Source organism: Bicyclus anynana, chromosome 5 (genome assembly GCF_947172395.1).
Source record: "Bicyclus anynana chromosome 5, ilBicAnyn1.1, whole genome shotgun sequence".
In the NCBI taxonomy this organism is placed as follows: Eukaryota; Metazoa; Arthropoda; class Insecta; order Lepidoptera; family Nymphalidae; genus Bicyclus; species Bicyclus anynana.
This window is the reverse complement of record NC_069087.1, coordinates 127-144305: the sequence shown is the minus strand read 5'-3', so window position 1 is coordinate 144305 and position 144179 is coordinate 127. Positions and strand designations below refer to the sequence as shown.

The window sequence follows — 144179 nt, the reverse complement described above, 5'->3', positions numbered from 1 at the left end:
TTAAGTGAAAAGTACACACACACACACACATACACACTGCTCAAGAAATTAACGTATGAAGACAGACCACTCTAGGGTTGTTAGGATGTAGGACACTGGCATAATGTAATATTGAGAAATCTTAATTATAGAACTACATTACATCCGTTGCTGACATGGGACTAAAATGAATTAACTAAAATATTGTTTTTTTTTGTGCCTGTAACTTCAAACTATACATTTGTTATATGTGAGTTTTTATGACTGAATAACATAAAAATTAAAAATATATGAAGTTTTATGTAATGGTTCAAGTATTATTTTAGGCCTTGATGTAGGTACCTGATAACAAGTTTTGAGACAGCTATTACAATATTTTCAGATAGGATTTGCTTAGATATATCATTATGTAGATTACTGTATGTACTTAATATAAATTTTTTTAAATCTTTTAAGAAATTGGATTGATAGATTTCTTGAAAAATAAATTTGTAGTTATGTTTGAAAACCTATTTAACTATTCAAGCGTTGACAACATGCCTTCAGCCTATTTAGTATAGAACAGTTATTAACAATCTGCAGCAACACAGTAAATGATTCTTATCCATGAATATTATTATATTCGGCTTATCTACAAGAGTACTAAGAGATATTATGATATTCATCTTAATGAAATCTTATAATTAATTAAATTGGAGATTTTTTTTTAGGGTGATATTAAAAAGTTACTTGTGTGACAATTGAGTAATAAATAATTAATTATAATAATATCATTGATCACAAATTGTCTTAGAGCCCAGTCTGTATGGACTTCAAGTAAAGAGACACAGATTGCCATAAATAGGTTGTAAAACATTTGTCTAAGACATATTTTGACAGTTTTGTGGGTGGGTGACGTTGGGCTCTCTTTTCATTAATGGTCATGTGCAGATGTATAGATTCTACATACAAGTAAATTAACCATACTATTGCTGTTGTTTTAGATTCAATCAATCAGTTTATTATTTGCAGATACACTAGTGTATTTAATCCATGTCTCATTTGTTTATTTCTAGCATTTTATTAGATTGCAACATTTTGTATAATTATGAAAATTAGTAATTATTATGGGGTTGTGGTTAGAATTATATATTCGGATGGTTACAATGATATGTGCATAAGGTTTTAACTAGGGTATACTAGTACACTAAAGGTAAAAAAAAAAAAATTAGAAAATTCCTTGGCCAACATATTAAGTGGTATAGGTTTTGAATATAGATTTGTATTGGGTCCTTAGGTAGTCAGTACATTTGTGCATCTACAAAGTGCACGCCACCGAGTTGTTGGTACCTGCATGCAACTGATGGGTGGTCTGCATCAAGTATGAATCAATATAGAGACTTAAATCATTACATCAGTAAAATAATTAATGGATATAGCCAAAAAAAAAAAAAAAAAGAAATTTAACAGAATTAAAAAAAAAAGAATATACTAAAATTAATGAATAGGTAAAACCTCTGATAGCAAACTAGAGGTATATAACAAAGGGGGTGGTCTGGTCTAAGACAGGTTTATGCTACTATTATTACAAAAAAGGGGGTAGTCTGAAGATAATTATACAATACATAGTCAAATATCATCTTTTCTTATCTAGTGATAACTACTAGGATTGGATTACATACTAAAATTATTACAATCATAAATCGCAATATTTTCAAGAAGTCTTTATTATCATTAAAAAAAAAAAGCATTTCTTTAAGAGAAAGAGTCTTTTGTCTGAATTAAAGTAAATTGATAGATTAACACATGTTTAACATTTTATTTCATTTTATGTACCAGGTCTAAGGTTCATTCAATTATAGACTGATTTTCTCTTGGATGCTAGGTATGCTAGTTATGTTAAATTAAATTATTTGTCAAACAAGTATGATATTTATCTGAACGATTAAGTGACTGAGCTATGTGATACTGTGTGAAAATATTTGATTACAGATCCGAGATGCATGGATATTGATTGATGAATATGGGATATATGAGATTCTCATGATAATCATTGGGTTGAACACAGCCCTATTCGACAGTTGACCCAAATCACAAAGATGAGAGAAGTTACACTATGTATTGATAACACACGATTTAAATTTAGTATTTTTATTTATGATATGATGATATTATAATTATGTATTATATTGAGAGTTATTAGTTTTGATATCATATATACATATATTTTAAATATTTGCTCACATCCATGATGTTATTCATTAATTATGACTTACTGATGACGATTTGTGTTTTGGTAAAATTTTAATATAAGGATAGATGTATTACACAGGCCGACACGATTTTCGTTGTCCAAGATATAATTATTTTTTTTCTACTGATTTTGTAGTGCTGATTACGAAATCAGACCTAATTTTATCATATCACATCAGATTTTTAGTAAAATTAATATATTCGCTAGTTTTGATTTTTCAGTGAAATTTTCGAGTTTTGGCACTCTTTCTTTGAATTAAGCGACCTCTCATGAGAAATTACTTCAGTTATAACAACGACACACCTATTTGTAACGCGTTTCGTGGAAATAAGCTGTTATAGTGCCTTTGTTAAAAAAAATATATATATATTTTAGTTAATGGTTTTTTTTTGTTGTTGGAAAACGTCTGATAAACATAACGTCTTCTATAAAGTGTCACAATAGTCCAGATATATTTTGTTACATTTGTTGAAACTTTATGATTCTAAGCAAAAACTGAAAAATTTGTGGAAAATATGTATAATAAATATGTAGCTTATTTTGACTTCAAAATACAAATAAAATCGTGGACTCTGCAGTTTGTACTAATCGTGTTGAACAATTAAGGCAGTGGACACTGGACATACAGCAAAAGACAATCTCTACCTTTTGGTACTACCTATGATATAGTGAAAGCAAGACAATCATACAGATATTGTTATTTTTGCTGTATGTTAGAAGCTTTTAAAGTAAAATTTGTTTTCCTTTTTGTAAAAAAAATTGATGTGATAGAGTAATTGTGCAGGTATTTTTGTGTTCAAAATACTATAAATTACTGATAATTTTTACTGAAATCAAAACAACGTTCAAAAAGTATTCATTTGTCGGCCGGTGTTATCGATAATATTTTAGATAGTATTATAGTATAGTAGTGTTATGACGACTAATATACCGTTATTTGTTTTGTGAATGATTATGAATATATTTGTTGTATAATAATTTCTCTATTGATTATTACACAGCAAAATAAAATAAATAAATAAATATAAAAAGATTCCAACGAATTGATAAACTCCTTTTTTTTTGAAGTCGTTTAAAAATGTATGTATATGTATTTATATCTGATTTTATATTTTGATTATCTTCTATCACATGTCATCTGGAAGTCTAACACGATCATGAAGTCCTGTAACTATATTAGTTCTGAACTTGATGGTGAGGGGTTCGGTGCAGATGCAACACATCATCTGGAAGTCTAACACGATCACAAAGTCCTGTAACTTTACTAGTTCTTGACTTGGTGGTGAGGGGTTCGGTGCAGATGTCACACATCATCTGGAAGTCTAACACGATCACAAAGTCCTGTAACTTTACTAGTTCTTGACTTGGTGGTGAGGGGTTCGGTGCAGATGTCACACATCATCTGGAAGTCTAACACGATCACAAAGTCCTGTAATTTTACTAGTTCTGGACTTGGTGGTGAGGGGTTCGGTGCAGATGTCACACATCATCTGGAAGTCTAACACGATCACAAAGTCCTGTAACTTTACTAGTTCTGGACTGGGTGGTGAGGGGTTCGGTGCAGATGCCATTAATCGATGATGACGAATTTGACAAATATAAATAATGTTTTGAAATGATGAAAATAGATAAGTTGATTGACAAAAGCTTCACATGAACATTATGTTTATTTATAATATGTATCACTCTTATTCTTATTTAACATTTTTATGATAAAAGTATATAGAAGAAATCAAGAATTTCATTATAGTTTCATTGGATTCTTTTAAATAACTTATGGGATGCTGTGTGATAATTAATTATAAAATTTTATTGTTAACATTGTTCTATTTATAGTTGATATTATAGTAATGTCATAATTTCATGATATTCTTGTGTTGTTTGGGGACAAACTTTTAGTAAGGATGGCCGAATATTAGAAGATAAAGACATTACATTTGTAAATATTACATATCGTCTATGTACTTAATGCTTTAAATTAATCTACTACTCTGTCTAAGTTAATTACAATATTTAATAAGTCTCTGTCTAGAGTAAAGCTCCCTCTTGTCATCTGGAAGCTCAGACAAATATTAGAAGATAAAGACATTACATTTGTAAATATTACATATCGTCTATGTACTTAATGCTTTAAATTAATCTACTACTCTGTCTAAGTTAATTACAATATTTAATAAGTCTCTGTCTAGAGTAAAGCTCCCTCTTGTCATCTGGAAGCTCAGACAAATATTAGAAGATAAAGACATTACATTTGTAAATATTACATATCGTCTATGTACTTAATGCTTTAAATTAATCTACTACTCTGTCTAAGTTAATTACAATATTTAATAAGTCTCTGTCTAGAGTAAAGCTCCCTCTTGTCATCTGGAAGCTCAGACAAATATTAGAAGATAAAGACATTACATTTGTAAATATTACATATCGTCTATGTACTTAATGCTTTAAATTAATCTACTACTCTGTCTAAGTTAATTACAATATTTAATAAGTCTCTGTCTAGAGTAAAGCTCCCTCTTGTCATCTGGAAGCTCAGACATACATAAGACCTACCTCGCTAGATGTTGTTTTTCGTCAAAGTACATGATTTACTTGTATGATCTAATGCGATTATAAGAACTGTCTCTGTAGAATCGAGGTTTCATAGTTATAACTTTATATTAACATAACTTTTAGTTTAGTTTAGGAATGACAAAATGACAGACAATTTTGTCATGAATTTGGGTAATTGGACTGAATCTGGAAGTGATTAAAGATTGAATTTATTTCAAATTTGTAAAAACAAGAATTAACATACCAGTTTAACTGAATTTAAGTGTTTGGATTTTTATCAATAGAATCACTATCAAAATCTGTATAGGTCTGTATTCACAATTTGTAAATATTGAATGAGAAATCTGTTAAACTATAATTATATAATTCTTAAAGAATAATTAAATGTATTGTAGGGTGTTTCAACATATTGTTAAATCAAGGTTTAAAATTAGAAAATATCTGTAATGACAAAATTGAATTTTACTACTTGTAAATCAGTGAATTTAGCAAGTAGTAATAATAATAGATTAATTGGGACTCACTTTTGTTATAATTAGAAATTATTGGAGAATTAATGAGTTGTGGTAATAAACATAAATTAAAATTTTAAATACTATGAGACATAGTTCAGTGAATCTTTATAATAATGTAATGTTAGAATTTATTTGTGTTTACAAAGTTTGAGGACAAACTTGTAGTCAGTATGGCCGAATGTTAGATTTTTAATTATTTAAATAATTATAAATACATAAGACAACATATAAAAACTCCTTCTTCCAGATAAATGTTTTAATCTGTACTGTTTATTAATGATAATGGTTTTATTCTGAGGTTGGTAGGGTATTGTGATATATACTCTATGTAAAAGAGGCGAACATGCGATTATGTGGCGTGAAGTTTATTTAATTAATGTATTATCCATCTACCAAAGTAACGATTTGTTTAAGAATGAGTAATAAGTTATTTGAAATACAGTTTATACATTCCAGCTTGTGTTATTTTATTCCATTGCTTTTATTTGTAATGAACGTCCCTAAACTCGTCAATAATAATGTTACAGGCAATCTCAAAAACACCACAAGTACTTGTAACGCAAATAGAAAAGCTGTAAGTACACGGCACGTCGTTTGCTAAACGAACATCGTCGTATTCGGCGCACGTAAACCTTTCGATGGTAATTTGATTGGCAACTCGGCGTTGTTGGCAGCCACGAGCGATGATTTAGAGCTAAACGCGCCGCATTATAGTATTTTAGACGCTTTATTGACAGCCGGTGGGATGGAAGTACATTTTCCGTGTTATTGTTTGTATGCAAGTCTTCGCAATTGCCAACGCTGCAGCTGTAACTGTTCCTTCCCTCTATTACGTTATATTCTAAGCCATTTACCATCTTCCTATTTGAAGAGTCCACTGCAACTCTGAACGCTTTCCTATAACTTTCCTTATGGATAATGTTTGACTAACAGATTTATAATGATTATCACGACAATTTAAGTTTTAATTCACTGACGAGATGCGGGTGCGGGGTGCAGGGGTGTAGGGTGGCATCGGCATAACTCCGGGCTGCTACTAATTTCTTAAAAGAAAGTATAGCTGAGTATTTCGTAGCCCGATCCAGGAATCCATTAAAAGCACTAGAAAACAGGACCTCATGAATCGGGTCCACACCGGCTTATTACTGAACCAGCGGTTACCGTAAAATATGAACATATTGTTTTCATTCAGGTCGCGCAGTCTTGAGCTAGGTAGTAAAGTCGGTCACGCTTACAAAGCAATATTCTAAATCCGTTACAAAACAATTATAACAATAATAAATGCTGTAAATGTATATTTAGTTGCGAAACTTGTTGCGTTGTAATTCGAGTCGGCAGTTTCGCAACACATTTCAGTAAGTAGCCTTATGTTCGATATGAAATACTTGACGAGTGATGAATCATGTGGTATCCGGCCAGTAGGTATCGGTTATCCGATGGCCTCAATGACCTCAGTCCTTGTAGGAAGCTCGCAGTCTTACGTAACCCAATTAACCGGCCTCAGATGATAACATCGATTTGCGTTTATTACAAAAAGACGATTATTAGGGTACCGTTACCGAAGTTCGTTACGGTTCCGTCGGTCGACTGTCACACTCTTTTTGCGCGACAGAGCGAAAATTTAGCACAACTGTGGTGCTGATAAAAAGTCGTTTATTTCGAGCAGGGCTGCTCTACTTTGGCAACATTAAGTCAATTAATCATCACCAAATAAGAATCATCAATTTAAGACTGTATATCTGCATATAACATTTCCATCTGTAGGAATATCGCTCTGTTTTGTAGCAAAATATTTATAGAATAAAAAACGTTACAGAATACCTACCTTACAACAATCATAGGGCAATGAACTATCGAATACGAAGATAATTTACCGCTGAAAAATTGTTTTCTTTTCTAGTATTATGATTACAGAACACTGCTCGTGTTGTGGTACGCTCTTACCTGTTATTTTTTATTGAATGCTGCAAGAGAGCTCGACGCGGGGAACAGTTCGATTCCACATTATCCTCTCATCTTGATTGTTATTCACCGAATACATACATGTTTTGGATACACTCATTAACTTCCACCGGTCACAGGAAAATATACTTTATGTGGATCCAGTTACAGTTCATTGTTGCAGGGGCGGAGGTCGACACGAATGCAGGCAGCGTGCGGCGAAGGTCGCTTGTGTGGAGGTTCCGCTTTCCCGTAATAATTCATGTTGTTTGGGGCGGCCTTGCGGAGTGGAGAGAGATAAATTGTCTTTAAATGTACACACATTACTAATGAGTAACGGTAATCTATAACTACAGTACAACAGAAAACTAGATATCGAGAGTGTTTATTTTTTTTAGATAGGTATAGGCCAATATAACTATCGAAATTTGAAGGGCAACAATAATGGCCTTTCGATAAAAAAAAATATTTTTAAACTATAGCTGTTTGTCTGTCTGTTCGTGTTCACGTAAATCTTCAAAACTATTAAACTGTTTAAATTATTATTACGTACTGATTATATTATTATTACGTACACACCACCTACAGTTGTCCTAATAAGTTCCTAAGCCTAAGGTTGCCTGGAAGAGATCGCCACTGAGCGATAAGGCCGCCTTTTGTATTCTACTTTTTCTTATGTTTCTGTTTTGCTTGCTTTCTTTTTTTTGTGGTGTACAAATAAAGAGTATTAAATAAATAAAAATAAAAATAAATTACATTAAATAGGTTAGTTTATTTCATTAACAGCGGGCGTGTCGAAAATCATACCTATTATTATGTAAGTACATATCATATGTATTCTGTGATTATGCTATTGGATAAAGCAAGAAATTATAAAGATGATATTAGTTCACGAGCACGTATTCGTAACTAATAATAGCTGAACTTTAAAGCAGTCGTCAGTAGCTTTTTATAAAAAGAAGATGGAAATTACATTGATATGTTTACTCGTATGTTATATTTTAAACTATCTTCAAACATAAAAGAGCCATTTTAAAAGGTTACGTCAATTATTGTAACGATGTACCAAGTTCAAAGAGACGCTGCGGTACACAGTTATGAAGGCTATATCGTGTAAACAAGATCGTTTGTACTTTCGATTGAGATTTGAGCGCAAACCGACGAACAGTTCCGCGAACACAGTCGGAGCCGCGGCCGCTTCTGAATCAAATTTATGATTGCTCTAAACGAGATGAACATTATTTACTCGGCTGTGATTTAATGAGACATCATTTCAGTTAAACATTTTTACAGTTGAGCGTTATGTTTCTTAGATTCGTCAGATAGGATAAATTCGTCAGATAGGATAATCAAATGCCAGCAAAACATACCGGCTACAACAATATAGTAGGTTTGAACCCACAAAGAATTGAACTTATACGAATATGACCGCCTTTTCTTCTACTGAAGGTATCACTGTCAAGACTGACAAATCTCTACATTAAACTTATCTATACCTTTTATTTAATACATCTAGGGAAGCTGGTATTTTCTTTCTAAGACCTCCACTAAGTACGTATTATATTAAAGATCGTTTATCGAAAAGCTTTATAACCCACCCATTGGAACTCTAACTTTTTAATTAGTTGCAATTACTATACAGAGACAACCGATAGCCTGTCTAGTGTCTGCTACAGTTAAATCTCCGTGTAAAATGTAAAAATAATCAGATTCAGTTCGAAATAGGCGCAATAAATTGAAATGTCGGACTCGTGGCGGAAAATAGTCCGCGTGACATGTGGCCGCTGGAGCACGGCCGACAGTCGCGTGACACGTGGCCGCTGGAGCACGGCCGACAGTCGCGTGACACGTGGCCGCTGGAGCACGGCCGACAGTCGCGTGACACGTGGCCGCTGGAGCACGGCCGACAGTCGCGTGACACGTGGCCGCTGGAGCACGGCCGACAGTCGCGTGACACGTGGCCGCTGGAGCACGGCCGACAGCCGCGTGACATTAGCGGACGGGGTAGGTACTAGGTACTGTGTCTGTACACCAACACGTAAAAACTATCAAACCCTAGAGCTCCCGGTTGGCCGACTATGGGACGACCAATCGCGACAAATTGCATACTTTTATAACTTTTACAACTTGAAAAGTTGTCCTAAACTATAAAAGTCATCCGATCAGTTCAATTAAGTTTGGGTGATGTGTGCTAGCTCGGCGCCCGCACTTTTTCTCCGACTAGTGTCACTATACTCTGTCATATAATTGTACGGCTGCGGGAGCTCTAAACTGCCGTAACGTCTTGTCAAAACTGTGATGAGTGCAGGTAAAAGGTTAGGAATATTTCTACTCTTTAAAGTTAAACCCATAATTATTAACAAATATCTCAGAACGAATACTCCAACCGGGAAATCGCATTAACTATGCGTTATGCGTATGCGTATGCAAATCTCGAACTGACTGATGACTGTAACAAGACACAAGAAATAAAAATTAGAAAACAAATGTCAATGTACCTATAATGTACTTTAAATTAATTTTCTTTTTGTTTTAAGTTGGTAGGTAGAGATGTATAGCTTTTTAAAGATAAAATTAAGATTGTCTAGATTTAAACGTATGTTGAGTTAGCCTGTAAGTGCGAGGTGTACAATGTAGTATGATAATCTTAATGCATGTTATGTTTAATTAGTTATAAGTTGTTTTGTATGTACAACGTTAGCTTCCTAATAAATAAATAAATAGTCTAAACGAGAGCTTTACATAATGGAAAAGAGACAAACGACCACCGGTTTTCCATCGGTTTTAATAATGACAAACACTTTTAAGTTTGTGTGATTTCGACAAGTATTTACATCTAGGAAGGCAAATAAGATTGAATTACGCGCTGCTCAAAAAAAGGCACCGTTAAATTTGTCATCGACGAAATCACGAGTATTTCTCGCGCCAAGCCCGAACATCTCGGCGATAAATAAACTCTACGGTATTTAAATAATCTCTTACAAATATAAAATGAAAGCTTCGGCCATCAATTCTGCCGCCGTCGGGAAGGTGTCTTCGGCCGATAATTGACAATAACGATCTCGTCGACTGCAGGCGCGGACGACCACACGCGAGCCGCGACTGGGACGAAAAATTGCAATAAAGAAATATGTAATATTAAAAGTAATAACATACTTTTAATATTGAATATTTCTTTATTAGAATTCTTCATAATCATTTCTTGATAGTCTGCAATAAGAACCAGTCTACGTGTATCTCTTGATGCAATCGTATATTGGAAAAAGTGTTTTGGTCCATTATAGATTTGCACTCAGTTTAGTTTATCGATGCTCGTAAATCCACTGGCCCGTTTACATTACGACACATCTTTATGTTATCAATGGTGCATTCATTTCCTTTATAAATAACTGTGTCGGACGATAACAGCGTAAAGACTTGAACATGTATCGTTACTTCTTTTGTTTTTTCTTATTCAATATCTTTCTTTATCGAGAGAATTCAACGAACAGAAGTAGTCGCGTCACTCGTCAGTGTTTTTTGCCTTCCCTGTCACATTGTTTGGATTCTCGCTGAACATTTTACGATCTTTTTTTTATTTTCTTATAGGGTGGTCTTTTAAAGTTGAGGAATTTTGTTAATTAATAATGAACATCTTGTAATGGCGCGCAGCCAATCGTTTGCAAAAACACCGACAGTAAAGAAATTCATTTACAGTGTTTGTAATAGTATTTTGAAACCCATGATGGTATTTCTGAGTAATTGTTCTGTACGATGCGAGCATGTCCACCAGCGGTGTGCACTTCATACATGCATTAAAGCACTGCATACCCTAACAAATGTTTTGTTAATGCTTATCCAATGCACATTTACCCAGTTTGGTTAAATTGTCTTACTAGTGCATACCCTGATCAACAGCGTTATGCACGTCACTGATGTCACACACAGGTACAGGTGTCGCTCCGTCACTCGCCGCCGGAACAATGTCAAGGGAGCGGATCACGTTCCAGTACCGCAGCGTCTCCTTGGCGTTGTTTATATCCGTTGGGCAACATCCGTGACAGCTGGAAGTGTCCGCCTAGTCGTTACCGATGATTTCATGGGAGACTTGCGCCGAGATATGGGGTTACAACACCGTGATAAATGTTGGCTACCACAGACTATGAGGAAAATAGAGTGTAATTCAATATAAGTAAAAAACAAATTCACATAATTGTCATAATATGTATATATTGTCTGAAAAATGTTATATAGAGAAAGAAATTTGGTCAACAGGTTGTAAACAAGTGCAAGCATTTTTAAGAAAGCGTAAATAAAGTATACATATGTTCTAACACCTTACTTAAAAATAAACAAGCACTTTAACATTAAAAGATCGTTATATAGAAAAGGTAAAGCCAATGCAACTGGGTTAATAAAACATACAAGAACACGACTATGCTACGTCTATCTCTTCTATAATCTGTGTTATTTATGGCTAGTTAATTTCTCTTCTTTTTCTTAATGTCTTGGCTGTCAAATTGTATATTTTTGATGACAGCGTCTAGACAGTAAATACTTTATTATGTTTAACAATTATTAATATATCTTTTGTTTTATATCACTGACTTATTTATATTTGAAATAATATAAATTGGTAAAAACAATTTTACAACTATTTGAAAATACACAGTAAGTTGCAAATGATCGTTGTTATGTATATTTTCGTTTTACAAGTTTAAATGTTAAAATTATTAATCCAAGATTGAAAGCTTGGTTTAAGATAACATGTCCAGTCAGAACTGACTATTGTTTGAGTATAGTATGCGACAAGTAAGCGAAGTTAGAACCTTTGGAATATTAGTCCTACGTTACTAATTAAGTAAACATTGTTTTTTTTTAATTCTTTAATTGAAGATTCAAAACACAAAATACTCACGTCTCATAAATATATGCATACTCGCTGTGTTGCGTCCCTAAGGCCGTCGCCTCCGCCGCCTCCGCCGCCTCCGCCGCGGCACTCGCCAGTGAAAGCTCTAGCAAACAGCTTCGTCCGCACTCTGTGCCCGTGCCGCCCTCTCCCAAAGAGCTACTGCAAAGTTAGATGTATCTACCACTTCACTAATATAACTGATGCGTATTTTGTTGATTGGATTCGAAGAAAAGTTCGAATACTTTGTTACATGTAAAGAGGACAAATTAAAGGAGATTAACAAAATAATTCATGAAAGGTGGAAGGGGACAACCGATGCGGCCATTCCTAGACCAAATTCGACACATTAACATCAGCATCATCATGTTAGCCGACGGACGTCCACTGCAGGACATAGGCCTTTTGTAGGGACTTCCAAACATCACGATACTGAGCCGCCTGCATCCAGCGAATCCCTGCGACTGGCCCTGTCCTTTTCTGGTGCGGGGTCACCATTCCAGCACTGACGCTTTAAAGAAAATTCGACACGCTCTAAACAAAAGCCAGGTCAAATTTTAAACCGATGAACTAGACACGTGAAAAGACTGAAGAATGTGGAAGAAAGAAAAGTAAGTACGCAAGACATTAGCAAGTCAAAAAAGTTGAACACGTGGATTTTTGTCTAAATAATATTTGTTATATCTTTTAAATTATAATCAATATTCCCGGCCCCTCCAATTAAGCCGGAGAGGACTGTGTTAGGAGCAGGAGTGTGTACCACAATGGTCCAGCGGACGGACATCCAAGCACAAGCTGTCCGGACCCGTTGTCGTTGAGCTATTGAGGCCTGCACTGAGTTTGGTGCAGCGATTGACAGTGTCTGGTCATGTAGCCAGGAAGTCTGGTGGTCTGATTGTGTTCCTAGCGTCACTTTATCAGATGTGTACCTATTCATAAAAACAATTTAATTTAAAGAGTATACTTTAAATTAGTTTATCTAGTAAAGTAACATAATTAGTTAAGTCGCGTGCTTGTAATAAATATGCTTAATCATTGTAAGATTACAAAAGTAAGACTATTGTTAGATTTTTAATTATTTAAATAATTATAAATACATAAGACAACATATAAAAACTCCTTCTTCCAGATAAATGTTTTAATCTGTACTGTTTATTAATGATAATGGTTTTATTCTGAGGTTGGTAGGGTATTGTGATATATACTCTATGTAAAAGAGGCGAACATGCGATTATGTGGCGTGAAGTTTATTTAATTAATGTATTATCCATCTACCAAAGTAACGATTTGTTTAAGAATGAGTAATAAGTTATTTGAAATACAGTTTATACATTCCAGCTTGTGTTATTTTATTCCATTGCTTTTATCAGAAGTGAGAGTACCTACGAACACGATGTCATTACCTACATTAAAGTCGATCTACAGAAAGAAATGTAACGGCATTTAAATGAAGTGTGAATTTGGGAAACAGTGGTTTACATTACGAGAAATGCGATAAAAATCATACGTGTGTACAACCATTAAGTATGTATACCACTGACGGCTATGGGACGCACGCCGCACTGGTCCCGGTAAAAGTATTTATGCGATGTCGGTTGTCGATGCTTACAATATCTAACAAGAATGAAGAAACGTAAACGTAACACACTTATACCATGTTGACGATATTTATGAGCAAAACAGTCAAACAGTCCAACAGCACTCATAAGAGGATATTATTTGAAAAACTGCGAGAGAACAGAGAAGAACGTGTAAATTAATAACAAAATACAAAGATGCATGTGTGGTGTTAGCTGCAGAGTTATATGAGATGGAATCCTGTTGGTTTGACGGATGAGAAATACCAATGATGTCTAAATATATTAAACTAGGTGTCTGGTGAGTTTTATTAGTTTGATTAAACAGCCTCATAAATTATTCAGTTGTGACTAATATGAAATAAAATTACAAAGAATAAATAATCACTAGGTGAAACTAAGTATGGTTGATAGGTTGTCAGTTTGTCTGGCTTATTGTCAAAACATTTTTGTTAGATGACTATATCTAGGAAACCAAAATCATTTAAGTGAAAAGTACACACACACACACACACATACACACTGCTCAAGAAATTAACGTATGAAGACAGACCACTCTAGGGTTGTTAGGATGTAGGACACTGGCATAATGTAATATTGAGAAATCTTAATTATAGAACTACATTACATCCGTTGCTGACATGGGACTAAAATGAATTAACTAAAATATTGTTTTTTTTTGTGCCTGTAACTTCAAACTATACATTTGTTATATGTGAGTTTTTATGACTGAATAACATAAAAATTAAAAATATATGAAGTTTTATGTAATGGTTCAAGTATTATTTTAGGCCTTGATGTAGGTACCTGATAACAAGTTTTGAGACAGCTATTACAATATTTTCAGATAGGATTTGCTTAGATATATCATTATGTAGATTACTGTATGTACTTAATATAAATTTTTTTAAATCTTTTAAGAAATTGGATTGATAGATTTCTTGAAAAATAAATTTGTAGTTATGTTTGAAAACCTATTTAACTATTCAAGCGTTGACAACATGCCTTCAGCCTATTTAGTATAGAACAGTTATTAACAATCTGCAGCAACACAGTAAATGATTCTTATCCATGAATATTATTATATTTGGCTTATCTACAAGAGTACTAAGAGATATTATGATATTCATCTTAATGAAATCTTATAATTAATTAAATTGGAGATTTTTTTTTAGGGTGATATTAAAAAGTTACTTGTGTGACAATTGAGTAATAAATAATTAATTATAATAATATCATTGATCACAAATTGTCTTAGAGCCCAGTCTGTATGGACTTCAAGTAAAGAGACACAGATTGCCATAAATAGGTTGTAAAATATTTGTCTAAGACATATTTTGACAGTTTTGTGGGTGGGTGACGTTGGGCTCTCTTTTCATTAATGGTCATGTGCAGATGTATAGATTCTACATACAAGTAAATTAACCATACTATTGCTGTTGTTTTAGATTCAATCAATCAGTTTATTATTTGCAGATACACTAGTGTATTTAATCCATGTCTCATTTGTTTATTTCTAGCATTTTATTAGATTGCAACATTTTGTATAATTATGAAAATTAGTAATTATTATGGGGTTGTGGTTAGAATTATATATTCGGATGGTTACAATGATATGTGCATAAGGTTTTAACTAGGGTATACTAGTACACTAAAGGTAAAAAAAAAAATTAGAAAATTCCTTGGCCAACATATTAAGTGGTATAGGTTTTGAATATAGATTTGTATTGGGTCCTTAGGTAGTCAGTACATTTGTGCATCTACAAAGTGCACGCCACCGAGTTGTTGGTACCTGCATGCAACTGATGGGTGGTCTGCATCAAGTATGAATCAATATAGAGACTTAAATCATTACATCAGTAAAATAATTAATGGATATAGCCAAAAAAAAAAAAAAAAAAAAAGAAATTTAACAGAATTAAAAAAAAAAAGAATATACTAAAATTAAGGAATAGGTAAAACCTCTGATAGCAAACTAGAGGTATATAACAAAGGGGGTGGTCTGGTCTAAGACAGGTTTATGCTACTATTATTACAAAAAAGGGGGTAGTCTGAAGATAATTATACAATACATAGTCAAATATCATCTTTTCTTATCTAGTGATAACTACTAGGATTGGATTACATACTAAAATTATTACAATCATAAATCGCAATATTTTCAAGAAGTCTTTATTATCATTAAAAAAAAAAGCATTTCTTTAAGAGAAAGAGTCTTTTGTCTGAATTAAAGTAAATTGATAGATTAACACATGTTTAACATTTTATTTCATTTTATGTACCGGGTCTAAGGTTCATTCAATTATAGACTGATTTTCTCTTGGATGCTAGGTATGCTAGTTATGTTAAATTAAATTATTTGTCAAACAAGTATGATATTTATCTGAACGATTAAGTGACTGAGCTATGTGATACTGTGTGAAAATATTTGATTACAGATCCGAGATGCATGGATATTGATTGATGAATATGGGATATATGAGATTCTCATGATAATCATTGGGTTGAACACAGCCCTATTCGACAGTTGACCCAAATCACAAAGATGAGAGAAGTTACACTATGTATTGATAACACACGATTTAAATTTAGTATTTTTATTTATGATATGATGATATTATAATTATGTATTATATTGAGAGTTATTAGTTTTGATATCATATATACATATATTTTAAATATTTGCTCACATCCATGATGTTATTCATTAATTATGACTTACTGATGACGATTTGTGTTTTGGTAAAATTTTAATATAAGGATAGATGTATTACACAGGCCGACACGATTTTCGTTGTCCAAGATATAATTATTTTTTTTCTACTGATTTTGTAGTGCTGATTACGAAATCAGACCTAATTTTATCATATCACATCAGATTTTTAGTAAAATTAATATATTCGCTAGTTTTGATTTTTCAGTGAAATTTTCGAGTTTTGGCACTCTTTCTTTGAATTAAGCGACCTCTCATGAGAAATTACTTCAGTTATAACAACGACACACCTATTTGTAACGCGTTTCGTGGAAATAAGCTGTTATAGTGCCTTTGTTAAAAAAAAATATATATATATTTTAGTTAATGGTTTTTTTTGTTGTTGGAAAACGTCTGATAAACATAACGTCTTCTATAAAGTGTCACAATAGTCCAGATATATTTTGTTACATTTGTTGAAACTTTATGATTCTAAGCAAAAACTGAAAAATTTGTGGAAAATATGTATAATAAATATGTAGCTTATTTTGACTTCAAAATACAAATAAAATCGTGGACTCTGCAGTTTGTACTAATCGTGTTGAACAATTAAGGCAGTGGACACTGGACATACAGCAAAAGACAATCTCTACCTTTTGGTACTACCTATGATATAGTGAAAGCAAGACAATCATACAGATATTGTTATTTTTGCTGTATGTTAGAAGCTTTTAAAGTAAAATTTGTTTTCCTTTTTGTAAAAAAAATTGATGTGATAAAAAAGTATTCATTTGTCGGCCGGGGTTATCGATAATATTTTAGATAGTATTATAGTATAGTAGTGTTATGACGACTAATATACCGTTATTTGTTTTGTGAATGATTATGGATATATTTGTTGTATAATAATTTCTCTATTGATTATTACACAGCAAAATAAAATAAATAAATAAATATAAAAAGATTCCAACGAATTGATAAACTCTTTTTTTTTTGAAGTCGTTTAAAAATGTATGTATATGTATTTATATCTGATTTTATATTTTGATTATCTTCTATCACATGTCATCTGGAAGTCTAACACGATCATGAAGTCCTGTAACTATATTAGTTCTGAACTTGATGGTGAGGGGTTCGGTGCAGATGCAACACATCATCTGGAAGTCTAACACGATCACAAAGTCCTGTAACTTTACTAGTTCTTGACTTGGTGGTGAGGGGTTCGGTGCAGATGTCACACATCATCTGGAAGTCTAACACGATCACAAAGTCCTGTAACTTTACTAGTTCTTGACTTGGTGGTGAGGGGTTCGGTGCAGATGTCACACATCATCTGGAAGTCTAACACGATCACAAAGTCCTGTAATTTTACTAGTTCTGGACTTGGTGGTGAGGGGTTCGGTGCAGATGTCACACATCATCTGGAAGTCTAACACGATCACAAAGTCCTGTAACTTTACTAGTTCTGGACTGGGTGGTGAGGGGTTCGGTGCAGATGCCATTAATCGATGATGACGAATTTGACAAATATAAATAATGTTTTGAAATGATGAAAATAGATAAGTTGATTGACAAAAGCTTCACATGAACATTATGTTTATTTATAATATGTATCACTCTTATTCTTATTTAACATTTTTATGATAAAAGTATATAGAAGAAATCAAGAATTTCATTATAGTTTCATTGGATTCTTTTAAATAACTTATGGGATGCTGTGTGATAATTAATTATAAAATTTTATTGTTAACATTGTTCTATTTATAGTTGATATTATAGTAATGTCATAATTTCATGATATTCTTGTGTTGTTTGGGGACAAACTTTTAGTAAGGATGGCCGAATATTAGAAGATAAAGACATTACATTTGTAAATATTACATATCGTCTATGTACTTAATGCTTTAAATTAATCTACTACTCTGTCTAAGTTAATTACAATATTTAATAAGTCTCTGTCTAGAGTAAAGCTCCCTCTTGTCATCTGGAAGCTCAGACAAATATTAGAAGATAAAGACATTACATTTGTAAATATTACATATCGTCTATGTACTTAATGCTTTAAATTAATCTACTACTCTGTCTAAGTTAATTACAATATTTAATAAGTCTCTGTCTAGAGTAAAGCTCCCTCTTGTCATCTGGAAGCTCAGACAAATATTAGAAGATAAAGACATTACATTTGTAAATATTACATATCGTCTATGTACTTAATGCTTTAAATTAATCTACTACTCTGTCTAAGTTAATTACAATATTTAATAAGTCTCTGTCTAGAGTAAAGCTCCCTCTTGTCATCTGGAAGCTCAGACAAATATTAGAAGATAAAGACATTACATTTGTAAATATTACATATCGTCTATGTACTTAATGCTTTAAATTAATCTACTACTCTGTCTAAGTTAATTACAATATTTAATAAGTCTCTGTCTAGAGTAAAGCTCCCTCTTGTCATCTGGAAGCTCAGACATACATAAGACCTACCTCGCTAGATGTTGTTTTTCGTCAAAGTACATGATTTACTTGTATGATCTAATGCGATTATAAGAACTGTCTCTGTAGAATCGAGGTTTCATAGTTATAACTTTATATTAACATAACTTTTAGTTTAGTTTAGGAATGACAAAATGACAGACAATTTTGTCATGAATTTGGGTAATTGGACTGAATCTGGAAGTGATTAAAGATTGAATTTATTTCAAATTTGTAAAAACAAGAATTAACATACCAGTTTAACTGAATTTAAGTGTTTGGATTTTTATCAATAGAATCACTATCAAAATCTGTATAGGTCTGTATTCACAATTTGTAAATATTGATGAGAAATCTGTTAAGCTATAATTATATAATTCTTAAAGAATAATTAAATGTATTGTAGGGTGTTTCAACATATTGTTAAATCAAGGTTTAAAATTAGAAAATATCTGTAATGACAAAATTGAATTTTACTACTTGTAAATCAGTGAATTTAGCAAGTAGTAATAATAATAGATTAATTGGGACTCACTTTTGTTATAATTAGAAATTATTGGAGAATTAATGAGTTGTGGTAATAAACATAAATTAAAATTTTAAATACTATGAGACATAGTTCAGTGAATCTTTATAATAATGTAATGTTAGAATTTATTTGTGTTTACAAAGTTTGAGGACAAACTTGTAGTCAGTATGGCCGAATGTTAGATTTTTAATTATTTAAATAATTATAAATACATAAGACAACATATAAAAACTCCTTCTTCCAGATAAATGTTTTAATCTGTACTGTTTATTAATGATAATGGTTTTATTCTGAGGTTGGTAGGGTATTGTGATATATACTCTATGTAAAAGAGGCGAACATGCGATTATGTGGCGTGAAGTTTATTTAATTAATGTATTATCCATCTACCAAAGTAACGATTTGTTTAAGAATGAGTAATAAGTTATTTGAAATACAGTTTATACATTCCAGCTTGTGTTATTTTATTCCATTGCTTTTACTATAAATAATAGATATTGTACTAACTTAAAGTGCTTTGTATATTTTATGAAAATATAAAGGCTAACGGAATAAAATGTTTGTGTACAATAAAAGCAAAGTTAAGGGAACGCTGCACGCAATGTGAAGATATAGATAAGATCTGTCGATGTAACACCTTGTGTCGAGAGAGCGCGCCGACAGCCGTGTGCAGCTGAGTTGTGTTGAGTGCGGACTTCACGAGTGACGATGGACCTGCCTTCATGGATACATCTGTAATTAATCTCAATTTGAGATCACGAAAAATGGAATAAAGATACCTTATTAGAGAGATTACAGAGATTTTATATTTAAAATATTTTAAAATCAAAACAATCTCGAAACGAGGAGCTCGTCTTGTGTGAAAACGCCAAGTACCTTCTACGAAGTGTCGGAGTCGTGGTGGTGGTCACTCGTGTCTCGTGTGTCTCTAGCTACCGCAACGCACACCAGTGAGTTACGCAATGTTGTGACGCACGACACAACTCGGAACGCAAAGACGATCGTAGCCGAGTGCCCGATGCACCAGTGCAAGGCTCAACGGGCCCAGTCCCCGCGGCGCAGCAGCCGCGCGGTGCGGTCGTTGACCCGCCAGCTATCGACGGGCCTGTGCCCGCGTCCGCACGCTATCGGCAGCGACCCGCCGACCTGCCGACCGCCGCGCCGCTAGGTTGCCGCCCGCCCGACCGTGCGGCTCTTCCGGGTTTCTGACTAGATAAAGCATAGAAACTTTAACAAACTCAAAACTATTAAGTACTATAATTTACTAAATTTGTTTGAGCTTCTATACCTTTAACTATTCCAGTGGTCTAGTGATTAGCCTATGTAGTTTAGTTAGGTCCTGGGTTCGAATCCTGGGTTGGGTTATATGAGATACTGAGTTTCCTTTTGTTAACCCGGAGTTGGGAAAATGGTGGTGGTCCACCCCCGTGCTACGAAGAGCACGTTAAGCCGTCGATCCTGGTCACTATTAGGTACTATTATTATTTATTAGGTATGATAGTACTCGTCAATGAGTATAACACTACCACCCCAAGCCCGCCAACTGTGGCGGGTCTAAGCCCTATTTCCCGTCTGTCATACGGAGGTCTAGCGTAGTGGGGCCTAAATAGGCCGATAATAATGATAGGCCATTATTTTCGGTGCTAAGGAACTAAAACAAGTTCTTCTTGATAAGGTTTATTGCATATCAACGTGTCGACAATGATAGTCCATTCTCACCACATCGTAATCGATTATGTCTTAGACGGTGATCCGTTATTGCTGCAATTACCACAAAGTTCTGAAGTGCCCTTTTACTCGTAACTTCAGTTATTCTCTCCTTTTACACTGTAACTTACCTTTAGATCAAAATTATAAGGGTCACTAATGAAAACCGCGCTGAACCTCTTCTATTTTAGGTCACTTTAGATTTCCTACGCAAATAAGTAAGGCCGGGTGTCGGGTGCCGGGTAGCAGGCGTTGTCCGCTGACGAGCGCTTTGTTCTCGCCAGCGCACGCATTGTACAGTTATCTCCACTGATTAATCTTTTGTTCTGCACCGCCTGTGGGCCAGCGCCGGCGCTGTGACGGCACCGTTGATGGCGCCGTTGATGGCGACAGGAGGAACTAGTTGTTGTTTCCCAAATGAAAATATCATAATCTAATAATACATCATCAATAAAAATAAATAAATTTAAAGTGTCTGTAATTCCAAAATAAAGCTACGTTTGGCCAAGTGATTACAGTTATTTACACGACACCAACACGCGATCAAATTTTTTGTCTGTCTGTCTGCTTGTTTGTGCAGGCTAATCTCTGGAACGGCTGAACCGATTTAAACGGAACTTTCACTAGAAGACTGAGGAAGGAGGTTATTTAGCTACATACGAGTATAGGCTACTTTTTAAGGAAAATTCAAGGTTTCCGCGGGATTTATGAAAAAACTGAATTTGACACCAACGACATTGCAGGTGTCATAATATAATCATTGGGATTTCAAAATCACACCAAATGATCATACCGACGTTTGTACCCAGAGCTCGTAATGAAGGTTCGGAACAACGGCAGGTGGACACGACATCGGTCGGCGTGATACGGTCATTACTGGTGTAACGCGCCGGTCCCGGGGGGCGGGGGCGGGGGCGGCGGCGCTGAGAGCTTTCACAAACTTTACGAAACTCTATATTTCTAAATTCTAATGTTGCTAACATAAAGTAACGAACTTGTATTTACAGGGTTATGGCCAAAGCGGGAATACAGTCGGCCGGCAATCGCTCTGTTTGTGAATTCTCTTGAAGCCACTCGATATGACAGTTACAATGCTAATAAGATGGAAATAGTTCAGTTAATTCAATCTAATTTTATCACATTGTTTGTCACGTAATTAGTTTCGTGAGTTAGTTTGACTAAATTATTTTATAGCATGTTTTAGAATTGAAATTTCAGACGACACTGAAATAAAATTTATAAATATTAGGTACTATGTGTACCTAATATTTATACACACGTGAAGGGATTTTCTTCATTTCAAAGGTGCGCCTTCAACACAAAATGTTTTCGGAACACTGGTTTAGATTCCACAAGCGGACGCCCTTGAGTCTCCATAATCCGGTACAGTCGCAAAATCCGTTCTTAGCGGACGTCTATCCACTAACTATAAGCTACCTCCCTGCCAAATTTCATCTTTTTACGTCTAGCGGTTTTACAGATTTCGTAATGAGAGTACAGAGACCTTTCGCTTTTATATATTTAGATATTCTAGATTCCCCTGCAGTCCCTGCATAGTTCAATCTAAATTCTAGATTAAACAATGCAATGCAGCTCGGGCATGTGTGGCAAGTGGCACTGTCTCGCGGGAGTACGTGCTCGCAGTAAACATTACGTTGAGTTATAGGTGCCGCAGTGCGCCGCATACTGATGGCGGCGCGCAGCTTCCGGGGCTGCTTCCCACGACTCCGCAGGCAAGCCAACTTTTGTTATAACATTCATAATTTTAATATTGTTATTAATTAAGAAAATATAGAGAAACATGTCATGAAAAGCAGTCTCTGTATACTAAAGTTAATGCTATTAATATTGTTTACAGTAACTACACAATATTTTATCTCAGTTGCTCGTTAAGGAGACTCACAAAATAATTTCCAAAGACGTCATCTAATGATAACGGTGAAAAACAATACCTGCCTTGTTGGTCTTTTCTGGCCGCGAATTACGTAAACTACAGACATTTAGCACGTCTATAGTACCTACCTTGTTGTTCTTTGAAAGAAGTGAGCTTAGTTACACCACCGTGCTCCGGAGCGCACGTCACGCACCGTCAGTTCGCTCACTACACTATAAGAATCTGTAATTAAATACAGGAAGGATAACGGGGTACGGGTCTGAGCTCCTGATTCTCATCTCTTAAATGGATAAAGAGAGGAGACTTAAGGCCTGAACTGGATATTTGAAACTAGCTAAACAACAATATTAATCAATCGAGTAGATCGTTTTATGTACATACTGGTGTACTCGTACAAAGAAACATGGAATCGCGAGTCACAAAAGGCCTTAGCACCTTACGAGGTTGGCGACTTGTCTCTGGGAATGTATCTAAGGTATAATGATCACTTCCTGTGTATGTCGCACGTCGGCGCCGCCTGCACGTCGCGCGCATCTCAACACGCGCGTGGCCGGTAGCCGCGCGCGTGTTGAGATGCGAGCACTAGGAAGCACTACGAAGAACTTTTTAAACTCAGCTCGTTAATATTCATTAGCCGATTAGCATGATGGCGCTGCTTGCACGGGCTTGTTTTGTACCGTTCTTGTAATGTATGCTGCATGTAAATTAAACAGAGTTTACGCTTATTTATTATTCCTAGAAAATCTCGTAATTATTTCCTGGTCTTAAATATTTTTTTTTATTTCAGCCTTCACTTCTACTGCCGCATTTCTTATGAACTTTTTTATTGTATTCTTGTGTAATGTTTGGTATCTTACATTATAAAAAAGTATAATTATTAAGCTCATGATGTTGTATGATGCACTACAATAAATTTATAGTTCCTAACAGCAACGCTGTCAATTGCGGACATTTTCTAAGATAGAAAACAAAATTATTTCATTCGTTCCAATCCGGAAACCCATCCAATTCAGCTAGTCTAGTCACTGAGTCAATAAAGCATGACATTCGTAAAATTGTCGTTCTATATCAATCGGCCCGTCTCAAATCTGTCACGTATGTCATTCGGTTCGTATGCTGAACACCGTTCCGTTTATATCCAGTGCTGGCGACGGAAGGTCGGCACTCACAGCGGTGGGGAGTTTATCTCGCTGTTAAGTTTTATTGCTGGCAGTTGAGCGGTTAGTTGTAACATTTCCAATAAAACATAAACACTCGCATCACATTTCATCTGGTTTATTATCGGACTGCCACTGGGCGGTTATGTTTTTCTGATGTATTAACGAGTTTGAGTTGTCTGTTTTTAGCATGTTCTACAATCTTTTGAAGGATTACAATATACTCATACGAATGTGAAGTTTTTCCTCAGTTCTGGTACTTGTAATATAGCTTTTAGGTATAAATATATCCCAGAATGCCCACAGGAACGTAAACATAGGTAGTTCTGTGATAAAAAATTACATTGTTGTTACCTTTATTTTATTTCCTCTCGTCTTAGCAGCAGATAAAAAGCAAAAAAAAAGTTTGAAGTCAAAAGAAGGAAACAATAAGTATGTAAAGAATAAATTGGATAACAAAATGCAATTGGATATATAAAACATTTTAATTAGTTTACTTTTCCTGCATACCTACCATCAACTATAATAGCGACTCAACTGCAGACCTAAACTGAACTGCTTCGATTTTTCGTACCACGAAGTCCTATATCCGACCAATTGACGCTGAAGCGAAAAGTAACCTAAACTGAGTCGCTAACGGAATCCATTCATACGCCTTCTCGTACTATGAAGTCATCTTGTAACCTAAACTGAATCGTTAAGCTGTCAAACTGAGCCGACCAAATAAAGTTACTTATATTGTGGCTGGAACTGAATCGTTTTCACGTATTTTACTTATAATTGATTAAAAATTAATAAATTAGTATTAGTGTTGGTAAATAAATAATTTCTGGAAGCTTGTAGTGATGTTTGACAAATAATACTTTTCGATTTTATGAAAAACTATAGTAAAATAAATAGTAAGTACGCGTAAACAAAGACGACGCTTCATTTGGGAACAAAAGGATCCTTTGTTTGATTTATAGTGGATGTCTATAGAAATGGTGCTAATTTTATAAGCTGTATGTGCGTAAACAAAAAAGTGCGTAATGTGGTGCAGTGTATTTAGTAAAGTAATTAAAATGCAATGCGTGTAGCAGGTAAGTGCAGTGAATTAATAAAAAATAGGTACATTGTGCTTTCTGTGCCAGACAAAAGTTATATAAAATAATATATTAAAACAACTTTTTGACAAAATATTAGGGTCATTTGCAGCCAAATGTTCTGGCTTGAGAAGTGTGACATAGATGTGGCGAACTACCTCTAAGTCTCGTGTTTCTCTGTAAAAAATACCACTTAAAATTCTTGTATTGAAGTGGTAGGTAGGTACTTATGTCAGTCCACCTACACTGCGTAATAAATCGTAACTGATATTATACTAACAGCATACATTGTTTGTTAAATAATTTACCTATAATATTTAAGATAAACTAACAATTTAAAGTTAAAACCAAAATAAATTCAAAGTTCGCGCTTTTCTTTTGACTTTTTGTAGCGTTGTCTCTCTCAAACATATTGCTATTCAACCGCAGATCAGAGACAAATGTCGATCACTCATTCACAATAGACGATTCAAATGCTATTCAGTTTAGGAGATGTCATGGTACGAATTAAAAGCGATTCAATATATGCACCGAAGTTGAATAGCGTCGGATTTGGATCGCTAGGTTAAAGTTGATAGTAGCCCTCCTCCACTTTATGTCTGTTGTCGGGGTCACCACTTTATGTCTGTTGTCGGGGTCACCACTTTATGACCACTTTTTGTCTGTTTTTGTTGTCGGGGTCACCACTTTATGACTGTTGTCGGGGTCACCACTTTATGGGAGCGCGCGTGTGGTGTATGAATTAAACTCCCATAAAGTGGTGACCCCGACAACAGTCATAAAGTGGTGACCCCGACAACAGACATAAAGTGGTGACCCCAAAAACAGACAAAAAGTGGTCATAAAGTGGTGACCCCGACAACCTGTTTTTAATTTTTAGTTAATTTAATTAAATTCAGTCCGTAAACACGAGATCACTTCGCACGTCTAGACGCGCCCGCCGGTAATGGCTCGAGACAGTGAGAGCTGCTCCGAGGTGTTTGATTATTGCTAAAGGTTTACCTTTGCCGAGTGAGGCTAACTTACACCGTTCTTTCTACAAAGTTTTAGCTTATTCACATACTATCATGCTTTCTTGTATAAGTTTGTAGTTCACTGAGTAAACACTCGTACCTACATCAATTTATCGACAAAAATCCTTTATACATTCATCGTTGGAGTGATCTGAAATTTTACTGAACCGAATATTATATTTCATTGTAATTTTTAAAATTCCTATTTCCGATTTATCAAAGAACATTCCATGTCGGAAATGTAATATTCGTTGCTCAAGAAAGTTCTTTGTGCTTATTTATGTTTCGCCTTTTGCGTTCTAAAGGGTACTAATAAAATGAACAACAAATAAGTATAAACAATCTGCGTCTACAATCTAAGTCGATTGAATACGAGTATACATAAAGAATCCAAGAGGATCCCGAACAACGCTTTTGTTGAGACTAAGTGTATTTTTCTATGGTAATATATAAAAACATAATTTAGTCTGCAAAAGGCTTTTTCACAGGACATTTATTGCTTGATGATGATTGTGATAAAGATAAGACTATGCCTCGGAGTCTATGTAAAACCATCTCGTCTCCAGTCATGTGGAAACGGAGAATGCACCTGTGTCTGCGTACACACCTGTGTGTGTTGTGTATAATATGGAGGGGGAGGAGATGGGATTTAGCGTTTAATTTCATACTAATAGTAGACCTTTCAGACCAGTCTCGGTGATCTCAGTCGCGAAAATTCCAGTACAATTATATGGATTTGTTACAGTATGTGCAGCATATTCTCGTTCATTGAATCTGCTGGCCACTCTTCACGTCTGGCCGCGTGGCGTGTCCCGTGAGCACTGGCCAGTGGTCAGTGGCCAGTGGCCACACTGCACGCACCTCGCGTCCGACGATGCTAATGAGCTCGGACCGATATTGTGATGTAAATGCTTCATTACCGCATGCGTTTCTTTGCGCGAGGGTGCAAAAAGTTCTTTAATAAGCCATGTTCGTTCAGTAACTGGTACTAAAGGCCGTAAGAAGTGATTTCAAGTTTTTCAACTTCCTGCGAGTAATGATCTCGAACTAACTGTGAAGCCGCTGCAAGTGCAAGGGTGTTACACCATCGACTGTATTTCATATGCTAGCTTCTTTACATCTTGTTTCCGTCTTGGGTTTTTACTGGTTATACTTCGAATGACTATACTACCAGCATTCAATCCATTGTACGAATATTTGCTTCAATGTCAGTTTGCGGGAGATTACTCTGTACACTAATTTCAGACCGGAAAATTCACTCGCTGCGAACTGTAAATATACTGCAGAAAGCAGCAAGATATAATGAAACACTTTGTTCACCGTTAGCAGAGCGTTTTGTAGATATTGTCGCGATGTCGCGTGGGCGCGGAGCGTGGCGCGCAGCCGCCGTGCACTAACGGGACAGCGTGGCGGGTGACGGCGCCGACCGACGGGTACTTCTTCAGTCTTTCAACGTACCATTCTGGATCCGGTGAAATAATTACAGCAATGTGTTACAAACATTAACGAGATTTCCATTACAATTAATGAATTTCTTAATGACAAAAACGTTGGAGGTAATCAAATTAACTTTCACCTTTACAATCACTAATTTTCTCACTAGAAACTGCCTTCACAGCTTTTAGTAGAAACGAACAAAAGTTCTTGTAAATTAAGCCTATTTTGAAATAAATTAATTTTAAACGAACGTTGTATGTACACTATATTATGCTACAACGTTCGTTTTAAATTACAAACACATCACATGTACCTACTAAGTATAAAGTGCCTTACAATACTGAAATAGTAAAACGTTTGAAATTCGTGTTATTGGGTCGTAAAGGGTCTGGTCATGTATATAACATGTAGTTTTATATATTGTTCAACATTTAGTTGTCAACGCCAAGATCAGGGTTAACTTCATAATGGATGGTACACCGTCCGCCGCGCTCGTGTTGGGGATCTCAATCAGAGAACGAAACTAAAACAAATACCCGAGTTTTGCAAACTTTTCCGTACGCAGATGGGAAAAGACATATTTTTAGTTGTCATAACATTGGTCCAAGTATTTTTATTGTGCGTAGGGTTGCTTATGCGTCATCTAATAAATAAACTTAGTTCATCGATTGTCATTGTGTCTGACGTCAGCACAGTAATCGTGGAGCTATAAATTTAATTACAGCAAACGATGCATTCATTGGAAAGCTTGAAAACATAAATTGATATAATTCCAATTGAAATTAAAATAAGTGCTTTATACTTTTATTACTTCTTAGTAAGTACCTAAAGTAGAGTGAAATATACTCAAAGATAATATACCTTTAGGTAGATACTAATCTATCTCCGTAGGTAGGTATCTAAGTTTCGTCCCGTAGTTTTTACGTAACTTTCATACATTGGCATTGATAATGTTAGCATAATTAAGTGATCAAGCCGAGAATCAAACCGCTGCCTAAAGCAATCTATTCGTAATGCCCTTTCCCATCGAGGGTGAATAATGATATCCGCGAATTTCCGCGCCGACTCGACTCCGGCCGTAATGTAGTCACTCGTCGAGTTGAGTCGAGTCGACCGAACGGGGCAATATGGAGAAAAGGAAATCTATTCTACTTTTACAGAAAGGAGCGGAGATAGGTATATTAACTAAAGTGTGCAAAATATCCTACTACTTATTTCAGAATTATTCATAATGCAAATCAACTTCTTGCTTTGCTTTACATTTGGCCAGTTTTTTAAATCTCTAGAGGGGGCGGCCGACTCCCCTGCCTCCCATGACGTTATAGCCTTAATACTGCCTAATATAAAACTCAAGTTCCCGTCCCATCCGTTCGACACCTCACCAGTGGAGGGTCCGAAGGTCGTGGGGTCCTTCACACAAAGCTGTCCATATCAAATAAATGACATGTTTTCGTCTATATCGATAGACCCTTGGCTCATTTGAATCCCATTGATGAAGCAACTCAATATCCGGAACTCTCTTATAGTGAGCACGGTCCTCTGCGACATTCATTCATTCAAATTTACATTCATATTGGGATGTTTGTTAATCACGAAAAATATTTGTAGCTTACAGTTTAGAATTGTATCTCTACATTTTATACGCCTCACAGATTCGGGTTCTATGCATGTAAAACTGCAAGCTGCTTGGATGGTGCCAAATAAGCAATAGCCTACAAACAAACAAACAAACAGTCGGTCTCGATTATTAACATTAAGATCTAAAATCGATCGTTACAAATAGATAGATACTGCAACAGCGTGGTATATTTTATTATATTGGCCGTTAAAATAGGCTGCTAAATGCTAAAGAATGTTGATTATGAACCAATTTGATCTTTTAATAAATGTTCAGAGTATCGCGGGTAGCTAGCGGGTCTCGTCAATGCGCCGTACAACAGTGCGTCAAGTGTCAGCTCGGCCTCGGCGGCGAGATGTAATTACAGCCGCCGGAAGACGGCCATTAGTGCTGAGCTGACGCCGCACCGCGCCGGTACCGACCCGCCGCGTCGGCTGGAGCTGTCAGCAGCTCGGCACCGTGACCGACTGCAGCCTGACAGTGTCGGCCGTGGGGACGGCTTTCGTCTGCACCTGTAGGATTTTGTGATTTGATTTGATTCTAGCCTATATATAATACGTAGTTAGTTCATTATGAAAGGATATCTTCCTTGCATGTCCTACGAAATGTTATTTTCTTAGGCGACGGTTTTCTATTTGCCACTTGATCCGCTTAGTCCGTCAATTTTACTTACTTTATATAAAAATAAGCAATTAAATTAAAAAATATGATCTTGAATGGGTCTAAGACAAGCAGTCGTTGAATATTGTCGCAGCACAGCCGTAGATCGGCCGAGAGTAGGTAAATGACTTGTTAACTTGCATCTTCCTCGTGCCAGCGAGATGCAATTACCTGCCGGAAGTGATCCATTAATTGAATACTGTAGCTAATGGAGCCTCGCGCCGGACCGGAAGTATCGAATTTGCGCCGCCCACGCAACGAGCTTTCGGAATGCAAGTTTTGCCTGTAAGCACTTTAGGCAGTTTCAGCGTCAAGTTTTTGAACTTGTTTCAAGTTTTGTTTGAAAATCTTTAAAAAAATTTTAATAAAAAAAATTCAACCGACTTCCAACTCAAAAATTAACCTAAACTAAAAAGCAAAAAATAACATCTTACCTATGTGCTACCTTCTGATCAGTTTGAAGGCGGTGCCAAGCCAGTGATGTTCTAATTCAAGCCGTTTAAATTACACAATTTCTGTGGTTCTTTCAGAAACAGCTTTAATTAAAACATGACACTGGATTGGCACCGCCTTCAAACTGATCAGAAGGTAGCACATAGGTAAGATGTTATTTTTTGCTTTTTAGTTTAGGTTAATTTTTGAGTTGGAAGTCGGTTGAATTTTTTTTATTAAAATTTTTATTTTTTAATTTATAGTGTTAGCACACCTACTGAGTGTGAACTGACTGTCCTCCGTCTTCATCACCAGACCTCCTATGCAGTCACAATCCATATGGGTGGAAAGTTCTCATCAATATAAAATTTATCAAGTCCAAACACAAGGTAGCTACTGTGAACCGTCGAGGAGTTCCCTTAACTATCCTTCGTTTTCCTCACCAGACCCCTAATACAGTCACAACCCATCTAGGTGGAAAGTTCTCATCAATACAAATTTATCAAGTCCAAACAAAAAGTAGCTACTGTGAACCGTCGAGGAGTTCTCTTCACTGTCCTTCGTCTTCATCATCAGACCCTTAATACAGTCACAACCCATCTAGGTGGAAAGTTCTCATCAATACAAATTTATCAAGTCCAAACACAAGGTAGCTACTGTGAACCGTCGAGGAGTTCTCTTCACTGTCCTTCGTCTTCATCATCAGACCCTTAATACAGTCCACCTATCTAGGTGGAACTTTCCACCTATCTAGGTGGAAAGTTCTCATCAATACAAATAAATTAAGCCCAAACAAAAGGTACCTGCTGTAAATCGTTGACGAGTTCCATCGTCTGTGTATCGGCTCCATCATCAGACCAACTCCAGACCTTCATAAAATTGTAGTGGTTTAAAATACCTTATGGAAACACTAACAAACGCACTAGCCGTCTCTACGATTTTCAAAAGTTCCCCTCGATTTCTCCAGGATGCCATCATCAGATCCTGACATGAAAAAAATGGGACCACCCTGGAATCAAACCCTTCACAACAAAAAAAGAATTTTCAAAATCGGTCCACAAATGACGGAATTATCGCTGGACATACATAAAAAAAAAAAAAAAAAAAAAAAAACATACATACAGCCGAACGTAGAACCTCCTCCTTTTTGGAAGTCGGTTAAAAAATTAAATATAAAAGAGAACGCCGGACAAAGTATAGAACTTTAACTCATCAATAAATAGTAAATTGGGAGTATGTATTATGTATTATTTACTACGATTTTTTTTACTATTAAAACCTTTAGAACTATATAGAGTTTGATAAAATCCAAGTTGAATGTCCATTTTTAGGCTATGTGTAGTTTTTAAATATTTAACAACGTCACAGTGGCATCATTTTAACATATCTAACGGCCTTATCATACTAGCGGATTGCCAGCGGTAGCAAAGTGGTTTACATTTTCTGCAATTTGCCATTGAAAAAATTAGCTGGGTCAGGATCTGACGTAAGATAGTCTAGGAGCCGGTGGTGGCAAGACCTTCATAACATCGGGAGCGGAACGTTCGGTGTAATGTGAACAATCATTTGTGTGTAAATCAATCGCCCTCGTAACAGTTACATTCGTGGTAATCTTTCTCCACACACCATCGAAGTTTATTTCTTTGACGATCATTTTAATGAAATCTTCATAATTCTCTGGTAACAGATGCGGTAACTAGTAAACGTTTTAAGTAACAAAATAGCCATCATTCTTTCTTGAGGAACTGTCGTTGAACCAAACCAAAATATTAGCCCGTTGATGGCTCAGGCGTCAGGCCGCAGTTATCACGCATTCCGCGGTCGGTCCACGGAATACATATGTACTAAGCTTAGTACCACAGTCCGCTGTGGGCTGCTCGTAAGTCGCTCGGAATGCCGTAAAGCCACGTAAAGCGATAAAAGGTGACCGTAAGCGCTTAAACACACCTCCCACACTGAGGAGATTTATTCCGGACAGGAACACGACTTAAGGTGCGGTTTGTGTAATGCGTGTCGGAAACTAAAACTACCCAAGATCTGCTGAAAGAGAAATTTTATTGTTAGAATTGAACAGCTTTGTTCTTTAAATTTTAGCAGATGCCACTATTGCAAACTGACAAACTCACTAAGAAGCAGTTTTTAAAGTTTTATTTTAACTGAAGTTTGTATAACTGTTAACACTGACATAACAATTGAACTGAATATTAATACGAACCCCCAGACCCCATCCGATTTAGTCACACGTAGGTACAACTATAATAATAATTAATCACAATGCATTGTAAGTTGAGTCATTCTATGTCACAGACGGCGGATTAGTTATTTATTATTCACCCCCTTACGGATATCAAATAAAAGGGCTCTCATTCATGTAGTTTGGAAATAATTAATATGCAAAAGTACGCTGCGTGTTGGAGAAAATTTCCATTTTGTAAAGTTTGGACGTTCGTTGCCTACCCTATTTAAACACCTTGTGCACGCCGCTGCAGGTGGTCACCTCCCAGTAAACGTGACTTTAACGTCCCACGCGAGCGGCGGCCGGCGGCAGCGAGCGAAGGCGCCGCTAACTCGACGCCCATGGGATCACCGGCAGCTCTCCGCCTAGCGCGGCGGATCCCGGCCTTAGAGAGATTGGAGAGATTTTTATTACTTGTCATTATTTGTTATACCTACCCACTCATAGGAATAAATGCTGATTTTGTTTTTATTTGTTTTAACTTTATTACACAAGAATGAACGTACAAGATTGATGAAACATTTTTATACATATTAATTTCTTAATTTTATCATACACCAATTACTGACATCAGCTCGGTGACGTATAATATAGACAATATAAACCCTACATAACCGTAACAAACCAGACGACTGCTAGTCGGACTCGTCCACCGGGGTTCTGTACGCAGAATCATTAGAAATAGTTCAGGAATCGAATTTCGTAGTTTTTGCCGAGCTTTTTCCGAAATCCAGCTTGAAACACTTACACCTTTTTTTAAGATTTATTTATAAATGAAAACAATAAGCCGTAAAACGCTCTTATTGACCACCGCATCGCATCTTACGAGAAAAGATAAATGTTTTACACTTGTTGTTGCTCGGTCCGTTTTATATTCGCTTTTGTTACAACTGTTATTGTATTTGCAACACTAACGTAAAGTTTTAATGTCGTTTTTTGGAGGGGGATGAGGTAAACTCACACATTGAACACCAATAAATATACCTATCCTGTGTCCTTACACTACACACAACTATAAATTTAAATCGTAATACACACACGTGTAATCTTATTACAGTGAAACATCGATTCTATAGACGTAGTCTGTATAAGCACGTTAGATCGTGATCATATAGTTTCGACAGACGGGTAACATGTAGCGAGGCCGGTCCTGTGGTGATTGGTCTGAGGCGTCAGCCGATGTTACGGGGAACATTCTAATGCCTACTAATTGAATTTTAAAGTAGCTTCTAATTATGTTGTGCGATATTCATGTATATTTTAACACCATATTTAAATACTTATAAATAGTAATTTGTAAGACAAGTTCCTTTGTTTTGTATCAACTGTTATTCATTATGTTCGTGTCGCAAGCAGCGCCGGTAGAAAGCTTAGCGATTTAATCATAGACAATGGTGATAGTTGAAGATGTGTGAGCTCATGTATTAAGTACTAGCAGATCCACGCGGTTTCACTCGTGTATTTCCGCGTTCCACTATATTTCTTCCAAGTTCGACACCATTAGACTGCATCTTTAATTGACATCAAGTGAAATCGCTGTCAGTCATTAACTTATCGACAAAAATAAAACCGCGTTAAAGCAGGAAGTGTGTGTCCCTGCCTTTAGAGCAGGAAGTGTGTGTCTGCGCATATGTGAGCTGTTGATGAGATGCTGCGCGGGCAGCTGCGGGCGGGGCGGGGCGGGCGGGGGCGGGCGGGGTGCCTTTTGTATTCATTTCTCTCGCCGAGATAAACGCGCCGCTTAACGCTTTGTGCATGCACAATGACCACTGCACGTGCAGTGTGCCATGTGTTTTTAATCCATTTTAATATTGGTGCGGGGTATTCTATTCAGTGAATGCTTGCTAAACGATTTCCCAAAAGGAGCAAGTTCTCATGTAATCCTTCAAAATATGTCAACAGTTTAATTGCCTGTGATTAAAAAGTATTGAAATTAATTCTCTAAAAGCCGAAATTACTTATTTTCGTGCGCATTCAAGTCACCTATACATTTTATAAATTGCTTATGAAAATACACAGATTAGACAGACAGAGCGCAAAGTACACGACGGTGTCGTTGCCGTTTCAAATACATTCTCGAGTCAGTACGACACGAAACGTCGCATCAGTAATTTTCAATATTATTCAAGAAAAATGGCGTCTTGTGTTTTTATATATTTTAAAACTTTTTATAAAAACAAGTGTTGTTCACAGAAATAAGATGCAGTATTTTTTATTAGTAATTATTATATTAATTTACGTAATCGTTGTAAGTGATAAATTTTGAAATACAAATTATGAAAAAAGTTTGTATATACGGATGTCAACGAGACGCGTCACGTTTATTTTTTTAACGGTTTCACCGGCTTCAGCACGTTGCTTGTAAAGACTCATACTGGATCATTCTTTATTCTGTGTAAAACCAATTATATTCCGTCAATATTTGAAACGTTTTTTTATGTTTGTACAGAGGTTGACAGATGCAGTTTCTTTTGCATACATTACTGAACATCTAAACTCGAACCTGTAGTCGGCTGCAGGAGGCTCCACTTGGCACTGCGCCGCCGCTCGCACAACAATGAATGAAGCGCACTGCGCACTGCATGCTAACAGTGCGCGCGTGCAGTGTTACACTAATCGCAGATTTAATCACATTAACATGTAACTTAACACCTGATTACCATCTCGCATTAACGAGATGAAATCATTGTTTTTCTGTTCTATCTTTGGTTTTGTAACACTATTGTAAACATCGTCGCAATTGATTTTTATTTGTAGCTTTAGTTCCTTTGATTGATCAAAGTTTGATTTTTAATCTTACTATCACCCTATAGGCAAAGACGTGCCCCCGAAAGACGCTACGCGTATACATCGACTGGGGGCCAACAGTATGGATTGAACAAAGTGTATGCCTTTCAAATTAACGCATTTGTTATGTGATTTCGAATAAATAAATGTAAATAAAAAGAAGTTTATTACACACAAGATATTCGTTGATACAGAACCACACATAATAACAGAAAATACTAGTAAAACATGCAAATAAAGATAATAGCGGTAAGGACTGATAACTATTTGTTGAAATATTTATTACAGTACAATTTTGTGACCTTTAGTTTTATTTCATGAAATCTCTTACGGTAAGATTATAAATATCAATCCCGAGCCTCCTGGATGAGAGCTAAGTATCCGGGTACCTGGCTCTCACCCAGGAGGCTCGGGGTCATTAAAAAAAATTGTTAAGTAATTAGATTTGTAACGCAAACGCTTTACCACATTAAACACACACATTACACTCGTGCAAGCAATCAGCGCCACTCCGCTGAGCAGCACTCGCGCCCACACACACACACACATCGACAGTCGCCCACAGGTCTCGGTATGTCTTTTGAACAGCTGCGCCCAAAACACTCGCATAACTTTGAAAACCTTCCACTTACCAAACATCACCTACATAACTTGAGTGACTCCCGAAAAGTCTCCAATCTGGAAACGGTGATTTGATGCTTTTGCGCTTACCGCAGCTGCTCCAATGCGGGTTCATAAAGTTCTACAGTTTTCGATTTTTCGATCACTCATAATAGACATTATATAAGACGGACCGATAGTTTCACACACTCACCGGCACGAGTGTGTATGTAACATCACCTTGTTTCAAACCTTCATACTGAAGTTTTCTAATACTGTTCCGACAACAAATTGAATCCAGAATCCAATGATCCACGTTGGAAGTTACTCGAACAAAGATGCTATGTTTTTACAATATTAAAAAGCTACATGACCTTTTATGAAAGCACGTACGTAAAGGACAAATTACAAAAGGAGAGTTTCTCAAATGCGTGCGACGGATTCATTATTCGTATCACTTCATAGTGACACTATGGTTGTAAGACGTTATGGATATGAAATTGTTGCCTAAAAGAAACTAACTAGTGCTCTCTTTCGAGAATATTCTTAGTGTTGACTCTTAAAAGCAGTTTGACTGCACAACACAATAGGCAGTACTAGGAATTCATAAGCTCGAAAACAATAAGTATTCCGGCTCCGGGTGCAGAGTGCAGCATTGTGCAGTCAGTGAAGACGCGCGACTGTCTTGTTGCAGAACAAGTGAAGGAGCGAACTACTCGCTACTCGCTTCTTGTTTTTTCTTTGTCCGGCGAAAGCCGACGGCATCTTCTTAATCATTTAACGACGCTCACAAATGTATAGCATTTTTTTGACTGAGATATAATATTTAGGAAGAATTCTCTTTGTTATTATTATTTATTATATCATTCTTGTTACAGATACAATCAGGTTTGTTGTCGTTCAAGGCTGCGTCCTGCGTTCTATTTTTAATTCTGTGTTATGGTTAGGACGCAATCTAGATCGTTCAGTTGAGAACACTATAATTTAACTCACTCGGTTGAAACTGCTGTTACATATATTAGAATATGTAACATTAGTTTCATTTCAAATCCACAAAGTAATAAATATGGCACATGTACTAGTATGCAAAAAAATTCTATTTGATATTTCGAATGTTTTCTCAATTGTTTTGTGTTTGCGTTAGCTTTTAGCGTTGTCTGTTCTGTGGTATTTATTATATTATTATATAGAATTATAAGTAGCTGAGTTATGATTAATTAATTGATTATTAAAGTTTCCTTCTACTCTCATGGTGTGGTATCAGTTGACAGTGTCATGTGTGTTACTTGGAAGCAAGCGAGTATTTACTGTGAGTGTATGTGAATGTCTGTCTGTCACACCGCGCGTCACGTGTGCTACTCATTGAGGTCAACTTTTGCCATCTCCTGAGAGCAGTGCCCTCCGAGCGAGCTGTGTCGCTTGTGTATAATGAAACATGCGCTGCTGTTCTATACCCACTTGATGTTGTTAATAGCTGTAACATTAGCTATGACGAATGGTGATTAATGTAAACTATAATTACATTAATTGACAAACACTCTAACGCTGTTAGTAATTGCTTGTACATATTATGTATTTTGCGGTAATAGCTTGGTTTCTTAGCATCGACTCCCAGTATTAAATTTAAAAATTTTGGTAATTTGTTAATTGACCCAGTTTTGATTTGTTGATACTTTACTGCTGTTCGCGATGGAGCACTCCAGTGCGATGGGCAACAAGTTAGACAACGTGAACACAACATACCAGATGATAATATTGAAGACAGTATTAAGTTGGGTATTTTATATCAATAACAAGATGTAGTTAGAGGCCGTGAACATAATTTTCATATGCGAGTAACTGGCACAGTCCACAAGTACACTGACGCTAGCGTGGCTCCTTGCGTGTCAGCTACCATTGAGAGGTATCCGATACCGACGTCGCGTGACGACCCCTTCAATAGACTCAACTAAGAGACTAACACGTCGCTTCCTACGTTGGAGAACATTCAGAGTGTGCCGTTGCATAAAATGAAATATAATATTGTCTTACACTGGAAAATATTTCCGTACTCGGCACTCTAGATCCACGTATCCGTTAGAGACACAGGCCACTATAATTTGGAATGAAACACGCCATTCCTATTTTCTGGTTATTGAGATTTCTATGCTCCAATCTCATAAAGTATAAGAAGCAGGTTCACACCGACTACAATTAAGTCGTTGGACGTCACGCTCCCATTGAGGCGTCGTGCGGCGTGCCTGCAGTCCACACAACTGGAAAACACGAAAGGTCAAACAACGTTGTTCTTTTTTAATGAATTACAGAGTGGAAGATATTCTCAATACCACACAATACTGTTTACATAATTCATTGATAGAACAAGCAGCTGATGTGAAGTTGCAGTCGCACACTGATCAGAACTACAGTTCGCGAGACATGCAAGGAACCCTGCTGCTCGGTTCCGTCATGTTCAAGTGATGACACCCTTCAGGAATCAGAATAAGCATGGCGGAAGTACTTCTGGCAAACTCAGTGACAAAGAGCAACTATTTAATCTTTGTTGTAAGCGACAAGCATAGCACACACTGATTACCTAAGTATTATATTTCAAATTCGCGCACCATTTCGTTGAGGACAGCAGATTCGCGTGTTTTGTTTATTTTGTAAATTCACGCTTCACAGCTGACTGATATAGTCAGCTGTAACTGGTTTTTACAGTGCTCTCCGATGTCCTTAACGACTCTACACAGTTCTATTGTTGTACGATAGAGAGATCAAACAACATTAAATGTGCTCATAAAGTTTAGTCGCGATAAGGTTACTTCAATAAATCATGTTGTCAGCAATTGTTGTCCATCACGTACATACAGTAGATATGAGCAGCGCGGGTGACGTCACGGCCTTTAGGGCGGAGTGCAGGCGACGCATAGTAATGTGCGCTTATCGCCGACACTCACCATCAACCGCATTGTCTATTAGTGTCCGACGGTGGCGGTGACCACACGCGCGCGGATCACGGGACAGGCTGACTTTCAACCGACATAAGTCATCATCATCATCATTATCAACCCATATACGGCTTACTGCTGAGCTTGAGTCTCCTCTCAGAATGAGAGGGGTAAGTCCAATAGTCCACCACTCTGGCCCAATGCGGATTGGCAGGCAGACAGACACACATGCAGAGAATTAAGAAAATTATCTGGTATGCAAGTTTCCTCACGATGTTTTCCATTTGAGGCACGTGTTAATTTCTTAACCATACAGGTGTTTGCTCTGTGTGTATTACCTATACTATTACACGAATAAATGGGTCAGCGTGGTGGACTATTCGCCTAACCCCTCTTATTGTAAGAGGAGACTCGTGCTCAGCAGTGAGCTGAATGTGGTTTTAAAATGATGATGATGATGACGAATCACGTTAATTGATTTAAAACTAAATTCTGAATTTAAGTTAAACATCTAAATTATATTAAAAAAATCGTGGAATCGAAAGGCATATAATATTTCGATCTGTTTAAAAAACCTTGCTTCTTGCGCATGTGGTTTATTCGTCGGTACGGTAATAATTAATGAAGAACATACGACTGTCCATTCCGTCCACACGCACATTTGGCGCACGTCCTGATACACGCGCGTCGTGTGCGCGCCCGCGTGACGTCAGCACTAGACGCCGCGTGACGTCACTGAGCGCTGGAGTGCCAACTGCACGCTTCATTATACACATTAATACTTAACTACATTCTCTAGTAATTGAGCGATGGCTATCAGTCCGCGATAACGACTATCGGTGGCAGTTGCAGCAGACGACTGATAACGACGCCGATTATCTCATCTACATTATCTCTGTCTATCTATTTACGCGTCTTATCGCACTGCGCGTTTAGAGTTAACTGAACTAGCGTAGATGGTCTTTAGATAAGTGAACCCTTTGGTGGTGTAACTAACGTAATAAGTGAGATGGTGCAGTTCACGTAGTATCATCTAGAAGGTCTAATACGATTAATAAGAAGAAGACATAAAAATTTTAATAAAAAAAATACAACCGACTTCAAAACCTAAAAACGTACCCACTAAACTAAAAAGTGAAAAATAACATCATAACATATTCTACCTGCTGATCAGTATGAAGGCGGTGCTAAGCCGGTGATGTATTAATTCAAGCCATGTGAGAATATCTTATAGATTTAGATTTTGCAGTGTTGTTTCATGTGGTCCTGTCAGAAATGGCTTAAATTAAGACAACATCGGCTAAGCACCGCCTTCATACTGATCAGCAGGTAGAACATGTTATGATGTTATTTTTCACTTTTTAGTTTAGTGGGTACGTTTTTAGGTTTTGAAGTCGGTTGTATTTTTTTTATTAAAATTTTTATTATTTTTCCATTTTTTGTGTAAAATTTCATCTCAAACGAATACATCAGACCCCTAATGACAGTCACAACCCATCTTGGTACAAAATTCTCAGCAATACAAATTAATCAAGCCCAAGCACAAGGTAGCTACCGTAAACCGTTAAGGAGTTCCCTTAATTGACCTTGGTCTTCATCATCAGACCCCTAATAACAGACACAACTCATCTAGGTAGAAAGTTCTCAGCAATACGAATTAATCAAGGCCAAATACAAGGTAGTTACAGTAAACTGTTAAGGAGTTCCCTTAATTGTCCTTGGTCTTCATCACCAAACCCCTAAATGACAGTCACAACCTATCTATGTGGAAAGTTCTCATTAATACAAATTAATCAAGCCCAAACACAAGGTAACTGCTGTAAATCGCCGATCAGTTCCCTCGTCTGTTTTATGGCTCCATCATCAGATCGAGTTTAAACCTTCATGAAATTGTAGTGCTTAAAAGTACTAAATGGAAAAGTATACGAACACACTAGACACCCATATAATTTTCGAAAGTTCCCCACAATTTCTCCAGGATTCCATCATCAGATCTTGACATGATGGCAATGGGACCAAATGGGGACTATACCGTTTCAAACAAAAAAAGAATTTTTGAAATCGGTCCAGGCGTCTTTGAGTAATCGGTGTACATACATGAAAAAAAAAAAAAAAAAAAAAAAAAAAACCGACCGAATTGAGAACCTCCTCCTTTTTGAAGTCGGTTAAAAATAGCGAATTTTGAAGTTGTTCCGACCTACATCTATCTGGATTCTACTATTTCTAATACTGGGGGTTGTGAAATTGAAATCCGAAGGCGTTGTGCCTCTAGATCGGTAGTGGACAAACTTAACAAGATTTGGGAAGATAGGAGGATCACTAAAACCACCAAGGTTCGACTTATGAGGTGTCTTGTATTTCCAATCTTTCTCGACGGTGCGGAAACGTGGTCCTTGCATCTACGAAGATCGACCTTGTAATGGATTTAGTCAAGGCTGCTACACGATCATCCATGGTGGAGTGTTCCCATAATGCAGCCAATCGCCAAAAGTAGCATTGCACAGAAAGCGTCGCTCATCGCTGCAACCACGACCACTCCGCCAAGAGTGAACGATTGAGAAGAAGATAGTAACACCGACAGCCGATTACTGAGCCCAACCTGCGTGAGAGAGAAGATAAGAAAGAGGAGAATATAGAGCTTAGGCTCAATGCTGCTCCAATGGACTTAAAGTGATTCACATATCACTCAAACATTATTACTAATGTTTTGAGTTCGTAATAATCACTTTAAGATGATAGTGAAAATAAAGACACCGCCGGATTAACGTGCCCTCTGAGGAACGGGGATATTAACTAAGAACTTCGCCATGTTTCCACGTAGACTAGCCATAGAACCGCCAAGGCAGAATGTATTTTATTGTATCAGAATGTAATACTTATAAATAAATAACAGATAGGTATCATAACAGGCAATTAAAACTAATCATTGAAATAGCTCGTTCGCAGATATATCCACGGCAGCGCCACAAAAGGCAGGCCGGCTCTCGGAGCGAGGCCACAACGAGCCCACAATTGCCTGCATTGAAACGTTCTTGGCATCAATCCGTACTCCTTATGCTAACAACCATTAGCTCGCCACACAATGAAAGCGCCGCGATCATACGAGTACCACTGTACCATCATAACGCTGTTACTCGTACACATGTCTGGTACGTGTGCTTAATTCATGGTCACGTTTACTGCATTTTCTTAATCAAAAATTCGGCCGGTTTTCTTGTTGGAGTCCCGTAGCATCTCAGGAAAAACATAACTCTTACAGATTCACTTTGCTGATGTTTTGTCTATTCTGTCAAAATCTATGGAACAAGTAAATCTTATGGAGGTATTGAATCGAAAACCATAATTTACTTACTCTAGGTCTACGACTGTAAGCCTGAGTACATGGTTTAAACTAGTAGAAAGGCTGTTTATGCCGCAGAAAATGTATATCTCAAAATACTCAAGGTTGTCAATAAGATACTTTGACCTTGAACTCTAAAGGAAATGCCTGAATTTGGACTCACTTTTCATAACGATACAGAAACCAAAAAATTTACTAAAAATTTTGTACATTTTACTAAAAAACTCCAATGGAATCTTAGCTAAAATACTATTCGCCAACAGGGAAAATAAGCTGATTTCATTATTTTTACACCGATCCAGTTTTGCAAATGCTTAAAGTGATACTTGTAAATATATCATCTTTGATACGTATTTCACTGAATGTAAGTTGGCGTTGCAAAAGCGGGCTGTCACTGTCAAAGTCAATCAATGAATGTTAAGTCATTGTCAAATATCAATATTATCATGATTTGATTAAATGTGTCAAGTTAGTGTCAAATCCTTATTAAAACTGTCGTCTGTCAGTTAGACACAGATAAAGGGGTACGAATTATTGCCCACCTGTAATAAGTAATTTAACTGATTCTAGATATATTTGTAAATTGGCCTTATCTCCATAATTGTTCTAATTTATGGGCAATATCAGCTCTGTATCATTCGTATAGTTAGGGCCCGAGTTTGTATGGAGACTGGGTGTTTTCTTTGACATGTAACTGCAAATCTTCACTACAAGTAGATATAGAGAAAAATCTGAAAACTTCGTTATTATTAGTAGTAAAAATTTAGTACTTAATTGAAAGTGACTTATCCAATCAATGCGTTTAAGTAAATTTGTACCTACGAATATGTACGGAGCCCTCGGTTTGCGAGCCCGACTCGCAAGGCGCGGGCGGCTCCGCAGGGCTTCACTGTAACTTTGTGATCAGCGCGCAGAAGACCCGCTCGAGCCCAGGCCACGCTGCGGGTAAGTTCTTGGAAGAATCATATTGCGTTGAAATCCATTACAAAGTTGTATTTTCATCAAGCTGTAGGTATCTGTATTACATGTACAAGGTTCTAGGCAAATTAACAGCAGGCATGAAAAATATCAGTTTCTAGTAATTATTGGTGAATACACAAGTAGAATACAATTAAATTATTTAAAACATCAACTTCGTAATCATCAACTACGTAGGTAGCTAACGAGTAAATTAATTAAAAAATGTACTCGAAATAAGGAAACAACTAGTAAAGAAGAAACTAGATTTGGTATGTATTATTTCATATGTATTATTGGTACATATTTTTTCTGTGGTATTTGGTATTCGGCTGAATAGTTCCGTTATGTTGTAGTTGTAGTAGTTACGTTTATTTATTTATTTATTTATTTGGTCCACCAGTGACTGTCGCAGCATTTACACAAATACAATCTAAAAAAAACACAAACACAAGGCTCTGCACAATCAAATGAAGGTAGACACGGCATGCACATTTCCGTAATCTATACTTATAATAAATCTGTAGAGAGGTCAATTCTGTACATGAAATATATTTCCAAAATAACTATCGGGGGGTGATTAGTGATCGATACTGATGCCAAAAATGCAATTAGTAAAATTTTTGTCTGTCTGTCTGTCTGTCTGTCTGTCTGTCTGTCTGTCTGTCTGTCTGTCTGTATGTTCTTTATAGAAACAAAAACTACTGGACAGATTTTAACGAAACTTGGTACAATTATTCAACATACTCCTGGGCAGGTTATAGTATACTTTTGATTATGCTACGATCAATAGGAGCAGAGCAGTGAAGAGAAATGTTGAGAAAACGTGAGAAGTTACTCAATTTTTTTAGCTTCCGTCGCGTGTACAGCCTTAATGGTTAAAGCTACATAGAAATCATGTATAACGGAAATGTTCTCCTAAAAATTATCTATAAAACACAACAACATATATATGTCTATCTTTTATGGTTGACTCACAATAACACGTGTATCTCCCGATAGCTTAGCAGTTCGGAGCTTTCTAATTATATTTGTCGACTCTTATGTTTATAACACTCATCACTCATCCCTAATTAAAAAAAATAACATTATTACCTATTTAATAAAAAAGAATCATAGAAATCGGTAAAGAAACACCAAAGTTATACATGAAATACGCTAAGCCATTGCGCGTGAATACTAATTCATGCTTTAAGGACTTTAAGGATTATTTTTGTATAACGGTTGCCGCGCTCGACGCGACTCGCGGTGGGAGGAATAAATATAGTTAAAGTGCAGCCTTAATGAGTAGGGTAGGGGTAGGGTAGGGGTAGTGTAGGGTAGGGGTAGGGCAGGGGTAGGGTAGGGTAGGTGTAGGGTAGTGGTAGGGTAGGGGCAGGGTTGGAATAGGGTAGGGTAGGGGTAGGGTAGAGGTAGGTTAGGGTAGGATAGGGGTAGTTGAAAGTTTACAACGACTTTCACGCGGACGAAGTCGCGGGCGTCCGCTAGTATTAAAATAAGTTGAGTTGAAAGGAAACATTTTACAACTACTATTTGAATATACTATATATGTATATAATACAAAAAATAAAATGGAATTGGTAAAAACAGAAAGAAAAATTAGTTTAGCAAATCTAGCAAAACTAACTTGCGATATGTTCTTGGTGAGTCTTTGTGGATATCTATAGACCGACTAAGTGCGTTATACAATTTACATAGCCTGGGCATAGTAGAATAGGCGCCAAAAACAGTTCTAGTGTGTTGCGGTACAATGTTAGACCGAATATAGAATATTAAAAACAAAATGGCCAAATATGCCAATTATTATCAACACTTATTAACCGAACATTCTTGGCAGCTACATAATTGCTTCCTAATTACAATTACTATTAAGCAGTTGAAAGTAAATTGGAACTGGAGAAGTGTTGACAAACGACTGAATTTTAATAACAATATAATAACAATATATATAAAGTGTGTAATACTTAACCCGCGATGAACGACGCCTTAGTTAACTTTATACTCGTAAATGAAAAGGCCATCAAGTGATTCATTTTATGGTGCGTTTATTGTAAAGAAAGCGATTCCGCGAGATCTATTTTGTTTCGCATGCCGAGCCGAGTGCTTGCGCGCGTCACCGTGTAACGCCTGCAAAGCGTAAGAAAGATTCGAAAGCTTGGCGGCTTATGAGGTGTTCCAGGTGTATACAGATCTACAGTCGATCTGCCGTGACTTGCGTACATGAGTACTGTGTTTGGTGGCAGTAATGCTAGGGTATGCGCTGTTTCTATGTTCAGTGGTAATCGTAATGCGGTTTCATAGTCATTACCTACCTAGTAGAGTAGATACTTACGAGTAGTACGTAAGGTAACTGAAGCTAATTACTTATTAACAAGTTAATGCGTTTTGCTAGAAATTGCCACCATAAAGAAATATCTACCTGCAAGTATTTGGATATTTTTAAGATTTACAATATCTAACTAAAATATATAAAATACAAGTAGCTTAACGTGTTACTCTGAAAGCAACACAGATAGTTTAACCGATGGACATTGGATCCCATAGAATTGAAATGGTGACCCTTCACCGGACCAGAAATTGCAGAGTCGGTCGACCGCACTAGATGGACTGACGACGTTGACGACGACGACGACGACGAAATGAGTCGCAGACGACCGCTGCAGACGGCAGCGTCAGACTCTTGTGACTCTTAGATAGAAGCGACAAGAGGCTCACACCCTCCACACGATGAAATAAAAGCTAAAGACAGTTTGAGTACACCGCAGTAGACAATGCCGTTGTGTTTCTGCACCGCCGCCGCCGCCCGACCACAGGCACTGCTTGCGCCGCTGGTGCTGCTCGGCGTGACTGATGACATCCATCAGGAGATAAGTTCTCCGCTCTGACATTGCCTTTCACATCCGCTAGTTGATAAATTCAGAACAATCGAGTGATTCTACCGTCTATCCATGCTTCTCGCACATCCTGAACTATTAAACGGATTTTCTTGTGGTTACAGATAGGTTACACTAAAGTCTGAAGTAATATTATCGATGTTGATAATATTACTAGGTATATAATATAATAGGATATCCTAAGGAGGAAAAAAGTTTCCCTATTAATTTTTCCCTCAAACAAAGTAATTGGCAAGCAACCTACATCATGCGATCGTAACAGAAAGCTAATAATTATTTATAGCAACCTCAGTGCTCGCGTCATAACCCCGACTTAAATGGCCGCCGTGTGTGTATATCCCGCAGCCGCGGATATTGGGTCACAACACAACACAACACAACACGAGCGGTTGCAGCGTCCGCTGCGCACGCGCCGTCCTTGCGCAACCGCGCACGTCAACACATTCCTGTGAGTGGCTTAACACTCGTGCCCGCTACTTTGTACGAGAGCTTTACGAGCGATTCCAATGAAAACATAAACCCGATGGAAACCATTGCACAAGTCCGAGTGCTGCTACTTTAGATACAGCTGTACTATGTATTCTGTGGCTGCGACCAGATAACGTGTTACAATGTCACGAAGTCAAGCTCTGAGCCAAAGAATCTTACCTACTAATACAAGAAACTGAACAAATACAACTAGAGCTTAGTGGAGCTTTTTCTGAAAGAACATCCAAGTTCACACTCTAGCTATGCTCTTTTCTGTCGCCGCAGAATTAAACTTAATTTATTACTCAACTTAATTTAATTTACAAAACTTAATTTATTACTCAATAATTCCCAATGGTTTATCAGTTTCTAACACAAGGCATTCCTTATTTCTGTTCTTTTCGCCCGTCGTCCCTGAATTAGCTCCGCCGTCAAGGAGATCCGTCTCTGAGAAACCCTTAATTAGTATTACTATCCGCACACCTCATAATTGTAATATTATCCTGTAAGCGAGGCGTAATCTCGCACATTTATGCTCGAGCGAGCGTTTGCGGCTTCGTTTAACACCGCTTAATATCGCTCAACATCGCTTAATTCTCGGCGACGTGTCGCGCATACGATGTGGGAGTCTTGAAGGATTACGTGACGATGACGGCTTCGACGGCGGGCGGCGGGGGAGGGGGCATGCGTGACGTCACGTTACTTCAAGGTCAATGTTCAGGGCTCAGATCTCTTTATTTGTTTACCTCGCCGCATCGCTGCCGAAGTGGCACGCGCTAATTTGCCTAACTATAAATCTTCCAAAAGGAGTCTGGAAATTCCTATCAGTGTCGTGACGAGTAAGGCTTCAGTACATAACTTTCAGAGAAAACTACTTTTTTAAGCTTTGTGGTGGTGCTCTTGCGTTAAAGATAGTGGTATGCGACCTGTTACAAGATTAAAGAGTACCTCAAGCTTTTTAAAACTATTAGGTAATCGCTGCAAGCAAAAGCAGTCAAGAGAAAGCAGGGTCCGTTAAATATCTGAGAAAGTTAAGACGTTAAGGCCGTAACATGGCAAACTTAGATAAGGCGTTAACATTAGGTGTACCTCAGCTCTATGTTCCTTGTAATATTATACGGGAACGCTAATTGCTTGGCGCTACTTCTTTGACATAAATATATTAAAAGGTATGTACATTGTACATGTACAGCATACAGGACACACTAGAGGCCATCTAATAGTAGAGCGACAAATGACGGAACTGATACCATTAGGCCATGCGCGCATTATCGGCAGCTAAATATATCTAATGCGCAATATCGGGCGGAAGCTGCGCCCGCGCCCCCGCCGGCGCCGGCGCCGTCCGCCGCAGCGGCTGCGGTGCTGCTGCTGCAACATCTGCTGCCACTGGCGGACACGTCAGCAACCTCCGCGCACACGCCTGACTTCATTCTGCACACTGCTAAAGAACAATGTGTCACAACACTGCTTACGATATTCATCTATTACGATTGTACTTCAACCTAAACCTCATCATTTCGTTTTTGTTCCTTACAAGTTAGCCCTTGACTGCAATCTCACCTGATGATAAGTAATGATGCAATCTAAGATGGAAGCGGGCTGACTTGTTAGATGTATAGGATGCAAGTCCACACCCATTTCGGTTTCTACACGACATCGTACCTGGACGCTAAATCGCTTGGCGATACGTTTTTGCCGGTAGGGTGGTAACAGGCCACGGCCGATGTCTCCCACCAGCTAGACCTGGACCAATTGAGAAAGCTCAATCGGTAGTCCCAGCCGGAGATCGAACCCAGGATCTCCGTCTTGTAAATCCACCGTGCATACCACTGCGCCACGGAGGCCGTATGATTGTAGTCCAGCTAGCATAGTACGAGTATAAAAGTACCAGCATCCCGCGTGAGATTACGAGAGTAAATTAATATCGCCTATTAACATTCGAAATCACGTGAATTCTATAGTAAAAGAATATTCAAAATAGATTCAATAAATCCAGTAATTAACGTCTACAACCACTAAATCACAAATTTTACTTTTATATGTATAATATTACTAATAGATAAATAATTTTTATTATTTACTAAAACCCATTGTATGTGTCAAAATATTAAACTGTTATTCCAACAATATAATGTTTTTTATTATAACAGCTCAAATCAAATCAAGCTCAGCTAGAATCTAGATTATACTCGTAGGCTATCCTTCGGAAGAGACTGAAAAAGCACGAGGACGATCCAATGCCTCTAACTAATCGAGGCCGTCGTTTGCTTCCACTTGAGATAAACAACTTATAGGAAAATATCGACACTTATTGGCAATTTAGTTCGAAGGAAAATAAGGAAGAAAGCTCGTTTTAAAAAAAATGCCGTGTTTATTTGAAATAATGTAAATACCAACGACATATTATAAAATGTTTGGGAAATACGAGTATCTATACCTATACTTTCGTTACAAAGACACAATCGTGAAGGAGCCATCAAATAAATTACATAATTAATTAATAAATAATTGAATCCCCTTCCCGGTAGCTGGTATACCTACTTACCTACCATGGTTACTCTTTGTCTCGAGTGACGCGTTGCTATCGTCATCGTCAGTCAGCTAGTCATGGGTCACCTTCAGAAGACACCATTAATATTATTTACAAAACGTATCATCCCAGATGTATGAAGTATTGGGTACAGATTGACAACAACAGTCAATTAATCCAATCCCCTCACAATCAATCTGAAGGCCACGTGCAGGCCCGCGGCCTTCAAAACGAATTAATTAATCTTCGCGCTGACCTTCCGCGTCCAGCGCCCCCCTCCGGCCATGCAGCCTTCGTGACGTCACGCAATACGCACCTTATGAAAATCCTTTGGCTCGATGTTAAATTGGCTGTTTACTTAATAAAAGTCAACGTAAGATTATTTTTATTTTTGCTATTGACTTTGTTTACGCGAGGCAGCCGGTCTGACAAGGTACCTACTCAAATGCGCTTTATAACTTACACAACAAATGTGCCTCGAAATAGAAACTTGCGACGTACTCATTATTGATATCATACAAATTAATAACTCGCAGCAGCATTTCTCGGTGCCACTGCTTACTCTACAAACACTTTCTCTGTACACTGCTGAGCTTTACGGATATATCTACTATTAGACAGATGCTTTGGTAGCTTCACCACAGAATACATATTATGTACAAGTAGCTCTACCCTCACGCGCTGATTAACTATATCGTTCACATTCGGGGAAAAGGCATAATGACACGCTTTATCTATTATGTAAATAAACCCCTTCCTCCAGGGTTTGATATGAAAATACCAGTGAACTTGATACACATTCGTAGTATTCTCGGGGTTAATGTTAAGTAAAACATAGATACCTTTTAAAATATTTGTTTAGTCTTGTGCAATGACGCAGAGGCTTAAATAGCGATTAAAGCTTTAAGACAGCAGTACACTCACGTCGCATGGGCGCGTTTGGTTTTACCCGACAATAACTCGTAGGACATCAATTATATGATCTGCAGTTGTGCTACAATCATTTCGCCATTCGCTTCGCAGCCCGGCCTCGGACCAGCAGCCATTTGCACGATTGGCAGTTTCAATTTGTTGGCAGAGCGGCTAATGGAGCCTCTAATGTATCGGCCGAGGCGTCGCCACTCGCCGGCTAATGCGCTAGGATTTATAGCCGCTCGTTGTTGGCTGACGTATGCGCACATCCATGAACATCGGCCGCCTCATGTGTGCGACTGACGACTGTGCGTCCGCCGCCTGTGCCCGCGGGATCGGCCTGGAGGAGATTTCTTTTGTTTATGTGTGCGAGGAGCGCGGACGGCTCTCTGTTCATAGTGATAAATATCAATGAGGCTTCATTTCAACGCGCAGAACACTTGCATCTACAATTTAGTGGTCAACCAAGTAATAGGCCTACCTACGCATATGGTATCGTATCGTGACATCGTCCTGGTACTCTTGCCGATAAGGTAAATAGCCATGGCGGAAGCCTACCACAGGACCAGCCCTGAATCTGACTTAAACTGAATATTGCAACCTAATATGAACATTTATGTGTTGCAAATTGTACCAAAATAAACATTTTAATGAATTTTATTTTAAATTTCACAGTAATATACGATTAATGTTGTGTAATGTGCGTGAGAACTGGCCACTTGAACACGCAGCGCCGCTGACACACTTCCGAACATAGGTGATGCGTCTATTCATGTTTGTGATGTAATCTCATCTTGTTGTAAATTACCGATCGCAGTCATGCGTTTTTTATAATATAAGTCAGAACATGAAGTGTTAGACGTTAACAGTATGCGGTAGACAGTAAAGATACTCCATCAAAAATGATGAAATATCATCCACATTCGTACCACGAGCACTGTCCCCCCTCCCCGGGGACGGTCGCGACTACTTTTTGTGCGCATTAATCGAGCTCGTTTCATTATAACTTTTTTATTGCGTCACATTTCGTTAACCCTTTCGCCGGCCGCTCGAAAAGAATAAATTAACATATTTTCATACTTCGGATTCTTTTTAAAATTCATAGGTACGTGGATAATAACACGCGCTGGCAGCTCTGTTTATCGTCCGGCGGCTCCGCGCTCGCAGCACGCCGCCCGTCGACAGATGAGCCGTTCGGAGCGATCACCTGTAGTATAAAACGTTTAACGAATCGAGAGCCATGTGTTGGGGCCGATCATTTTTACAAGGCGTGATCTCACGAACTCAATATCGCGTGAATCACTGGCGAAGTGCTCCGCCATTAGTCCATTACTCGATAGCCCGCCGCGAGCGACTACATCGTAGATTAGTCTCTGGAGGGATTAATCATCGCAGCCTCTCGAGTGGCGCAATGTGCTGTATCTGTGCCGCGGCGCGCAATGTGCTAGCGATACATTCGGTTGCAAATGGCGAAACATTTGCGGATACAGGCACGTGAAGACGCCGATTGAGCCGATTGCGTATCGACTGGCGACTGCGAATAGTTTTAATGGCTCTTTGTGCGCCAAAGTTCTAATTTAAATGATTAATTCAATTAATTGACCAAGTTTGAGATGTCGACTAGGTACAGTCGTATTCCGTTACTTGATTTCCTGAGGAGGGTAACGTTTTTCTTCTGCCGCCAGAATCATTAGACCAATTAACAAGATTGACCTTCGTACGAAGGACCTTCAGTATATATCCCTCTATTAGGAGCTGGATTGTTCCAACTAACCGAACTCACACCAGAATCATATCACTATCTATCAGACCCTCGCCGATATATGTATAAGATATATAATATAAGATCGTCGCCGAACTTAAGATAGGTTGCGTGTTACTTTGATATGCTATATTTGATATGTTTATGTTTTCCTCCATGCAGGCTCTGCACTGAGGACTAAAGGGTTATGTCATTCGCGGCTGTTCCTTTGGCTCATGCAAATCTCTGCTTTAGCAAATTCGATTAACGTGAGTTGATTGTCAGACAATATAAAAAAAATATGATGTAGACATTGAATTCGTCCCAGTTGTGGCGATAAAATAAATAGTGTTTCTCGAATTTTCCATAAATATTTATCAATTGATTTAATTTTATAAACAAAGAATACTAGCAAGTAGCCGAATAAGGCTTAATGAGTAATCGGCACGTGGCCAGCGACGCAGCTGCGCTGCCGACGCACAACAAGCGGCTTTGTCTCGCGCTGCGACGTGAGGCGGATCGCTGTGTACTCGTACTTGTTACAGACAGTTGTAAACCGTTTACTGCACTGTAGCAACAACGGGCTGATTAAGGGGACGCTGGCCAAAAAAAATTAATTCGGTAAAATAAATACAAGCTGTATTCATTATTTCATAAACAGTCTTAGAATCTTTTTTAGAATATCTTAAATACTTATGCATCAATATTTTTGACACTTTACTTCGTTCTAATTTAAGATGGTTTATTCATCTAAGCAAAGTTTTAGAATTATTTGATATGCATAATTCGTACAGCGCAGCCTTAATTTCAAGTCGCGTCATTGTATCGCGCACAGTGAGGACGCTGTGAGCCGTGCCGTCACCGTCACCGTCACCATCGCCGTCGCCGTCGCCGCCGCCGCGATAAAACTGTTGCAGGCACTCTTGTATCTGTTTTATTGCACCCTGCATGTAGTGCTCCGTACGCACTGGCGTTTCCTCAGAGTAGGCCTTCATTGATCGTATAAGATGTACTACGAATTGCGATTGTAATACAGATTATTAAAATAGTCAAGTTATTTTATCCACTTTTATCCACTGCAAAGCTGCAAAGCTTAGGCTAATCTCTTACGATGCCCGTAAGTTAGCGGTATTCACTCGCACTACGCTGACGATCTTTATTGTTGTCTAATATAATATTCGTAGATGTTCTATACGAATATTCTATTGAAACACACAAATGTTACCCGTATGCGAACATTTTGACAAATCAATCACAGTAATATTTGTGTGATCTGTGAATTGAAACCATAGTCATAAGTGATTGCGAGCGATCCCTCCCGAGCCGCCAATGGCGTCGGCGCCGGGCGGGAGATTACCGCCGCGTAGGGCGGGCGGCGGCTTATCGCGCATCAGCTCGCCGCCCGCAGCACCGACCCGGCCAGGGGGCTTTGTTGTGTTAAATTAAATCTATCAACTATCGTCAGTATTTAACCAGACTGCGTCTGTGTGTTCAATTCATTGTTAACTATTCAAATCTTTCACTTTGTTTCTCAGAACGATTTGCACTTGTAAATAATAGTAATTATTTATTTGTTAATTGACAATTAATGACAGGTATCTATCAATATATCACGTCACTAAAACTCCCTGATGCCAAAATCAATCTTTTCACGTATGTAAGTATTTCGTGTTGTGTAGACACCCCTATTTCTTAACATAGGTAACAGCCACGACACAACACGGTTATATTATTTGATGGAAATAAATATACTCGTAGCTCCCTGTAGTTAACGCGCACTGTCGTAGACTTAAACTAGTGAAGTTTAACTATCCGCGTGGAAAGAGCTTTTCTATTTCGCGTGCAAATGAAGAGATAAGCTCTAGTGACATCGTAGTGAGAGTAGGTACCTGTCGGGTCACTCATTAGCCCGACCCTGCCCCCGCCCCCGGCCCCGCGCCGCCAGGTCCGACACAGCTCTATTTTAATCAGTTCTAATAAAGCGGATTACAGAAAAACAAGAGTGAGGGCATTCACCCCGCACAAACAGGTTGCAGTGATAGATGGAGACAAGTGATGCGTCTCGACTCTCGACTTGCTCATTTTTGTGCAGATTGTAAACAAACAATTCCCACAATGGTAACCGATGTGCCGATGCTGAGATGCCGAAATTCTTCTTCATCCTCGATATAATCGTCGTTGGTGCTTAATTAGTGATGTAAAGTTATCTACGTGTAAAGACGCGTGCACACTATACAGTCAAGACGTGCTCATTAATAACATTTATATCCAGAGCGATTTATCCTACCTACTTTTTATAATAAATACATACAGATTATATGTAAATTCCTAATTGAATTAATCGGATATTGCTCGTCTATGATATGGCATTTTAATTATTAACAGTGATATTTTTATTATTAAATTATCATTTATTTATTAGATATATTTAAAACTTATCACCCACATGATAGAATTCTAAAATTATTTTGTTTATAATCACCCCAGTCGTGAGTCACCCCTCTTACGTGTATCTGATAACATTACATCACTATAAATGAAAGTGTGTTGAATGTTGACATTACATCGCGAACGTTACAAACAACGAGCGCGGGACACGCCGGAACACAGCGGGACACGACGGGATAGGACGCCGGGACACGCCGGGACGTGCCGAGATTCCCAGGACACGCCAGAATAGAACGGGACACGCAGTGGTAGCCGCGCCGGGAAGCGCCGGGATGAGCCGGGTGCTGCGGAACACGTGCCCTGCGCGATTAAACTAATCCCTGCATCGACGCTACGCTCCTATTAGCTCCTCCGCATATGATTAATGGCACTGTTCTTTAATTTTATTCATTGTGTATCCAACCTAAGCACACGCATTAATTACTTTACATGGTATAAAAAAATCGACTGTTTTATATATTTTAATCTAGCAGACCCAACACATAAAATCCTGTTCGAACGATGGCTTACCAATAGGGATGATGACAGTTTTTTTAATTGTATATAAATTAAGAGTATGCTAATAGTAAAGCAATTTCGTAAAAGTAACAGGGTATCTGCGATCATTACTTTCGGAGCTACAGGGATTTAAAGGGTCAGATTTGCGGCGCTGCCGCGGATCCCTGAATAACGCCTCATACAAAATGGCACGAACTAATGACGTCGTAGGCAATATAATGATCGTTAGATTTGTATGGGCGTTCAAACAAAATTACTAATATCTTTGTTATTTGTGCGTTTATGTTTATATAGCTCATATATTAAAAAATGTCACATTTAATGTAAATAATAAATAAAACTGTATGAAATTTCATCTAATTACGATAAAAAAAATTCAATAGATTTTGAAATTTTATAATCTAATTTTTTTTGCAAATATCTAGACAATCTTTGCTTTTTATGTATAAATTAGTTAACATTGACCTTATTTACCCGAACGTATCATAAAAATCAATATTCAAACCTAGTCATCATCCCCATTGTAAGCGTTTATTGAACTTCTTGAAGTATCAAAAGCTTCATTTTTTGAACGATAACATCGTATTTATTGTATATACTCATTATTTCCTTTAATATTTATTATTGTTGCAATAACAAACGCACAAATCAAGGCCCACAGGGCACAGGGCACAGGGCACAGAGCGGCCGCAAATAGCCACATATCAGTGCCGACTGCAACAGTCATGAGGTGACTCCGCGGCGCCTCACATGCGGTTTGGCCTCTGGCCTTGCTCGGAGTCTCTTCATTGATTGCACCTTATATTCATTTATAAAATTGTACATAATAAGTAATTTAGGCTGCCTGAAAGATTTGAAAATAATAGATACACCGTAACTTGTGCACGTCACTAGATAAGCTCCACTCATCAGACAGACCACACTAGTCTTCGAGTAAGTAAGAGAAGCTGCAGTGCACCAAGCGGAGAGTAGCAGGTCATCGCTCTATGCCAACTATTGCATTTGCATATAAAGCGAAGTCAAATGATTTAGTATGTAATTAGACCCTCGCGGACCCTCGCGAGGGCTCAGCGGAGGGTCCGTTTTAGTGCGCTACGTGATCTTATTACCATTGGTAATTATTTCGCGAGCTCTCGTTGATCCGTTACATTTGAGTACGGGCAGGCACTGTATGTCACATTTGTACGTTAAACTATTATATGTATATTATTAATTCAACTAACATCGACTGCTATGTGAACACATCCGGTCCCCTCCACGAGTAAACTTCAATATTAATTACCATTAGACTAGATTTAAATGGCACTACAATTAGAACACGAATCTACTGAGAGCGTGTCAAGAATTAACTTTTTTAGCTCCAAGTCGATGACGTTTTTCGGCTTAATTGTCTTCGTACGAGTTTTGTTAGAGAACTAGTTATTCATTTTACTACAGAACCCTTACAATGCAAACATTAAACATATACAAAACAAAACTTGATACTTGGATACAGGAAGTACGTGTTGCATATTTACTAGAACGAGTGTAAGTCGATAGAGTAGGTGCAGTGACACAAGCAGCCGACGCAGTTGACTTACTTAGATAGCGTTGCGTACATAAACGAATATCGATGAGCATCCGAAGGTATGACTTGAGAAGAAGCACAGAGTAGAGAACATCAATCTGTGAGACAAGGGAAGCGAAGGGATGGAAGCACTGTCCAGAAGAGGGATAGGCCTTTTTTTTAAAAAAATAACTATGTAATAAACTTTATCGTAATAAAAACAATTTTGTTTGTTTTAATGTAATAAAAACAATTTTTTTTTTGTTTGTTTGTTTGTTACGGTTTGACCCGACTGGTTTTAAAGATTCTTTTACCATTAGAGAGCTCCGACTTCAGCGAGTAGCAGAGGCTATTTTTATTCCCGAATATGCGCGAGAATTGAAACTACGATGAAACCGCGATGTATCTGCATTAGCTGTAGCAAAAGCTTCAGATTATTGTTAACACTCTTTTCTTTTTCTTTTATTTTACAAGTTAGCGCTTAACTATAATCTCACCTGATGGTAAGTGACGATGCGATCTAAGATGGAAGCGAGCTAACTTGTTAGGAGGAAGATGAAATCTACACCTCTTTCGGTTTCTACACGACATCGTACCGGAACGCTACATCGCTTGGCGGTACGTCTTTAAAACGCACACAACTGAAAAGTTGGAAGTGTATACCCCGGACCGGATTCAAACCCACATCCTCCGGAATCGGAGGTAGAGGTCATATCCACTGGGCTATCACTGCTCAGTATAATGATATCCTGACGATTGTCCGCAGTGCACAACATCTGCCATCTGCGCCGCAGACGACACTTGATGGATGTCGACGACGCGACGCGACGCGACCCGACGCGACGCGGCGCCGCCAGCTGCGCCGATAGCGTTGCCGGGCGTCACTGAGTGCTAATTACTTCATTTTATATTCTGAGTATTTTGACTGATATTTATATGTACATATGTATTTATTTTAGATTATGTAATTGTGCGTTAAAACCTGTTTTATCTCGGATTGTTATCCCACTCGTGATCTAAGGCTTACGGCTTTTATATCTATCTCTATTCTATGTTTTTACCAACTTTGGCTGCCAACTTGGTTATCAAGCTGCGGCGTGAAACATTGATTGATTGACTTGATTGATTTGAGTTGCAGATGCAGAGCGGGTGACATGAGGGTGAAATACATACCTATTTCACCCTCATGTATTTCAACATTTTCTGTAATTACATTCTCTATGCAATAGGTATGTACCTAGCGCCCGGTAGTAGAACTGTATTCGTTGTGCGTACTACTATTTCATACTTCAAAATTTAATTGTTTATTGTAACTTGATTATCGCACGTAAAACATAGACGTAATTCCTATAACGTCATACAACCCTTCTATATAGAAGCGTACTGCCTAAAGCCTAAAGTAAGTATCCCATATCTATGATGTAAACCAATTCTGGAAATATTCAACAAGATGGAAGAGACCTCCATCTTGTTGTCATAACAACATTAGCAGCCGCTCAGCGCCGAGTGCTTTCACTGGAGCTGCGCCCACAGTGAATGGTAAATATGTACTTATTTCACTAGATTGCTTTCTGGTTTAAGAGGTAACAAGTATGTTGTTCTTTGAGTTGTTGAGTTTCTTGCCGGTATCTTCTCAGCAGAACCTGCCTTCCGAACCGGTGGTAGAATCTTTACAAATAGTCAACTGACGTGTCAAAAGTGCTTGTAAACTGAGCCTACTTGAAATAAATGATTTTTGATTTTGATTTTTTTGATTCTTTATTGCGCGCTCGAACGTTGGGACTGAACTTTCTTCTCGGTGTAATGTACGAGTTAACGTCGTTACGTAGCGTTATTTCGTATTGCGAAAGTTTGCCATCGTAACGGCAACCCGCAACTTCCGCTTTAGCGCAAAATAACGAGAAATCATAAATATAAAACATTCCCTTGGTCGGTTTCGCAGTTCGTCACACAGAATTAGCTACTTGTATCTACTCGTTTAAGTAACAAAGCATTTGAACAATTCTGTAATTATTTACCACTTGTCATTACAAATTGCAGTAGGCAACTGTACTCGTATGCATTGTTGAAAATTATATCACGTTCGGTCGAATATACATTCAAATATATGATTTTTACATCCGCGACCGGCGGAACATCCCGTAGATACTGTACCAGAATCAAACAGAATCTGCATTACTGATCGCGTTAAGCTTTCATTATTTTAAAATGCGTAATAAGCAACCGTTGCAATTACCTATACTATAGGTATGTCCGTGTCTACTTGGTGACCTCATTATCATTTCATTAGAGGTGCTTAATTATTACACCATTTGCATCAACGGACGCTTTGTTATGCAATGAAAATACCTAAAACAGGTATTGGCAAGTGTAGTATTCGTAGTATGTCTGTACAGAGTAGAGTAGGTGAGGTAGTTTAGTTTAGTTCTAAACACAATCAGGAACTTTCATTGTAATCGAAGGCAGTACAAACTGCATCGGAGAGCTCGTCTAAAACCTTTGCTCTAATGTAGGCATGTATATGTATACTAGCTAAGTAGGTGGACGAACAAACGCAGAAGCCAGCGCGTTATCTAGCTGCTTTGTCTGCAGAGAAGACAATAGCGCGCCGCATCGTTCGCGACTGAGTCACGCGGCACGTGACAGTCACGTGACTATCGCCAAACATACGATATAACGAATGTATCTACTGCAATACAAACACGTCCGACTTCAACAAATATTCCGTGTATATGCTGAGAATTGAGATGACCAATCTAAATATTATCTTATTAGGCGAAGCTTGCAGGCACATAGCGGCGTAACCAAAGCAAATGATAAACAAATATCGGTAAAAATAATCTCGCTCTAACTTAGATAAAAGTTACATTTTAGCCTAGAATATAATATTTTAATGGGTGGAAAATTGGAGAAAATGCAAATTAGATACTAAGTTGTCATCTAATGATCTTTGCAGCTGCTAATGATTGTGGATGCTGTATCGTTTAGATACGTTGCAAGGCTTATAGTTTTATTCAGCTTGCCCCCACGACCGCCCACGCAGTACGCGCCGACGCAAGAGCTAGTACTAACTTCAAAACAAACAGTTCATTTAGAAAGTTTACCGTGACAATACTTCAACGAAGGCCCCCCGCCCCTCCCGCACCTCCGCTTGTGCATTCGCTGCACTAACTACAGACTCTATGCTTTGTACTGATGTGATTGAGCCGTAGGGGTCCGTGCCCTCACCGTACCCTCGACACAAGCGAATGAGTTCTCCCAAAAAGGGCCACGTGTTTCTATTAAAGTGAACGTTTTCTGAGAAACAGTATTGTCTATGATTAAAATTGCACACGACTTTTTGCAGTTTCGTTGTGAATCAACCTATGAAATGGTGTGTTACTCTAAGACATGTGGCCAAATCCACCACGGCGAGTGAATCTGCACCAATACCAGGACTTAGAACGTCGTGTGAGAAACACTATGCAGCGAGATATTCATTATATTTTGGGAGAGTCTACCTACGAGTTGCGTGGCGACGAGATCACACGTAATTTCTTCATTTTCTTACTAATGAGATTTTTACTAGCAGATGCTAAAAACGAATAGAATAATAATTGTATGAATAACAATATCGTACTCACAGAGAAGTTATGTGGTTTGTTTTATAGTAATAAGTTATACAGTTTAATTCAGGTTCCACTCTTACATTATTATTTATGTTTATATTCGCAAGGGCACAAAACGCGAAGTGCTTTCGAGAGCCCTCAACACGTGCAGCTTTACACTTCATCGCGATACGCAGTAAGTGAATGTGCCCAGCTCAGCGTGGCTCAGCTCAACACTCCGATGCACGCTCGCGCGGCGCAGCTGCACGCCGCCGAGCTCTCTGTGAGCGGCTTTGTTCAGGTACACTAACGACCGAACCTACGCTATATTTTTATAATAATTTGTATTTTGAATAAGACCATTTAAAATTGAAAGTACCAACGCAACGAGTGACGCTTTAAAATGAAAACAATGTTTATAGAAGTGGGGTTTTACGACCCGACGGCACAGCCGGTTCACGGTTGCGTGATGTTTGAACAGAACTTCAGGCTTCATGAAGATTTTATTATTATTAAAGCATTTCTGCTTTCGTCACGAGTCCTGACAACACTGTAGCGAGACATACTCGGAAGCAGTTACAGTTTAAATCAGCATCTTTTTCATTTTTGACCTTTTGCATTTTAACGTTTCCATTAGCTCCAGTAGATGCCAGCATCCAATAGATGCCAGCCACTTTCTGAAGAAGTATTGTGAACATATTTTTCTGATTTATATTTTAAATACCGTCATAAACCAACATATTTAACTTCGCAATCCACGGAGCTTAGAAAATAAGTACTTTTATTGCGGAGCTTTTTATTGCGGGGTACAATAAAAAGCTTTGTTGGCGCAAGCTGGCGGCGGCTGCGTGCTGCTGCGTGTGCTGTGTACAATGTACTCGTGCTGTGTACAATGTACTCGGGCTGTGTACAATGTACTCGTGCTGTGTACAATGTACTCGTACTGTGTACAATGTACTCGGGCTGTGTACAATGTACTCGTGCTGTGTACAATGTACTCGTGCTGTGTACAATGTACTCGTGCTGTGTACAATGTACTCGTGCTGTGTACAATGTACTCGTGCTGTGTACAATGTACTCGTGCTGTGTACAATGTACTCGGGCTGTGTACAATGTACTCGTGCTGTGTACAATGTACTCGTGCTGTGTACAATGTACTCGTGCTGTGTACAATGTACTCGTGCTGTGTACAATGTACTCGTGCTGTGTACAATGTACTCGTGCTGTGTACAATGTACTCGTGCTGTGTACAAGGTACTCGTCCGTACTCGTAGTGCGTTGCGCAACAGTCCGCCGGCGCCGGAGCCGAGCTTACGCTACTCCACTTTCTCTACAAACATCTCGCTGTGTACTCGATAGCACATAGTACGCGCACCTCCGTTATTTATGCAAGGTCATATAATAATATATCAATCCACATTCGGCTCACTGCTTGCATTGGCAGACTTCACACACGCAGAGAATTAAGAATAATTCTCTGGTATGCAGGTTACGATATTTTAGTTCACCGTTTGAGACACGCGATATTTAATTTCTTAAAATGCACAGAACTGAGGTGAAGTTGAGGATAAAAGTTGGAAGTGCATGGCCCGGACCGGATTCAAACCTACACCATCCTCATAGTCATGTCCACTGCTCTATCATGAGTCTCGTATCTTGAGGTCATATAGGCAGGTATGTATAAATAATATATTAGGCTGAAAACTATCAATAATAATTTTGCAAAATGCAGCTGTTTTCTCGTCTGGTATTTTTGAGAGGTCTGATTACTCAGTGACAGTGACTTTATGTTTTGTGTGCCCATGTAGCTAGGCTTACACAAACGGCGCCGAAAGCTGCAGGGTGCGCCCCCGCCCGCGCCCTCACCCCCGCGGGGACAGGACGCTACTTTCACTGGCATCCGTCGGGCGAGCAAACCCGGCACAGTGCGGTAGCTGTGTGCACGACAACACGGCGTTTGACTAACGGCTTTTATATCAGGTTAACTTTTGAGATTGTGTACTTTGAAATTTCACATTCTAATTCGTTACAGAATAACGAGACGCCGCGCTGTGAATATTCGAAATCATATTATGTTTTTGACAATCCCAGTCGACTCGCACGATCTTCTCAGTTCGATTAGAACAGCTAAAATGTGAAACGCCGATGTCACTGTTTCTTGATGCGATACGATCTTTATAACAAGAGTGAATCCTCATCACCTATTTCTACGAGGAATGTAGTAGTCAAGGCACTAGAGCGCGCAGATGGCTAGAACAACAAGTAACTTAACTTACTTTCCCTTTGGCCGCCTTGACAAAATTTAACAACTATACTGAATTGTTGTTAAAAATAAATAAAAATACTGTAATTGTACTACAAAAGTTTAGAACTATATTACGAGTTTCATAGTATTAGTTAGTATAGTTAAGCTGATAGAGACACATGGACTTGATGCATTAACTTTTTTAAACGTATTAAAAACGTGACGTGTGCGTCGTGTCACCGGCGCAAATCCTATTCCTATACCACGTGTATACCAGACCGTATACTGTGGCTGTCCCAACAAATTCATTATTAACTTTATATAAAGGCCCGGCGCGGCCGACAGCGACAATGGCGCTTCGTGCGCACAGTACGTGTGGTGCCGACAATCGACATCACTTTCTCTTCGATGCACTCAGTCTGCTAGCGGGTGACGTATTCGAGAGCGCTCCACACACAAAACAAAACATATTTTTAGGTACACAATTTCATCTTCGTACCAAAATGCTTTTGATACTTACTTACTTTTTCATACAAACTTTGACTAAGTATTTCATTCCCTTTAAGTTACACGGTAAAAGTCCATTCAATCTGTAGCAAACTTATAAATCAAGCGCTGTAACGGTTCGGGCGCGAAATGCTAACAAACTTTCGCGTTTATAATATTAGTAAGGAAATTCGCATTTTAAGAAGAGAAAAAAGAAACACTGAGCCATGCAAAGTTCTTATTTTCGGTATCGGCACCATCGACTTATTTCGAGGTATATCGAGTATAATCTGAATTGAAGTATAATCTGTGGACCCCATCCAAAGTTGTTTGAGAAAATTATCTTAAGTACATCACAATTATACGTAAGTATATGATGTATGACACGTAATAGTGGTACTTACTACAATATCTCATGTTGTAGATCAGCACGCCACGCAGCGGCTAATGGTCGTTTCCGTTGTTCGCCCGGCCGCGGCTCGTGTACTGCGAGACGTCTCCAGCCTCCACAGCGGTATTGTAGTCACTCATCACAAAGAGTGCTCCAACGAACGCATCACATCAATCAAACTGGCTGCACACACACACACTAGGGACACTGTACGAGACGCGTGTGCGTGTGTGTGTGTGCTCACTGCTCACCTCGTTCATAACAAAGTGTTTGAGGCAGTGCTCAAGACGCAACAGTCAAAATATATGGACTATTATTAATACATTGCTGGACTCGGATTTGATGAATGAATTGGTTACAATGTCCGAATTACCTATAGTTTAACTGGTTTAATTTCAATTTAATTGAAAGTTGCATAACGAAGATATACTAAATAATGTAATAGAAAATAGTATAAGATTACCAAAACGTAACATCTTAGTGATAATTAATTGTAGATAACTTAATGTTTCAATTAATGTTTCAAAAAACTTACGAGTAGCACGTCCTCCTATTCGGTGGGGCGGTGTCTATGAACGCACGCAAGTATCGCTTGCGTTGGTGCACCGACGCAAGGCGCGGCGTGCTGGCGCGCTGCCAGACACTGCCGCGGACAACACTGCAGTTAACACTCGTTGATAGTAATTAAAACAAGAGAAATGATCGGTGGAGCGATTTGATACAAGATCATGAACGATATAAATGAATTTATCGTTACTGTAGGTACTACTGGGAGCGAGTGCAGGCGGTGCGCGCCAGTCGCCAGTAGTCAGCGCTAAAAGCATTATAAAACACTTAGAGCCGAACGCTTTAAGCGCCCCTACTTTGTCGCAGTAACGAGGTTAGCGTCGCTCAACTTGGAGCGGCCGGCGGCGCGTCACCTAGCGTCATGCGTGGCAGGACTCGGGACACCGCACCGGCTGACGGACAAGCACGACATGACACCCTCTGACACCTCAAGTCGTTTCATCCGGGCATAGCACACTACACTTCAGAGAAAGAGAAATGTTCGTTTGAGTCAATCGCAGGTCATCATTATCAGGCTATTAACATATTTGGCATTCTATTTCATTTATTTCATATTATATTTTCATTAACGATCAGCTCCAGCCTTATAGGAGACGTGATACAGAGCTTAGAACCGCCACGCTTCAATTATAGGTTGGCTAGTCAATTACAGGTCACATGTTTAAAATTAAACTCATTCTTTGCAACAATTAACTTGTTATCGTCAGACCGCCGTCGGCGCGAGACGCAGGAGTCGACGGCGACTGCTCGCCTCTGTCTCGTCGGTGACCTGATACGTTAGTTAATGAACTTAGAGACCTGGGTCCATTTGGGTCATTTCGCTATGAAATATTGATCTTTTCCTTCTTTCGAAAAGTTCTCAGCATCAGTGGTCCGGAGATGGCAATCGGGTAGTCATCCACGTACTTCGGAAAGCACGATATGCAAACCGTCCCTCGCCGGTCGTGGCCCGGCGGCGCTGTCCGGCCGGCGGCGGCGGCGGTGGCGGCGGCCGAAGCATTAGCGACTATTCGGCAACTTTCCCGCTCTCCCTCTCAAGGAGTCGACAGGGTGCTGACGTTAGTTCGCTCCACTCTTCACTTTGAAGTAGTTGGTAATTCGATTTCCCTCAGAGTACAGGATATTATCAATTAGCCGCGAGGGTTGTAAACAAGTTGTGGGTCACGTCAACAGCGCTCCATATCGTCTGTCAGACTAAACTCTGAGTGCCACTTGTCGGTGGACGCTCGGGTCAATGAGTTATGTTTAAAGTTGGTTTACGACGAACTTAACAAATTAATTTATCAACATCAAGCGAACATTTTTGTATTAAAAATCGGCATAGAATCTAATAAGTAAAGGCGTAACGAACAAACTAATTTACATAAATTACCATCATAACACTAAGTTAGAACTTACATTTTATGGTGCACAGGTTCAGGTTGCGATCAGGGTATTGAAAAAAATTGCATTTAATACGTATTCAGAACAACATATTTTTTTTATTTTTTTTATTCTTTACAAGTTGTTAGCCCTTGACTACAATCTCACCTGATGGTAAGTGATGATGCAATCTAAGATGGAAACGGGCTAACTTATTAGGAGGGGGATGAAAATCCACACTCCTTTCGGTTTCTACACGACTCGTACCGGAATGCTAAATCGCTTGGCGGTACGTCTTTGCCGGTAGGGTGGTAACTAGCCACGGCCTAAGCCTCCCACCAGCCAGACCTGGACCAATTAAGAAAACCTCAATCGGCCCAGCCGGTATTGAACCCAGGACCTCCGTCTTGTAAATCCACCGCGCATACCACTGCGCCACGGAGGTCGTCAAAGGACATATATTTTAGGGTATGCATAACTTGAATACATATATGAAGTGAATATGCATTCTGTGATTAGGGTGATATAAGAATAAAATATGTCGATGAACTGTGAACAAGCGTCAACTATTCGAGTTAAAGTCGCATTATGGTTAATTTGAAATCTAATAAAAATTGCATTAAAGAAATGATTAGGATTAATTACATCATGTTAGGGTTTCGTAAAACACGGATAGAAGTAGTTCAATAGTTTAGAAAAATATTATTTCTTCAGAACGTAAGTATTAATAAAAGTATTTATTAAAATATGATTACAAGGGAACGGTCTAAACATGACCTACTTAATTACTTATACATATAGTTTCTCTTAGTCGACAATGTTGTATGAAGTTATATGTTGTACTATATCAAAATGAGTGTAAGTAAAGTAAGTTAAGCTGTCAACATTCGATTCATCGAGACGTTCAGCGCCCGCAGTCCGCAGCGGTTACGACTGTTTACATCTGGCGGTTGGCGGCGCTCGCTCCCAGTTCGGCTCGGATTGGACGCATGGTTCGCTCCACGACTGCTGGAAGGAATATGAAGGTAACATTGAGTTGAAAAAGAAAATTTTGCCGAGTGAAAAAGAGTCATCAAAGTCATCAGTTTAGAGCTGCTTCAATTATTATTATTTAGAACTGCGGTTACTCTTAATGACTATGGAAACTCCTTTCAGCTTAATGAGAGTAAAAATAAAATCCTTGACTCCGAACGTTCTCACGGGCGAGGCGTGCGGGGCGCGCGGGGCGGAGGACGACGTGTCGCCACGCTAATGAGATCTCAAATGAGTGGACGCTTTCACACTTGAGTGTGAGTGTGACGATGTGAGCCGCAATCAGCGCGCTGGCCGAGCTAGCTCAGCAGAGCAGAGTGCAGCCCTTAGCGAGCGCGGGTAACCTGAACACATCTATGCGGACCTATGAAATACGATGTTGATGACTTTGAGAGGCAGGCTTTTTACTGGTAAGTATAACCTACCTACTCCTAACTTATACTCGTAACTATTTGGCTAAATGGAAGGAAGGAATATTTGCCATATTAAAATATACAGAAAGGCTGTTCATTTCAGCCTTTCTGTTTATTTAGCTTATCTTTACCAGCCAATTATACCTAATCTGTTGACGGTACCTTGAATTTAAAAGTATGTTAAAGTTAACTTTACGAGTATACTTCATCCCGACGTTGCACAAAGAGCCGTCTGGCGCAGTACTGCAGCTGACAATGAAATTGCTCGCGCAACTGCTTTGAAGTCCATGCAAATTGTATCGAAAATGGACAGAATAGAATGATAGGGTTTTGGATCGGAGGAAGGAAATAAAAGCTGCACAATTTTGCTTACAAAGACTGCTTCACGCGGCTGTCATGACCCTGACGCTAAGAAATATGATTCAATAACTTAATGTAACAGTTGTGACTTATGAGTACCTACGTATTTACTTCTCGTGAGAAGCGAGCGCAGAGCGGCACGCAACAGCAGCACGGTACAGGGGACAGACTCGTCGCCGAGAGGTCGTCGGTTCGATCCCTGCCCGCTGCTCGCCTGTCATATTGTAAGGGAATTAGTCATAAAAAATATATGGCGGCGGCGAGCGTCCTCGAATTGCGTCCATCTGCGGACGCGTCTGCTTGAGTCGAGCTGCTGACAGCGTACGTAGTGGTACGTGCGTACCTGCGTACTGCTGCGCGACGCAGTGCAGCGCGTACGGTGGGCTGCGAGACAGACCATTGCACGTGTCAATAATTACACACAGGCCCTTCGCGTCGTACGGCTGTATCTACTACGTCGTTCATTATTTATAATAATTTCTAGTAGTTGACAAAAGATTATCATTATCCCAGTTAAAAGGCCCAGTACATGGCCAAGCCTGTATATCCTGAGGTATAGGGGACGGGATTCGAGATTGAATCATCCACGCTGCTAATGCGGCCCGGCGCGTTGAGGGTAACATGTTAAGGCCTACGTAACGTAACGCATAACAATCCAATAATACTAGTTGTACAAGAAAATTACCGCAAATGATATAGAAGTAATCTTGGCAGTTTCGAGTTAGATGCTGAGTTATCTAAATAGTCAAAACTCGGCATTCACAGAGTCAGTGCTAGTGTGCTAGTGTGCAAGTGTGCAAGTGTGCAACCGGACGCCTTCTGTCGTGGGAACAACATTCTGCACACTCGTGGTTTGATCGTAATAGGAATGTAAAAGCACTTGAACCGATTCTCGCTGATTACCGTGTAAGTCACAAAATGTTAATGGTTTAAAAAGTGCAGGTACTTCTTCCTAAACTACCACGCAATATGTGTTGAATTAGCGACCGATAGCAGTATACAGACATCGACATAAAAACTATCGAGGTGTCCGCCGATTTAGTAATCATCTCTTTATTAAATTGTCGCCTGTTTTTAAAGTTAACCATAAAATTTATAAAAAATAAATAACCATTAGGTTATTTATGTAACCTCCTTTCAAGCCATTGATTAAATGTTGCATATTTTTGTCAGAAAAGTGAAAGTGAACCTCCGCTCACATGTGTAGTGTGTAGTGTGTAGTACGTTCACTCGGCGCGGAAGAAACTCGTCAATATGTAAATGCTCGTAAGCGGCTCGCACTCAATGGCCCCTGATAACGGCTTCAATACCTTCTCACTTATGTTATCATCACTGGAGCCAGCGGGGCATACCTACGGCGCCGGCACTTTCGACAATGTTTACCTCACGAGGCCGACATAAGAAGGTAGGTAGGTACCTACTCTACAATCTCATCATGTAATGAATGTTTACACTAAGTATGTAGAGCTAAGTTGTAATGCGTCCCCAAACATTACTCCTCGAGCCTGCTTCGAGCTATAGCTTCCACAAAAAATATTTCTCAACTTCTTTTTTAAATTTCACTTAACCCTCGACTTCCAAAACTCCATATGGAAGTCACTTAGTAGTTTAATGAGCACACAGACAAATAAAACTATTGATAACTAATGAGCGAGTACAAATGAACTAATCATTGTTGTAATTACGAGTATACAAACGTTTATTTTTATTATTGAGATAGATTACAGTATATTATGTGCGTGCATACCAATATACATGCAATTGTAACATTCAATACTTACTTAGGATTATAACATAACACTGTGCAAGTCAAGTCTGTAAGGTTTATATTACAAGGACGTTAGCAAGAAGGACGCCGGTAGTCGGCGCCGTACCGACGCGGAATTATCTCGTGAAGAGAAATAGACAAAATGTCAACCAAAGGGAGCAGAGTAGCCCCAGTCCCATCCCTCTCGCCCCAACGAAAAAGATAGCGATAGTTGCGGTTGCGCTGCTATTGGTTGACATTAGTCAATTTATCTTTACGAGATAGGTACGTCGCTAGGTCGCATGTTATGAAGTTAGGCCAGTAGGCCTACACGCAGCCGCACCCCGGGCCGGGCCAGCTCGTGCAGGGCCTAGTTCTAGGCAGTGTTCGTGTAATGCCCGCTGGCGTGGTGGCGTGGTGGAGTGGCGTGGTGGGCGCGCGCACAGAGCGTCATTGTGCGCGGGCCGTTGACTCGTCGCTAGTATGCTAATCCAGTTGCCACTAATTGTATCCACACTGTCGTTAAGCTTAGTGCACACTAACACCGTGTCGCGCAGATATGCCAACACTGTATACGTCTCGAAGGTAACTTACCAGAAATGGTCTTGAAGACACCGTTCTTTGTCTTATTTAGCATCCACACTACGATATGAATTTCTCAATCTTATCTTCGCAGTTTACTGCTTGCATGTGTTGAATGATTTCCTGCGGCCATTTTGGTTGAACACCATGTCCACCGTTCCGCGGTCACCCGTTCCAATCGGTAGACTTACGACTTGGTTTCGCAGCAGGTTGTTAAACTATTGCAGGTAGGTATTGGTCTATAGACGTGTCTACATAAAAAACCTGAGAGACGGACGTCTCAGAGACTCGCGCAACGGATCAATTTAACGTACGTATGCAATTGGTGAAATAATATTCCACGCCATGGCGTCACATTTCTCTTCGATACCAAATGATGGCTGCTTTTCCGCGGCAACGTAAAGAAACGCCAGCGATGGTCGCTGCCGTTTCTTTACGTTGAAGAGAGAGATAAATGAAGTATTTGAAGAAGAAGAACTGACGGTGCGATGCTGTGTCTATTTCCACTGAAGCGAAGTGTAGTAGTTAAGTACAAAGAACACACAGACCGAGTATCGCTAGCAGCCCTTGTGCAGCGCTGCCTGTATCGCTACAACTGGCTATGACAATGTGACAACAAGTGAGTCAGTCATGTCATTTGTGTCAATATTTTATTTTATTTGAAAATTATTGGATCCTAGCCATTTTTCAGAACAGTACCTAAACCAAACAAAAGTAAATTATTTACTTTTGGCAGATTTTGAACAAAACTTAAAACATTTCACCGACGAGTCCCGATGCCTATTCAAACTTATGGCACGCAGATGTGGGATGTGGGGTTGTATAAAAGAAGCAATATTGCGATTTATTTGAAACAACAGCCAAACAATATTGTGCATTGATACTTAATTGGCAAACAGTTTATTACATAGGTATGTGTTGCTATACATGTTTATAAAAATAACTATCTGAGTTATCATAGTGGGCACCAACGGCGCCGGTACGAAAAAGAAAATCCCTGTAGCCCTGCAAATGAGCAATCCGAGTTATTGTGGGCAATTACCAATAGGCAATGGATATGGAGCGAGTTATGCTTGAAGTTTCTCTGTGTGATCGCATTAAAAGTTAGGAGATATGCAGTCACTGACATAGCTCAGCGAGTCATGACGCTGAAGTGGCAATGGGCAGAGCCTATAGTTCGAAAAGCCGATGGAGGTCGGGGGACATGGCGACCCAGCACCGGAAAGCGCAGTGTTAGTCAAACCCCCCTCCCCCCATTAAGTAGACCGACGGCCGAGCGGGGGCTGCCGTGCGCCGCGACGTCGCAAAACGACGCGTGCACTGGACACGTTTGTGTCTTCATCATGAACGTTTACAACTTAAGCAGCGTCATTCGCAGCTCGTTTGCTTACACAATATGTTGTCAGCAACACCGTGTTTGTGATTGGGATGATTGTGTCAGCTTATAGCGCGTCGCGCCTACATTTTGCTGACGCGATTGCATTCACTCGCCCGTAATAAATATGAAAAGTTGAGTATAAAACTGTGTCACCCGAGGGTCACATGCGTAGAGCGAAGGTGTACTCGAGTCAGCCTACGGGCGTGACCCTCGATGTCGCAGCCCAATATGATGTGAGGGGCCCTTGGCTAGTGGCTACCGCAATAAACATCTGCATTAAAACTCGCGGACGCCCGCGACTTTCACCCAATTTCACCCTTCTATTTATATTTTCGCATGTTTTATATAAGTTTAATAGATAGTCCACTAATCATTATACAAAAATATAACTGAAAACACTAATGATTTATATTTAAAAAAAACCCCTTTATGATAATAAACTAGATATGTGGCTGATTATTATGATGAAAGATTATAATTTTTATAAAAATAAAAATATGTAAATATATTTTTCTAACATCTTATATTTTCTCGCTAGTAAGGTGAAAATTTGTATGTGTCACACGAGAACAAAGTATATCGCCTTTGAATCCTTCACAAGACTCGGGATTCTAACTTAGAATCAGTCAGAATAGTGTGATTATCAGTGCGCCCGAACTTTACAAATTCTTAGTGAATGAGTAATACAGAGGCGAGCTGTCGGCTCCTATCGCTGCTCCGTGTACTTGCGGGTCCTCTTTGTTTGTTCACGCGAACAAGTAAAACAAGAAAGTTGGTTTGTCCGCGTCAACAAAACACTTCCGAGAACTCAGTAATAGTCATAGTGTTAGTTTCATGCCTTCTATATATCGATCTAATAAATGGAAATATACCTATATGTTTATTTGAATGGAAATGCAATAGAGGTAATATATTTATTTTAAGTGACTATGAACCAAACGAGGGCCGAGCCGACAGAGCGCAGACCTCCACACCGTATGCGGCTCCCATCTCTGACTCCACGACCTGACGAGTGGGAGACGGCTGCTGCAGAATGACGAAGTGGACCGCTCCGGCGAGGTCGGGGCGCGGCCGCAAGGATAGACGGAGTCGCGGCACGAGTGTATGTCCGTAATAAATGAGTTCTGAGAAGTGTCACTCTTGGACGAGATAACAAGTGAACAGACGCTTCGTGTCAATATATGACAACAGATATGGACATCGATTACTGTGACGGCAGTGCGAGTCGCCGGGGCGAAGTGACAGCCGATGAAGTGCTGTCACTTGCTAAGTGTAAGTGACGGCCAGTTCGCGTTCGCGCAGTGATGTACGCAAGCCCACACAGCGGCAGTTGAGCGCGACGCACGGCATTACGCAAATAGATACACTTACGCATTGCAAGCTTCGCACGATTGATACTTTTAAATTGACGTAGCGAACGTCGAGTGGAAGTAGGAGGAGGACGACCACTTTCAATATAGGAAACTTTAAATCTTTGCGCTGTCATGATTAAATTTTAATTCAGCTCTTTCACTTCAATGAACAATAACAATATTATCTTTACCAATGATTAGTATAAAATAATTATTGATCATTACTAAAAAAAAATATTTTTCATTTCACTTGCTCGGAAAAGTTACTTTTGCTCGGCCATATGAGTGAGGAAGTCTTTATCAACGCATCGGCGTCAAAAGTAACTTTTTCAAATATGAAAGTTTTGAATGGCCGAAGCTTTCCATAAATGACCCAAACCATGATCGGCTTGGCCAACCAGTCGATCTCTTTACAAACGACTAATCGCCAAATTCGTAATCGGCACATCAACTGCTATAATTAGTTTAATATGAATATATTTAGAAATACTTACTAAGAATTTATTAATGAAATGCAAAGAGGAAGTTAACATAATAGATCGATAATGAAATGTAATGTATCGTTCAAAAGAATTCAAAATAGTCGGTCAACATCCGCAGGCGACGTTCGGCGCCGACACGCTTCGACTACGTCTGCAGACGGGTAGACCACCCGTCCTGCACCTACTCGGTGCAGGTAGTCTGTGATTTTTGCTGCAGTGTCTCGTGAAACTATGCACCGAACTAGACAGCGTGTCTATCACTGACAACTATAAACACATAATAGCTAACAGGGCGCGCGACGTCGCCAGCTCAGCGAGCGGCGGCGCCGGGTGCGGCCCGGCCGGAGTTTACGTGTGCCCGGGCCGGGGCAGATACGGTAACTTCGGCCAAAAGCACGACCGATTGTGGTCAGCTCATCCACCCATTCTATATTATATTTCCTCTTTGCATCCATTACATTTGTTTAGTTTAAAATATAATTATATACTTACTCGTGCGATTTGGCTTCGAGACCCTAGGTCCGTAGGGCAGGAGCGCCCAGACTCTCCACAAGGAGATCAGCGAACGCCTAACGACGTGAGGTCAGCAGGCGACCCCGGGGCGGGCCACCTTCTCGCGCAACTTATTATTTTTAACGGACTTCATAAAGTTAATATTTATTTTAATTTTATAGATTTAGTTAATTTACTATTTGATCGATTAATTATTGAATTTGTGAGTACTATTAAAATGAATAAATTCTGTACTACCTACATAATGTTACATTTTCATTTGGCCGCGAGCCGCGAGCCGCGTGTGTGTGTGTGTCCAGCTAGCACAGTCAACGGATGTCATGGTTAGGCTCAGTGAATTATGTTATTTCTCGTAATAGTGCAGCTATGCAATAAAATAATCCTTTGTAAGCCTTTGAAGGCGATCATTAAAAGGCACTCGCAAAGGCAAGCCACGCTCGCGCTAAATAGCGACGCTATGAAATGCACCGGAATGCGCGGCGCGGGGGCCGGGGGGCGGGGCGCAACGCGGTCAAGCGCACAGCGCGAGTGAACACTTGAGAGGTCCGGTGCCGGCTTGGTGCCGGCCGCGTGCTCCGTGCTCTTTGCTGTAACAACTGAGCACTTGTCATAGGACACAGGTAATTGTCTTTTGGCAAGCATATGCATTATACATATTCGGGAAGATATACCTACATAATTCTTTGTACGGGTACCTTCCCGCGTCATTGTTGGACTTTGACAGCGGCCGGCAGGATCTTGCTATCGTCGTTATCAACCCATATTCGGCTCACTGCTGAGCTCGAGTCTCCACTCAGAATGAGAGGGGTTAGGCCAATAGTCCACCACGCTGGCCCAATGCGGATTGGCAGACTTCACACACGCAGAGAATCAAGAAAATTATCTGGTATGCAGGTTTCCTCACGATGTTTTCCTTCACCGTTTGAGACACGTGATATCTAATTTCTTAAAATGCAAACTGAAAAGTTGAATGTGCATGCCCCGGACCGAATTTAAACCCACACCCTCCGGAATCGGCAGCAAGGGTCATATCCACTGGGCTATCACGGCTCTCTATACATACTTATTGATTTTTATGAGACATTCGGGTAAAGAAGGTCAATATTAACTAATTAATGTAAATAACAAAGATTAACTGGATGTTTGCAAAATAAATAAAATTCAAAATCTACTAAAATTCTTTTATCGTAATTAGATGAAAATTCATTCATACAAAATTTTAGGTGTCAGCCGCAACGTCACAAAGATAGCATCCGACTACACCAGACACCTACACCAGTTGCCGCACGAGCCGCACGAGCCGCACCTCCGCCAGCCGCGTATGTGTAATGTCACCGTCCGATAAGCTAACATGCCTGCAGCGCTAACTTGCTTGACATCCGATAAAACTGATCGTAATTATGATGGTCGCGATGGGCGTGACATCATGCCGATCGCGACCGACACACATTCGGCCTTTTCGGATGGTGAGTGGTTAGCATTAAGTGTACGTAAACGAACAATTACTCGCGAGCGACTGCTAGTTCGATGATTCTGTTCTGATGAACACATGTCTTTGAACTGAACTAAACGGGTGAGACGGTGCCCACTGCGCACGCAGGCGACGCTGTCAGCTGTCACAGCTCGGCATGAGGAGTGGCGGCAGTGAACTCACGGTGGGTGTATAATCGTTCTGCGTACCTACTCCTACTATAACAGTCTTTAAGTAAGGGATTATTTGATTTACTCGAGAGCGTCATACATACCTACATAAGGGAGGAGACCTTGCATGTTGTTTAGTATCTCCACCAGGTATGAGCTCTCAATATTGGTATGATATAGGTAACTTAGTTTCATTAAAGTCTACGTCGTAACTTATCATTACTTAATTACCTTATCATTATTCCAATTACATTATTAGGCGCTACATTAGATAATAATGTATTAGAAATACATTAAACATAAAGAGTTCGTCATTCCCATATTCGGCTCACTGCTGAGCTCGAGTCTTCTCTCAGAATGAGGTGAGCTAGCTAGACCGATACTCCACTACGCTGACCCAATGCGGATTGACAGACTCCACACACGCAGGTTTCCTCACGATCTTTTTCTTTACCGTTTGAGACACGTGATATTTAACTTCTTAAAATGCACACGGCCGGATTAGAACCCACACTCTCCGGAATCGGAGGCAGAGGTCATATCCATTGGGCTATCACGGCAAAGAGTTAGATACCTTTAAATACGTAAGAGGTAATTGAAGTAAATGTTATAAGGTTATTTGCAGTGCTACCGTTTCAACAATCTATATGTACAAGCCCTCGACCCACCGCCCAGGAACAAAACATTTATTCATGGCCACACTGTTCCTACTCTGTACGTACGTTTCATGCCTCACTCTTATTTAAATACAATTTTTAAAACGTTTATCATCCCTAGTACCCACTTACATATACACACAGACCCGGGTGTTGCAGCGCGCACATTGCGTGTGAGCGAACCTTTCTCGCTGCAAGAGGCAACCCACGGCCCACGGGCCGCCGATGAGTGTGGCGGGCACTGGTCCTATCATCTAATTCTTTTGAGGTCCCATTTTAATATAAGTACCTAACTATTTACAAAGATTTGCGACATCTTTTAAATAAATACAATTAGGTAGGTAGATACCAAGTTAGGTAAACTCTCGTATGTAAGATGTTGTAAATATACCGGCGAGATGGCAGTCTAAGAAGAGCTCGACCTGTCCTGTAAGTGGTCACACTAATAGTGTAATCTAATTAAGTATCATGCATAATGCACTGTATCACACCGCTTGGCTACTAGTTACCACACCGCGATCGCATAAAGTCGTATCTGTGGTAGGTACTTCCGGTGCATGCAGTGGTGCAGAGAAAGTGCAGGCTTTTGTCGGGATGCAGCCGCCCGCCCCCCGCACAGCTGCAGCACACGCGTGCGCTCGACGCTCGTGCGACTGTCTGTGGCGTGCGCTACGCATGGGTCGCGCGCCAGAGCTACACAATGAAAATGTCATTGTAGCAACTCATAATAGTCGCACACATAAATTAAACGTTCTATCTATTACACGTCGTCCAATTACTTTACCAAACTTTTCGGAATTAGAATTACAAACTTCGAATTGAAAACGTTTTCGGTTTTTGTGTGACTTCTTCAGCAATTTCGTCGGATTACAGTTTTAGAGTAACATTGTGACGAGTGACGAGCCACCGAGCGCGAAGTTGCGGCTTAACTGCATCCACGTCCGATAATAATGTACCCTCTGCCAAGTAGCTCGCACATTTGTTACACTCCCCAGTACCCACACAAATTACAAATTTGGATAATTGGATACAACCCACCACCTCCCATGGCCCCACCGACTTCGCAGTCATTCGGGCCGAATCAGTGGGAGGGCGGGCCCGGTACTTGCTCTTCGCGTGTTCCCGGGCCGCCTTCTTGACTCCCTACAAATTCTTTAATCTTCGTCCTTGTCCCTTATTGCGCATAATTGGATACATGGTATGAAAGCGAACACGTCGTTGCGCGACTCCTTTGCACCCGCCCGACTTCGCGCGAGATGGTGGTAGGTAGGTGGTGGCCAGCCAGCAGTGAGGACACGACCACGTCCGGCGCCCAGTCGCTCGGAGCGGCAGGTGAGACGCCAGCACAGGGTATGGAAGGGACAGTGCGGCGCGAGTATGCGCGACCACGTCCAAATTCAAAATTCATTTATTTCAAGTAGGCTCTGTTTTCAAGCACTTTTGATACGTCAGTTGACTATTTGTAAAGATTCTACCACCGGAAGAAACCGGCAAGAAACTTGCTCTTTTAAAAAAAACATACAATATTATAATTTGCAATTGATGACAATATTACCTAACAATTTCTTATAGTTTTACTTCCTGTGTGAAGTTCACCTTCACACAGGAAGTAAAATAAGTATGTAAGCTGATCCAATGGCCTCCAAGCATCTTTATCATTGAGGAACTCATCAATGGTGTAGTAACCTCGACTAAGTAAATGTTTTTTGACACATTGCTTAAAGCTATGCATTGGCAGGTCCATCACAGTCTTGGGGATCTTCACGTGGAGTCTCATGGAGAGTCTCCTGTCTGTGGTTCCCCCGAGGTATTTATCCATCGGAAACCACGTAACAGTCTCTACCATCAGCGACACCGGGGGCGGTGGGTTCCTCGACAGCCCAATGTAGCTTGCCTGAGTCTTCGCCATACGTAAACCTTGAGTCTCCAGGTCTCCAGCCAGTGGGGAATTGTGACGAAGAAACCTCCTCATAATCTGAAAAATTCCTCACAGGCAGGAGGCACTAGGCAGGTACAAATAAATCTACACTTCTTAGAACGCTGTGCGCGCATCCGAGCGAGTGTCCGAGCGAGAACAATGCTGCGCTTGTTGTCGGCGTGCCGCCAATGAGAATGTGCCATTGTTGTCCATTGTTGTCCACTGTTGTCCATTGTTGTCCTCTGTTCGCTCGCTCATACCCTGTTATCTTCTTATCGTTATGGAATCGCCCGACTCTAGGAAACGGTAATACCTACAATTTCTAGGAAGCAATTCCTCGGCTTTGTCTGGTAGAGCCCTAAGGAGGCACAAGTCTCAGAATAGATAAATAATAATCTGAGGTATCAATATAAATATTGTTAGATTTAGAGATTTTACAAGTTTAGCCCCCATTCGCACGAGAGTTTTTAACGGGCGTTAAAAAGCGTTCAAATACAACAAATGCATTTCCAAGTACCTGTAAGTTCAAACGACAGCGTTTTTAAAACAGGACGCTTTTTTAACGTTTAAAAAGAACTCGTGCGGATGAGCGCTTAGGGTGTAGACGTATGCCCGTTGGCCGTTAGAACATTTTGTCGCGAGTTAAGACCCTACAAAGACAATCATGAAGTTACATAGCTAGAAGAACCTATACGCAATAATGTTACATCGACTAGCGACGCCGCGCAGTTTCACCCGCGCAGTTCCCGTTCCCGTAGGAATACAAGTATAGCCTACAGCACCCGGGGGTGGTGTACTCACTCAATTGTGAAAGAATTTTTCAAATCGGTTCAGTAGTTTTGGAGTCTATTCAGTGCAAACAAACAATCAAATCTTTCTTTATAATATTAGACTAGCGGACACCCGCGGCTTTATCCGCCCCTGTACCCCGTTAAATGTCGCAAAATCCGTTCTTAACAGACGTCTACTAAGTTTTAACTACCTCCCTACTAACTCCATCTTTGTACGTCAAGCGAGAATTCGTGCATTCTTATCAGATCTGTCATCATCATTATTAACAACCCATATTCGGCTCAGTGTTGAGCACGAGTAAATTTCAAGTTTGTAGCATAATAAATGAAAGACTTTCATACAACTAGTGAGAGCCTCTAGACCTCTTTAATCCAGCCCTATCGAAAATCTATTAATAGCAGATACCTACAAACTATAGACTACCTCCCTGCCAAATTTCAACTTTGTACGTCAAGCGGTTTTCGAGATTTCTTGAGAATGACCTTTCGCATTTATATATTAAGACTAGCCGACGATCGAACATTATTTTCCCGGTTTTGGCCACATTATTGATCGGTGCTTTGCTCCTATTTACCTATAACGGGCGAGCAAGTGTTGTTTGATGACGTCACAGCGCTAAACGCGCGCTCACTGTATAATTCTATATCTCGGGAATTAATTAACGTATCGAAATAATTCTTTCACGAGTATTTTTTGTTTTCAACTGAGAATACAGAAAGCTAACATTTATAATACATAAAATAGTTAGCATTATTCATTGTTAACTGTGTACCGCTCATTGTCAGATGTCAACGAGAATTATTTGAAGCCACGCATTAACATGGGTTTCATAAAATACATGGTGATGCCTGATTCATTAAATAAACATTCATTTGATATACCTACTAAAGTAAAGCGCAATTTGGAATAAAATATAAAAAGTACTTTTTTAATTTAGTAGCAATTTTAGGCAAGTAGACAGATATTTTAAAACATTTTCAAAAAACTTGACTTGAAGATAATAATATACTCTTGTCATGTTTGCGTTGCGCCGCCCAGTCGACGTCATCGCAGGTCGGGGTGTACGAGTCAATCAAAAACAAATGTAATTATTTTCACAATCAGTTTTATTGTTCGGACGAGTCGTTCCCCGGGACGGTTCGTCGTCAGTCCATCAGTCCATCAGTCCTTCAGTCACCTCGCACTTCGTTATAAATTAACACAGAGTACACAATATGATACAGATACATACATACACGACGCTTAGCCTACTATGTACAGACGCCGACACTGCGCTCAGCACGCCGTCTCGGCGGGCGCGCGCGCGGGCGCGGCGGCGGGCGCGGGCGCGGGCGCCGCCGTCGTGTGCGTCAGCGACTCGCCGCACGAGGCGCTGGGCAGCGGGCCGGCGGCGGGCGGCGCGCGCGCGCACAGCGCGGCGGCGGCGCGCTTGAGCGCGGCCCACGCGTGCGGCTGGCAGCCCACCACCAGGAAGATGAACACGCCCTGCAGCGCGTTGAGCAGGTCCGTGGCGTACCACACGTACTCGGGCCCGCCGGCCGCCCACGACACCACGTCGGCGCCCCACGTCACGCCCATGACCACCACCAGCTTGGCGCACACGCGGCCCAGCGCGGCGCGCTCCGACGTGCTCTTCACCTCGTCGCGGCGCCACAGGCCGCACGTGAGCTGGCGCGCCGTGGACGCGAACAGCGCCAGGTTGACGAGCAGCAGCACGCCCACGGGCGCGAAGAAGTAGGCCAGGATCTCCATGTCGCCGTAGAACCAGCAGCGCTGCACGGCGAAGCGCGGGCGCAGCACGCCGGGCGCGGCGCCGGGCGGCAGGCGGTCCAGCAGCGCCGCCGCGCCCGCCACCAGCAGCGGCCCGCCCCAGGCGTACAGCGAGTAGGCGCGCAGGCGGCACGCCTCCTGCCCGCGCTCCAGCGACGTGGGCCGGAAGTCCCTGCAACGGCGCCGCTGTTCACTCTGTGCCCACTAGGTACGTCACCTCCCAACGTGTGAAGTGGGGATAGTTATTTACTTAGCTCTTAGTGTTACCAGGTATCATTAAATACTCCCTAAAATAGATAATAGGTAATTGTTTATTATAAATTACTACTGTGTACAATTTTACCGTAGTATAATCCGTATACCGTAGTAGGCAATATAAATTACGTGTCCCGTTGTTTATCCGCGATGGACTCCTAAACCAGGTACTTCATTTGCACACCCTGTGGAGTTTGATCGTACTTCTAATATGGGATATAAGGACAGTTTAGGGCTAACCCTACCCTACTCCTACTATACAGTACAGGGTAGGGTAGGGTTAGGGAAGAAATACTATCACAAACGGATCCCGAAAATGTAAAATCTTGTTACATTTACGGTAGGAGTACCTACTCGTGCTAGATTACGTCTTACTATCTAGTTGGTAATAAATACCTACTAATTAAATCTCGTAGCTAATCACAGACGAACAGACATACATATGTCTATGTGGATGGTGTAAAACTGTCACAGCTAATTAGGCATTAAAATTAGAAGAGTTGTAGTAAATAAACTAACGTAAAACTAATAGTCCTAAGTCGTCATTGGTGACGTATATAACTACGGAACCTGACACGGCACGAACCCCGATATGCACTTAGCCGGTTTTTATTTACGACTTAATTTATTGTTCATACTTTTCCGTCAATTTAAAAAATCTATTAAAATCCGTAATTTTCAAGTGATTAATTTTTTTAACCTTTGACCTTAGTTGAACGCGCTAATCTCAGGAACACTGGTCTGATTTGAAAAAATCTTTCAGTGTTAAGAAAGCTCATTTTCAGCTTGGTAGGAATATATGTAGCTTTTTTGGTCGAATTTGGCCGGACTGTAATGGACGTACTTAATCCACGCGACGCGACGTACCTACGTGTGTATAAAAACTGTATAGTTATAAAAACTGTGTTTTTTTATTAGGTATACAGTAGATTCTAGCCAAGTGGTAAAATATTACTAATGTAGTATACTTAACTATTAGTCTTACTATATTGACGTTCGAGATAACGTTACACGTTACATGAACCTGTGTGTTTATCTTAATTAGGAAAAATTAAAAGTAGGGATCAACGTAACTACTTGTTACTTTCGTGATTTCGTCCCGATTATAAGTTATAATGGATGGGTTATAAATTATAACCCATCCAATCCACGGACAATATAATAGAGTAGGTATGTATGTTCTTTTTTTGTTTTCATGTTGTTTATTTTGTAAGTTTACTTGGTTTTGTTCTTAGAAATGTCATTTTATATATTTTTTGTATTTTTAATAACCTAATCTCTATCTATCTATAGTACGGCTGATTAAAAATCATGAAAAATCATAAAAAATCCTGAAGAAATTGTTTTACAAAAACTCCTTACACTACAAAAACCAACCCTAAAACATGGTAGTCACAAATTACACTTCACTTGTTTTGTTGGATCTTTTTTCTCAAAATCGAGGTATTTGTCAGGCAAGACTACGTTGGTATTACGAAGACTCATTCTGGATATACTTTATTCTGTGTTAGTACCGTCAGGTTCAAGCTAACTTTCCCGAGATAAATGTACCTTTGTCGGTGCTGTCTGTTTGTTCAATGTTTACTATCTAGATATTCGCTACGAGTTTAAACTACACGACCCTCAAGTAGTTCCCACTCCACTGGCACTGCACTAGCTACTAGCACTGGCGCTGGCGCGACACTCACCGGAACGTCCACCAGATGTTGAAGCACATGGTGTTGAGCCAGAAGAAGGCGGACAGGAACAGGAAGTGCATGCACACGGCCAGCGCGCGGCACAGCGGCGGCGGCACGCGCTCGCCCGCCAGCTGCGTGCCCGCCAGCAGCGCGTCGCCCAGCATCAGCGCCGCCACGTAGTGCGTCTGGCAGCGCCAGTGCAGCGCGTGGTGCTGCGCCGGCAGCGCGCAGCCCGCCGCCAGCGTGGCCGCCAGGAACAGCGCGCCCAGCGCCAGCCCCGCGCCGTACAGCAGCCGCCGCGCGCCGCCCGGCGCCGCGCCCGCCGCGCGCGCCGCGCACGCCAGCACACGCGCGCCCGCCTCCGCGCCCACCGCCTCGGCGCACCACGCGCCCGCCTCCAGCCGCGCGCCGCCCAGCCGCAGCGCGCCGCCCGCCTCCAGCCGCGCCGCCGCCAGCGCGCCCGCCACCGCGTACTGCGAGCCCTCTGCGCACGCCGGCCAGCCCGCGCCCACCGCGCTGTCGTTGGCGCGCGCGCGCAGCTCCCGCAGCGTCTCCTCCGCGCGCGCCGGCGCCGCCACGCAGCGCGCGCCGTCGAACGCGTGCCCCGGCGCGCAGCACTTGGCCACGCCGCGCCCGCCCGCGTCCTCGGCGCACGCCAGCGCCACGCCCGCGTCCGCGCACCAGCGCTCCGGCGGCAGGCCGCGCGCCGCGCCGCGCAGCTGCAGCAGCCCGCTGTTGGCCAGCAGCGCGTACGCCGCCGCGTGCTCGCGCAGCACGCGCAGCTCGCCGCCCGCGCACGCCGGCACGCGCTCGTACTGCAGGCGCCAGTGCGCCGGCACGCGCCCGCGCTCCAGGAAGGCCGAGCGCACCGGCGCGTACACCAGCGGCGCCCAGGCGCGCGACGCGGGCACGCACGCCGCCGGCACGTCCTCGGCGCGCAGCACGTCCACGCGCAGCGCGTCGGGCGCCAGCTCGCGCTCGGGCGGGCAGCACCGCGGCACGAGCGCGGCGGGCGCCGGCTGCCCCGCGCCGCCCCAGCGCGCGCACAGCAGCGCCAGCAGCGCCGCCGCCAGCATGGCGGCTCACCGCATGCCCGTGCGACGGTCACCGACAACGATCACTGCACCGGTCGCCGTCGGAACAGTTTGTAAACACAACATTCGCTCGTCACAGAAGCACGTGTGTGTGGGCGCACGGCACGGGCGCGCGTGCTCTCACTGCGAGGGCTCGGGAGTGACTGAACTGATGAAACGAACTCGGCTCGACTCACGACTCGCGTGACGAATTGAAAGTCGTCGGGCGGAGGGAGGAGGAGCACAGAGCACGCGTGCGGCGGGCGCGGGGGCCGGGCGTGGAGTCCCGCGGCCGGCGGCTGCACGCTGCAGCGCGCGACGCGACGCGACGCGACGGCACAAGCCCGAGGGCGGGCCGAGCGCGCGGCGCAGCGAGCCGGCGCGGCCCGAGGTGCTGCTGCTGGTGCTCGCGGGTGCGAAGTCACTCATTATAATCAGACCTCTTCTTATTAAAGCTTTCCGAATGAGGAACTATTTTTGTACGAGTGTTTCAATTACAAGATAAAAAAAAATTTAAAACATAAAACGTACCGACTAAACTAAGAAAGCGAACGATAACATCATACTTACATGTTCTACCTCCAGACCACTTGAAGACGGAGCCAACCCGGTGATGTATATATCAAACCATGTAAGAATATCGTAAAGATTTATGTTTTTCAGACAGCGTTCTTTCATGTAACTCTTTCAGAAGCGGCTTAAATTAACAGATCACCGGCTTAGCACCGCCTGCAAAGTGATCAGGTGGTAGAACGTAGTAACTTCCTTTTTAAAAAAAAATCCCTACATGCAAAGTGAGGATGATTTTTTTATCGTCTATCTTAAGGTATACTTACCTTTACCTTACTTGTATTATTTAATAAGTACTAATTTAATCTATGGAACGCCTACACTGCGCGTGGCTCGACAAGCACTTGGCCGGTTTTTTTTTGCATGATTTGTTTACTTATAAAAGAATATCTGTTGCGCTACGAAAATGATAAATGATTTTCGATGGAGTAAATAATTTTCCGTACCGACATCAGCATTTTAATGTTCTCGAAACAATAATGATTACATTTCCAAGTGCGAGTGCGAGAGCCCGCCGCAGCCTCGCACGCGTTGAAGTCGCCGCCAGCTCGCCCGCGCCGCGCGCCGCTACTACTTGGCATGGGTTTATACTTTTATCCAAAAGACTAACTTTTTCAACCCTTTAGGGTTTAAATGTTTTTATCCCTATTCCATTTCGCATTTTATTCATGATTTATGGACATTTTTTTATATCTGCAGCTCTAAAAAATTTTAATAAAATAATACCTACAACCGACTTCAAAATCGCAAGAATGTTTCTATTAGACTAAAAAGTAAATAATAACATCGTATGTGCTACCTTTAGTTAGTGCTGTGTTAATGAAAGCTGTTCCTGAAAATCCTAAATCTTTATGGTTTAAACGGCTTGTATTATTACATCACAAGCTTAGTACCGCCTTCATACTAATTAAAAGGTAGCACATACGATGTTATTTTTCACTTTTTAGTTAAGTAGAAACATTCTTGTGATTTTGAAGTCGGTTGTATTTAATTATTAAATTTTTTCATTTTAATATTTTTAGTGATAACATGAAGAGTAAAACAATATAAAACATTTGGATAACAAAACCACCATGTTATTCTCGTACAGTTATTACACTTATTTTTCTTATTACGTACGATCTCGTATACATCACTCCCCGTTACCTGTTCCCTACGAAATATGAATATTCTAAATTTTTGTTTGTTTTGACAGTCACGACCCATCTAGATGTAAAGTTCTTATCAATACAAATTAATCAAGCCCAATCACAAGATAGCTACTGTCAACCGTTGATGAGTTCCCTTAAAAGTCCCTTGTCTGTATGACCAGACCCCTAATGACAGGCACATTTCATCTAGGTGTAAAGTACTCGTCGATACAAATGATCAAGTCCAAATTTGAATTTTTGAATTTTGAATTCGATTCCCGCATCTGTGCTTCGGCGCCATCATCAGATCGACACCAGACCTTATGGAATTGTAGTGCTAAAATACTTATTGAAATCATTAACAATCGTTCTAGTTGTCCCTATAATTTTCGAACGTTCTCCTCGACTTTTCCAGTATTCCATCATCAGATCGTAACATGATTACAATGGGACCAAACGGAAAGCAAACCCTATCAATCAAAAAAATTAAATCGGTTCGGGCGTCTTCGAGTAGGTAATCGGTGAACATACATATAAAAAACCCGACTGCATAAAGTATAAAAAACCTGAAAAGAAAAAAAAACAAGCTCAGTCCAGAAGTGTAGAAAGCAATTAGAAAACAGTAAACCTATTAAATAATGTAGAAGAAAAACATTCTATCCAATATCTAAGGTTCCGACTGTTTTCTAATTGCTTTCTACACTTCTGGACTGAGCTTGTTTTTTTTTCTGCAAGAAGGGTTATGTTTTTCGCGCGTATCTTGTATGTATGTATGTAATATTCTTTATTACCTCGTATCTTCCAAACCCCTGAACGGATTTACGTATTTAGGATATCGTAAGATTTGTCTCAATAACCCAAGTGTTCTTAGATAGGTGAAACTAAAACACAGACGACTGTGAGACGCTATAGACTAGAGGTGAAAAAAAATTTTTTTTTTCTAATATTGCAATATGGATATCAAATGTAAGAGCTTTTTTTGAGGATTCTAAAATGGTATATCATGGCCATGTTTAAAAAAAACTACAATTATAAAAACGTCATTTATTAGTTGTATACCTACACAAAATACGCGAGGCGGATGACTATATCATACGTGCGAGCAGGTTTGTGAAGTGAAGTTAAAAAGCCCCATCTAACGTAAGTTTCTAAAGCCAGCTCTAGCTAGATACATGGCATGGCAGTGCGTCGTCAGCGCGCACGAGCGCAGTTTGGGTATGTTCTAATAGATGGCGCTAAAGTAACAATTTAACACTAAACGCTCCACACTCGCGGCGTGGCGTCAGGCGTGTGTAGAGCGCGTAACACAAACACACATTCTCATACACATCCCATTTTAAACACGCATACACAAACACGCATACGTTTTAATGTGTTTTTTAACCGACTTCAAAAAGGAGGAGGTTCTCAATTCGGTCGGTATTTTTTTTTTTTTATGTATGTACACCGACTACTCAAGGACGCCTGGACCGATTACAAAAATTCTTTTTTTGTTTGAAACGGTATAGTCCCCATTTGGTCCCATTGCCATCATGTCAAGATCTGATGATGGAATCCTGGAGAAATTGAGGGGAACTTTCGAAAATTATATGGGTGTCTAGTATGTTCGTATACTTTTCCATTTAGTACTTTTAAGCACTACAATTTCATGAAGGTTTAAAATCGATCTGATGATGGAGCCATAAAACAGACGAGGGAACTCCTCGGCGATTTACAGCAGTTACCTTGTGTTTGGGCTTGATTAATTTGTTTTAATGAGAACTTTCCACATATATAGGTTGTGACTGTCATTTAGGGGTTTGGTGATGAAGACCAAGGACAATTAAGGGAACTCCTTAACAGGTTACAGTAACTACCTTGTGTTTGGCCTTGATTACTTCGTATTGCTGAGAACTTTCTACCTAGATGAGTTGTGTCTGTTATTAGGGGTCTGATGATGAAGACCAAGGTCAATTAAGGGAACCCCTTAATGGTTTACGGTAGCTACCTTGTGCTTAGGCTTGATTAATTTGTATTGCTGAGAATTTTGTACCAAGATGGGTTGTGACTGTCATTAGGGGTCTGATGTATTCGTTTGAGATGAAATTTTACACTAGAAATTGAAAAATAATAAAAATTTTAATAAAAAAAATACAACCGACTTCAAAACCTAAAAACGTACCCACTAAACTAAAAAGTGAAAAATAACATCATAATATGTTCTACCTGCTGATCAGTATGAAGGCGGTGCTTAGCCGGTGTTGTCTTAATTTAAGCCATTTCTGACAGGACCACATGAAACAACACTGTCTGCAAAATCTAAATCTAAAAGATATTCTCACATGGCTTGAATTAATACATCACCGGCTTGTTACTAACGGTTGTTTATGGATAAGTACGTGAAAAAATTCACGAGGGTAGGATATATAATGAAATTACAAGGATAACTATAAGTACAAGGACTCCTAAGTAGGAATTGCTACTTAAAGAATAATAGTCGACCAACTTAAAAGTAATTGGAAATCGAAAATTGCATCCACTGTTACTTAAAAACATAAAGTTGTCAGCTCAGTATACAGAAATTCTGTATTCTGAGGTTGTCAGTAAGATAACTCAAAGTCTAATATAACTAGAAAAATAAAATTTGGTATGGTTATTATATTACATCTATACTTAAGTTGGTGAAAAGAAAAAATAAAATAGTAGATTGTTATACAAGGGGCTAAAAAGACCCGAGACGTAAGGCGAGGACCGCCTAAATAGAAATCGGGTGTATAATGGGTTTAGCCCCACGTGTTACACTCTGCTTTTCACTACGATTGCGAGAAAATAAAATAGTTTAGTACAATATCCAATGATTTATTTTAATTGAAAATTAAATGTACAAAGTCTTCAATCTTGGATATTAAGGGAGATGCTTTTACCCGGTAACATAATTTCCGACTATTGTAAAGGTGAATAATGAGTATGTGAGGTAAATGTGGGAGATAATAATTTAAAAAACTCCTTTTCGTAAGTGAATCCATTCGTTGTTGTTTTCTCCACTTATTAAATTTTTCGTAGGTAAGTACCTATTTAAGTAAATGCGTCTCGACTTTGATGGTAACAGATTGAAAATTTCATCCATCTCCAAATTAGGATCACAATTCTCACTAGATGAAGACAAAAATAACAATTATTGTTGAAAACTATGTAAGTTACGGTCACAAATTTCGGAAAAAATCAAGTGTGTATTATTCATGCCAATTGTTTTTTTAAATTCTCGCTTTTTATTTTTTTCACATGAGAAAAAGGCAAAGGTATTACACCGTAAAGGATGTCCCATGTCTTCAAATCTCGCTGTATTCGCAACTCAATAAAAATTAAATAAAAAAATTAACGCATTCCACAGACAATAACGCTGCATTTCATTCCTATTTAACGTTTTTTTATTTATTTTTCAAAACATTCAGGGCCTTACCCATAATGATTCTATTTTCGAATAAAACCTCCTCCGTTTTATAGTAGGCTGGTACTTGGCTAGAACTCTTAACAGACAAGAATTAAATAAACAAAATTACTTTAGCCCCTAGAGGCTGAAATGCTTGTTTTGCCCCGCTGTGGAGTGGTAATATGACAGTGTTTTTGAGCAAGAGTAGTGAAAAATAAAATTTCAGCTTCTAGGGGCTAAAGTAATTTTGTTTTTTAATTATTTTTGTCTATTCCGAGTTCTAGCCTACTCTATAACGAAAAAGGTTTTTTATGATTAAACTACTTATAATAATCGGAAAAGTTTATACTTATTATTACAATCAGATGACTCTTCAAAGATTAATATGTATTGAATAAATCTAAAAGGTAACACACGATAGATAATTCTCTCAAGAACTTCATTGACGTCTGAACAGGCTGTATGGTCAAAGACCTTTCCACAAATTTAGTTGGGGACAAGAAAAAAAAGTGGCGAGTTGCTTCTGCAAAAGGAATTTTAACATTGAAAACGGTACTGAATTATCTTATTTTCTCGCAATTGTAGTGAAAAGTATAGTGTAACACGCGGGGCTAAACCCATTATAAACTCGGTTACTATTTAGGCGGCCCTCGCCTTACGGCTCGTGCCCTAAAAATACCTCGTATATAATGGGTCTTTTTAGCCCCTTATATAACAATCTACTATTTGGGGTTCCTTCCCTACATGCAAAGTGAGGATGAATTTTTATCGTCTAATCCTTTTCTTTCCTGATGGTGTAACTGTCGTAGGCTCCTTAAGAGGGTTTGAGCGATGATGGGGCCCGAAGGCAGAAGCAGAGTAGATGGGCGGAACGATTCCTAAGGGCGTCTCCTCGTCGATAAGTAGGTACCCAATATGTGTGTCATAGAGTAATTATTAGCTTGAGTGTTGACGAATTCGCGAAATACTTGCGGCGCAAACGCTGCGAGTGTAGCGCTCGCTTAATATTAATTTAAGATTATAGTGATAAAGCTTCGTTTCTGTTCACAGCGGCGCCGCTGCAGCATTAGCCGCAATACATTCTACTCTATGATTAGCGTGTGTGGTACTACCTTATCAATATCAGTGCTGTGGACGGAGTACTGAGTAGCATAGGTCAGCCTCCGTACCTACTGATAATACGAGAATATAAATTTTTTATGCGTAGTTTTACTTACCTACCTACTCCTACTAGGTCGGTATAACTTATAACAGACTGCTAATAAAACTGCTTGTTTTAGATTAACTGGGTCGCCTTTAGGTACCTACCTAAACCTACCTATTTTACCATGAAATCGAATAGCTGCAGCTACTTGGTTAGATCGAGTAAGAAAACAGTAGATACGAGTACCTATTAATAAACTATTCTTTTACAAACCGTAGACTTAGGTACCTAACGACCGATGGTTACTCTTCAAATTTTTGGAATTTCTCATCAAAGTACGTATTTGATACTTCATCCTATGAGCCGAGTGCCGATAGAGCAGTGCGACCCACAGCCGCTTGTTTAACTGACATTCGTCTCTAACTAGATCTATGTCTGATACCTGCCTACAACTCTATCAACGTAATTTCCAACTCGGTGTAAGTCTCCAAGGCGTGGGTATTTTAGGCGCTAGGAAACTCCCGCCCTAGCAAAGGTCTGAACAGATAACAATGTAGGGGAATCCCGAGCAAAAGATGTATGTATAAAAAAACACTTTTCAGATTTAATTTTCGCGACAAAAAGTATCATATATCCTTTTTCATCATAGTATAGTCTCAAATCGTGTCATGTTTCATTTTAATTCATTCAGTAGTTTTAACGTGATGCCCGGTCGAACAAAAAAGACGGACAGACAGATAAACAAAGAATAACAAAAAAGTATTTTATATATTTTTAGCAGGTTTCTTTAGCGGAAGTGGATTACAAAAATAAAAAAAATCAAACAAAGGTCATGTTCCCAATATTTGTCAGGACAACTTAATTAACAATTCGAACTGTACCCAACATACAAACGACATCTAAACGTACCCACTACACTAAATGAAAAGTGAAAAAAATTTTAATAAAAAAAATTCAACCAACTTCCAACTCAAAAATCAACTTAAACTAAAAAGCAAAAAATAACATCTTACCTATGTGCTACCTTCTGATCAGTTTGAAGGCGGTACCAAGCCAGTGATGTTTTAATTCAAGCCGTTTAAATTACACAATTTCTGTGGTTCTTTCAGAAACGGCTTTAATTAAAACATCACTGGCTTGGCACCGCCTTTAAACTGATCAGAAGGTAGCACATAGGTAAGATGTTATTTTTTGCTTTTTAGTTTTAAGTTGATTTTTGAGTTGGAAGTCGGTTGAATTTTTTTATTAAAATTTTTATATTTTAATTTTTAGTGTTAGCACACCTAACTGAGTGTGAACAAAAATTAATGAGCAATTTAGTTGAAACGTCATTTTCTTATGATAAGTATCTAAGTCCTACAATACCAATTTTAAAAATACTACCTTAACTCATATACAAAATTTCACTCCCCCTTTATCCACACGTAGTATGAATATTCAGAAAACGTGAAAGGTGACTGTCCTCCGTCTTCATCACTAGACCCATGCAGACACAATCCATATGGGTGGAAAGTTCTCATCAATATAAAATTTATCAAGTCCAAACACAAGGTAGCTACTGTGAACCGTCGAGGAGTTCCCTTAACTCTCCTTCATCTTCATCACCAGACCTCTAATACAGTCACAACCTATCCAGGTGGAAAGTTCTCATCAATACAAAATTACCAAGTCAAAACACGAGGTAGCTACTGTGAACCGTCGAGGAGTTCCCTTAACTATCCTTCGTCTTCATCACCAGACCCCTAATACAGTCACAACCCATCTAGGTGGAAAGTTCTCATCAATACAAATTTATCAAGTCCAAACACAAGGTAGCTATTGTGAACCGTCGAGGAGTTCTCTTCACTGTCCTTCGTCTTCATCATCAGACCCTTAATACAGTCACAAACATCTAGGTGGAAAATTCTCATCAATACAAATAAATCAAGCCCAAACAAAAGGTACCTGCTGTAAATCGTTGACGAGTTCCATCGTCTGTGTATCGGCTCCATCATCAGACCAACTCCAGACCTTCATAAAATTGTAGTGGTTTAAAATAACTTATGGAAACACTAACAAACGCACTAGCCGTCTCTACGATTTTCGAAAGTTCCTCTCGATTTCTCCAGGATGCCATCATCAGATCCTGACATGTAAAAAATGGGACTACCCTGGAATCAAACCCTTCAAAACAAAAAAAAATTTCAAAATCGGTCCACAAATGACTGAATTATCGCTGGACATACATAAAAAAAAAAACATACATACAGCCGAACGTAGAACCTCCTCCTTTTTGAAAGTCGGTTAAAAATAACATAATATTATAATGTTTTACCTGCTGAAGACGGCGCTAATCAGAGTATTAATTGAAGCCATGAATATTGAAATGTGGTTATTTCAGACACGGCTTAAATTGATACAACACTGGCTTAGTACCGTCTTCAAACTGATCACCTGGTAGAACATACTATGATGTTATTTTTCAGTTTTTACTATAGTGGGTACGTTTTAGGTCTTGAAGTCGGTTGTAATGTTATCGCCGCGTTGCAACAACTTGCGGTTCGGACTACTTCAGTGTGCTCGTGGCGTTTCGAGCCGTCCACATCTCTTGTTGTGTAATTCTTTATAGTGTAACTTGGGATAGGCGGGGAGAGTGACTTGAGTGGAAAAGGCGAGTGTTAGATATCTGTCAAAGGCGCCTTTATCCCTACACACATCGTTCACAAGTGCGTGACTCCACTCAAAGTCATTCTCTGCCACTCAGAGTTTATTGGTAACATTCTTAGTGGGAATTGTTACACCTGACAGACTTTCATTCAATAATTGTGTTTGCATACAACCGCTTCTGATGTGAAACCCCTTATATTCTGACAGTATTTTTTTTATTAAATTTTTTTAATAATATAAAAAAGTAATAACCTCGTCATTGATACAAGTTGGGAGGAGGATAGTTTATCAAAACTTGTTACTAACCAGATGTTTCTTTTACTGTTGATCAATTAATAGTTATACAACTTAACGGCCGCAATAGGTTACAAATTGCGTGGTACATTATCTCGTTTCGACGCTCAGAAATTTCCTGGTAACTTAATTAGCTACCAGAAGCAAGAATTTTCGTAAATAAAAAAGTCGATCGTCACATCGAGATGAAGCTACTCACGAATAATGAAGTTGATAGTAATAATCAGTTGTACAAAATGTACCTAGTACGGATCTCTGACCGTTGTATATCTATGGTTCCGAAGTTCAAAAATCTATCATACTTGTGACCTTTGTAATAATGAAATGATTGTTTTCTGAAATATTTATACAAACCTATTGAACAAATATTGTCACGACTAACAATATACTTACTATTCGCGCCGGGCAGTGTTTCATTGTCTTAATATTAAAAATTCAAGTACTAGGTAGGTACTAATAAAAACAAAAAGACTAGATAGTATGTAAGTAAAACATGACGTAGAAGAGATAAAATATATTTATACTAGGGCGGAGGAGATTCTTCCCGCGGCGGCTCGGAGGCGCCGGCGTCCGGCAGCGCCTGGTAGCGCGGCGGGTTGGCCCACGGGTCGTAGCCCAGCACCGACAGCATGGGCGCCAGCTCCGCCATGTCGGCGCGCACGTCGGCCGGCAGCTGCCCCACCCACTTGTCCAGCGCGTCCAGGTTGACGGGCCGCACCACCTGGTCGGACGAGCGCTCCACGTTGGACAGCGCCACGCCGTGCGGCTGGTTGATGTATTGCTCGTGGTGCAGCACGGCGTCGCTCCACGGCAGCTGCAGGAAGCGCAGCACGCGCCGCAGCGTGGCGGCCGGCGCCAGCACCAGCGCCTCGTAGCGCACCAGCAGGCAGCGCGCGGCGCCCAGCGCGCGGCACTGCGCGTGCATCAGCTCCACGGCGTGGTTCCACTTGCCCAGGCACTGCCGGTACGACGACAGGTCGAAGCCCGTGATGGTCACCTTGCGCGTGATGATGGAGTGCACCGTGGCGCGCCCGTCGCGCACCATGAACACGAACTTGGCGTTGGGGAACAGCTCCAGCACGTACGTGCCCATCTTCAGCACCAGCGGGTCCTTGTTGCACAGGCGCGGCGCCGGCTCGCCGTGGCGCACGATCACCTCCAGGCAGAAGGCGGCGATGGCGTTGTCCAGCACGGCCTTGCCCACGCCCGCCTGCTCCAGGCGCACGCTCTCCTTCTGCGAGCGCATCCAGTGCTGGCGCATCTGCAGGATGCGCGGCACCACGCGCGTCTCCTGCCCGCAGCGCACGTCGGGGTGAGCGTCCAGCATGGCGCGCATGAGCGTGGTGCCCGAGCGCGGCACGCCGCCGATGAAGATGAGCGGCAGCTCGCGGCCCGCCACGCGGCCCGGCGCGCCGCCGCCGCCGCCCGCGCCGCGCCACGCCCACAGCAGCAGCGCCGCCGCGCCCAGCGCCAGCGCCAGCCGCGCGCGCGCCCAGCGCCACATGTGCGCAGCGCCCGCCCCGGTCAGCTCGCTGCGACACGAAGTGCGTCAGCGGTCACACGTGGCTCATACCTTCCAATGGATAAACCGGAGTTGACGAATTTCGAGAACGGTGAACTAAATTCATAGGTTAGAGAATGTTACTAAGTACGCAAAATCATTTGAAACTTTGTTACATTAGAGCTTTTATATACATACAGATATACTATACTACAGCCTTTCTTGATGAGTACTGTTTACCAATAAACAAATTAAAAATGACGTTATAAATCACTAGTCATTTCACGCCTAATAATAATTATAATTATGTTAAACCACAGTACAATAAGTATACTGTGGTTAAACTGTTTACTACCTCCCCGCCAAATTTCAAGTTTGTAGCATAATAAATGAAAGACTTTCATATAAACTTGTGAGAGCCTCTATACCTCTCTAATCCAGGCCTATCGAAAATCTATTATTAGCTGATACTGAGCTGGTAACTATGGACTACCTCCCTGCCAAATTTCATCTTTGTATGTCAAGCGGTTTTTGAAATTTTGTGAGAATGATCTTTCCCATTTGTATATATTATTACGAAGACTAGCCGACGCCCGAACATTATTTTCCCCATTTTTAAAGCCTCCCAGATCTTCTTTTATTTATCTCTTTCCTTTGTCAGGCCAGTCCAACCTTGGCCACCCACTGCAGTGGTTTCATTTACCCATCTTCCTACAGACCTCCCTACTTTTCTTTTAGCTAGTGGACCTTTCCAATATGTAATTTTCTTGGTCCACCATTTGTCCTTATGCCTGCAAAGGTGGCCTGCCCATCTCCACTTTAGTATTTGCATCTCTAATTAGTCTCATGTGAGATTAGGTTTTTTTTTCTAAAATTTATACTGTTTACTTTATCAGTTTTTTTTAGTTTCAAGATGCTATTTTCCTTTGCACATTGTGAGGTGATGACTTTATGTCTTAACATTGTGTTGTAGACCCATGTTTGACAGATGTAGGATAAGCAAGGTAGAATACTAGTTACAACCCTTTTCAAAATAGTGTAATTGCTCTTGAGGATTTCTTTATGTGCTAAGATATTAGTGTCATGAAATAAAACTTATAATTTGGTTAATAATAACTAATGTGTAGATTTTGAAGTCTATACATTATTTTATGAAGATCATAATCATATTGATTTCAAAACTTTATTGATTTATGATTATAATTATAGTTAATTGTTCTATTAAATTTTTTATTTAAAACACTATTAATTTTCTTTACAACCCAATAAATATCTTATTGAATAGGGATTCCAATTTGTTTGTTCATTAGTAAATAGTACTCATCAAGAAAGTATAGTATGATATATACTTAAATGGAAAGAAATATAATGTGAAAACTGTAACTGAATTTTTATATAAGGTAATGAGTCCAAATTACTGTGAAACACAAGAGATTGTGCAACTCCAAATCTAATTTATATAAAGCCATTTAAAAATAGACATTATAGTAGAAACTTAGCCACATTTAGTACTCATGTACAACCTCAGGGACGTTTGTCACGACGAAGTGATAGCTAGTGAGAGCCATACCTCATCATTCTTTGTGAGCCAAGAGTTTGTTAGCAGTAGCCAGTAGCCACTATCCTCCTGCCTAACTACAGTGGGAAACTTTTTGGTTGTGGAATTTTTATTGTAATATTTACAATAATTATCAGATATTTACTTTAGATTTTTATGCAGACAACTAGTTTTGTGGCTACTTTAGCCGATATTGCTAAAATACTTTTATGGGTGAGGAAGGGTACCCATTACATATTACATGAGATATTGTCGTCTGAGGTGTGATGATTTGCGATCTAAGCCGGCGGAAGTTGATATTGTTCTACTTAAAATGTTTTACAGTAAATTTCCCAAGCAGCACTGACTGGCTCGGCATGAGAGCACCTAACAGCGCTGGCTGACGACGCGTCCGCTGTACCGACAACCAGCAACCACATCACTCACTCACCTACATTAAACTGCACCGTATCTGTGATAAATTATACTACACTTTTGCCAACACATCTCTGAATAAAAAATTTGTTAAATTCAGTTTCTAATAATATTTCGTTGAATATGACTTAAAAGATGACTAAGAAAACACAAATATTAGTAGGTTTGAACTTGAAGCTGGTGAACACTGAAAACGGATACTTTGGCACAAATTACAATCCAATGATGTGATTTCATGAAATGAAATGAAAATAATAAATATTTTTCATTCTAATGTGCAATTTATAGGTTTTTTATGAAACGTCAAATGTCAACACTCAAAACTTAAATGTCAATTGTCGACATAGAGTAGAATGTATAATAAGGTATAGAGCTTAGACCAGTAAAAAGAATGGACTTGTTTCGCACCCAAATTCACCAACAAAAAGTCTGTCGTTTTTTGAGGGGAACGAAGTAAACTCACACATAGAAAACATTTAACACCATTAAGTATATTCTGTGTCCATACACTACACACAACTATAAATTTGACTCGCAATACACCCACGCGTAATTTTTACACAGACTAAAAAACACATTGCCACAGTAAAAATATAAACAAGCAGTATTGTAACTCAGCCGTATTTTTGAAATAAATATCTACAGCCGCGCGGTATGTAAATATGTGATAGGGTTGCCCGCCTCCAGCATTTTAATTACATTTGCCAACTTTGTGTGTCCATTTAGTTTTTTGAGTGTAAATATACTTTTTTTATGTAAACAAATTAAATATTTTGTAAATTGTAGTAAAATAGGAAGTGATCAATAAAATGCGTGTTGTTTTTTGATTGGGAGATTTAAATATGGCTGATACTAATGAATGACCTCGAAGGATAGGTCGTATTCATATGGTTATTTTGGTTAAGACATCTAGGTATTACCTCCACACTACGTGACCAAATAATAAAAAACCAAACAAGTGCGTATCGGGCCATGCGCAGTGTAGGGTTCCGTAGATTATGTTAGCACGTTAATCCCTTATGTAATGCACAAAAATACCACACCCACACTATACCCACAAAATACCCACACTATAGAATAGACAATAAAAAATTCATCCTGACTTGGCAACCCCAAAAAATTTTTTTTGTAATTTTCTTTTTACCACTTTATAGACATGTGTATATTAAATACATACTCTTACTAAATCTCATCTTTCTAGTTTTAACAGACTCTGAGTTATCGTACTGACAACTTTATATTTTTAACTAACAACGGAATTAGTATGCAATTACGTTTTCTAAGTTGGTCGACTATTTTTCGATAAATAGTAATTGCTTATTAGCCGTTAACTAATAGGCTTAATAGCCTATGTATAACCGTTTAGCCGGTAGAGGCTGGGGACACTTGACTCTAACAAAAATTAGCTCTTAAAAGCTTAATATTTTACAAACTGATCCCTAAATCAAAATATGTTAATGACCCCTTATTATATATTAACTTTCAAAGACTTATCCAACGATACCCCACACTATGAAATAAAAAACAAAAAAAAAAATTCATCCCCACTTTACATGTAGGTAGGTACCCTAAAAAATATTTTTCAAGATTTTTCACTACTCTTGCTCAAACATTTCAGCCTCTAGGGGCTAAAGTAATTTTGTTTTTTTAATTATTGTCTGTTACGAGTACTAGCCAAGCACTAGCCTACTATAAAACGGAGGAGGTTTTATTCGAAATAGAATAATTATAGGTAAGGCCCTGATTGATTTGAAAAATAAATAAAAGACTTAAAATTGGAATGAAATGCAGCGTTTTTGTCTGTGGAATGCGTTTATTTTTTTATTGAATTTTTATTGAGTTGCGAATAGAGCGAGATTTGAAGACATGGGACATCCTGTACGGTGTAATACTTTTGCCTTTTCTCATGTGAAAGAAAAATAAAATTAAAAAGCGAGAATTTTAAAAACAATTGCCGTGAATAATCCATACTTGATTTTTTTAGAGAAGTCCATTATGAATTTGTGACCGTAATTTACATGTTTCGCAACATTAATTGTTGTCTTCATCTAGTGAGAATGGTGACCCTAATTTGGAGATGGATCAAAAAAGACTTACAAATGAAACACCTACTTACGAAAAATTTAATAAGTGGAGAAAAGAACAACAAGTGCATACACTTACGGATGGTGTTTTTTTAATCAATTATCTCCCATGTTTACCCCTCATACTCATTATTCAACTTCACAGTAGTTGGAAATTAAGTTACCGGGTAAAAGCATCTCGCTAACATCCAAAGTTGTAGAATTTTGTACCTACATTTAATTTTCAAATTTTAATTTCTATTTAGGCGGCCCTTGCCTTCGGCTCGTGTCCTAAAAATACCTCGTTTGAAATGGGTTTTTTAGCCCATTGTGTAACAATCTACTATTATTGTACGACTTTGTTTAGATTTATATATTATATATTCATGCTAATTTACAGCTTTCTAGTATTAATAGTCACTGCGCTAAACTGCGGACGGACAGACGGACAGACGGACATGACGAAACTATAAGGGTTCCTTGTGGACTGCGGTACCATAAAAAAGATAAGGCTAAAAATATAGACTTCCATTAGGTAGTTATTTTGATTAAACAATATTTTTTCTATACAAGTAATATAGTAATAATAATAAATCATTTTACCGTATTATTATATTATTATTTTACCGTTTTCGTCATTTACCTATTTACAAAATTGTATTATTTAAGCATTTTTTTATATATATGTAAAAAGAAAACCTCTTTAATATTATTTCTTATTGGTAATTTACTTTTCTTTTCATGACATTGTCACATTTTAAATATTCGATATATTATTATTGACTTAACAGCAAAATATTAAAGTTTTTATTAAAATATAAAGTAAATGTAAATAATGGCTTTGAATGTTGTTTTTATATTTTATTTATAGAAACGCAAACAAGCCTTTATACTATCTATCTACTATCACATTCATGTGAAATAATTATCATTATATATATTTTTTTTTAAATTATGCTTTTAGAATACAAAATATTAAACAAACTTTATAAATATAATAGCCTACCATTTGCGAGGCCTTTTTCCTAGTCGTCATAATTAAAAAATCCAATGCACCCCCCGCATAGATATATAAGTATGTTCTAAGTCTATGACCCCCCGAGTTCGAGGTGCGTAGGTATAGCTCGCGTTTTGACCTCTAGTATGAAGTCAAACTAATGCTTGTATATATTTTTACTGTGACATTGCTTTGACTATCCACAGATTAAATACATAGAATATTCGATTACTGATCGATGTTTGACTGTTTCGTCAAAAGAATCGATTCTTTTTATAATTTTTTTTTATTAAAAATTTGATAAAATTAAGGTTTAAATACTTTCAAATGAAACGTTACCCCAACTTTTACTAAACTACAAGTTTTTGGCCGTTTTTTATGCCACTTAACTACCCAAACCTTCATTTTTAGGGAGCTCTTTACATAACGAAAACGATTACAACAATGAAACATAGATTCTATAGCAACAGTTTTTATAAACGCGTTAGATCATAGATTTTTGATCTTTGCCAGAGAAGTAACGGTTAGCGAGGCAAGTCCTATTATAAATGGTCTAAGCATTGAGATGACAAGACAAAGGAAAATGTTTCGGAATTCTGTCCACAGAACACTAATACTCCTAACGGATTCTGTCTGAGTGAGAGTGAGACAAAAAATAAAAATTATGTTGTAGAAAAATCAAATAAGTGAAATTTCTATGCAATTTATGTAAATATTAGTAGATGAATTGATACGATTTCAAAATAAATAATAAATTTAAATTAACATCGTGGAATATGGTGTGTTTAAATAAATAATCGTCGATTTAAAGTCGTTTCTTTCAGTGCAATCTTAGCCTCTTTCGAATCTTGATTCAATATGGCTGACGCCGGATTGAGTTTGTCAAAAGCAGTTGTTTACGGCGGCGTATACAGGGTTTACACTTACAGTACTTTTGAATGTTTGGTTAAACGGATTGTATTCAAGGCTTTGTCGTTTAACAGATATTAAAATCTAATTTAATTTACATTTGAAAAACAGTTATAAATAAGACAAAAAACAAATAGTAAATAAAAATAAATTATAATTACCACATTCCGCCTAGTGCAGTGATCTCTTAGCGCACGGTAAAGTTGACTTGTGGGAGTGTGCCTGGGGCGCCGGCCCGGAGTGCGCATGAAGCTGTGACCAGTGCTGGGATTGCAGCTGCAGTGCACACAGAGCATGGGAGCCGGTTTCGCCCGCAATGTTGCAGCATGAGTGCCCGCAATGAGCCCGCCTCGCCCTTCGAAGTCATTTCTACGCTGCCACTCATGGTATGTCACGCACGGACTTATCCTACCTTGTGCTATGTGTAGTAGTTTCTTCCTAGCTAGAACATTTCCAAATGTTACTTTTGATCAATATATTAAGAGTTTCTGTTAAACATGTTTAAGTTTTCTTGATTTACATTACATATTTGAACAGTTGGAGGAGGCCCATGTCAGGTAATGCTTCGAACAGCAGAACATATCAAACACATAACTTATGTATACCAAAGGCTATTTTGTAACAAAAGGCTATTAATTTACATAACATAGTTATTATGCCCTAGCGGATGCCCACAACTTTGTCTGAGAATAATTAGGATAAGCGTTCATATCAATTTATTATCAGGGACCCACCGGCCGTGTAGTGGGGTTTGGGGTTTGTTTTGTTGAGTGTGTTTTTAAAGGGCATTCTTTTTCATACCTTGTCCTCATTTATTTTGTTACTTTGTTAACTATGTTGTTGATTTTGTTAGTATTGTTCAGCAGCAGCAGTTTGCCAACAGCAATGCCAAACCGCTGGGTGTATTGTGTAAGGGGTAGGTATGTGTGTTTGTTTTGTTGGGCTGCTCCATGGAGTGTTCAATCCATAGGTTCTGCACCTGTATGCATTATAAAATCCTATTTCTTGTTTAAAGACCTTGGCCTCTCTTGAAATTTCTATATTAGAACGAGTATCCAAAGCTGCTCTAACAGGATCTTACCAAATTTGGATAGGTAGGGAGAACAAGACGAGCAGAGAAGGTGAGTGTTGATTGATCGTCAAGGAATTCCTTAACCCTACATCCAGTAGTCACAAGTCCTGGACTTTGCTTGGTGTTTTTCTCTACCACACGATGGACCCGGCACCTGCACGGTGAATCTATGGAATACTAAGATATTTGTCTCATGTGCACTAGTGATATTATAAAGGTTCTGTTTTTGTACTATGTATGTTCAGAACCCTAAAGAGTAAGTGTTCATTTACACGAGCAGCAGCTGCTACCGACGATCAAGTCAACTGCATCAGTTTGTTTGACTGCAACTGTTTACCCATTAGTTTAGTGTAAATCTAAGCATAACTTTTTACTAAGTAGTCTGATTTTGATAATTCTGTTTTTAATAAAAAGGGTGTATGCCGATTGGCCTCATAAATTTTAAAAAACAATATCAACCCTAAGGGTAAGAAGGTGACTGATTATTTTCCCATTAATTGTATTGTAAAACTATGCATAACTTGTTATGGAGTGGTCTGACTTTGATAATTCTTTATTGATTGTAAAGTAAAGGCTATATTTTGATATAGATTCCATATAAAGGAGATCATTCACGCTCCATACATTTTTGGGCTCTTTTTGAAAGTGCCGGCCAACAAAAAAAAATGGCACCACTCGTTAGAATTAGCTATTTGGAGCAATAGTTAATATGGCATAAAAGTTGTCAGGTGGCTCTGAACCAAGTTATACAGGTTCGACGATTCGTTATTTCCATACATTTTGTTAATTTCAAAAGTGCCCGCTAAGAAAAAAAACTGATACGTATCGTTAGAACTGCCCATTTGGAACAATAGTTAGTATGGCACAAATGTTGTAAGATTGCTCTGAATCAAGTTATACAGGTTCAATGACTCGTCACTTCTATACATATTTTTTGAGTTTTGTAAGTGACCACCTACAATATAAATAGTAAGTATCGTTGTAACTAGCATTTGCAACAATAGTTATTATGGCATAAACATTTTAGTATAGCTCTGTGTCCAGTTAGATGATTCGTCAAATCCATATGTTTTATTGATTTTCAAAGTGCCGTTTTACAAAAATATGCACTTATCACTGCACTTATCGTTAGAACTGCCCATTTGGAGTAATATTTAGTATGTCACGACTGCTGTAGGTTTGGTCTGAACCAAGTTATAAAGGTTCGATATCTCGTCACTTATATGCATTTTATTGAGTTTTGTAAGTGCCCACCGACAATATTAATGATACGTATCGTTTTAACTGGTCATTTGTGGCAATAGTTAGTATAACACGAATGTTGTAGGGTTGCTCTAAACCAAGTTATACAGGTTTAATGTGCCTGCCAATAAAATTCTTACAGGTATCATTTTAACTGATCATTTAGACATACTTTGTCAGTTACTATGGCAGACACGTTGTATAAATGCTCTGATCTAAGTTATACAGGTGTGACTATTTGTAATATCCATACATTTTCTTGATTTTTAAGTGCCAACCATTAAAATGGTACGTATCATTAGAACTGGCTGTAATAGGAACGGGGAGTAACAGTTAGTAAAGTACAACAACCGTTGTAGGCCTGCTCTGAGCCATGTTATAAAAGTTCAATGATTCTTAATTTCTATGCATTTTATCGATTTAAGCAATACAGTTAGTTCGTAGGTATGACAGAAACATTGTATGATTGCTCTGATCCAAGTTATTGGCGTTGATGATTCGTCACTTATGTTTTTGTTGATATCTGAATGTAATTGGGAACAATAAATAGGTAATAATGATGAATACTTAACTAATAATATGAAATAAATGTCATCATGGTGTAAGAGCTGTGTCATCATAACTTACTTTGTAACTTACAAAACTCCATCAAATACATTGAAGTGACGAGACATCGAACCTGTATAACTTGGTTCAAAACAATCTTGCAACATTTGTGCCATACTAACTATTACTCCAAATGGGCATTTTAACCATAAGTACCATATTTTTGTTAAACGGTACTTTAAAAAATCAATAAAATAAATGGATTGGACAAATCGTCGAAACTGTATAACTCGACGCAAAGCTATACTACAATGTTTATGCCATAGTAAAGATTGCTGCAAATGGCTAGTTATAACGATTCGTATGATTTATTTTGTTTGCGGGCACTTACAAAACTCAGTAAAATGTATAGAAGTGACGAGTCATCGAATCTGTATAACTTGGTTCAGTGCAGTCCTACAACATTTGAGCCGTAGTAACTATTGCTCCAAATGGACAGTTCTAACGATACGTACCAGTTTTTTTTCTTGGCGGGCACTTTTGAAAATTGACAAAATGTATGGAAATAACGAATCGTCGAACCTGTATAACTTGGTTCAGAGCCCTCCTACAACTTTCATGCCATATTAACCATTACTCCAAATGACTAGTTCTAACGATTCGTGCTATTTTTTTTCGTTGGCCGGCACTTTCAAAAAGGGCCCAAAATGAATGATCTCCTTTGAAAAAAAAAATCCAATCCTAAAAGAAGAAAAAAAGGGAAGATTGATTGTTTTCCCATTCATTTTAATCTAAAACCAAGAATAACTTTTTATTGAGTAGTTTGATTTTAATCATCTTTACTTATGCAGTTAGCAACAACATAGCTGACAATAGGTTGGCCCCAAATCTAAGACATCAGGATAGAAGAAAGAAAGGAGAGAAGGCGCCAACTACCTAGCGCCGGACAGCCCGCCTCGCGGGACGGTTAGTCCGGGGCGCGAAGTCTCGCGGCAGTTCGTCCATCCCCCCGCCCTGGTGCCACTCACGGCGATCATCAGGGACCATGCAACGGCCTCGCCGTCCGGTTTCAGGATCCCGGTACCACCTTCAACGCACCTGAGGAGGACGACTCTCCAAACCCTGCGCCCTAAAATCCCCTCCCCTGCCCTTGTGCGAGAAGTGTACCTCCTGACGAGAGGGCTGTGCCGTCTTCCAAAATCCAAGTCAATTGAGAGCGCTCCCCCGCCCGTCGGGTGGTGTGATACCGATCAAAGAAACGTAGATTCGCGTTGCGCGCTAAAATGCGCAAACGATCCGCGAACTCGTTCTATCTCCTCACTTCCGCGAGCTTCGTTCAAGGTGCGAAACACCGGAGCGACCCGCTCAATCTGCCATACTCGCGAACTTCGCGGTGTGAACGCGCGCGTCCTAGCGCCGGTCAACGCCAACTCCGGCGTAAACACCTGCGCCCAAACGGGGCCCCCGCGCCCGAAAAAAAAAGGACAAATGCGAGTTAAATTCGCGTGAAGAGGGTTCCAGACTAAAGTTTGTTATTTTTGGGCCCATTTTTAGGGTTCCCAACGTCAATACAAAAAGTAACGTAACCTGTTCGAACACCGTAACCGGCGACTCGTTCCAAGTCCACAGAGATAAGCGCACCGGCGCAAGGCGCGGGCGTCTGCAAAGTGCGCGCCGAGTCCAGTCATTGACGAGAGAAACTGACCCCCTAGTGGCATGTCGATTCTCTTTCTACGATCACTAACGCTTCGAAAACTAGAAAGATGTATGGCAATGATATTTGCTATTGACAACTCACGTGATCAAAATGTGTCCCGTGATCGTAGGAAGAGAATCGACGTGCTACTTGGCCAGGGGGGCTTGTGGTAGCGGTGCGCCGGCGACGGGCGCGGCGCTGGCACTCGCGGGCCGCGGGTCATGCGGACATCGCGGCTCGCACTTTTGGATGCTAACATAACATCCTAAGCGTCCACAACATCCTGATCGTCTTTTTTCAACAGTTCGTACTGTAATTTACAATCGTGTGCGGGTTGCACACGATTTGTCGCGCAACATTCTCTCGAAATCGGTAAAATTGTACTTCACATTAAGTCTTCTTAGATCCGTTATAAAGTGTGAAGCTGACTCCTTACATTTTTGATTGTGTTTGTAGAACTTGTATCGATATTTCATTGGGCTGAGGGCTATAATGTTTGCTATAATGTTTAAATGTAAATAAAACCCTCGAGCTTCGGCGTTTCGCTGACGTTGGGTCTGCGCAGGGCGTGGGACGCGGCGGCGCGGGCGCGGGCGCGGCGGGCGAGCGCGACGAGCCGCCGCGCAAGCGCGCCAAGCCGCCCGACGACGCGGCGGCGCTGCGCCAGCGCGTGCTGGAGCACAAGCTGCTGCGCCTGAAGACGCTGCGCGAGCGCGTCACGGAGCAGCTCAGCGAGCTGTACTTCCTGCAGGCGGGCGGCAGCATGACGGACTACGCGGCGTGGCGCAAGCGGCCGCCCGCGCCGCCGCTGGCCGCCTTCCTGGAGGCGCGCCGCCCGCCGCCGCCGCCGCCGCCCGCCGCGCCCGACGAGGCGCTGCAGCAGGCGCGCCAGGAGGCGCACGTGGCGGCGCGCGTGTCCGAGCTGGCGCGCGCCGGCCTGTGGGCGGAGCGCCGCCTGCCGCGCGTGCTGGAGCCGCCGCGCGCCAAGGCGCACTGGGACTACCTGCTGGAGGAGATGGCGTGGCTGGCGCAGGACTTCGCGCACGAGCGCAAGTGGAAGAAGCAGGCCGCCAAGAAGTGCGCGCGCGCCGTGCAGAAGCACTTCCAGGAGCGCGCGGCGGCGGCGCAGAAGGCGGAGAAGGCGCAGGAGCTGCAGCTGCGCCGCGTGGCCGCCTTCGCCGCCAAGGAGGTGCGCACCTTCTGGGGCAACGTGGAGAAGCTGGTGGAGTGGAAGCGCGTGCGGCGCGTGGAGCGCGCGCGCAAGGAGGCGCTGGACGAACAGCTCAGCTACATCGTGGACCGCACGGAGCGCTACTCGCGCCAGCTGGCCGCCAACCTGGCGCCGGCCGCGCCGCGCGACGACGACGCCGAGTTCGAGCCGCGCACCGACTCGGACGACGACGAGGAGACCATCGCGGCGGCCGAGCGCGAGCGCGACGCGGACGCCGAGCGCGACGAGCTGGAGGCGCTGCGGCGCGAGTCGGCGCTGGCGCTGGGCGAGCTGCTGCCGGCCGGCTACGTGCCGGCGCACTCGCCGCCGCCCTCGGACTACGGGCCCGACTCGGACTCGGCCGACGACGAGCACAGCATCGCGCGCCAGGAGCGCCGCGAGCGTCCCGGCGCCGCGCGCCAGGAGCTGCGGGCGCTGCGCCGCGACGCCGACCTCGACCTGGAGCAGCTGCGGCGCCGGTACGCGGCCCGCGCGCCCTCCGACGCCGAGTCCGAGGCGTCCGACGCGTCGTGCTCGTCCGCGGGCTCGTCCGCGTGCTCGTCCGCGTCGTCCGCGTCGTCGGCGGCTTCCGCGGCGTCGGCGCGGCTCGAGGCGCTGGTGACGGAGGCGGGCGCGGGCGCGGAGGCGGGCGCGGACGGCGGCTCGGCGCGCGTGGAGGCGGCGGCGTCGCTGGCGGCGTCGCTGCAGCCCACGGGCACCACGCTGTCGGACACGGTGGTGGGCACGCCGGTGCCGCGCCTGCTGCGCCACGCGCTGCGCGAGTACCAGCACGTGGGGCTGCACTGGCTGGCCACCATGCACGCGCGCCGCCTCAACGGCATCCTGGCCGACGAGATGGGGCTCGGCAAGACCATCCAGAGCATCGCGCTGCTGGCGCACCTGGCGCTGGAGCGGCGCGACTGGGGCCCGCACCTGGTGGTTGCGCCCACGTCCGTGGTGCTCAACTGGGAGATCGAGTTCAAGAAGTGGTGCCCCGCCTTCAAGGTGCTGACGTACTACGGCACCATCAAGGAGCGCAAGCTCAAGCGCGTCGGCTGGACCAAGGCCAACTCCTTCCACGTCTGCATCACCTCGTACAAGCTGGTGGTGCAGGACCACCAGAGCTTCCGCCGCAAGAAGTGGAAGTACCTCATCCTGGACGAGGCGCAGAACATCAAGAACTTCAAGTCGCAGCGCTGGCGCACGCTGCTCAACTTCCAGACGGAGCGGCGCCTGCTGCTCACCGGCACGCCGCTGCAGAACAGCCTGCTGGAGCTGTGGTCGCTCATGCACTTCCTCATGCCCGACGTGTTCGCCTCGCACTCCGAGTTCCGCGAGTGGTTCGCGCCCGTGGCCGGGCTGGCGGCCGGCGCGGCGGCGCGCGAGGCCGAGGCGCGCCTGCTGCGCCGCCTGCACGGCGTGCTGCGCCCCTTCCTGCTGCGCCGGCTCAAGGCCGACGTGGAGCGCCAGATGCCGCGCAAGTTCGAGCACGTGCTGCTGTGCCGGCTCGCCAAGCGCCAGCGCGCGCTCTACGACGACTACATGGCGCGCGGGCCCACGCGCGACAGCCTGGCCTCCGGCAACCTGCTCAGCGTCATCAACGTGCTCATGCAGCTGCGCAAGGTGTGCAACCACCCCGACCTGTTCGAGCCGCGCCCCGTGCAGGCGCCGCTGCAGCTGCCGCCGCTGGCGCTGCGCGTGCCGGCGCGCGCGCTGCTGCCCGGCGTGGCGGCGCGCGCGGCCCGCGCGGCGCGCCTGGGCGGCGACCTGGCCTCGCTGGAGGCGGCCGGCGCGCACGCCTTCGCCGCGCACCGCGCGCGCCACCTGGCGCCGCCGCGCCGCCTGGCCGAGCTGCCGCCCGCCGCGCCGCCGCCGCGCCCGCCGCCCGCGCGCCTGCGCCTGCACCTGCGCCTGGTGCCGCGCGCGCCGCCCGCCGCCGCGCCCGCGCCCGCGCCCTCGCCCGCCGCCGCCGCGCGCGCGCCCGCCGCCGCGCCCCCGCCCGCCGCGCGCGCCGCCGCCCGCCTGCAGGCGCACGCGCGGCACTGCGCGCGGCGCGCCGCCGCCGTGAACGAGCGGCGCTGCTGGCGCCTGCCGCTGTGGGGCGCCGACCTGCGCGCGGCGCTGTGGGCGGGCGAGCCGCGCGTGCCGCCCAAGCCGCTGGCCGCGCTGCGCGACGAGATGCTCGACGTCATCGACAGGCGAGTGCACACTTGCGATATGTACTGGACTATCACTAGTCACACTTTTGTAATGGATAATGTACGCAAAATCATTTGAAATTGGATTTATTTTTGTGTTGAAAAGCCGATTTATCGAGGAAGGCTATAAACTACATAACATCAAGCTACGACCAAATGCGAAAAGTCATTCTCACGAAATTTCGAAAACCGCTTGACGTACAAAAATTAAATTTGGCAGGGAGGTAGTCCATAGTTAGTGGATTTTGCGTGGCCGGATTAAAGAGGTTCTCACAAGTTTGTATGAAAGTCCTTGATTTTTTATGCTACAAACTTGAAATTTGGCAGGGAAGTAGTAAACAGTTTAACAGAGTTAGTGTACGTTTGTTATGAATGGATTTTGCAATAGGGCCGGATTAAGGAGGTCTAAAGGCTTTCGCAAGTTCATTTTAAGCTTAAGAGCCTTTAGACGCGTAGCGTAATAAATGAAAGACTTATATACAAACTTGTAAGAACCTCTAGAAATCTTTAATTCGGCCCTATCGAAAATCCATTATTAGCTGATACCTACTAACTATAGACTACCTCCCTGCCAATTTCATCTTTGTACGTCAAGCGGTTTTGAGAATTTCGAAAACATTTTTTCCCCTTTTAGGCTACAATTTTGTTTGGTGCTTTGCTCCTATTGGTCGTAGCGTGATGTTATGTAGCTTATAGCCTTTCTCGATAAACGGGCTTTCCAACACAAAATAATTTTTCAATTCTAACCATTAGTTCGTGAGTAGGCAAGGCAGAAGTACGAAATTGCCTATAACGGGCCTATATAAATTGGTTATATACCCTAAGGGTAGGAAAATAGGGGTGATACATTCATCATTCACAGAGTAATGCTGATTGCTGAGTAATGTGTTACCAACAAGAAGGATTTATGAAAAATTCGACTTTACTTTTTTACTAACATATGAAAATTTTAAATTGAAAATTAATTTATTTCAAATAGTTTACAATCTATCTTATCTTATTTTATAAAACTCAATACTTTTAGTTTTCTTTGCATTTAATAGAAGATTATGAAATTCATTCTTTGGTATTACATAATGGTCATTAAAGCACGAGTTGCATTTTATAAAACGAACTATACTATAGCCGAAGCCAGCGAATACTGTTCACTAACAAACCGCTGCTTAGCAACCAATGACTGGCAGGTGTTGACTGCCTATTGGTCACTGTAAAAATATTATTATCATTATGTATGTAAGTACCTACTGGAAATTACTTGAAATTAATAAATGTGAGGGTTTTAATTATATATTTTTATATATCTATACTAATATTATTAAGGGAAAAGATTTGATTGTTTGTATGTAATGAAACTACTGAACCGATTTGAAAAGCTCCCTATGAAGATACTTAAAGGTAAGTGTAGGAGTAGAACAAGACAGGTAAATAGTCAAGCGAAGCTCGACGGGGTCCCGCTAGTAAATATATAAAAGGACAATGACTGACTTTACAGTACTGAAATTTTCAAATTGGCTGCACAGACTGGTTGTTTTTAAACATGACGTGTAAGCTGATTCTAAGATTCTAAGAGCTACTAACAAATTTTAACCATTAGGGAAGATAGGGATGCTTTCTATGATTAGATACGTCTTTTGTCTGTGTAGCAGTATAAAATGTGACATAGACATTTAGGGACATATAGTATATTTTATGGTTTCTATGGGAGTAACATTTTAATGGGGTATTTACATATTTCATCAAAAAGGAGTTTCTCTTCATCTGAAGGCCTTTGACCATCACGCTGCTTTAATGTGGGTTGGAGGTTGACTTTATGACATTTATGGACTTGTTTAAGAGAGTTTAAATATACAGTATAGATAAGAAAATAAAAAATAAAACAGCATTGTTTTAAAAATAAATTTATTTTATTATTAAGTGTAACAGACACTCTTTCTACATTTATTCACTCTCAGAACTTGCAGTCAGATGAGGTGGTACTATCATCGATGACCTCAATTATAAATTTATCTACCACCTCATCTGTAGTATGATCAAGTTCTGCCATTTTCTTTTCTACTTTAATAACATGTTCTATGCATTTTTGCCATGCAGCACGTGTTATTAATTGTAATGCTTCGTGAAGTAATTGTTTAAAATCTTAAGTTTTAGTTTTTCCTGCCACATGGCCTTTTACTTTCCCCCATATCATTTATTTAATTCACAGTGACATGGGGATCTAAGGACTTCTATTTTTACCATGAGTGTCTGTTACATATACATATGCCGTATATTTGTGTTTTTCCAGCTTAAATTTCTAAATCTATTAAATTTATTTTAAGCATCGACGTTTGGAGATATCCTTTTCAGTTAGCTATTTTTGTATGTCTGATTTTAACCATGCCACTGATGGTACCCTTCCCAAACGATGTGACTGATATGGTACATTGTCCATTATTATCACTGAATTGGGCTCAATTTTTTTTCAATTATTTTTTTTGAACCATTCTTTGAATATTTCAGCATTCATTTCTTGGTTGGTGGTAGTCTCCTTCTCCTTTTTTGCGTTCAAAAATCCATTTTCGTTTCTTATAAAATAATTTATACAATTAATGATAATGACAGGGAAACTTTTCCAAATTCAATCAACATGGTGGGTCTAAGCTCCATATCCCCTCTCCTACAATAATAACTAACAGTACAACATAATCAGCCCGTTTTATAGGATGGGATGGTGTCTCTCTATATAGGACAGGAGATATGGAGCTATGCTTCTACAATCAATCAATCATGGGGTTTGGCGCTAAATTACAGAGCTATTCTTTCTTACCGAGTCTGAAGTTGGGAAGTGGGTGGTGTTCCATCCCCGTGTCTCAGAGACAGAGAGCACGATAAGCTGTCTGTCGCAGTCACATTAATCTTTAACATCTGATAATAGTCAGCCCTGGAGTCAGCCGTAAAAATATAAAATATAGACTAACAATGATGGAAACCTCTGCTTTTCTATACTGTATCATACTGAAACCCTAACTTGGTAGTAAAGTTTTGCTAGTGCGGTTATTAACCAACAGCCACACCCTATTAGCAGATCTTATCTAAGCTAATTTTGTACTAAAATTAATCCTTGAGCTGAGAATTGCTGTAATTATCTAATAGAAAGCAGAGCAAAGTGCAAATGAGGTTGTCGACAATTAATTCAAATTTGAAATTAAATTCAATAAAATGTTTTTATTCACTTTTAAAGAATCTAAATTTTATTTTTTAATTTATTTTTTAATATACAAAATACATATTGAAATTAAGCCTAACATAATGCATAGTTGGTTTTATTCAAGTAAACAAAGTTTACCAATGTGTAATATTATAAAACGTTTTCCTTTTCCTGACGGAGCTGTAGACCCTGTCGACAAGCCTTCTCTGTGTGCTTCCCGGCTTGATTGTGTTGTAAGGTCTTGCCAAACTTTGTGTGCCCTAAAACAAAAATAACAAGACAAAACATTATGCATACTGTGTAAGTTCCATTACAAGTGAGTCCTGGGTCAGGCGATGAGATATACTGAGCTTTTCTTCTTTTTAACAAATTCTCTGTTATAAATTATTCTCAGTATTGAGTTGGGAAATTGGTGATGGTGATTGACACTTGTGTCTCTGAGAGCATGTTACACCGTCACTCTGGGTCATTAACCATATCAATCTGATAGTGGTTGTTGTAGAATTTAATATTATCACCTGCCACCAAATAATGTTACACACATTCAAAATCAAAGAAAAATCCTTAATAATAATAATAAATAATAATAATAATTAATTATACTAACCTTCGTTGAGCCATGTTTCATCGAGGTAATACATTTTTCGGTTTTCACCACGGAACTTTATAATTTTTGACAAATAGTCAAATCTCCATCGCACAATGTCTTGCTTTTCTATGAGCAAACTTTATCTCAAAACAACAGTTTGTAATATCAGTTTGTAATGTTTACAATTACATTCTTTTCCGCCGAACTCAACGCAACTTCTTTTGGCGTTTTTTCTTTGGCGAAGAAAATTTGGAAAAAACCCGCTAGGATCCGGTAAATCAGGATTACTCATCCTATCCATTCATCCATCCACAGAATAACTAACAAAACTTTAACAATAAATAAGAATAACAAAAAAAACTCAATAACGATAACAGTAAATAACTACTAAATAAACTTAAAAATTCAGAAGAACACCAAAACACACGTAAACAAAGCAAACTCCGGGGCACAACGTCAAGATGACTGTCGGCGGATCGGATTATTATGAAACAAAATTATGTAGCTACGACACGACACCAGCGTTGAATAAAACTTTTTAATTTAGTTAGGTTCAGTGTTGCCAGTTGCCAGAATTAAAAGAATAATAAATAGGTTAATTAGACTAAATTAGGGAGAAAACTGTTTTAGATTTGCGTTTGAAAATATAGATGTGCATGTATCACACAATTACATTATGAACAGAATTATTCTAATATAACCATAAAAAGAAAAAAAAAAACAGTATAATCTAAAGATAAAAATAACATTTAAGAGGTATCCCTTTTGTACTGAGTTAAAAAAAATTTTCTACTTTATTTTTGAAAATAGTCAAAGTGTCACCAGCTATATCAATATTTACTTCCTTAGAAAGTGTTATATGTGGAAATCATTCTGTTTAATGGAGCTGAAGCGCCTAAATTTGTTTTGGAGTAACTAGTCCAGAAAGGCGTGAAATTTTTGACCCGACAATATGGTCTTGGTATTCTGAAAGAAATTCTAGAAAGTAAAGTGGATGCATCTACCGGTCCATTAAGTAATTTATATAAGAAACATAAATCTAACATCTTTCTACGATCCGAGAGAGCTAACAATTTGTAATGGTGTAATCTAGAGTTATAACTAATATTATTTCTGCTTTTAACTAACTTATCACAAATACTAAGATGGTAAGTAAATCGCTTTTGGATTCGTTCAATTCTCATAGTGTGTACGTTGTAAAATGGATTCCATACAACTGAACCGTATTCTAAAATACTTCTCGTCAGTGCATTAAATAACAAAATTTTAGTGCTAGAGTTTTTAAAATTTTTGCAACTGCGATTGATAAAACCACTGATTTTTGAAGCTTTTTTGCATATGTTGTCTATATGCGGTATAAAACTTAATTTGTGGTCGATTGTAACACCTAAATCTCTAATCGAATTTATGTCTTGAATAAAATAATCGTCAATTTTGTAAGACAACATTTGTATTAAAAATAGTAAATAGTTTTAAGAGTAATAAATCTAAGTATTCAAACACAAAAAAAAAAAAAAAATATAAAATTAATTAAAAATCTACAGTAAGTGACGAAAAACCTCTTCATTTTTAACGTAAACAACATCACTTGAGATATTTTTTCTTAAGAAGATATTTCCATTACGCGACCATACAAATTGCCAACTATTTTCCTTCTTGAACCTCCTAGCCTGCGCTTGCAGTGCCTTTGCTTCAGGGCTTAGGTGTTCCATAATATAGATTCCACGCTTTTCTCCAGCCAGGCCAAGGTGTGAAGTGTTTAATTTTTCATCACTGCTTTTACTTTTGTTGAAGGTTAATATGTTTGCGTAGAATTTATCTCTAATCAACGGGCTAAAGAACTTTACTAGAACGGATCTTGGCCTAGGGGAGACTCCTTATTATATTTGGCAATCCGGGTACATTTTAAAATCTGACCATCTTTAATAGGGCTGCCAGTTATTCTACCTATCTGCTCGATGACGTTTATCAGATTTTCATTTCGGTGCTCGGGAACGCAATGGATTTCTAGGTTACAGGCTCTATACTAATAGCATTAACAACTGAGTCTTAGGGCCATAAATCATTTCTCTATATCTATCTCGCTTGCACTTATGGGTCTTATGGAGCCGTCTAGTGAAGGGTGTAACAATGAAAGACATATTATCGATAAGTAAAGTTTATTATCGTATCTTGTTCACAAAATTAAAAAAATTAACAATATTTGATTTAATATAATACATATTTCATATTATATAATTATTAACTAAATAAAATTAATCTTCATCTGAGTCTTCATCATCAGAATCTTCGTCTTCTGCCAAATTTATTATATATTAGTATCCATAGTGCGCAACGAGTAACACATGAATGTATTTATTTAATTGCAGTAAACACATTTATAGCAAAAAAAATACGCAATGCAATTACATTAGAAACCGACCAATCAGAATCGTCCAAATCATTATTGACTCATCATTAGCACGTGCGCAGGTAGCCGTTTATCGATAATTAGGGTGCGCAGGTAGGCGCGCTGCACATTCCTATCTTTTTTGACTTTTATGACCGGACGACTCAGATGATAATGCGCATACTATAGATTCCTTCTCAAACAAAGACATACGTGAATTTAATATTTTCACGTCAGAACGAAGTTCTTCATTTTCCTTTTTTAGCAGATGCGTATCATTTTTTGCCACTTCCAGGTCCTGTTTTACTAGGTCATATGTAGATGACAAGAAATCGAGTGATTGCTGAATGTGTTTGAATTTTTCATCAAATAGGCTTAGTAAGGCACGCTTTTGTTCCTCCTGAGACTTACACAAACTCTTCAATATGTCATCTTTGAATATCTGGAAGTCCTGGGATAACTTGTTGACGTTACACTCCGCTGAACTAACAGGATCTGCTCCTTTAACTGGCGTACTATCTGTATTTTGCGGTCCTCTTTTAGTCACCACTTTGCAGGTAGGGCATTTCCAGTTTGATTTATAAGAAACAGATAGTTTACTATAGTTTTCTTTCGTCATATTTATACATAAGTAATGATAAGTTGACGCGCAGAGTGAACATTTTATTAACTCCCTTGATTCGAGTGGAGAGCTACAAGCGACGCAATTTAGTGGCATGATAGAAAAAGATTTTGTAATTACAAAAATAGAACGTTTGACGCAGCAATTTGAGTTAAAATTGCAATAACATGCAAGCGATAGCTAGCCAGTGCAGCGGTGACTAATTAGAAGCGATCGCGGCGCGGGTTGTCGCAGGTCAGGAATCATCGAACAAATAAATGCAGTTACGAATAGTATTTTCACTCACTAACGCCCGAAATTAATAATGTATCTCCAATCTAAGATTCAAATAAATCTTAGATTGTTGCCAATCGCCCGATTGATCTCTAATCTTCGTGCCAATATTAAAACTCTGCAATCTAAATATGTTTTTCTGACGGATCGCAAGCGATCTTTTCCCTCCTTGTCGTTCCGTTCTTAGCACAGTGCTTAATTCAATAATACTTTTTATTCAACGTTTTATAAATGTAACAAATCTTTAAATTAAAAACGGAATACCTACTTGAAATATGTTTTAAGCTAAATATGACTTTACATTTCAAAACACGTAAAAAATTCATTTTATTATCAAATACACACTACACGAAGAACGCACTACCGAAAATGGAACGGAAAATTTTTGACAACTTGAACTGACGTTTTTGTAGTTTGAGTACAGAAGTTCGTTTTGTTTACACCGATCTATGGATATGTCAAAATGGTCGGATAGGTTATTGACACGCAAAAATTTACATTTTCATACAGAGGCCATCTCTAATCTGTGATCCGTCCTCCCAATGATAGATTGATTTTTAAGATTGCAAACTCGATTCGAGGATCGCTTATTGGCATGCTTTATATAAGAAATGGATTGAAATATCGATCTTAGACGGGAAAAAACGGATTATTATTTATATTAACTTCGGGCGTAAGTCTTTCCCTTTATTCACTGAGTCCAATATATTAATAAATGTCTTGAAATTGTATGGTATCTAACCGAATATTAATAAATTGTACGTAACTGTCAACTAAAAACGCGACTTTTTCCAATTAAGAAACTGAGCACACGTGTAAACGGTTCGAGCGACCGTACGCAACTCGTAATGAACGTAGCGACCGTGCGCAGGTTCGGCGTGTGCTGGAGCGCGTGCCGCGCCGCCGCGCCGCAGCTGGTGGCGGGCGCGGGCGGCGGCGCGCGCGACTGGCGGCGGCGCGCGGCGGCGGCCGAGGCGGCGGCGGCGGGCGCGGCGCGCGGCGCGCTGGCGCTGCTGCACGCGGCGGCGGCGCGCCAGGCCGTGGCCTTCCCGCACCCGCGCCTGCTGCAGTACGACTGCGGCAAGCTGCAGACGCTGGCCGCGCTGCTGCGCCGGCTCAAGGCGGGCGGCCACCGCGTGCTCATCTTCACGCAGATGACGCGCGTGCTGGACGTGCTGGAGGCCTTCCTCAGCCTGCACGGCCACGCCTACCTGCGGCTGGACGGCGCCACGCGCGTGGAGGCGCGCCAGCCGCTCGTGGACCGCTTCAACGCCGACGCGCGCGTGTTCGCCTTCCTCCTGTCCACGCGCAGCGGCGGCGTGGGGCTCAACCTCACGGGCGCCGACTGCGTCGTGTTCTACGACTCGGACTGGAACCCCACCATGGACGCGCAGGCGCAGGACCGCTGCCACCGCATCGGCCAGACGCGCGACGTGCACGTGTTCCGCCTCGTCACCGCCGCCACCGTGGAGGAGAACATCCTGCGCAAGGCGCAGCAGAAGCGCGCGCTCGGCGCGCTGGCCATCGACCGCGGCCAGTTCACGCCCGCGCGCCTGGCCGCCGCCGGCGTGGCCGCGCTGCTGGGCGAGCGCGCGCCCTCCGCGCCGCCCGCGCCCGACGAGCTGGAGCGCGCGCTGGCCGCCGCCGAGGACGAGGCCGACGCGGCGGCGGCGCGCGCGGCCCGCGCCGAGGCGCAGGGCGAGCTGGCCGAGTTCGACGAGACGCTGCCCATGGACGACGCGGACGCGCCCGCCGCCGCCGACGCCCGCGCCGCGCCCGACGCGCCCGCCGCGCCCGCCGCGCCCGACGCGCCCGCGGCCCCCGCGCCCGACGCGCCCGACGCGTCCGCCGGCGAGTTCGCCGCGCTCATGAAACAGGTACAGCAGCACGGCCTTATGCCATCCGCCCGATCTTGACCTGCGCAAGTGCAGTGTTTGCCCACCATCCCAAAGTGACTCTGAAACCTCTTCAAGGACTACACTAAATAGATTTCAATTCAATGCCACGCCTGCATTCGGCCCGAGCGTCGCGGTGCGACCCGGTGCTTGTACGGTTTTGCTAAACCGCGGAGTGCGCTACTAAATATCTAACCTTTTACACTTGCGAAAATTTCAAAATGGCGGCCTTGTTGGTGAAAAATCAACACTCCTACTTGCATGCCTATTTTTATTGCCACGCCGTGTACGGCGACACTGCATTACTGCAATGCGGCGGAGCAGCGCCGACAGCCCGCCCCGAGCGCCGGCGGCGACTGCACCGTGCCTGCATACTAATATATATGGCAGATATGAGAGGCAGTTTAAAAAATGTACTCAGAGGCATAATTATCCACCTGCTTTAAAATGATGCGACTATAACAAAGTGGGCAGATAATTGTGTCTGAGTATGTATTTTAAAACTTATGGTACTTATTACCAAAAATTAAAAAAAATAAACAACCCCATTTCTATTTTATATCTTTAGGATTATTTTAATTGCTAAGTGAAACAAAAATTAAATGATAATGATAAAGCAGAACCTAAACCCTGACACGCTTTTTATCGATTTTGCTAAAGTTGTGAAAAGTGATGTCGTATTTTTATAAAAAAAGTAATAGTTCTTACACGTCTTACGTCATGTCAAATATATTTATTTTAGTTTGTTTGAGTGAATTAAAACTGTACTATCTACTTAACCAAAAGTGCCGCTTTCGTCCAATTCAGCAGCCTCAGACAGGTTTGATACGACTGACGTGTGTGTGTGTGTGTGTGTGTGTGCAGCTGACGCCCGTGGAGCAGTACGCCATGCGCCTGCTGGAGAGCAGCGAGGCGGCCGGCGAGGCGGAGCGCGCCGCGCTGGCCGACGTGCGGCGCCGCCTGCGCGACTGGGAGCAGGCGCGCGCCGCGCTGCGCGAGCGCACCGAGCCCGAGCCAGACCCCGAGCCCGAGCCCGAGCTCACCTACTGCCGCGACGACGCGCGCGTCAAGGTGCGTGCGCGCCGCCGGCCGCGCGCGCCGCCGTCGCCGCCGCCGTCGCCGCCGCCCGTCGCCGCCGCCGCCGCGCCGCGCACGCGCTCGCGCGGCGCCGTGCACATCAACCTGTGGACGCTGGACGAGGAGGGCGGGCGGCGGCGCCTGCGCAACGGCACGCTGGACGCGTGGCTCGCGCCCGGCCCGCGGCACACTGACCAATAAACGATCAAACCCGACTCTTGCGTTTTATATTTCTGACGTTCGACGTTTCGGCGCCGCTCGGTCCCGCCCGCGACGCCGCCCGCCGCCCGCGCCCGCCCCCGCAGCGGCGCCGCGCCGAACGTCAGGGATGTAAGGCGCGAGCACTTGCGGGCGGCACCGAGCGGCGCCGTCCCCACCCTCGGCGCCGCCCGTAAACAATTCTTTGTAACGGAAACAGGGTTGAATATTTCTGTACTAGCTCCCGTTGCTGTAGGATTACAAGAATAATATAACCTGTAGCCTTCCTCGATAAATGGGCTATTTCTCTCTTTCCTTTGTATGTCTGAGATCAGTCTCTGGACCATAATCCGATCAAATGAATGCTCAGAACGCCTGAAATTAAATAGACTATGTATCCCTGTAAGAATTTTTTAAATCGAACCAGTAGTTTGCTAAAAACGTGCTAGTTCTGAAATTAGCACGTTTTTAGCAAACAAACCAACAAACTCTTCAGCTTTATAATGTTAGTATAGATTTAGTTAATAACATATATTATTATCAACGCGAACGTGTGGTTTATGAATATTTGGTTAGACTGACCACGAGTTCACAAATTTTGACACCTGAAAATAGGATTATAAAATGCCGTGGCCCGCCATGTATGAATTTGAATATTTCGATCTGCAGACGAGGGGGCGCGCGGCGGGTGCCAACTGATTTATTATTTCAAACAAGATGCTGGACCCCACAACAATGAGTTAGGACACAATAATAGGATTTTACTTGAGAATTCTATAAAATTCAAAATCTTTTCCACGCAATCTTGTCTGTCTTGTCCCTAGAATGTTTGTAAAGTGCTAAGCTCGCGTAGGAGGTCCTGAATCCTAAAGCAGAGGCTCGGTAGCGAAACCGAGCTCGAGTGCAGTCGCGGACAACGACCGGTCGGTGTCTGGTGTCGCCACGTACACATACTTGACGTCTTTCACTGAATGTTTCCTGTGACAGTCTGTGGCGAGTCATTATCCTATGAACTAAGCTAAAACCCGCAGCGATGCCAGTTATTTAAAAATATCTCGTCACCGTTGGCGGTACGTCTTTGTCGGTAGGGTGGTAACCGGCCACGGCCGAAGCCTCCCACCAGCAAATATTTCAAAGTTCGCGGCGTCAACATACCCACACCTGCGAATCTACGACGTGAGATGCGCTATTGAATGGGCAGTCGCGTCGATGGCGACACGGCCCGATGCGACGACGAATCTCCCGCCGTGAGCTCGGCCGCGCGCCGCTCCATCCCATCCAAACATCAGTTTGGACCAACAATACGTCCGGGACGCCAATACATCGGTAGCAAATTCGACTCCTCGACCAGTTCAAGGTCGCCGACCTTAGGAGGATCCGATTGTCAGTCCACTTCACGCGCTGCTGCAAAAGATGCAAATACTCCAGAGACCGACGATGCCAAAAGCTCTGGCTCATCTGTTGCAACAACTCAAAGCGAGTCAAACGAGAAGTTTTCGCGTCCCTGAACTCAGGCAACGCGCGAAGGGGCTGACCGACCAAAAAATGTCCCGGCGTTAAAACTTCCAAATCGTTGGGATCGGATGAGAGATGATGATGATAAGTGTAAAAATCATTGCTATAATACTTTACGAGATATCGATCGATACAGGCATCTACCTATCAATAAATAAATATCTTTTTCCAAATCAAATATATTGTTATGGTTGGATATCATTTACATTTATTTAGGTTATTCATTCAGATGATTTTGTAATAATAATTTATTTGCTAAAATATGGGTTATAATAGGTACAATGAATACAATTCACAATTAAAGGTCCAAACATGTTTTGCCACAAATTAGGCGTGCAAATTTTTATATCAAGTAATCTATACTTATAATAAATCTGTAGAGAGGTCAATTCTGTAAATGAAATATATTTCCAAAATAACTATCAGGGGGTGATTAGTGAGCGATACTGATGACAAAAATGCAATCAGTAAAATTTTTGTCTGTATGTCTGTCTGTCTGTATGTTCTTTATAGAGACAAAAACTACTGAACGGATTTTAACGAAACTTGGTACAATTATTCTACATACTCCTGGGCAGGTTATAGTATACTTTTCATTACGCTACGATCAATAGCAGCAGAACAGTGAAGAGAAATGTTGAGAAAACGGGAGAAGTTACTCAATTTTTTAAGCTTTCGTCGCGTGTACCTACAGCTTTAATGGTTAAAGCGACATAGAAATCATGTATGACGGAAATGTTCTCCTTAAAATTATCTATAAAAACACAACAGCATATATATGTCTATCTTTTATGGTTGACTCACAATAACACGTGTAACTCCCGATAGCTTAGCAGTTCGGAGCTTTCTAATTATATTTGTCTACTCTTATGTTTATAACACTCATCACTTATCCCTAATAAGAAAGTTAATATTATTACCTATTCAATAAAAAAAGAATCATAAAAATCGGTAAAGAAACACCAAAGTTATACATGAAATACGCTAAGCCATCGCGCGTGAATACTAATTCATGCTTTAAGGTTTATTTTTGTGTAACGGTTGCCGCGCTCGACGCGACTCGCGGTGGGAGGAATAAATAAAGAAGTGCATGAGTAGGGTAGGGGTAGGGTAGGGTAGTTTAAGGGTAAGGTAGGGGTAGCGTAGGGTAGGTGTAGGGCAGGGGTAGTGTAGTGGTAGGGTAGGGTAAGGGTAGGGTGGAGGTAGGGTAGGGTAGGATAGGGGTAGTTGAAAGTTTACAACGACTTTAACGCGGATGAAGTCGCGGGCGTCCGCTAGTACAATAATAAATGTTCAAATTATTAATATACATATGTTACATGTTGATTTGATTGAAAATAAAGTGACATACAGGAAAATTACCACAACTATACCAATAATGAAATAATTCTAAAGTAATGAAAATAATAAAATATTTAAATAAAGTTTTTTATCAATGTGAAAATATAATAAATTAGTCAAGTTGATTTTAATTTAAAAAAGTCATTTAATTCGTAAATAGTATTTTGACTGTGGGCATTAAATAGTAGATTGTTATACAAGGGGCTACAAAAAACCATTTTAAACGAGGTATTTTTAGGGCACGAGCCGAAGGCGAGGACCGCCTAAATAGAAATCGAGTTTATAATGGGTTTAGCCCCGCGTGTTACACAATTCTTTTCACTACGATTGCGAGAAAATAAAATAACTCTGTATACTTTTATTTTATTTGAAAATTAAATGTAGGTATAAAATGATACAACTTTGGATGTTAGGGGAAATGCTTTCACCCGGTAACTTAATTTCCGACTACTGTGAAGTTAAATAATGAGTATGAGGGGTAAACATGAGAGATAATTGTTTAAAAAACACCATCCGTAAGTGAATGCTCTTGTTGTTCTTTTCTCCACTTATTAAATTTTTCGTGTTTCATTTGTAAATCTTTTTTGATCCATCTCCAAATTAGGGTCACCATTTTTAGTGGACTCAAAGGTGATTACAAAAATAACACCATTTTCAGTAGATGAAGACAACAATTAATGTTGCAAAAAAATGTAAATTACGGTCACAGATTCACAATGAATTTCTTTAAAAAATGAAGTATGGATTATTCACGGCAATTGTTTTTAAAATTCTCGCTTTTTAATTTTATTTTTCTTTCACATGAAAAAAGGCAAAGGTATTACACCGTACAGGATGTACCAAGTCTTCAAATTTGGCTCTATTCGCAACTCAATAAAAATTAAATAAAAAAATGAACGCATTCCACAGACAAAAACGCTGCATTTCATTCCAATTTATAGTTTTTTTTTTATTTATTTTTCAAAACAATTAGGGCCTTACCTATAATGATTCTATTTTCGAACACCTCCGTTTTATAGTAGGCTAGTGCTTGGCTAGTACTCGTAACAGACAAGAATTAAAAAAAACAAAATTATTTTAGCCCCAGAGGCTGAAATGCTTGTTTAGCCCCGCTGTGGAGTGGTAATATGACAGTGTTTTTGTTCTACAATCCATCTGCCGCAAAAAATGGATTACCTACATTTTGCCAATTCCATAATATAAATAAGTAGAATGCGTCGTTCGTTGACATGAAATGAGCGATATGTGTGCGCCAGGTGTGGCGCAGCGGCGGCGGCGAGCGTATGCCGCTGTGGGCGCCGCCCACGCCGCCCGCCGCCGACGGCGACGTGCACTGCGAGCGCTGGGCGCGCGCGCTCTACCGCCGCGGCGCCGCGCCCGACGCGCTGCTGCCGCCCTGCCGCTGGCCGCGCGCCCGCCCTCCGCGCACCCGCCCCGCGCCGCGCGCCGCGCCCGCGCCGCCCTCGCTGTTCGAGCGCGCCGGCCCGCGCCCGCGCGCGCGCGCCCGCCCGCCGCCCGCGCGCGAGCCGCCCGCGCCGCCGCCCGACTGGGCGCCCGCCGAGGACGCCGCGCTGCGCCGCGCGCTGCGCCTGCAGCGCCTGCCCGCCGAGCCGCCCGCCGCGCTCGCGCCCAACTGGGACTGGCTCGCCGACCTGGTGGCCGACGCCGCGCGCGCCTACCGCTCGCCGCGCGCCTGCCGCGAGCGCCACGACGCGCTGGCCGACCCCGAGCGCGCGCGCCGCAAGCACCGCAAGCCGCCGCCGCCGCGCCGCCGCGCGCCCGACGACGCGCCGCGCCCGCCGCTGCCGCGCCTCGACGCCATGCGCGACGCGGCCGAGCGCCGCCGCGCCGCGCCCAAGCGCCGCCCGGACGACGCCGCCGCCGCCGCCGCGCGCAACCCCAAGCACGCCGCGCTGCTGCACGAGCATGGCGTGGACTACGACGCGCCGCCCTCGCCCGTCGAGGTGGCCACGCGCCGCGCCGAGCGCATCGCCAAGGAGAAACTGAAGGCGGCCGGCGCCGCGCCAGCGCCCGCGCCCGCGCCCGCAGCCGCGCCCGCGCCCGCCGCCGCGCCCGCCCCCGCGCCGCGCGTCGTGGTGGCGGCGGGCGAGGCGGCGCGGCGCGCGCGCTCCGACGCTCCGCGCGCGCCGGCGCCGCAGCCCGCGCAGCTGGTGTACCGACAGCAGACGCTGCCGTCGCGGCACCACCTCAAGATCCTGCACCACGCGGCGCCGCCGCAGGGCCAGGAGCCCGCGCTGCGCACGCTTCAGCTGCAGCAACTGGCGCTGCGCCGCACGCGCGCCGCGCCGCCGCCCGCGCACGTGGTGCTGGCGCACCTGGCGCACCCGCCGCACGCGCCCGCCGCCGCGCCGCACCCGCCGCACCCGCCGCACCCGCCGCACCCGCCGCACACTGACTCGCCACAATGACTTGAAATATACAATATGTACAATACCACTGTTGACTTTTATTTACGCTACCCATTTACCCATCTTGACCTCATAATAAATAAAAAGGACGCACAACCAGATCAGCCCGTCAACCAGCCAGCCAGAAACATCGTCAAGTTTCGTCGTAAAATGGTGAGAAAGAATATTTCGTAGAATAGAAAAGGTAAGAATATTTCGTTATGACAGCTATTTCTAAACTGTCGGATAACATTTGAACCTCCCAGACCAACCCGCAACATTCCACAGTGTGCCAACTGTCAAAACTATGGACATACCAAAGCATATTGTCACCGCAAGTCAAAGTGCATAAAATGTGCTGGGAATCACACCTCAAAAGACTGCTTACGCAAAGAACGATCAGACTCAGTCAAGTGTGTATTATGTGGTGGAAATCACCCGGCAAATTACAAGGGATGCAGAAATATCCTCTACGTCCTAAAAAAACCTGCTACAGAATCAGATATTATCCGACGTTTGGTGTGATATATCAAAAATAGAACAGACTGATCGGTCCCTGGAGCAGCAGCAGATTTTATGATATTTGTTGATATTATTTTGACACTGTTATTATATAACAATTTAAGATTTAACTTTATTAAAGATAGTGTGTGAACCCTGTCTACAGGTGCTAATAAAATTACCAGATTCTTTGGATTCTTCCCAGGAATAATCGGTAACTTGAGGTTCCCAAGTGTTACAATATTTAGAATGAGCATTCAACCATTCGACAGTACTTATAATGTCACCTTTAAAGGCTGACAAGTCTGACCGGTAGGGATTGAGATTGCTGTAGTCACACAACTACAACCACTGATAAATTGTCTAATTAAGAAGGTAAGCATGCTTAAAGGATAAACAAGCTTAAAGGGTTCAAAAACGTGGGTGTTATGTATTGATATAGCAATATGCCATAGCTTCAGCGATGTGATAGACTGTTTTATTGTTCTGTCAGCATGCCCAGTATCAGGACAGACACAGAACAGATAGATTCTGGATGAACCAGCCAGTAAAACTCTTACATAAGAGAAGATGATCTTCGAAATATGTTAGTAGAAAATTTTCATGCTGGATTTGAGTAATAAATATCTGAAACTATTAAGGTGGAGTGGAAACCAGAGTTGTGTAGGCCACTATGGAAACCCTAGTATTTCGGTGTAGAATGTATTTCAATGATTCTTCTAGAGTCTTTTAATATCAAACATTAAAGTTTAGGTATGGGATTTCGCATCACATTATGATGCTAATAAGTGAATATCCCGTTGACCGGGAAAGTGTTTTGTGACTTCACAAACAGCTTATTGAATAGGGATCATTCGATATCCGAATTAACTATTGCAGATGATCGAGGTTTGTATTTGGTATTCGCATATAATGCGAACGCACACTGTCACACAAACCATTTACAAAACAATCAGGATTGAGGTGAGGATATTGTTTGCCCACAAACACTTATTATTGCATTTGTGCAATCTATGCGTAATACTATTGCGCAATTAGTTAATTATTAGTGAATGAACACAAAAAGAAAAAACCCCAAGTAATTTCTATTTACTTTTCTACTTATTATGATAGATTATCACCAGTACCTACTTAGCTACGAGTACTGCACTGGAAGTTGAGCAAATTCGCGAATAGAACATGTTGGTAGCTTAGTGAACTTTTTAACGAATTCTGCAGTTTAAGATAGATAAGTGCATGGATTTTGAAAGGATTTTAGAAGCATATTTTATAAATCTTGAAAAATTACAGGACGTTTGTTGCGGCGTAGTTTGTTGTTTTCCAGTGTCTGGATGTCTATTATGTACATTATAAAAGTATTTATACGTATTATATAAATGTACTCGTATATTATGATATATCAGCTAGTACCCATAACACGGGGTATGCTTTTCGCTTATCTTCTCTTTTTTTTTTTTTGACGGCGAACCTTAAGTTTCTAAGTTTCGTTAACTTCTTAGCACAATTTTAAACTGAAGTTAAATTAATAAGGTACTGTTCATCATGTGTATTGCGAAAACATAGGATGTCGTTTAAGTAACCTGATGACTAAAAAAAGTAATTTATTTATTTAAATGCATTTTTTTCTTTTTATTGAACCATTTCTTAGTGGAACTTAACGGTGCGAGTTAGTGCGAGTCCCTTTATATACCATAGCTTATCCTATGTGTGACCTTTTTACCCGACTACGGCGAAGCCAAAAGGAAGGGTAATGATTTTAGGTTTACATGCCTTTTTTGATGGCATTGATGACTATGCACAGTTGTGCTGAAATATACTTTATTTTATTAGGCTTTAATAATTACGTCCAGTACAGAAGCAGAAATTTCTGCATTCAGCTTTGAGAATTGCGGACTTAACAATTTGTATAAATTTTCACCTTAATATCCGTGCATCGAATGTGCATCGAACGTGCATGGAGACGTGTATCCGTCTCTATGAAATTGTTTTATTTCTGGGTCTTAATCAGATGATTTAATTGAGGCGGGAGCCTTTGAAAGTTTAGGCTCAGTTAAGGCCTTATTTTATTCAGGGTTGTCGGCCAATATAGGCCTCAGTTTTATATTGTCTGGTACAACTACAAACGATTTCGAGGTTGAATCACGGCAGTATACGTTTACTACGGTATCTTATCTAAATAAGCTATTTTATTTCGAAAAAAAAAAAATTGCGGGTATAAAAATTATTTGTGATTGCAGATGAACGTTACATCTAATTTAGACTGTACGTATTTTCTGCTTAGGTTATGGTTGAAAACTAGATCCCTGGTTAAATTTTATAAATAAAATGTCAACCCCTGTCTATCTCTTTATAGTTTGGAGTAGGTATTATGGCTAACTTATTAACTCACAGTTAATCCGAAGGCCCACCATTATATCCTTGAAGACTCTCGGTCATTATATTTTAGCATATTATAACCAAACTCCTAGTCAATTGAAATGAATTGCAATAACTTTAAATACCGACAGTTTTGCCCAATGCCTCTTTGTAAATTGGAGTAGGTATTATGGCAAACTTAGAAACTCGCAGTTAATCCGAATGCCCACCACTATCCTTGAAAATTCGCGGTCAGCCCGGATATCTCCTGATATTTTAGAATATTATTAGAATATATTTTAGAATATATTTAAATGTAAATCTTTAACATGTGAAATTGTAATAGCTGTTGGTTATCCTAATAAAATAAATAAAATAAAATAAATAAAATTATACCCAAATTCACAGTCAATTGTAATTAATTGCAATAACATTAAATACTGGCAGATTTTCCAATATCTCTTTATGATTTGGAGTAGGTATTATGGCAAACTTAGAAACTCGCAGTTAATCCGTATGCCCACCATTATCCTTGAAGACTCGCAGTCAACCCGGATACCTCCTTAATATCAGTTAACAAATATTTCATCCGTTATCCTTGAAAACTCGCAGTCAACCCGGATACATCGGATATTTTGGAATATTATGAAAAAAGTGAAATATTATGATTAATTCGTTAATCTACAATTATTTCCTGCAATGAAACACTTCACTATATTTTTATTCACTGGGACTGAAATATCATCGACAAACACTTCACTAACTTTCTTTGTCGGACTATAAAAAATCTAACGAAGATATTTTCTCTTTCAATATTTTTCGAATCTTCACTGATCACTAATTTTACACTTTACCTTTGAAGGCATATGAAAATATGAAAATAAACTATATTAACGAAAAAAAACTTCTTTCTTTCTTTTTTTTTTGTAAGAGACGCGTGCGATAGTTACCGCGCACAAAAAAGGAATGAGAGATATCCAAGATGGAGGTCTGAGGTGGCATTACGAGTAATAACAAGTACTTTTTGACTTCCTATTTTAATTTTCTTTAAAAATAGTGCGCATAGTTACCAACCAAATAAGGACACTACCTTTGTTTAATTATCATATATGAACAAGGATGCAAGGAAATATAATCGCGCTCTCAGAACACGCTAGTTTGAATTTCATAATATCCGACTTTTGCGCTACTTCGACTTAGTATCGAAAAGATATCGAACTCACCTGAAGCGAAAAGAGTCTTTGAATATGGTTAAGCATTGAAAGTTACGTATAATCGCGCTTTCAGAACACGCTAGTTTGAATTTCATAATTTTCGACTTTTGAGCAAATTCGTCTTAGTACTTTCGCTTGCGAAAAGAGTCTTTGAATATGGTTAAGCATTGAAAGTTACGTATAATCGCGCTCTCAAAACACGCTAGTTTGAATTTCATAAATTCCGACTTTTGGGGTACTTCGACTTAGTATCGAAAAAATATCGAACTCACCTGAAGCGAAAAGAGTCTTTGAATATGGTTAAGCATTGAAAGTTACGTATAATCGCGCTCTCAGAATACGCTAGTTTGAATTTCATAATTTCCGACTTTTTAGCTACTTCAACATAGTATCGAAAAAATATCGAACTCACCTGAAGCGAAAAGAGTCTTTGAATAATAATAATAATAATAATAATCATTTATTTGCAAGAATTATTGTAAATATGGTTAAGCATTGAAAGTTACGTATAATCGCGCTCTCAGAACACGCTAGTTTGAATTTAAAAATTTCCGACTTGTTGGTCTTCTGGACTTGGGGTTGGGTTGGGTTGGGTTGGGTTGGGTTGGGTGGGGTCGGGTCGGGTCGGGTCGGGTCGGGTCGGGTCGGGTTAGGTCGGGTCGGTTCGGGTCGTGTCGGGTCGGGTCGGGTCGGGTCAGGTCAGGTTAGGTTAGGTCAGGTTAGGTTAGGTCAGGTAAGGTTTTTTTTTTTTTTTTTAAAGTGTTCCACTGTCTGAGGAGGAACTGCTGAGTTTCCTCCTATAAGGTTGTCGGAGACCTTGTATAACTGTTTTTAGTAATATTTTCTATGTGGTGTGGTTGTGTGTTTGTACCTATAACTTTATTATTATGTAGATATTTGGTGTATTAATTTTGAAGAGAGAATGAATAATAGTATCCTTTTATCATTGTTATGTATTATATTATTATAATATAACTCAAACGGCTAGGTTAGGTTAGGTTAGGTCAGGTCAGGTTATCCGGCCCGTCCTCGAACTGTGGATGGACCGTAACCACGGGGCTCCCTCTTTTCACCTCACGCAGATGCTCTCGGGGCACGGCTGCTTTGGGAGATACTTGTGCAGGGTCGCAAGAAGAGAGCCCACTCAGGTGTGTCATGAGTGCGGCTACGTGGAGGACACGGCACAGCACACACTCGAGTCGTGCGTCCAGTGGTCGACTCAGCGCGCCACACTAATATAAAATTGGAAGCCGCATCTTGTTGCTCTGGTAAGCAACAGACGGAGCAATGGGATCCTTAGATCCCCAGTGGAGGGTCTGTCTGAGTTGCGGAAGATTAATTTTTTGTTCCCGGAACTCGGGCATCAGGCGAGGCGATGGAATTTAGCTGGGTTTTAGTGGGTATTCTGGCTGACTCGCAGCCGGTGAGTCCCACATACTCCCTCGGAAATGGTGCCAGCCTATGCCACTATTTCCGAGGGGGATGCGTAAAAGCATTTCCCAGCTTGAAAAAAAAAAAAAAAAAGGTCAGGTCAGGTTAGGTTAGGTTAGGTTAGGTTAGGTTTTTTTTTTTTTTTTTAATAAAACTATTCACCACAGACATTTTGTCCGTGCCCTTTTTCAGTAATTTTTTAATTTGTTATTTTATTTCTTTATTAATAAAATGTGAAAAACATACTCAGTTACATAATTCCTTAGTTATACTTATAATTATGTACTTAAATAAATTTAATAATATGAAATAGGGTATTTTTTTTTTTTATTTTATTTAATTTTTTTTTTTTTTTAATTTTTTTTTTTTTTTTTTATTATTATTATTATTATTATTATTTTTGTTTAATTTTTTTTTTTTTTTTTTTATTATTATCTATACTTATAATAAATCTGTAGAGAGGTCAATTCTGTACATGAAATATATTTCCAAATTAACTATCAGGGGGTGATTAGTGATCGATACTGATGCCAAAAATGCAATCAGTAAAATTTTTGTCTGTCTGTCTGTCTGTCTGTCTGTCTGTCTGTCTGTATGTTCTTTATAGAAACAAAAACTACTAGACGGATTTTAACGAAACTTGGTACAATTATTCTACATACTCCTGGGCAGGTTATAGTATACTTTTCATTACGCTACAATCAATAGTAGCAGAGCAGTGAAGAGAAATGTTGAGAAAACGGGAGAAGTAACTCCATTTTTTAAGCTTCCGTCGCGTGTACAGCCTTAATGGTTAAAGCTACATAGAAATCATGTATGACGGAAATGTTCTCCTTAAAATTATCTATAAAAACACAACAGCATATATATGTCTATCTTTTATGGTTGACTCACAATAACACGTGTACCTCCCGATAGCTTAGCAGTTCGAAGCTTTCTAATTATATTTGTCTACTCTTATGTTTATATCACTCATCCCTAATAAGAAAGTTAACATTATTACCTATTTAATAAAAAAAGAATCATAAAAATCGGTAATGAAACACCAAAGTTATACAAGAAATATGCTAAGCCATCGCGCGTGAATACTAATTCATGCTTTACGGATTATTTTTGTGTAACGGTTGCCGCGCTCGACGCGACTCGCGGTGGGAGGAATAAATAAAGAAGTGCAGCCTTAATGAGTAGGGTAGGGGTAGGGTAGGGTAGGGGTAGGGTAGGGGTAGGGGTAGGGTAGGGTAGGGGTAGGGTAGGGGTAGGGTAGGGGTAGGGTAGGGGTAGGGTAGGGGTAGGGTAGGGGTAGGGTAGGGGTAGGGTTGGGATAGGGTAGGGTAGGGGTAGGGTACAGGTAGGTTAGGGTAGGGTAGGATAGGGGTAGTTGAAAGTTTACAACGACTTTCACGCGGACGAAGTCGCGGGCGTCTGCTAGTTATTATTATTTTTGTTTAATTTTTTTTTTTTTGTTGTAATTACATACTTTTCTTACATTTACATACAAGCTTTTATTTACACCAATCACATGTGTTTTTGAGTGAGGTTTGCGGATAAGACCGTCTCATCACCGTTTTTTATTGCCATTTTTATATTATGTTCCCTGATCTCGGCGGTGGTTGCAGACATTGCTTTGGAGATGAAGTAGGCTATGGCGTCACTCTTGTCATCCGAGTAATAAGTACAGCTGCTCGTGTGACGCGACACTGCTACCACGGCGTGGGACACGCTGTCGTGAAGCTCAATCTTTTTAGAAGTTGTTCTGACAATTATCACTTCCTCGAACGTCGCTCCCTGTGCCTCGTGGATTGTATTCACTCGCGAATCCTTACCGGACCCATACCCTTCCGCTTTTAGGGTTTCCTTTTCGCCTTGGGTGTGAGTCAGATACAAGGTGTTGTCTGTATCCTTTGGGATTCGCGAGCCTGTGTAATTCCTCAGCTCCAGGGATTTCGCTCGAGATTTGGACGAGTATATGCCTTCATACACTTCGCTTAAGGCATATGCTACATCCATGGGGTTTCTGTGTGTACACAACAACTCCTTGTTTACCCGCGCTACTGTATTTGGACGGTTGTAGCGGATTTGGAAAAGATTGTTCCTGTCAATGTACGGCAGCTGATTTTTGTCCCCTATAAGGAGAGTCTCATCTGCTCCCACCAGTTTGGTCGCCATGAGGATGGCACCGAAGTGGTTCATTAGAGCCTCGTCAACTATGAGCCGCTTGCACTTAGATCTTGTGGGCTCAGACAGGCCATTGGCCAGAATCGATGCCATCGTCCTTACTTTTATCTTGGCGTCCTTTCCTACTTTGGGCGTGAGCCTCTCCCTTAGGTCCTTTGCGGCTTCCGTGGTCGTTGTTGTGACCACATCACTCACTGGATCAAAGTTGTTTACGATCCATGTCGTTTTTCCGCAGCCTGGAACTCCATTTACCCAAGTGAATATGGGTACGTCCCAGAGTTCCAGTAACTCATCGTTATTCCCAGCGATGGTTTTAGCCCTTTCCTGGATCTTCTCGTTGAGCATGATCCTGGTGCATCTGGCTATTACCACTACGGGATCGTCCTGCGGTACTTTAAACTTCTGTGGTGGTGGTGATCCTGACATTCGGGACTCTTCCTCAATACGGTCAACTAACCCGTATGTAGCACTATAGGCCTTCATATGGTCCCCGGATTCTATTCCCAAGATGTTCTTCTGGGTGTTATTATCATACAACGATGCCTCGGCTGCCTCTAGTCGCACCTTTAGCAGGCCAGTGTTATCCATCTCCCAAGCTTGCAGGATTTGTTGGCAAGTGTTTTGGGCAACTGTCTGGTCCGCCTTGGTGATGGCCAGGAACTCTACGAAGGCATTTATGATATGATCCAGGGGACCGCGGGGGTTCCTGAGTGCAGGGGGGACTATCTCTCCCTTGTCTGCTCTTGTACGAGAGGAGCGAGGTGTTTCTGTTATGGCGGGCTTTGTGGTTTGTTGTTGTTTATTTGTTGTGAAGGTTTGTATGGCTTTTTCGACTCTGATTGTTGTTATGTCCCCGGAGATTCTCTGGGTGGCCCGTGCCAGCTTATTTACCGCTAGCTTGAGCGAACTCTTCAGTGATCCGGTCGAGGGAGTCTTGGTATTGTCTTCTTTATGAGCTCTCTTTTGTTGCAGCTTCTCCGATCCGCTAGGTGCCTCTGGAGCTACGGATTGGGCTGGCGGGGCCTCCATTGGTTTAGGCTTTCTTGTTTTAAGAAAGCTGAGGTCTTCACCCCGATTTTCATAGATGACTACCTCGTGTCTTTTGGAAGCATCTAGACACCCTACGTAGTCTTCTATCGTGACCTTTGTGTAGCCTACTACCATAGCATCCACACTGATGCATTTTGGAGTTGCTGTTTCTACTTGACTGACTTCTTTGAGCATCATGCCTGCCCGAGCAAATGGGGTATCTGGGTAATCCCATCTGAATAGTACGATCACTTTGTTCTTCGCTCGCACTACCTTGCAGGGCACACCTGCCACAGACGTCTCAGGCATTTCTCTGTACCTGCTACGCTTCATGGTGTTCTTAGAAGTACTACCGTTGAGTAGAGCTGCTAAACCTGGAGCTATTACCACTCTGCCACTCGCATCTGCGTTGCAGAAGCTTATCCCCAGACATTTTTTTTTTTTTTATTTATTTATTTTGTACCAATAATAGTAACACACAAAAGTAAAAAAGAAAAACAGTGGACAAGGAAACACTTATCTCTATAAGAGATCTCTGCCAGTGACCCTTGGCAGTGGGAGAGATTTTAAACAAAAGAAATGGATAGGTACAACAGAAAAAAAGTGAGAAAACATATTATACTTAATACATAAATAATAAAAGTAAATAATATTAAATACATTAAAAATAACACTAATAAATAAATTGAAATAAATATATAAATTATAACAGTACATATCAATACTATATATAAATAATAACTAAATAAATACATATATACATACATACATATAATATATCTATGATGATAAAGAAAGATAGTGTTCACGAAGTCGATATTTGAAGGTATCAACAGATGGGTTTTTTTTGAAAATGGTATCTGGTAGTGAGTTCCACAGACGCGCTGCGATAACTGAAAAAGATTTAGCACAAAAAACAGTGTTATAGGGAGGCACAGATAGAGATTTTAATTTTACACACGAACGCACCGGTCTGAGACGGCGTGGGGATTCGTGGAAGAGCTCCCGCAAGTAGGAAGGAGAAGAGGTATTTAAGATTTTGAACAGCGTCGTGAGTATATGGATATTCCGGCGATGACGAATAGGGAGCCACTTCAGTTTATTACGGAAATAAGAAATACGGTCGAATTTGCGCAATCCGTATATAAATCGGATGCACAAATTCTGAAGTCGATCGAGTTTGTCGAGTAGCTCCTCTGTCGCATCTAAATAACAAACGTCAGCGTAGTCAAGAATAGGAAGGAGAAGGGATCGGGCAAGTAAGATTTTAGTACGTAAAGGAAGAAAATTTTGGAAACGCTTAAGGGAATGAAGCGAAAAATGGATCCGCCTACTAACCTCATTTATGTGGCCAGACCACGATAAGTTACAGTCAATTTTCAGCCCAAGATTTTTTGCTGTATTTGACAAGGGTATTGGTGTGCCGTCATATACTATAGGAGATAAATTTTTAAAATGAATTCGACTCCGTAATTGTCGACCTCCTACAATCATGGCCTGCGACTTTCCAGGATTTACAAGTAGGCCATGTGCATCAGCCCATTTCTTGACATTTTCCAAATCCACATTAACAATATCCACTGCCGAAACAAGATCCGTGACAGAAGCATGCCTATATAGTTGCAAGTCGTCTGCATAGAGGTGATAGTGAGAGGATATTACTTTGGTGATTTGATTTATAAAAATGGAGAATAAGAGAGGAGACAGGACTCCACCTTGGGGTACGCCAGCCGAGATGTCTGCCCACTCAGAAAGAGTTTCATCAAAGCTGACTCTCTGCCGTCGGCCAAAAAGATACGACCTGAACCATTCAATTACAGGCGGTGAAAGGTGTGGAGAATGCCGAGGAGAACATCAAAATCCACCGAGTTAAACGCATTGCTAAAATCAAGAAGTATGAGTACAGTCAGATTCTTGTTGTCCATAGCAATGCGAATGTCCTCGGTGACCTTGAGAAGTGCGGTGGTGGTGCTGTGCATTGGACGAAAACCAGACTGGTATGAACTCAAAAGATTATTGTGACAAAGGAAGAAGGAGAGTTGTCTAAAAACGGCATTTTCTAAGATTTTTGAGATAATGGGCAATATAGAAATAGGTCGATAGTCCGAGAAAGAGGAAGGGTTAGATATTTTAGGTAAAGGGATAACATGGGCTAGCTTCCACGCGGTAGGAAAACATTTAGAGGTCAGGGAAAAATTTAGCACATGGCTGATAATTGGTGCTATAGCCTCACTGATGAGGCTAAGCATGTCTCGGCTTATGTCATCACACCCAACGGCTTTTGTGGAGATGTTGCGGATTGCTTTTTTAACTTCATCAACTGTGATATCCTGAAAGATGAAGTCATCGCAATTGTGGATAACACTAGCCAAATTTTGAAGAGTTTGGGATTTAGTTGAGGAAGGGATTTTGATTGGAAGGGTGGAAAAGTGTTTATTTAGGGAGTTAATGTCTACAGAAAGTTTGCAGGGAACAGATGATTTCCCAATTCCTTGAGAATTGAAAAACCTCCAGGATTGTGAAGATGAGGATTCTTTGATAAGGGAAAAAATATAACGGCGCTTCGCATCTCTGCACATCCTATTGCAGCGATTTCGCAATCTCTTATAGGCAGCTACATTGTCATCGCTGGGATACTTTTTACAAAGACCTTTTGCTTTGTTTCTTTTAGCCATGAGCTTTTTAATTGTCGGAGTAAGCCAAGGGGCCGGAAAATGTTTGACCCTTATACGTTTAATAGGTGCATGTGAGTCAAATAATCGTATAAGAGTCGAGCTAAGTATTCCAACCTTGTCATCTACAGACGATGCACTGTACAAAGGTGACCAGTCGAGTTTTGATACATCATCATTAAAAGAGGCAAGATCAATCCCCTTGTAATTCCGTCGCAGAATAATCTTACTTTTACGTCTAGGTAATGATAAATTATAACTTAAAAAAGGAGGTCATGGTAAGAAAATGGAGCTGTTAATTGACCGTGGACAAGAACTTTATCAGGTTTGGAAACAACAATGAGGTCCAGTAGAGATGGAGTGCAATGCGGGGAAAAATGAGTAGCAGAAAGAGGTAGAATTTTCAGGTTCATTGAAGATATAATAGACTTCAATTGTAGAGATCGGTGGTCATTTTTCAATAAACAAGTATTTAAGTCTCCCATGATAATTATGTGTTCATAGGAAGGGCTCAAATCGTCGAGTATATTATCGAACTCATTAAAGTAATTAACATTCATAGCATTGTCGTCCATATAGAGAGCTACTCCTCGAATTCTAATACCGGGTTCGCCTTTACTCCCTAGGTTGAGTAGTTGAGTGATCGGCAATTTGCGAACCTCAACTCGGGGAGTATTGTTTGAGTCTTGTGCTGTTTTGTTTGAATCCTGATCTCCGGGTTGTGTTGCTGTCAGGGTGCTGTTCCTTCTGGTAGTGATTCGGGTGACTTCCTCGAGGTAACTTATGAGGTGATCTCTCTTCCTGGGGTCTGCCAGTAGAGTGTGTAGGTTGTGTAGTGTGAAAACAGTGTCCATTCGGGTCTCGGCTCTCATCCGTGCCGCCCCGAAACGTGGACAGTCCAGTATACTACTCCAGTCCAGTATACAGACTAGATTTGAGGTTATTGGAAATTTTCCATGCGGTCACCACGTGGGAAATCGGTAATTTCGGATGTTAATAACTCCCGATGTAGAGGCCCAATCTTCTTGGCGCTTTCACCGCTGCGTAGGTCGTAAAAAGTACTATAAATTGACGTAAAGGAACACTGTGTTCCGCCGTACCTCTTGCTGTTATTCTACCTTGAAGTCCAGGTTCCAGAACTCTGGATCCCGTTGGCGGATGGTGCTGCAAACGATAATCCTGGCGAGACACACACTTATTTATCACCACACAAAAACTCGCGCGCCTAGCTCCGGTTTTTACCACTAAAAACGAATAAAAACGCGGAGCAATATGTGTTCTAGGCAACGGATGGGTGCATACTCGGGTTAGGTTAGGTCAGGTTAGGTTAGGTTAGGTTTTTTTTTTTTTTTTTTTCACCTGTATACCTCCGATGTGGTGGTCGGAGCCTTTATCTATTATATTTATTATATTTCTTTCTTAATTTAACTATGTTATTTATATTTTTATTCTTAATGTGTTATACTATTGTTTAAGTATTGTTAACTATTGCAGTGTTATACAGGATCATAATATATACCTATGTAATTTGACATATTATTATAATATGTACTATACATTAAGTCTTCATTATACCTGTACAGCACTGTGACAGTTACCTACTGCTTACGATTGTAATGTTTGTTTGTTTATTTCTTTGTATTGCATATTCTACGATCCGATCACAAAATTTTCTAAATTATTTAAATTTGATATGTGTTTTTAACGTTTCTATTTCAATTTTCAGGTCAGTTGCTTGTTCTACTTCCAATCTTTGACGGCAGAATATTGGACAGTCTATAAGTAAGTGAATGGCAGTTTCTTCTATGTCTTTATCACAAGTCACATTCTGGGCTTGTTTTGCACTTATATTTATAAAGGTATTCGGCAAATGCTCCGTGTCCTGTCAAGACTTGAACAAGTTTCGGGGTGAGTTCCGTTTTCTTAATAAACTTAAATGCTGTTCTAATCTCAGGAAAGAAAAGTTTTGTTATCCTTGCCCTGTCACTTTGCGCATATCTATTACTCCAAATTTCTATTGAGTCCTCTCTTATAGTCTTTTTTATGAAGGACAGGGGACAACTGTCATAGTCTGGTGCTGTTTTTTTGTGTTTGGCCGCTTCAATTCATCTGCCCGTTCATTTCCCTTTACACCTTTGTGTGCTCTTATCCAAAATAGATTCACCAACTTACCATTTTCCTTTGAATTCTTAAGATTCCTTTTTATTAAAAATGCCAAGGGATGAAATGTATTCGCATTACAGAGGAGTTCAAGAGCAGATCTTGAGTCACTGAGGATGTTAATATTTACTTCTGAAACCGTTTCGGCAGTTTTAGAGGCCTGGTACAGCGCATACATCTCCGCTTGAAATACCGTACAGAAAGAGGAAAGCTTAAATTTCTTGGCCAGTATTTCACGGTCCTCACTCCAACAGGTGAGAGATGCACCTACCTTCTCCTCTATTCTGCTTCCATCTGTAAATATTAACATCCCCTTGATGTTATGTGTTTGACAAGTTTCTGGTTCAAGATCCTCAAGGCATTCGAATTTGACTTGAATTTCTTGCGCCGGGTGTACAGCCTTAAGAAAACTGACTCTTTCTTCTATTTGCCTGCCTCTAAGGACCTGTTGTGGTCTACCACGCTTTGCTTCGTACAACTGTGCAGACTCCTTAACGCGCAAGTCTAAGGGCAAAAGGCCTGTCAGTGCAAGTGCTGCATGTAGTGATACTGTTCGGTAAGACTTACATATTTTTTGGGCGAACCCTCTCTGGACTGAATCAAGACATTTTTGTGTCATGATTTTGTCCGTTTCTGGTGCCCACACACTTGCAGCGTACATTATAATGGGCTCTATCACAGCTGTGTAAATGGTTCTAATGGTCTCGGGGTTCAGTCCCCAACTAATTTTTGCCATTCTTGCCAACGGTTTATATATGTTAGTAGCCTTACGGCATATCTGTTTGATATGGTTATTAAAATTTAGTTTGTTATCTATTAACAACCCTAGTATTTTAATTTCTTTGACCAATTTAATTTCTGTGTCGCCCATGTGTATGCGTGGGGTGTCGTATTTTAGCTTTCTTGTTATCACCATAGCATTTGTTTTGTGAGGTGCAAATTTTAGCTTATTCTCAACACCCCAATCATACACATGTTGCAACACCGCTTTAGATTTTATTTCCATTTCCTTTATGTTGAACCCCGAGAACACCAGAACCACGTCATCGGCAAATGCTTGACAGTGCACACCATTTCTCTCTATATCGTTTAGCAAGGAATCCAGAAGTATATTCCAATAAGTCGGACCACTTATGGATCCTTGCACGCATCCTTTTGTTGTTGGAGTGCAATATTCCACACCTGCGTATCTGACACTCACTTTCCTATACTGAAAGTAACTATGGACCAGTTTCTGAAGATTGAGGGGGCATTTGTGTTCTGCTAGTCTGCACTTAATTGCTGGCCACCATGCACTATCGAATGCTCCCTCAATGTCCAAGGATACAACAATGTTGATCTTTTTCGCCTTAACGTTTTCTTTCAGGTGTTGAACAAGGTCATATAGTGCATCTTCTGTGTTTCTCTGCGGTACAAATCCATACTGCCTCGTATTAAGCTTGGGAAGCACATGCCATCTGATCCTTTTTACTATCATTTTTTCCTGTATTTTGTCAAATACCGACAGTGGTTAGGTTAGGTTAGGTTAGGTTAGGTTAGGTTTTTTTTTTTTATATTCACCTGTATACCTCCGATGTGGTGGTCGGAGCCTTTATCTATACATTTCTTTCTTAATTTAACTATGTTATTTATATTTTTATTCTTAATGTGTTATACTATTGTTTAAGTATTGTTAACTATTGCAGTGTTATACAGGATCATAATATATACCTATGTAATTTGACATATTATTATAATATGTACTATACATTAAGTCTTCATTATACCTGTACAGCACTGTGACAGTTACCTACTGCTTACGATTGTAATGTTTGTTTGTTTATTTCTTTGTATTGCATATTCTACGATCCGATCACAAAATTTTCTAAATTCTTTAAATTTGATATGTGTTTTTAACGTTTCTATTTCAATTTTCAGGTCAGTTGCTTGTTCTACTTCAAATCTTTGACGGCAGAATATTGGACAGTCTATAAGTAAGTGAATGGCAGTTTCTTCTATGTCTTTATCACAGTCACATTCTGGGCTTGTTTTGCACTTATATTTATAAAGGTATTCGGCAAATGCTCCGTGTCCTGTCAAGACTTGAACAAGTTTCGGGGTGAGTTCCGTTTTCTTAATAAACTTAAATGCTGTTCTAATCTCAGGAAAGAAAAGTTTTGTTATCCTTGCCCTGTCACTTTGCGCATATCTATTACTCCAAATTTCTATTGAGTCCTCTCTTATAGTCTTTTTTATGAAGGACAGGGGACAGCTGTCATAGTCTGGTGCTGTTTTTTTGTGTTTGGCCGCTAGTTTCGCCAATTCATCTGCCCGTTCATTTCCCTTTACACCTTTGTGTGCTCTTATCCAAAATAGATTCACCACCTTACCATTTTCCTTTGAATTCTTAAGATTCCTTTTTATTAAAAATGCCAAGGGATGAAATTGTTATGGCAGTATAGGAAAAAACCTAATTATGATAATAAGCAAAAATATAAAATATATGGGAAAAGAGTCAAACATATAATTAAAATGACGCAAAAATCACAAAATAACTATAACATTAAAAACTCACAGAATAAGTCGAAGGCTACGTGGGCCATTATTAATGATTATAAGGCTAAAGCTTATGACGATAAAATAATTATGATTAAAAAAGGTAATTTAATAATTAGTAATCCCAGAGAAATAGCACAAGAATTCAATGAACATATAATGTTCTATTCTTGGATGTTTGTGAAGTTTTTAAATCAAATATGTTGCTCTGAAAGTTATCAAAGTTTTTATTTATTTTTTTAAATAATGTCTACTGTAAAAGTAATTGAAAGTTACATATCAAAACACATACCTGAAAGTTATCAAAGAAACGACATTTTATGTTATAATCCTTCACAAGCACAATCTTTAAATAAACAATATAAAGCTATTTAAATTACAAAACGTTTCAAATTAGTTTTAACTTTTAACCTCTAAACAATTCAGTCGTCAACCACACTTTTTCAATTTGACAGCTGACATTTGACATTGACAGAATAAAACCGTGCATGACCACAGAACTCTTTAAAACATCAAATGGCCATGCGCGGCAAAATCTAAAAATTACAGGTATGTATTTTTTTACATCTCCCCCCCTAAGGAGGAAAATTTACTGGGGTAAATTTTCTTTTATTACAGCTATAATTCTTTAACTTCTTTCTTTCCTCCTTCTTGAATGGTAGGAATTGGAATTAGTTTTGTGACATGAAAAAGATTTGACTCTGTTTTCTTGTGCCCTGTATCAACTCTATATATTGATTTTGAAACTTTTTCAACAATCCGTAATGGTCCAATTTTCAGTTCATCAAGTTTTTTCCTATTTAGCCTGTTCCCGTTTTCCACATAAACCATATCACCGACCTGAAATTCATGGAATTTTCTATTTTTGTCAAATAGTGTTTTATTGTAGTTATGTGATTTCATTGTATTCTGTAGTGCTTTAGTCCTGTCTCTGACCCAATCATACTGTGTTTTTTCTTGTTTCAACTCCTTGGGTAAAATTGAGACATCTGACCCATATAAAAGATAACTTGGTGAAAAGCCAGTAACTGAGTGAATAGTTTCATTATATTTCGTCACACATTCATGAGCTATTGTTGTCCATACTCTCTTAGCTTTGTCTTCATTAATTTTGCATCTGATTTTGTTTACTAGAGTTTGATTAAGTCTCTCATTTAGACCATTTGAGAACGGTGCGTTCACTGCAGTAAATACCAAAGTTATCTCTTTCTCGTTCAAGAATTCCTTAAATTCTTTCGAATTGATACCTGGATATTGATCGGTAAGCAGCATACCAATGTCCTCTGTCTCTGAGATATTTTTCACTAGCTTGATAAAATCGTTTGCACTTTGAGTTTTTGAAGTTAAAATAAATGCGTATCTTGAGAAATGATCCACCAATAAGTGTAGATATTTTTTTGTAGATCTCGACCCTCCAAAACCACCTATTGTGTCTATAGAGACGATATCGAATGGCTTTCTGGCTGGACCTAAATGAGACATAAATCCAAATTTGTACTGACCTCTTGATTTATTTCTTATACAAACCTCACACTCTCTACATATTTTTCTAATATTTTTCGTGAGATTTCTTGCTATGTACACTGAACTGATTGTGTCCTGCATTTGCCTTATTCCAATGTGACACAAATTTGCATGTATATTTTTTAAAAATTTGATACTGAATTCTTCAGATAATATTATTTTTTCTCTGTTTCTGACTTTTTTATAGCATATGTTTTGTTTATGCAAAACTTTTTCTTTATTTTTTTGTATTTCTTCATTTTGTGTCTGATCTTTTAAAATATCCTCTAAGGTAACCAAGTTGACAATCTTTAATTGTTCATCTGTGTTTTCATTTGATTCCAACACAGGGTTTCTACTAAGACAATCAGCTTCCAAATTTTCTTTTCCTGGAGCATATTTAATATTAAAATCATATTGGGATAGATAATACGTCAAGTCACCCAATTCTTCATCAGTTCTCGATTTCAAATTCATATTTTCTAGTGGTTTATGGTCAGAGTAAACTGTAAACGACTTTCCAATATTGCCAATATTGCCAATATCGTACCGCTTCTCTAATGGCCAAGCACTCCAGGTATATCGCCTTTTTCTTCTTTTGAGCTTCATTTAGTTTCTTAGAAAAGTAAGCTACTGGTTTCTCGTTTCCATCTGGCTGCACCTGTTTTAAAATTGCCCCAACACCCTCTATCGAAGCATCTGTGTAAATATTAATTGGTAAATCTTTATCAAAAATTTGTAGAACTGGTTGAGAGCATAGAAGATTTTTTATTTTTTCAAAGGATTCCTGACATAGGTCAGACCAAAAAAATGATTGATTTTTCCTAAGTAAATTATGAAGTGGATCTAATATTATCGCACTTCTTGGTATGTATTCATTATAAAAATTAATTTTACCTAGAAACTGTCTTACATTCTTTTGTGATTTTGGAGTAGGAAAATTTCTTATTGATATGAGATTATCTTTTACTGGTTTAACAGAATTGTTTTGAATTATATGGCCCAGATATTTCACAGAGTCTGATGCAAATGTGCACTTTTTAAATTTTAGTCTGAATCCTTCTGTTTTTATGGCTTCCATCAGTTGTGTTAGGTGATGGATATGTTCATCAAAGGATTTTGAAAATACCAATATGTCGTCTATGTAATTCACAGCAAAATTTGTGAGTTTGTGTTTTCTTAGTATATTACTCAGAATCCTCTGGAAAATAGCTGGCGCAGTTTTCAGACCAAAAGGAAGACACGTCCATTGGAAGTGACCCTCTTGTGTTACAAACCCTGTCTTTTTCCTGTCTTCTACCCGTAAAGGGATAGACCAAAAGGCAGAGTTTATATCAAGTGTTGAATAAAAATTGCAATTCCTGGTTTTAGTCATCAAGTCTTCTATTAAAGGAAATGGTTGAGCTTCTGGAACTACAATCTTGTTTAAATCTCTGAAGTCTATACATAATCTGGATTTTTTATTTTCCTCTTTTTTAAATGCTAATGTGACAGGTGCAGCAAATGGACTATAGGATTCTTCTATAAGTTTATTGTCTAATAATTTCCCTATTTGTTCTTCTATTTCTTTTTTATCTTCCATTGTGCACCTGTAGGGCCTTTTGCTGCAGTATTTGTCTACTAATAAATCTATTCTGGCTTCATATTCATTAACTGTTCCAACATCAAATTTATTTTTTGCAAAAACACTGTTAAATTTGTTGATCAATTTATTTATTTCTGTTTTCTGATATTTATTTAAATGACTAACATTTATTTTGAATTCTTCTTCTTTTACATGTTCATTAAAATTAACTGTGTATTTGTTCAGCATATCTTTGTTGTCTGGTATTTCCTCTTGAGCAATAGTTTTTGGACTATCTTCTATTTTCTCTTTATTCAGATTTTTTATTTTTTGGGTAATGTTTAAGTCTTCATTTTGTATTAGCTTGAACTTCGTTATCATGTCCAATCCAATTAAAAAATCATATTTAAAATTTTGTTTATCTATAATGTATACTTCAACATTTTCTTCTATTTCAAATATTTTAATTTTCAAATTTGTCAAACCACTTGTCTTTTTAACACCATTAATTGTTACCAAACTTGCTTCATTCAAAATGTTTCCTTTGCCTTTTATTTTTAATAGCTTTGAATTAATTAGGGAGACATTTGACCCAGAATCATATACTCCATAAATTTCTAATTTATCATTTATTAGCAGTTTGACTTTTATTAATGGTGTCACTATTAGTTTTTTTGTTCGGTTTCTTGTAACTCAGCTTCTATCACAGAGTTGTTCACATGTTTTATGTTTTTCTCTTTTGTTTTATCCTCTTCTCTTGTTTTAAACCAGCAAGAATACTCCGGGTGGTAACGAATCCCTTTATTTAACTTTTCACAAGTTTTACATGGGCTTTTATCTTCATTTTTGATATTGCCTCTTAAATTTCCATATTTTCTATAGTTTGAATAATTCTTTTTATTTACCAAATGTTCAAACTTTCCCAGTTCATTAAAGAGATCCACTGTATCTTTCAATATTTCTCTATCAATTTTGTTAAGTACATTTTCTGGCAAACCGGCTGCAATGAGGTCTATTAGGGTACCTGTATCAATTGATTTTCTCATATCCAATAGTACTTTTTCTTTCCTTATGGCGTAATCCACTAGTAATCCTTCTTTATATTTGAATGATAAAGCATAGGTAATTTGGCTCCACCCTTTGTTAGAGAATGATTCGCAGAATTTGGTTTTCCATATTTTCCATTCCGACTCCATGGTCAATTTTATAATCATAGAACTGTACCAATCTGTACAACTTTTGTCCATGAATAGTCTGAGTATTTCAATTTTTTTACAGTCATCTATTACATCAAAACGTTGGCATTCTTTTTCGAAAGTTTCAATCCATTGGATTGCATTTGAATTTTTGCTGGTGAATTTTTCAATGATAAACCTCTCTGCAATGTGTTTTACGTTTTGCTGTTTAGATTCTTGTAGCATTAATTTTTCAAATATTTTTTCCAATACACTTGTCTCGCTACCTTGTGCAGTCGCAGTTTGTTCCTGGATTATTTCCTCAAGATATTGGTCTTCAAAATGTAGATTATCATCCTCGTCTATGTAGATTTTCTTAAGTTCTTCTGTCATTGTTATCCAAATTCTTCGTGTCTGATATCTTTTCTTTATGCTGTTTTTTTACCCTAGCAAAAGCAGCCGTTTTCATAATTTCTTTGTGATGTGAAATACCCTGACGATCTTGTGGTATAGCGTACACTTTGTCTTCACTTGTACATATAGATGTTATACCAAACATGTTTGATTTTCCATCATAGGCCGGGAGTATTGTAAACACGAAACAAAGTTTTTCCATTTTTTCTTATGATGCTCTTTATGACAAAAATGTCGTTTTATAATGTTCTATTCTTGGATGTTTGTGAAGTTTTTAAATCAAATATGTTGCTCTGAAAGTTATCAAAGTTTTTATTTATTTTTTTAAATAATGTCTACTGTACAAGTAATTGAAAGTTACATATCAAAACACATACCTGAAAGTTATCAAAGAAACGACATTTTATGTTATAATCCTTCACAAGCACAATCTTTAAATAAACAATATAAAGCTATTTAAATTACAAAACGTTTCAAATTAGTTTTAACTTTAACCTCTAAACAATTCAGTCGTCAACCACACTTTTTCAATTTGACAGCTGACATTTGACATTGACAGAATAAAACCGTGCATGACCACAGAACTCTTTAAAACATCAAATGGCCATGCGCGGCAAAATCTAAAAATTACAGGTATGTATTTTTTTACAAACATTTCCTTAAAATTAAAAATATAAATTTAAATATGCCAAAAACATGTGTTGTGTGGAATAAATCAAACTCAATATTTATGAAACCTACATCACCCATAGAAATATGTAATATTATAAAATTAACTAAAGAACACATACAGTTGTGGGTATGATGA

The 144179-nt window shown here is 40.3% G+C and overlaps 3 protein-coding genes across 4 annotated transcripts; 1 reads left to right on the top strand and 2 right to left on the bottom strand.

Annotated features, from left to right (window-relative positions):
- Positions 1–78858: 78858 nt before the first annotated feature.
- Positions 78859–82849, bottom strand: LOC112052590 (probable G-protein coupled receptor Mth-like 1). The gene is made up of 2 exons (XM_024091733.2): positions 81487–82849; positions 78859–79715 (listed from the first exon to the last, which is right to left on the bottom strand). Exons 1-2 carry the CDS (start codon positions 82551–82553, stop codon positions 79049–79051), a joined length of 1734 nt encoding a protein of 577 aa, XP_023947501.2. The 5' UTR covers positions 82554–82849; the 3' UTR covers positions 78859–79048.
- Positions 82850–92242: 9393 nt separating this feature from the next.
- On the bottom strand, positions 92243–95545 carry LOC112052597 (protein-tyrosine sulfotransferase). 2 transcript variants are annotated; one of them, XM_052881758.1, is made up of 2 exons: positions 95233–95545; positions 92243–93316 (listed from the first exon to the last, which is right to left on the bottom strand). In XM_052881758.1, exon 2 carries the CDS (start codon positions 93245–93247, stop codon positions 92267–92269), a length of 981 nt encoding a protein of 326 aa, XP_052737718.1. In that variant the 5' UTR covers positions 93248–93316; positions 95233–95545; the 3' UTR covers positions 92243–92266. The 2 variants fall into 2 exon arrangements, with proteins under 2 accessions (XP_052737718.1, XP_023947512.2); XM_024091744.2 differs by having other exon boundaries at positions 92243–93275.
- A 3318-nt stretch (positions 95546–98863) lies between these two features.
- LOC112057616 (helicase domino) lies at positions 98864–122692 on the top strand. The gene is made up of 5 exons (XM_052881757.1): positions 98864–99571; positions 104307–107149; positions 115081–116086; positions 116969–117175; positions 121492–122692. Exons 1-5 carry the CDS (start codon positions 99512–99514, stop codon positions 122662–122664), a joined length of 5289 nt encoding a protein of 1762 aa, XP_052737717.1. The 5' UTR covers positions 98864–99511; the 3' UTR covers positions 122665–122692.
- Positions 122693–144179: the final 21487 nt, after the last annotated feature.

Excerpts from the sequence above, each read along its gene's own strand:
- LOC112052590 (XM_024091733.2), bottom strand. The coding sequence starts at position 82,553 with ATGCTGGCGGCGGCGCTGCTGGCGCTGCTGTGCGCGCGCTGGGGCGGC. Across the intron at positions 79,716-81,486 it reads AACATCTGGTGGACGTTCCG|GGACTTCCGGCCCACGTCGC; the intron begins GTGAGTGTCGCG and ends GCGCCGTTGCAG.
- LOC112052597 (XM_052881758.1), bottom strand. The coding sequence starts at position 93,247 with ATGTGGCGCTGGGCGCGCGCGCGGCTGGCGCTGGCGCTGGGCGCGGCG.
- LOC112057616 (XM_052881757.1), top strand. The coding sequence starts at position 99,512 with ATGAGTGCCCGCAATGAGCCCGCCTCGCCCTTCGAAGTCATTTCTACG. Across the intron at positions 99,572-104,306 it reads TTTCTACGCTGCCACTCATG|GGCGTGGGACGCGGCGGCGC; the intron begins GTATGTCACGCA and ends GGGTCTGCGCAG. Across the intron at positions 116,087-116,968 it reads TCGCCGCGCTCATGAAACAG|CTGACGCCCGTGGAGCAGTA; the intron begins GTACAGCAGCAC and ends GTGTGTGTGCAG.